Source organism: Pseudorasbora parva, chromosome 1 (assembly GCF_024679245.1).
Source record: "Pseudorasbora parva isolate DD20220531a chromosome 1, ASM2467924v1, whole genome shotgun sequence".
In the NCBI taxonomy this organism is placed as follows: Eukaryota; Metazoa; Chordata; class Actinopteri; order Cypriniformes; family Gobionidae; genus Pseudorasbora; species Pseudorasbora parva.
Genome location: NC_090172.1, coordinates 45,525,657 through 45,669,835, shown reverse-complemented (window position 1 = coordinate 45,669,835; position 144,179 = coordinate 45,525,657). Strand labels below are relative to the sequence as shown.

The 144,179-nt window shown below is 37.0% G+C and overlaps 4 protein-coding genes across 5 annotated transcripts; 2 read left to right on the top strand and 2 right to left on the bottom strand.

The window, feature by feature from the left end:
* Positions 1 to 28,528: 28,528 nt before the first annotated feature.
* Positions 28,529 to 32,470, bottom strand: calca (calcitonin/calcitonin-related polypeptide, alpha). 2 transcript variants are annotated; one of them, XM_067451225.1, is made up of 5 exons: positions 32,334 to 32,470; positions 31,635 to 31,726; positions 31,065 to 31,199; positions 29,563 to 29,741; positions 28,529 to 29,103 (listed from the first exon to the last, which is right to left on the bottom strand). In XM_067451225.1, the coding sequence occupies exons 2-4, from the start codon at positions 31,718 to 31,720 to the stop codon at positions 29,582 to 29,584; spliced, it is 381 nt and encodes a 126-aa protein (XP_067307326.1). In that variant the 5' UTR covers positions 31,721 to 31,726; positions 32,334 to 32,470; the 3' UTR covers positions 28,529 to 29,103; positions 29,563 to 29,581. The 2 variants fall into 2 exon arrangements, with proteins under 2 accessions (XP_067307326.1, XP_067307316.1); XM_067451215.1 differs by lacking the exons at positions 28,529 to 29,103; positions 29,563 to 29,741 and adding an exon at positions 29,756 to 30,483.
* Positions 32,471 to 47,294: 14,824 nt separating this feature from the next.
* Positions 47,295 to 51,810, top strand: cyp2r1 (cytochrome P450, family 2, subfamily R, polypeptide 1). Its single transcript, XM_067442891.1, has 5 exons — positions 47,295 to 47,770; positions 48,753 to 48,894; positions 49,700 to 50,329; positions 50,417 to 50,743; positions 50,870 to 51,810. The coding sequence occupies exons 1-5, from the start codon at positions 47,531 to 47,533 to the stop codon at positions 51,043 to 51,045; spliced, it is 1,515 nt and encodes a 504-aa protein (XP_067298992.1). The 5' UTR covers positions 47,295 to 47,530; the 3' UTR covers positions 51,046 to 51,810.
* A 3,913-nt stretch (positions 51,811 to 55,723) lies between these two features.
* Positions 55,724 to 113,775, bottom strand: pde3b (phosphodiesterase 3B). Its single transcript, XM_067442878.1, has 16 exons — positions 112,381 to 113,775; positions 69,681 to 69,731; positions 67,637 to 67,885; positions 66,338 to 66,474; positions 65,581 to 65,687; positions 63,923 to 64,142; positions 63,733 to 63,824; positions 63,475 to 63,638; positions 62,778 to 62,912; positions 62,314 to 62,425; positions 62,026 to 62,139; positions 60,674 to 60,873; positions 60,150 to 60,353; positions 59,010 to 59,171; positions 58,680 to 58,917; positions 55,724 to 56,531 (listed from the first exon to the last, which is right to left on the bottom strand). The coding sequence occupies exons 1-16, from the start codon at positions 113,272 to 113,274 to the stop codon at positions 56,302 to 56,304; spliced, it is 3,309 nt and encodes a 1,102-aa protein (XP_067298979.1). The 5' UTR covers positions 113,275 to 113,775; the 3' UTR covers positions 55,724 to 56,301.
* Positions 113,776 to 119,691: 5,916 nt separating this feature from the next.
* On the top strand, positions 119,692 to 132,702 carry copb1 (COPI coat complex subunit beta 1). Its single transcript, XM_067442869.1, has 22 exons — positions 119,692 to 119,819; positions 120,720 to 120,869; positions 122,069 to 122,298; positions 122,400 to 122,569; positions 122,657 to 122,771; positions 122,861 to 122,953; positions 123,899 to 124,036; positions 124,133 to 124,252; positions 124,342 to 124,449; positions 125,237 to 125,383; positions 125,569 to 125,714; positions 125,857 to 125,953; positions 126,985 to 127,145; positions 127,224 to 127,344; positions 127,450 to 127,677; positions 127,820 to 127,999; positions 128,753 to 128,897; positions 128,984 to 129,103; positions 129,203 to 129,348; positions 129,453 to 129,542; positions 130,702 to 130,857; positions 132,370 to 132,702. Exons 1-22 carry the CDS (start codon positions 119,714 to 119,716, stop codon positions 132,427 to 132,429), a joined length of 3,027 nt encoding a protein of 1,008 aa, XP_067298970.1. The 5' UTR covers positions 119,692 to 119,713; the 3' UTR covers positions 132,430 to 132,702.
* Positions 132,703 to 144,179: the final 11,477 nt, after the last annotated feature.

Sequence of the window (144,179 nt, the reverse complement as noted above, 5' to 3'; positions counted from 1 at the left end):
AATCAAGAATCAAACATGTTTTATATTTACGATTTGGGATTGTGCGGTAACCCTTGAGCTAATGCTCCTCAGTGAGAGGATTCGAGACCGATGTGACGCGCAACTGGCACTCATCTTCAATCATGCAACGACCTCGCGCCACTCTCTCATGACTCGTCACAATAACCATCAAATATTGACGACACAGAACAATGAAACAAACAAAACAGGAAGTATAGAGGAGAGCGGGTCACAACCTAATGCTTTTTGACTTTATCAGTTATGCTTGTGGTTCAGAGTATTTATGTTTTCCCACATTCATTTCACACGTCTAGTACAATTATGTGGTTTTGTTTCATTAATACAGTGTATACTTTTTTCTTAATTTACCCCGAAAGAATGAAAGTGAAATGTGACAACTTGCCCCATAGGTGGGGTACACTGTAACGTGACAGGCACAATATAACATTAACATATGACAGTTTAAAATGTTATATGATATAATCAAATCACAGAACATCTAAAATATTTTCTCAATAAAATATTTTATTTTTATATAGAATAATTTATTTTTTATATATATTTAAAAATAAACCCATTTTTGAGTTTGATAACAAGCACATCACTAACTACAGCTATAGAGCATAGTAAAAAAATAAAATAATAATGAATCATTTTTGAACATTGACTCCTAGTCTTTATTCACCCATTACTCATTGTTTTTCAATAGAGGTCATAAAATATAGAATATAATAACGTAGTTCTAATAGGGGCTCATTATGACGCAGTGTTAAAACAAGCCCAACCTGCACAATTGAGATTTAAACCACAGGTTTTGTCTTCTGCTGGTTAGATCAGCATTAAAAAATGATCTCAACTGTTAAATAACAGATATAAGATTACAGTAATATCCTATTTGTCTTATTTTTAATAAACACAAAAAACTGAGATGAAAAATACATTTAAAGGGGGGGTGAAACACTCAGTCAATCTCATGTCAACCTTGAGTACCTATAGAGTAGTATTGCATCCTTCATATCTCCGAAAAGTCTTTAGTTTTATTATATTTATAAAAGAAATATAGGCTGTACCGAGTCTTTCCGGAAAAAAACCGAGCGCCTGGAGGCGTATCGTGTGGGCGGAGCTAAAGAATGACGATCGCGCACAAAGCGGTGACGTCCTCAAGCATGGAGAAGAAAACGCTACACAGATTCAACTAATACAGATATGATCCAGAATCAAATCCGGAGACTGAAATAAATTGAACAGGAGAAACAGCAACAGCAGGACGTCCATCTCTGTGGTATGTACTGTATTTAGTGGCCTGTCAACATTTGTGTGTCTTTACTCGCAGTTTATGATGACATGATTCGGTTCATGGACTATTGTATGCGACTAAACCTTAGCAGTAGCAAGCAAATGGTTTTGCACATCAGACTAGTGTAACGTTATACATAGAACAACAATGGAGTAACCGTTAGCACATTTGAATGACGAAGCATGCTTTGTGAGAACCTCCCTTAGGTTTATGTTTGGGTGGTTTTACAATAAACAAACTGACACCTATATTGGTCAGCTAAACAAATGTATTTAAACACACACCATAGATTGCATCGATCAATTAACTAACGTTATACACGATCGTGTTGTTTAAGTTACTGATGTTTACTTACGCGACGATAGCCAACAGCATTGGCTATAGACATTTGAAGACAGTATATAGACAGTTTTACTCACAGCGCACGACCGTGAACCTTTATTGTTGGGACCGCTCTGTCAAAAACACACTTCTTTGGTAATGTTGATTTCGTGAAGTCCTGTGACAGCAGTGACCGTGGAGATCCACTTTTGCGACGCGACTGAAGCGTGATGTGACGCTTCTCGTCATTTCTGCGTTCAAATCGTGTCAAATGCAGCGCTGCCTTCCCGGAATGCTGTGCTGAAGCGTTGAAGTCGCTTGATGTCACCCATAGGAATAAAGTGGAGCGTGGCGCGGACTATAACGACATAAGTGTTCACGGACGAGTGGATCTGCAGCTGAGTGTTTATGGGTGTGCATTTCCTCTCTCGCTCTAGTCACGCGCGCGCACCCTACCGGGAGAAGAGCCCGTACGGCCCATACAAGGACCTTCCGCTCTATCGACGTCAAACAGACCCATACTCGAAAAAAACTCTCTGAAACTTGTGAGAAACCGGAAGGAGTATTTTTGACACAGGAATACTCCATCAAATGTCCAACATTAGTTTTTGAAACTTTGTCTATGTTTAGGATGGGAATCCAAGTCTTTAACAGTGTAAAAAGCTCAGTATGCATGAAACAGCATTTCACCCTCCTTTAAGAAATGTACTTTTGCTTTGGCTATATAAATGTTCAGTGATATCTTCCAAAGACTTTTGAATTTTGGCACAGTTTTTCCTCTATATACTGTTGATATGACAACTAGTTAATACATTAAGTTTCGCCATGCTGGCATGTGTGGAAAGTGTTAAAACGTGTTACAACTAACCCTGCATTAGGTTATGCCCCGCTCTCCCCTATATATACACAGTGGAATTAAACAGGAACATCTTAACCAAATAAAAACTAATGTGGACACTAACAAGAACTAATGCGGAAATGACATGAACTAAAATAAACAGAACATGACCGTGTCAAAGATACTGCAGTCTGTATGTAAGCAAATTTGTGACATTACTCTTTGGCTTTAGGCATTCTCAAATCATGACCATTAGGATTCATACAAACCTGCTGCTGTCAAAAAAGCGGAAAAACTACTTTAGTTTTTTTTCTTCAAATTGGAATGCTGTGTATGTCGTTTGTAAGGAACATTTTAAATGAAATGAGCAACAAACATTTTTAGTGGTGTTAGTCTCAGATTATTGGACATGACTGTAGAAGCATACTGCTGGGTTGTTTCAACTCATGTTTGGGTCAAATGTGGACCAACTCAATCGTTGGTTTAAAATAAATAGTTTTAACCTATAGGTTCATGTAAACCAATGGTTTGGTTTTAAACGTGCAAGAACATATTGAAACGTACTGTTCGATTGTTTAAATAACCTTGTTTAAAGTGACAATGTTGAAAAATATTGCATATTTATCAATGAGCACCATTTGCATGACATTCTCTTCCAATTTGAGCTCAAAGAACAGGTCCGGTAGTCTTTATGAATAAACCCTTGCATTTACAAAACACTTGATCTGACCTCTGACCTCTGAATTCTACAGCCATATTGTCAGAAGAGTCATACTGCCAGACAGTCGTATTTTAATAAATGCATTGGTTACAGCAGCAATTTGTCCTTTTATTTTATTTAAAACAATTAAAGTTGACAATTCACTAGTGCTCTGTCACAACTAGAAGAGTATAGCGACACTCATAATTAGAATCTCAGATCGGTCAGCATCATGTCTCGTAAGGCTTCCATGTGGATGTTTAGAGGGAGAGGGAGAAAAAAACAAGAGTATCTGAGGCAGCGGAGACAGTCAGATGAAATAATCATAGCCGTACGACACTGTGAGTGTGAAGTGGGAGGAAAGAGCCTTTCACCTCCTGCTGCTAGGCCTTTAATATTCACACAACCCCACCCGTCACATCCTCCCTTTAGGTGGGAAGAGATAGAACCACAGCAGTGCACCAGAGAAAGAGCGATGCTTCTTTAGAAGAAAAAAAAAACAGATTTATATAAATATTTAAAAATATGTTATAGGCTATAATGAGATTATATTTTTATATATATATATATATATATATATATATATTATATATAGGCACCACTTTATAGGTAAACAGCTGATAGCATATAATATGGATGCTAATAAGCAACTATTTAATAGTCAGAGAATTGGACCCTAAACTAAAGTGTTACCAATTATTATTAACTATTATTTCTCTCAACGTGTTTTATAGAATATTCCCCTCATAGTCTGAAATCCACAAAAAAATAAAATAATAATTGCCTGTTTGTAAATGTTTTGATATCAGACTGTTCCCATAAGCACACAATAATGATCTTTTCTCTAATTATCTAACTGCATAAAATGTTAGTGGGGTGGGGTGGGGGTCTCCTTTGTTGTTTTTCCTTTGTTCTATGCTACTATTACTAAAATCCCAAGACAAAAAAGCACATTAACTGGAATATAAATGAGATTTAAACTCAAAAGCTGCTACATTAGTATAATACCACCCACAATTCAATGTTTTATTCTCTGCATAACTTACTCTTATGAATATGAGCTTTGTATTCTGTGGCAATGTATGGAGACACCACCAAAGACTGAAATAACACGGGAGTCATTTGGGAAGTATTCCGTTTGCTCTTGACAAATGATATTATATGCTCTTCCTGTTGGGTTCCGCCCTCTTGCGATTTAGTAAATAAATTTCATTGTAATGTTCAAGCATTCCAGCCCCTTCTTTTAGGTAAAATCTAAACTTCTCGATTAGGAGCAAAGTCTGTGAGCCTTTGAAGATAATTAGCAAATGCGCTGGAATGTCTGCGATGCTTGGCAGGTGCGTTTGATCAGTTCCATCAGGCGAAATGAGTGCTGACAGGGATGGGGTGATGGGGGAAGGGATGGAGAGGTTACAGGAAGAGGGGGAGAGGTACACACTTTTCATTTAACACCAGGGGGAAAAAATACTTTTTGAAATGAGCTTTTGACAATGTTTGGATTAAATGACATGACTGTTTTCTATTTTTGTGTGTGTGCACATAACCTGTGGACCACCCTTGTCATGTTGTTTCTGTGTTTGTGTATAAAAGTTTTGATGAATAAAAGTCTCATCATTTATATACATGATTACTATTCAAAAGTGTGGAGATGGTTTTGAAAGTCTCATATGCTGCATTCATTTTAACAGTAAATAGAGTAAAAATACAGTAATATTGTAAAATATTTAATTTTTTTCAAAAAATGTAATTCATTGGCACTCTATTATTATTATCAATGTTGAAAACAGTTTTATACATGTCTTTACTGTCACTTTTGATCCATTTTATGCATCCTTGCTGATTAATTTCTTTAAAAATACACTAACCTCAACATTTTGAAAGGAAATGCATATAAATGGCAAGACATGACTACAGTTAAAAGGAAGTTGTTTCGGACAAATATTAAAGTTTTAGGTTTACCTAAAAAAGATGATCTTCTTTTGAACATTTTCTCATATAAAAATCCTAAAGTGATTTTTTATTATACTCAGGATACTGTATGAGGCAAGTCCCTGTGAAAGTCATTAAAATGTTCTCTTTAATTGTGATGGCCATTACCACCGCGCTGTTTACATTTGAGCTATATGTTGCCCTGATTTAATACGCAACAAAAGTTTGACATTTTATAACCATTAGAGGATCCACGAGGCGCGGTTTCGCCTACTAGTTTGCGAATAATTTTTCAGCAGTGACACAAATACACAATGAAGCCCAATTAAATGAGTTACAATATGTGAGAGCTCATTTGAAGATGCCAAGAGCATAGTTAATATATAAATGCTAATATTTGAAAGTCAAATTAAAGTTGAAAGGGCCCGTAATAACTGTTAATTAACGCTTGTTTTCTTTCTCACACACCCCTCGACAAAGTTGAACCGACTGAAAGATTAACAAGGCTTCTCTTTAACATTTCGGACCACAAAGCTAAATTTCAAAGCATCAGGCTCTGCCTTTGAAGTGGGGTATTCTCTGTAGATTAGATATTATTTTAAGATCCCTTTGTTTAAAAATTCATTTTTATTATCCCTGCACGAAATGCAGGGGCAATTCCCTACATAGCCGACCATCAGTGCAATTAACATCTTCGATCGAGACTGCATTCCTGATAATTAATACAGACTTTGGGGCTCCCTTGTGATCGCTCGCAGGGGTTTGATTCTTCTGCAGCAACCATTCATTTGCAGAATGAGATTCATCCTAATGAAAATGGAATGTGAAACTTTAATGAACATGACTGCCATGTCATAATGATAAAGACTTTGAAACAACACCGGCCTTTCCACGCTGGCTGTCTGAACCCGTGTAGCTACATCGTGCCAATTAAGTGTGATGATAAAAATTAACACCTGTGGGTGTTCGGCAAACACACGGCCCGGCGAGGCTGTACACAACTGTTTTGCAGGAGATTGTCATTACCGCCATCTGCACGCTGAGCAGAGTGATGACGGTGGGTGTCTGTTTTGAGGTTGTTGTTTTTTCCCCGTCAAGCTCTTCTTGTTTTAATTAATGTTGTATTAATACACTAAATGCATGTTCGCACTTGAGGATTGGAATGATTAGAGAAACACGTTTGCTCTTTTGAGATCAGAATGGCAGAATTACCATTTTGTGTGCACTTGATGGATGTGAAGTTTTCACGACTTCACGATATTTCGTTTGCACTTCAGCATTCGGCAGAATGCCTGTCGAAACGCAACGCGATAGTGCTTGTTTTATTGATCTTGCCGCAATGTCTTCTTTTTAACACAACAGTCCCACACTTTTGGACCTTGTCAGCTTTTGTGCTTTTGGTTTGGATCTAAAAACAAGGGAAGTGTTTTAGAGGCAGCCATTTAAAGCTCTGTCTCTGTGTGTAAATACAGGGTAAGCCCACCGATGGGAGTCCTCTAAGTGTTTTAAGAACATCCTTGAACATGGAGCTGCGTTTGATGAAGAAACAGAAGAGTCAGAAGATCCAGAGCATGAACAAATCAACCGTTCCCAGAGGAAACCATCTCAGCTGTCTACAAAACACTGGTCCTGAGACAGTTTGAGCTGAATAGCGCTGCAGTCTTTTACAGCTGCCAGAAAACTCTTCAAACTGTTTCATGATCAGTCAGATGTGCATGGTGAGTCCACTGTCCCAGTTTAGGGGTAAAGTCAGATCTTTCAGCAAGGGAGAGCCACAGACACAACTAATATTCATCTGCACATCACTCAGATAAAAAGGTCCACTAGGCCCCAAAGGTTTTTTTTTCCGAATTTTTGTTTAAAGCATCATTCTGCAGAGAAGATGATTCTGTCTATAAGGACTTAATGATCCACCGAGGATGATCGATTGCAGCAAGGATCTGACAGCTGAAAAAGAAAAAACATACAACCATATAGCTGTCTCATCAGCTATGAAATTGTTTTACATTTGCTAGAGAGAATATCCTGCTCTGTCAAAATTTCATTATAGTTATTTTTACTGACCTCAAATAAGCAATTTCACGTGAGCAAAACTGTGTGACGTCAAGTGCAACGACTAAGTGTGATTTTATACAGCAGTAATTTTTTATACTGAGTAATATTGTTCTGCCAATGAAAATTAATTCAAATCAGAATCAATCCAAATAGGTTTCAGTGTGGAGACACCGTAGTGTTGTTTCGTTCCTGGATGAATCAGGCTGCATCCGTAAACATTTACACTGATCAGGCATAATATTATGACCAGTGAACACTGCACCTGTAGGCAAGACCTTAAACCCTGTCTCAGGTTCACAACTGTTCTTTCCTTGGACCACTTCGATAGATACTGACCACTGCAGATCAAGAAAACCCCACAAGAGCTGCAGTTTTGGTGATGCTCTGACCCAGTCGTCTAGCCATCACAAGCTGGCCTTGTCAAACTCGCTCAAATCCTTGAGGTTGTTTTTTTTTTCTTTTCAACTTGAGGACAAATTGTTCACTCGCTGCCTAATATACAGTGAGGAAAATAAGTATTTAAACACCCTACTATTTTTTAAGTTCTCCTACTTGGAAATCATGGAGGGGTCTGAAATTGTCATCGTAGGTGCATGTCCACTGTGAGAGACATAATCTAAATTTTAAAAAAACAGAAATCACAATATATATATATTTTTTTTACTCTTTATTTGTGTGATACAGCTGCAAATAAGTATTTGAACACCTGTCTATCAGCTAGAATTCTGACCCTCAAAGATCTGTTAGTCTGCCTTTAAAATGTCAACCTCCACTCCATTTATTATCCTAAATTAGATGCACCTGTTTGAGGTCGTTAGCTGCATAAAGACACCTGTCCACCCCATACAATCAGTAAGAATCCAACTACTAACATGGCCAAGACTAAAGAGCTGTCCAAAAACACTAGAGACAAAATTGTACACCTCCAGAAGGCTGGAAAGGGCTACGGGGAAATTGCCAAGCAGCTTGGTGAAAAAAGGTCCACTGTTGGAGCAATCATTAGAAAACGGAAGAAGTTAAACATGACTGTCAATCTCCCTTGGACTGAGACTCCATGCAAGATCTCACCTCATGGGGTCTCAATGATCATAAGAAAGGTGAGAAATCAGCCCAGAACTACACGGGAGGAGCTGGTCAATGACCTGAAAAGAGCTGGGACCACCGTTTCCAAGGTTACTGTTGGTAATACACTAACACGTCATGGTTTGAAATCATGCATGGCACGGAAGGTTCCCCTGCTTAAACCAGCACATGTCCAGGCCCGTCTTAAGTTTGCCAATGACCATTTGGATGATCCAGACGAGTCATGGAAGAAAGTCATGTGGTCAGATGAGACAAAAATAATTAAACTAAACATGTTTGGAGGAAGAAGAATCATGAGTACCATCCCAAGAACACCATCCCTACTGTGAAGCATGGGGGTGGTAGTATCATGCTTTGGGGGGGTTTTTCTGCACATGGGACAGGGCGACTGCACTGTATTAAGCAGAGGATGACCGGAGCCCTGTATTGCAATATTTTGGGGAACAACATCCTTCCCTCAGTTAGAGCAATTAATGCCCATTTCTGCCCCTATTGACATTAATCATGTAACCCGCAGAAAGAATGACTGAAAATAAGAAAATAAAGTAATTTATTTTTGATTTTATACTATAAAATGTAACTAATGCAAGTAAGTAAGTAACAAGTTTTATTATAGTAACAATAATGCATTTTGGCTAAGTTATGGTATTTTACTCATAATTTTCTACAGATGATCAGATACCATCATAAAATTCCTATATTTTAATAATATTGAACTATTTATTTATTTATTTACTTAATATTACATTAATATAAGACTGCATGTGATAAAGAGCATGCATGGAGACCTCCTTGTAGACTATACTATAATTTTAGTATAGTGGAATAAATTGTGTGTGCATGGATGATAAAGTCATAATGAGGAAAACATTTTTTAGGGGGTTTGAATGGTCTTAATTGCAATAAGATGGGCAAAACATGTACTGTATATGAAAACAGTTATCATATACAGTACAGTTAATGTAAGTTAAGTATAATTTTATTCAAGTAATAGTTACGCTATGTATATCCTGTAAGTGGATTTTTAAAAAAAAACGGTTGCCTGTAAACAAGTAACAAGAAGTCTTTTGAGAAAAGCTCTCTATGGATGTTTTTTTTAAAAACTAGATCATGTTGAGATGTTCATTGATGCTCTATGCACAGATGTTGCCGTTTTATCAGAACAGAATTATAATATGAACATGTTATTTTCCTCTGAATGCCATATATAAATGCTGATCTGGAAACATAACCTGCGAAAAAAAGATCTTTTCTTTACTCCATGCTCTTTAATACAAAAATCCTGCAGTAGCTATCTAGCTCACTCAATCAGAAACAGATCCTTATGCTGAATAAATAAAAGATGGCAGAAAGTTCTATCATAGTTAATTCCACTCCGCTCAATTATACAAAGGCCCACGTATTGGAAAGTTTGAGCTGAGGACGATTCTAATAAATCTGCGCTTTAACACAGGGCATTTAATATCAGCGCTTCTTAATGGGGTCTGGGTGTTAAATTATCTATGGGGCCTCTGTGATTCTAGAAGGACCATCAAACCCCTGAACTTGAGAGCTCTGTCTTGTAATTGAATAATACATTACATGTGGCAATTATTTTCGTTAGAGCTAGACGGAGAAATCAATAACCAGGGGAACAGATCAGTGGCTGCTGTGCTCTTGTCTTTCCCCCCTTGTGGCCAATTACATCATCACAGCCCTAAACACCTGCACTGTGTCCGCGTGTCGACCGCGGGATCCAGAGGAATGTCAAATGAACACATGCCGTACTGCAGGATAGAGAAGCGAACAGGTGAATAAGGTGAATGTAGATGACTTTTCGCTGCACAGATTGCACAAGGCAGGTAACATAAACGATAGAGACGTCAGACAAATTCAGGGTGAACGGGGGAGTTGTGTATATTTTTTGAGATAATAGATGCTAGTTGCAAGGACCAACCTGGAGTGATAAATTATGCAAGTGTGTTTAGCTCCAGGCAGTATTCCCCATGACATACAGCTATTTGATTAAGTGGGATTAAGAAGGGCTTGTATAATGAACTACCACCTTTATGTACACTGGGCTGGCTGACATAAACAACACATCAGTCAAGTATCACTCAGCACGGTGGAACGATTCTGTCCAGCCAGACAAACAAATGCAATTTACGCTTGTCTGGAATATTCACAGCCTTTATAAAAAAAAGTGGATATCAGGTCTCATTAAATGTAGATGCAGCTTGTGGCTGAAGAGAACACTGGCTACATCAAAGGATCTGTTACATGAATACTAATAAAGGTTTGGCTATACAGACTCCACACAGCCATCAGCACCGCTTTCTGCCTGTTCATATTTTGCAGCGATGATTAACTAGTAATGTGTAGCATTAGTATTAATGGGATAGTTCACCCAAAAATGAAAATTCTGTCATTTACTCACCCTCTTGTTGTTCCAAACCTGTATGAGTTTCTTTCTTCTGCTGAACACAAAAGATGTTTGGAACAGTGTTTGTAACAAAATACTAATTTTGTGAATGTTTTTTTCCATCTGCTTTGTTACAAACATACTTCAAAATATCTTCTTTTGTGTTCAGCAGACGGAAAAAAACTCATGCAGGTTTGGAACAACAGGAGGGCAAGTAAATGATGACAGAATTATAATGTTTCAGTGAACTATCCCTTTAACTTCTCATGATTGGTGTTTGATTTTACTGTACTGATGTGACCATGTTTGTTGGTTTTACTCTTAACAGATATCCTTTCCATAAAGAACGAGACGAGTCCAGCTTGATGGCAATAACAAACTAGGCGGGAAAGGTTTTATTTTTTTCCAGTTTTTTACTGTATAATTAGACTAAAGAATACAGAGAACTGCACATGAGATGTGAAAAAAATTGTTATTGCTGTCAAAAATTATGAATCCCCACTACTTATTAGGGGTGTAATGATATCAATATATTGCAATTAGGGATGCACCAATACCATTTTTTCAGAGCCGATCCGATATCAAAATTCGAAGTATTGGCTGATAACAATCCCATGCTAATGCTGTTTTGTTTTGTAAAAATGTGTACCTTGAATGCAATGAAAGGCACTTTGGATAAAAGCATCTGCCAAATGCATAAATGTAAATGTGACCAACACCAGGTTCAAGGAAATTAATTTCCATCCCCAATGTAATTCCAAATTTAGCATTTTAACAAACAGTAGGCTACACTTTTTTGTTCACCTTTTACCATGTCTTTTAATATCACAATAATACTGTATCATGAGGTCAGTATCGTGATATGTCTCAAATCATGACATAAGGGTATAGTTACACCCCTACTAATTAATTTGTGGATTACATTGTTCTTAGTTAGCTGCATAGTGGTCATGTTGTAATAATTTGCTCCCTCATTTTAGCTAAATTGTGGCCACTTTCTACTATTTTATTCCCTCATTTAAATGTGATTAAATCATGGTCACGGATTTGTCATGTTATGTAGTCAGAAACCTGAAAAAATGGAAACATTACTATAACTGTCATTGGTTATTATTAGCAGATCTAAGTTAAAGACATTCACCAAATAATGAAAATGTATTTACTCGCATGTGTTGTATCAAACCTGTGTGACTTTCTTCAGCTCAGTGAACACAAAATATTTCTCATGCTCATGAAATTACTATGAATGGACCAAAGCTTTTGAACTTCAAAAGCACCATAAACACGATCCATCATTTCAAGTCTTCTGAAGCCATATGATAGATTTATCTGAGGAACAAACTTAAATTCACATTAATATTCACTGATAAGCTTCCCCATCACTAAGCTGTTCACCTCTGTGTCTAGATCAGAGTTACTAAACTTGAGAAACAGATCAACTAATTCACTGAAATAGTGCTGGGTGGTATACCGTTCATACCGAATACTGGTATTTATTTTTGTTATGATATGAATTTTGATGATACTGCCATATTAGTGTATGTCGCTTTAAACAACATTCGGAACACGGTGCAGTACGACACTGTTGAGAGGGGTTCCTTTTCACTGTTGCACTGTTTTGAGAATACAGCTGAGATCGCAAGGCTGAATCCGAAATCGCCCACTGAAGCTTCATTCATTAGGACCCTAAGTTATCCACTTATGTTAGCTTGAAGGAGTGAATGATAACGAGTGCGTTACGTCGGACAGCCGTTGTGTGTACATAAGTTGTACACTCGTTATTGCAGTGCATATTCCGATATAATTTAGAAAAATACAGTGATATACATTTTTGGTCATACTGCTCAGCACTACACTGAAACTTGATTTGTTCACAAATCAGATATTGTGAATTGCCTCATGAACATAGAAAGCAAAGCTAGGTTAGATTAGCCTAGAAATCTAGAAGCACCCTAGCGGCAGCAAATCTAATCTGCTGCGAGTGTCATCTAGCAACTCTCAATACACTTCTGAGCTATAAAAACCAAACTCTGGTCAGGCCAATCACATTGTGTATAGAGTCGGTGGGCGGGGCTTAACATAGTGACAGAAGAGTTGCACTTGTGTGCTTCTAGTAAACACAGAAACTGGCGAAAAGCAGTCTTTCAAATCAGCTTTGACCGCGACTCTGGAAGACTTGGAGTTAGGCTTTTCTCTGTGAAAAGAACTAAGAACGGTACTGAAGTCATTCTTAAAAAGGGAAGATGTGTTTGGAGTTTTGCCGACCAGATACGGCGAAAGTTTAATCTGTCAACGAGCTTTGTTTCACCTTCGTTGCTCTGGTTGGTGGTAGCGCTATCCTCTCGCGTGCAGAGGGAGTTTGAAAGACAACCGTTTATCCCGCCCCTCAGACTGAGCCCTGTCTATGGTGAGTTTCCAGACCAAACATCTTGATGTGGGTTTGGCTTGTCAGGCTAAGGTTAGATATTGAGATATTTTTGTGAATGGCTCACACAAATCTATTGTATTAACTTTAAAAGTCTTTGTATTTGAATGGACCACTTCAGCCCACTTTTCTTGTAAGTGTACAGGTATATGCATGGGAATGTTGTCTCCCTTTGTTTTCCATGAGAAAAAAGTAATTACTAAAAAGAAAAAAACATTATGCCTACTGAGTTTTCCAAATTTTTTAACGTAATATTTAAAGTGCAAGTCTCAGTGGCTGGCCCGGTACAAAGAGCTGCAGAGAAAAAGAAGAACAGAGACTCCATCCATGCTGCAGGACAGAGAAATCTGCCCTGGACCAGTGTGTCAAACAGATGAGAGAAAAGGGCCTCATGAAATAATGATCATTTTCTCAATCTCACCATAGCATGGCGCTGAAGTACAGAGAAGAGAGAAAGAAAGTGGCACTGGGGTGAGTTTTACAGAAGGTTAAAACATCCACAGGCTACTCCAATGAAGACATGCACTAAAGGAGCTCACATCAAAAGAAACCTGAGGTTTTTTTTCTTCTCCTATTCTGTGTGGTGCCTTTCCATATTTTATGAACAAAGGCTTTACAGGCCTGCTGTTTTCTCCGCTAATGTATGAGCACCATCCTCTGTTCAGCTCTTGCTGAAAAAAAAAAAAAAAGTTGAACCTTGTGATTGTAGAATCGCAATTGTTTATGCAGCGATGAGGAACTGTACTAGCAAGTGGACATCTCTAGCCAGCCTGAAGGGAAAAAGACGAAAGAGTGGAGTCAGATCTGGTATCTCCACATAAAAGACCCCAAATGACCTATAGTTGCAGGGCCTTTAAAGACACAGATGACAATCAAAAGGACAAATGTGACTGGCTGTGGCACGGGAGCAATACCGGCCCCACAGTTCTGTGAAGTCTTTGACCTGAAAGTTCAAAGCCCGCAATGGACCTTTGGACCTCCCTCTGCGAGCCCCAGACAAAGGCTTTGTTCATACTAAAGCAAAAAACACCGGCATTGTTCCCTTTGAGCCAAGCAGCACCTGTAGAAAGTGGAGAAACCATGCTGACAGTGAGCAGAACAGGAGCACAAAGCGGCATTTCATCTGGCGGGATGTGAAATTACATTTCAGAGCTTCCTGACAGATGCATATTTTCTTCTTTTCTGTAAATGGCTCTGAGAAAGCCCAGCGGTTGAGCGGTTGTTGCTCTCAAAGAGTGAGTGATGTGTTGTTTTTGTAAATGATGAGATGCATTTTCTGCAGTCTCTCTCTGCTCTTCATATACATTCAGGATAATATATTCCCTTGAGGGTAAGTTTGACGGCATGAGATTAGAAAACATAAAAACATAAATTATCTTGAAAATCAAGATATTTGTCCACAGAAAAGTTAGTCAGTTTGACATCTATGGTGTTGGACATTAATTCTGGGATCTGTCAAAGGAAAGTCAATTCATCAAAATACATGTCAGAATAAAACCCATTAATAACAGATCATCAAGTCCTAAGGAATGTTCTCGTTCCTATTCAGGCACAATTTATATGATGTTAAAATTAAAATTATTAAATTAGTCATATTTAACCCATAGCTGATCATCAAAAAATATAATTATTTAAAATTAAATTACAAAAATGAATTAATTTTAGAATTACCTAATTATAAAAAATACAATTATAAAAATATAATATATTGAACGAGTGCCTTATAAAGTGGACGATGAATTTATAGTCCTATTTTAAACATTTTGCGCTGTGTGATGTGTTTTTGTATGATATAAAGTTTTTGCCCACTTTTCTTGTAATTGTATGAAAAATAGCATAGTAATATGTTCAATTGTCTGCCTTTGTGTTTCATGAGAGAGAGAGAAAAAGTCATGACACCTTCAGGAGTCTAGTGGAGTACATGCCTTGACAGGTCAGGGCTGTTTTAGCAGTAAAAGGGGGACCAACACAATAATGGTCATAATGTTATGCCTGATCGATATATATATAAAACAACAATAAATACAAATACTCTTCCTCTCATTCTAACCTGATGATCTGAGCTGGTAGCTGATCCCGCATCTCGGCCTGCCTGACAGACATTTCTTGCTGAATGAAGGCCCACCACCTTCAACTCAGCCTTGCGAAGACAGAACAGCTTGTGGTCTCAGCCAACCCAACAATTACAATCACAACTTTCAGCTAGGTTTGTCAACGAAACACCATAGCGCGATCCAGGACAGACAGGAACCTTTTAGTTATGATCGATGATCAGTTAAACTTCACAGACCACATTGCTAGAACTCCATGGTCCTGCAGATTTGCTCTGTTCTGCAGATCTTCATTTGTGTTCCGAAGATGAACGAGGTCTTACGTGTGTCGAACGACTTTAGGATAGGTAATTAATGACTGCATTTTCATTTTTGGCTGACCTAACCCTATAATGAGCTGAAGAGAATGTATGTTACATAAACTTGCTCAGGTTGGCATTTGCCACTCAAATTCAAGGCACTGATGTTTGCCTACAGAACAACCACTGACTGCACCCCTATACCTAAACTCACTACTTCAGACCCACGTGCCCTCCCGAAGCTTGCGGTCTGCAAGTGAACTGCACCTTGTGGTGCCATCCCAAAAAAGCACAAAATCACTTTCAATGACCTTTACCTCAACCAAGCTGGTGGAATGACCTCTACCCAAGCTGCTGAGTCTTTAGCCATTTTCAAGAAACGGCTGAAGATCCATCTTTTTTGTCAAAACTTGACCCATTAATACTAACACTTACTATTCTATATATCTAGAATAGTAATAGAAAACCTTGCTATGTGTACCAACTAGGACTAGCACTTGCATATTGTTGCCATATTGTTGGTTTGATTGCTTCTATTTCTCTTTTCATTTGTAAGTCACTTTGGGTAAAAGTGTCTGCTAAATGATTAAATATGTAAATATAAAGGAATAAATTGATCTAATGATAAATACTTATGGCAATAGATGACCATCAAAAATGAGAAAATTGTAAAAATGTTTATAAAAACTGAAGTTTAAATAAACCTAAATTACTAAAAATTATAAAACCAAGTAATAGTTGGTGATTGTGCCCTTATGAAATTTCTCTGTTGTTTGTATTCACGCACAGGTGTCCTGGAAAAAAGAACCCAGTCTGTTTAAACTCCACGCCTGCTGATCACACAGGCCAATATTGTTCAAACTGGTGCCCATGGCCACCTTTTCCTTAAACATATCCTATAGCGTTGATTGGAGCTACAGTTCTTGGAACAAGTAAAGCTTTGTGAGAGGGTATACAAACGTACCTGTGTCTTAGTGACAGTGTGAGAGGAGTTGAAATTCCTGCTGTAGCATGTTGAGGTGGCTCTGGACGGTAGCCCCTGGTGCTAGTTAGCCGTGTCAGAGGAGAGCGGCTAGTCTCAGTGCTCTTCATGCAATGCTGCCCCTGTCTCTCCAGAGACAGTGGGGGTTTGATGTTAAAAGTGTGGCTGGAAGACAATACTGAGTGCATGTGATCTTTTCAGTTCTTTGGTCTATCGTAGGCTGAGGGAAGGTGAGTCAGTTACGCCTCGGCACTAATGATCTTTCACAAAAACTGCTGTAAAATTTTTGTAGGCTACTAAAACTTTTCCTTGAGCGCAGAAGGCATGATTTTCTCTGATCAAATACGTATTTATTTCATATTCAATTTCAGCGTTATCTTTGAGAGCTTGTCCACTTGAATGATTAGTGAGCTGTGTCAACATTAGCCTTGAAATCTCAACTCAGCCTTAATATATCTCTCACACAGGCCACTGGTCAAAGCAGCACAATCAACTCATTATCAACGCAGAAATCAGTGATGCTTGGATCTAATGCAGAGATCTAGTGATGCTTGCCTCAGGAACTTACGATTTTCTTTAGACCTGTGGTGCTGCAGATCCTCACTGCTATTACTTCAATCAGAGAGATGGAAACATATTGAACATGCCTACATAAGCCATTGTATTATTATAGCACTTTTATTATATAATAAGGAACATTCACTGTGTAAATACAGACAATGTACATATGATTATTTTTTTCTGCTTGAAGAAATTATCACCATAAAATATATCAAGTCACACAATTTACAGAATTATTAAAAACAAATTAAAGAAGTGAACTCTTGAAGGAAAAATTGATAAATCAACTAATAAATGAACAGTGGATATAGTTAGAAATACCATCATTCAATTATTTTTAATGCAAGTTATATAGTTTCAAGGACTTTTAATTTAATCCGTAAAAACCTTAATTCTTTCTCCCCCTCCATAATTATATCCAACTTATAATTAAAATGATTAGACTTAAGATGCCACAGTGTAGTATATTTACAACACATTTTGTTATATATATATATTGATTGTAAGGAATGTTGCATATTATATCCTATATTCAGTAAGTGTAATGTGAACTTGTATATATTTTATTTGAGAGCTCAAACGCTCAAGGAAACGCTTCTAGCAGAGTGGAGAACAAATATAGTATTATTAAAAGACTATTTTCTAGCCTTAAAATGGATCTTCACTGCCATCTAGAGGAAATGTTTTGCATCACCGGTAGGATAATAGGTATTAGCAACTGTTGGTGTGGTTCTTTTTTCATTAAAATAGGAAGGAAAATAGTATTAAGAGGAAAATTATTTATATATATTCTAATGTTAATATTAAGGCTTACTTTTTATTTATTTTTACAACTACACTTTATTTCATTTGTTCTGATTCACCAAATTGAAGCAAAATCAAGAATGAATAAACAGCTTGAATATTTGATCTCTGCATGTGGTGCGGGAATGAAACGCCCCTTTTCACTGATTGGTCAACCAAACATCAAACAGTGCAGTCTTAAGTTTTTCCTCAGTTTTGCGCAATTAAGCCATGGTCATACTTACCCCTTTACATTGTAGCAAAGACTTTCTTTTTTTTTAAGTGTCAGTACACTGTAAAAAAAAATGTCTCCAATTGAAAATTTTCTAGTGACTGATCACATCTACATTTTTTCAGTTGACCAAATTGAATTTCTGTGAATTGATGCAATTTAATTAACAGAAATTCAATTTGGCCAACTGAATGTGATCAGTCACTAGAAAATGTTCTGTTGGAGACCTGTATTTTTTTTTGTTTTTTTTTTTTTTTTACAGTGCACTCATAATTTTTGTCTTAGGCAATATGCTGGGTTTCTTTCATTGATATTGGATATTAAATTGTGTCATTGGTGTCTTTGAATGAATCGGTTGGTGATTCAGTGACTCTCATATAAGCCAGTTCAGAGGCTGCATCCTTCGAAGACTGATTGCATTAAAGCAGCGTGAAAAAGCAGCTCTATCAAATATAGCCTCCAAATGCAGCATTCGTTTCCCAAAAAATTAAGGTTACAATAGGTGGATCATTCGCGTCCGCGAGAGAGAGAGAGAGAGAGAGAGAGAGAGAGAGAGAGAGAGAGAGAGAGAGAGAGAGAGAGAGAGAGAGAGAGAGAGAGAGAGAGAGAGAGAGAGAGAGAGAGAGAAATTGCAGATTTACACCTTTAAAAGCAAGTATTGGCTTTCAGCTTACTCAAATATCTGATGACAAAAATGTACAAATAAACTTTAAGCAGTTCTTGTCTTATTAATGTGCGATTCGTTTATAATCTTTATTATATCCAAAAATGGACCATGGTGAACATATTTACGCAGTTTGTAAACCGTTTTGTTTTCGGACAGTTTAATATTACTTTCAAAAAAGTCCAGTACAAACGTTAATGCTGCTTGTCAACGGCAGCTGTCAGTTGCTAGGCAACAAGAACAGTCCTCTGTAGGCTGAAACGTCCCATTAACAATGCTCGGTCTTGCCTTCGAAGGATGCAGCCTCTGAATTTTGAGTCCTTTGAAGGATGCAAGCCTCTGAATAGGACACAGCTATAGCGACAGCCTCTTGCAGTGCATTTGAAATCAAATATTTATATAATGCGAAAAACAGTAGTATGTCTGATTACTTAAGCTATCTCCGAAATTGCGTAATGAGTAGGTATTATATTTGAATTTAAACTTACTTCGCAACCAGTTATAGTATGAATGTGTTATAGTAATCCTGATGTACTACATTCACCATGTTGTCATTATCATGTGACCTACCAGCATCAGCATCGCTTTTCCTCGCGATAATAATATGAGGTATAAGTAGCAAGATACACAATAGTAATAAATGACAGGTCAGTGTCAGACTATCTCTGTTTTATCTTTCTCTGTTGTCTGTTTTATTGTGCTTCTCCATTGTCCTATTAATTATGGTGTAAAAACAATGGCCATAAATTAAATTGTGAATTGCAATCTCATGTTGTCAGGGCAATAGCATTTCTCACAATTAACTTATGTCTGGATGTTAAGCAGCAGACCAGAAGGGGTTGGCTCACTCTGTGGAAGCAACCGGAAAAACAAAATCAAAACTATGACTTTATTCAGCATTGTCTTCTCTTCCTGGCTTGTTTTCAATCCTCAAATAAAGATTCAAATGGTCATGAATCAGCGTATTGATTCATAATTCAGATCGTGTGTCAAACTACTGAAATCACGTGACATTGATGATCCAAATCATGAAATAAATCCACTGATCCATGGCCGTTTGAATCTTTATTTGAGGTTTGAAAACAAACGTGGAAGAGAATACAATGCTGAATAAAGTCATAGTTTTTGCAATTTTTGGACCAACATGTATTTTCGATGCTTCAAGAGACTCTAATTAACCAACTGATGTCGCATATGGAAGACTTTGATGATGTTTTTATTCCCTTTCTGGACATGGACAGTTTAGTGTGTACATATACTTTCATGAAGGAACAGAAAAGCTCTCAGACTAAATATAAAATATCTTAAACTGTGTTCTGAAGGTGAACGGAGGTCTTACGGGTGTGGAACGACATTAGGGTGAGTCATTAATAACATAAATTTCATTTTTGGGTAAACTAACCCTTTAATGCCATCAACCTTACCCCTACACTGTCTTTATTTAGCTACTGTGTGTTCCCGGCATAATGAACCTGTGCAAGAAATTGAAAAGTCTTACCATTACTTGCGAGCTGATGGATGGGTCCTCTCCCGAGTCAATGCAAGTTTTTAAAAGTCCTTTTATAGAATTTTGCATCGCTGCTGTTTATCTATCACACAACTGAAAATTACCCAACACAGCTGTCAATCAAACTCATCAAGCATTATGCAAAAAACATAGACAGTAACAAAAAAAAACATTTTATAGTATTTGAGATGTCATAATCATTTTGTAATTATGTTAAAATTATTAAAACAACTGTTATTTACCAAATATTATATTTGTATAACAAACTGGGGGGACATAGGCTACTCATCATATTTTTATTTTTTTTCATACTCATCATAGTTGGCTACGCCCCTTGCGTGGTGTTGACGTCACTGACAGGCGACGCAGAGAAAACGGTCCATAACACTGGTTAAAATAGCTGATTTCTCTGGATTTAAACAATGTTGGAAACGTTTGGGATAGTGTAAGTACACGGATCAACAAAATATATAATAATGTTCTAGTGGTTCTTGGATATTTTAATCTATAAATGTTATATATTATGCCTTTTTATTGGTAACTGCCTATGGCTATATAGCATAAGTGTCCAAACTCGGTTCGGAAGGGCCACTGTAGGCTACTATGCTTAGCTATAGTAAGAGATTCGTTTTTTAGTTTTCCCATTTTAAAGAACCAAAAGAGAAAACAAAGTATCTGAGTGTAACGAAGGCTATATGGACCCGGGACGTTATCACAGTCTGCTAAATTAAGAAAAGTCCAACAAAATGCCTGTATAATGAAACACCCGGAGCAACCGATAATGCTCTGCCTCTGACCTAACATGAAAATCTATTAATTAAAATGTATATAGGCTACAGTTAAATATTGCCTAAATGTGTGTTGTTTATTGTTTACAAAGTGATATGAATATGAATAGGCCTATGTTTAGAGTAGAAATCAACTTCTTCTGTAAACATCTGTTCGACGGTGGTTTTCAGTGTGTTGGTGTCAATTATAGTAGATCCTAATTTGGCCGCACGGTGGCGGTGTTTCGCAAAGCTTGTACAATAAAATGTCATGCAGAATGGCTCAACTTTGATCTCGGTGTTTTTTGGGTATCTACTTTTCAAGGAAAACGCCAAACAAAACAAAAATTTCGTTAAAACCATAACATAGTACTCATCACATCGTACAAAACGTTTAGTTAATTGTGTTGCATCCGACTGCTGTCCTACATGGCAGGTCAAAGAAGGAAACTTTGTTTTTTGATTTTCTCTCTGAAGTGTATGTTTTCGGGCACTATTAGCCTAGATATACTGCAGTTGTTTTGGCATCTCAATATTTTAAGTTAACAGTAGGCTAAATCTCTCAATTAGCCTAACTGTTTTATTGGGACCCGTGTTATTTACCATTTAGCTCGTTCATAACTTTGTAGGAGAGTGGGGCACAACCTAATGCTTTTTGACTTTCTCAGTTTGTGTAAATCCACACGTCTAGTAGGCCTACAATTGTGTGGTTTTGTTAATATACAGTGTAGCTATACTTTCTTCTTGATTTACCCCGAAAGAATGGAAGTGAATTGTGACAACATGCCCCATAGGTGGGGTACACTGTAACGTGAGGGGCACAATATAACATTAACATATGACAGTTTAAAATGTTTTCTGATATAATAAAATAAAATATATATATAATGCTAAAATATTTTGTCAATAAAATACAATTGTTAATTTAAAAAATAATAGCCTACAAATTTTAATAATTAAAATTTGAGCTGCATTGAGTTCTGCTGCCTTATCTTCCTGTAAACACTGTGAACCTGATTTGAAACAATTGGACTTGTAAAAAGCGCTATATAAATAAAGGTGATTTTATTTTATTTGAGTTTGACAACAAACACATTGCTAAATACAGCATAGTTCAAAACATAAGTAAAATTCACCTTTTTCTCATGGTTTCTCAACAGAGTTCATAAAAGTATAGAATATAATGAGCCCGATCTCACGAACATGCGTATAAATAGTAAGAGTGTGCGATCTGGTGGAATGTATATGTTGGCGTGCAGTACGCAGGTTTTCTCTTGCATATGATATGCACTTTATGGCGTATTATACGTACGAACCCACCACCCTAATTCTACCCAAGAGTGTGTCATATCCACACCATAAAGTGCATGTCATATGCACACCATAAAGTGCGTATCATATGCACATGAAAAACTGCATAGCATTTGCACGCCAAAACTCATTTTGGCGTATCCATTCCACGAGATTTCACTCTCGTACTATTGATACGCATTACAATGAGATCGTGTTGAATATAATACACTATAAAAAAATTTTTTAAAAACGTCTCCAAATGAAAATTTTCTAGTGACTGATCAAATCTAAATTTTTCAGTTTGCCAAATTGAAATTCTGTGAATTGATGCAATTTAATTCACAGAAAATCAGTTCGGCCAACTGAAAAATTTAGATGTGATCAGTCACTTTTTTCAATTCAAAGGTTTTTTTTTTTTAATTTGAGACCAGATTTTTTTTTTTCTATTAGGGGCTCACTGTGACAAAGTTAGTACTTGTTACAACAAGCCCAACCTGCACAACTGGGATTTAAATGGTGTGCCTTCTGCTGGTTAGATCAGCATTAAAGAATGATCTCAACTAAATAAGATTACAATAATATCATAATATTGTTTTATGTTAAATAACCACAAAAACAGGGATGAAAAATAAACATAAGAAATTTACTTTTGCTATGGTTAAAGCTACACTGTGTAACTTTTTTAGTTTATTCTTAGCTAAAAACACTTAGTTCTTTCAAAAATATATGTGCTCATTAATGTATATTTACTTCTTTCAAGTAATAAAGTATTCTAGTTTGTTTATAATATGCCATTAAAAACACATACGGGTGAGGGGTTCGAATGCTGGTCGCCACGTTACCCCTCCATCTTGAAAGTATATTAGCCAAAGAGGGACATACCCATAAATTCAAGCTTTGCCTTTCGCGTTTTAACACTCGATGGCACCGTGTCGAATATGAAGAGGGGGATTGCCATGTTAATCTTGGACTAAATCGCCCACCGTTGGAGTTAAAACAAAATCAGAATGGAGAGGAACAGAAACTATTATTCACTGGATGGTCATATACCTTTTCACCGCTAGATGGGGGAAAATATCACACAGTGTAGCTTTAAATAGAAAATGTTCAGTGATATCTTCCAAAGACTTTTACATTTTTTCAATGTTTTCTCTAAATAATGTTGATATGGCAACTATAAACAAAGTTTCGTCATCCTGGCATGTGGGGAAAGTGTTGTTCCCCACGCTCCCCTACATGTTTGAGTTACAATATACTGGCACAATCACAACTGAATCTACAGTGTAGAGCAGTTCCTCCATTGTCAATCTAACAGTGGTTGCATTGTACCATGACAACAGGAAGATACGTTCAGGAAGAAATAGGCTACGTACAAAACCGTCCTGCCATTTTTTTGTGAAACTTTTGAAAGTCATTGACTTTTGCTCTCCTCTTAAATGTAGTGCGAATCATGCTTAGAGAAGCATAATGCTTTAAAAGTTATTCATTATTGATCAGACAATACAGGCTGCACTTTGTGCCTGCTTCCATATGGTCAGTCCACTTGGTCGTACATGTGTCTCTAATGCGAGTGCACACTATTGATCTTGGGATGGATGTATGGCGTAAATGGTGACCCAGGAAGACGCTTATCAAATATATAGTGGAAACACTGGTGAGCTAATGGCTTGAGTCTTCAGGCTCATATCAGATAAATGATGAGTGGCTGCAGTTTCTATACACAAGTGCAAGAAAGCTATTTATTATTTTTTGGAAAACCTATGTGAACCCTTTGGATTTACCTGGGTGGGGGTAAAAATTGGGGTTCTGCAAAACTTTTATTTGGTCGCACCAAACAAGTTAACAAGCAACATACACAATCTGCTTAAATGATGCACATATAACAATGAATGTTAATCTGTGATTTGTTTTCATGTCTTTATTGGACACACCATGTAAACATTGACAGTGCTGAACGGAAAAAGTATGTTAATCCCTAGAATATTGACAAAGGAGTCATCAAACCTGGCGGCCAATCAATGAGATGAGATTGAAGGGGTTGGTCAAATCTACATAAAACCACTCAAGGTGTGCTTCTAGTTTCTTATTTGTGAATCCCCTTGCTTCCTTTACTCATATCTTAGCTCCACCCGCTTAGGATGTGAGGGAAGGATACACCTATGTATCCTCGCTCATGAAAGCTTAAGAAGCTTCCTCGTGGAGCAATTAGAAAATTGAGATTCAAGATGGCTGAGTTTGATAGGTTTCATGGTCACAGGCTTTTGAGGACCTAGGAGCGGGGGAAAGGGGTAGCATCAATTTCAATATTGAGAAGCATCCAAGAAATTTCAGAACACCTTTTTAACTTGCGTAAAAACCCAAATTCTGCACATTTGAAGTTCTCAAACAGGCACTTGAATGTTTCAGAGAACAACTTGCAAATGTTCTGTGGACAGATTAAATCAAGTTTGAACACATTAAAACTCAACAGAAGTTCAACAGCGGAATCAACAGATGAAAACCTCAAACTATTCAGCTTTATCATGACCTCAAGAGCAAAAAAAAAAAAAAAAAGAACAAAACAAATGTTTAAAGAATTTCACCAGGCAGTTTGAATTAAATTTACAAGAAATTATAAGATATCTTTGGTAGAGACTGCTGCCAAATATGACGTTCTGCCTTCAGACGAATACAATCCGACTTATACAAAAAAAAAAAGTTTGGTTCTTAAAACTGGCTCCATAAAACTGCTCCGCATGGCTCCTGAGTGTTAATAAAGGCCTTCTGAAGTGGAGCGATGCGTTTGTGTAAGAAAAGCATCCATATTTAAAACTTTACAAACTGTAATCTCTAACCACCGATAACTGACATACGCGCAGTCACAGGAGACTGGCGTTTCAGCGTAGTGTACCGTAATGTTCCAGTCACAAACGCAGAACTATAGAGGATAGAGCAAAACAACTTGGTTCTCGCGAGAACTAACATATTTTTACTGGAGTGTCCGGTCATAAACTGGAACGCCAGTCTCACGTGAACATGCGTACAACAGTTAGTAGAAGTTAGAGAATACAGTTTGTAAAGTTTTAACAGATGCACGTTTATGGACTTTAAAACAGAAACAGCCATTCTCTGCCATTATAAAGCTTGGAAGAGCCAGGATTTATTTATTTATTTATTTATTTATATATATATATAATATATATATATTCGTCTGAAAGAAGCATGTCATATACACATGACTTGAGGGTGAGTAAATCATGGGGTTATTTTCATTTTTGGGGGAACTATCCATTTAAGTGTCCATCATCCTAAATATCATGCCCAGTACTGATTTAGAAACAGCCACACACACACACACACACACACACACACACACACACACACACACACACACACACACACACACACACACACACACACACACACACACACAGGTTAAACAATGACTAATTCCCCTGAGCATTTTCTCAATTCCAGATGATGTCTTTGAAAATTAAGTGGAATTGTGTAAGGAATTATCACTCTGGCCTGAGTAGTTTTACAGCAAGAACAGACCATTAATATTGGAATTTTGATAAGAGATTCAGATTTTGATTAGTCGCTTCCCTCCCTCACAAGAAAATTATGATCATGGTCTACACTTTGCTCATTCATCTCTATGTAACCTTAATTTCACGGATTATTGGTAATTGAATGCAAACGGTTTTCAAAGAGGAGGAAAGTGGGCGTCAGTTCACCGATTTCATTACAGTTTCAACCAGGCATAACTTTACCAAAGGGAAAGCAATGAAACCAGAAACAATGTGCAGATTGGCTCATGTAACAGAGTATTTTATGTCTTATTAATAAATTCAGCTTGGTTCAGTTTGTGGTCAGGATCTACCACTCTTTCTATTTCCCACATTTGAAAGCAATAGTAAACTTATTAAAATGAGTAAAGAGCAACAACAAAAAGCATTTACCATCTGGTCCAACTCCTCACATCATCATCATCATCATCATCATCAAAAAAAAAGTAATTAATGAAAATTTGTGTGAAGTAAATAGTTGTTTTGTCTTCATGCAACAAACATTTATCATCACAGCACAGGTGTAAAAATGTCAGGTCAGCATAGTCGACATAGAAACAGATTATTAATTTTGAAGCAGGCTATTAATTTCTATTGTTCGATAAAGGTATAGCATCCCCTATGAGAATGCAGACAACAATGTTTTACCTGGTTTAGGGCCAAAATGCCCATTTCATCTTCCATAAACAGAGTCCACAAGAGAGTGATGTGGAAAGAATTGATTTTTTTTTTCCTTTGGGCTTTTCTGATTCCACTCAGGGTGAGAGGCTTGGTAAATATCATGTTTTCTATATTCTGCCATTGATCTCATTAGCGGATGTGCGTCATTTTGCCTTCAATCAAAGCAATTGCTTTTTACAGTAAAGCGCATCCAGTAGTGACAACAAACAGAACCGCCCCACACAGCTCTCCCTAATGAAAAATATTTAATTGAGATCACATATATAGAAAAATAAATCAATGAATGTCAAGCCTAATTAAAATATCCCCATTAATTATAATGAAAAGATGGAAACTTCATGCTATCATTGATGTCTATCCTCTTATTTGAGGAGGTCACATAGCTAATACATGTCGAATTGTTTTGACAGATACTATTAAATAGTCATTTGCATGGCCAGCTGATGGTGTAGGATTCTTTTCTGCCTTATTCTAGAAACGTAATCCTTCAATTTTAGACTGCTTAGCATTTTAGCCAGCATGTTTAAGCAGTATTTGTCATAGGTGAAGTGACTGGCTGACTGCCATACAGACGCTAAAGCACTGGCTGCTTTATTTAGCTCTATGTGTTGATGTATTTCATTTAGATCAGTCCATTTCTTTTAAGTTGGATGTAAGGCGCCGGACACTTGTAATCCATTTACTTAATGACGTCTTACTGTAGCGCAATCATCGCACTTCCGTACTCAATTATGCAGCTCAATTAGCAAATAACTGCAGAGGTTTTTAATTTTTTTATTGTTTACTTAAATGTACCAAAAATAACTATCCATCTGTTTTTATTGCTGATAAATAATTAAAAAAAAAAAACATTACTTAAAGCGATACAAAGAATGCATTTAATTCAATTGTTGCATTTTCTTTTCTATTTGCATTGTGAAATATGTCAGATGTAATTACAATGCAATTTGTACAGTGATAGGAGTAATGTAATGTAAAAGTTTGCAGATAAAGATTAATTGACTGGCTGGCTCTCAAAGAGACCCTGCCTCTCAGAGGCACGAGAACTTACAATCTCTCCTTATTAGCAGAGAGGAATGGGCCGGGCAGCAGAGGCACTGCAATATGAAATGACTCACTACTACTATGAGGGCATAGAGGTTAATTAACAAAGCATCTAACTGGATGGGATCCATTTGAACTGTGTGAGGACACAAGAAAGCACTTGCCGTCACGATTGTTGAGAAGCCTGTGATGGGAAGCTTGGATGAGTGGTTTCGGTGATTAGAATGAGCCCAATTTATGAGATTATATGAATGGAAATGAATCATTCACGTTGAGCTCTTTTATTCTCATTTAGATGCACATAAAATGTTATTGCTTAAATTATGAAATACATTAAAGGTTTCATTCGCTCAAATAGATGCAGGATGAGATGCTGTATGTTGTGCGTAAGATGCGTTGTTTAAACGGCACTCCTTCTTAGAAGTTTCATAAGACCTCAATGGCATTAGTAAATTTAAAGATCAATTCATCCTAAGAAGGAATGACGGCTCACTGCGCTCCCTCCAAAAAAAGGCCATTTTACTTCTATTTTAGGAAATTGATTTAACTGTAAACAAGTTCCCATGGGTGGTTACCGTTGGGAAACCATGACAATTAGCCACTAAAAAACAGATTTGTGATGAAGGGTTCCCAGAAGGGTTTATACAGAATGGCTGCTGTCACTGTAATATGCACAGAGGACCCAATAAGAACAAATAAAACATGTCCCTGGGGCTACAATGCAGTGATGCAGTCTTTGTTTTTACTCGAACAAACAGCATTGCAAAATATAAAAATAAGATGTATATTTTTTGTTAGATTAGGCTTTCATAAATTAAAATGAGTTGATTTTGCTAGATTAATGTTGGTTTACAAATTGGATTTCTAAAATAGACACTTTCAGTTAGACCTTCTTAAGGGCTTTCATAGAACAACTGGACAGTCAATGCTGAAACTTATGGTCATAATTTAATTCTGATTATTGTATAAGAAATTCTGACTCGAGCACGACATGAGGGGACATGCGTCTGTCTACGCAGACCAATTATTAAAACAACCAATCAGTCAATAAATCAAGTACCCCAAACCTGTATCTAAAATACATTTTAATCTTGCTCAAATTCACAATTGTTACAATTTGTAATTCAGTGGTAGTACCTTCCTCCTTTAATTCAAACATACTGTACAACAGCGGCATGTAAAGTGTGTTACATCAAGGCACAAGACACATCCATATTCAGGGAAGCCTTTTTATGAGGCACTGCTTTAATATGATCCCCAAAATACCGTAATGTGCTGAGACACATTAAAGGAACATGGGCCAAACCAGACTGTACATACTGAATGTGCTCTCTGCTGAGAGGAAAGAATGAGGCAATGCTCTTCCCCGGATCCAAATGAGTAGAAAAATGATGGTTACTGATCATCACCGCTTTCTCGTTTCTTTTTCTTTTTTTTAACTCATGTTGCTTCGTTGAAGAGCCAAAAACAATAAATAAGCAGTTATAATGTCTGTCTGGATGGAAACGATCAGTGCTATCAACTGGAGTCCATTCAGATGAAAGTGAGGAGTTTCCATTCCCAGGGTTCATAATGAGGACATGATGGTTTCTCTTTTATTGACAGCAATCAAAGAAGAACTGTGGACGTGTAGATCGGTGACCTGTCGAAAGATTTGAGCAGGACGTTATCATCATTGTATATGACACCAGCAACATAAATTACTATCAGCATAATGATATGAAAAATTAGGAATTTGTTTTTTTTTTAGCTAGTTTAAATAGAATAAGGTGCAAAAATATATTTCTTATTGATTGTACATATAAAGAGGAGTCCACTTCTGAAAAACTTGGAATGTATCATAGCATTTGTTTAAAATATTTCAAACATCTACAAGCTTAAAACCAAATTTTCTAGATGGGCTGTATCTGTGCCGCTTCAGTTTGATCGCATAATCATAAAACATCAGAATCGTATCTGTGATGTCTACATCATTCTAACATAAAACACGACATGCCTATAATGTCATGACGGAATTATCCTGATTGCGGTTCACATTAAAAATGAATAAGGTGACTGTGAACCTGAAGACATGAAAGGCTTTAAAACACTATTCACGTACCATTTCACGAAGAGGATGACTACTCCTGACTGAGCCTCCTTCGTCTGCCGAACGCCTGGGAGCCCACATTAGTGGGGACAAATTTGCTGCTTCCGATTCCCCCCGAGCGGCTCAGGAAGTCTGCCAGGCGATGGGTCACACATGTGGCCGTGTTACAGGCTCTCTTCTGTGTCGTAACACTGGAGGGGTAAAAATAAAGATGGTGAAATTAAATGTTCATTTAGAGGAAATGAATAAACATATTAAGAAAGACTTTAGAAATGTATTAGAAATGTACATAATATATGTATTCAATGAAAAAAAGAAAAATGTCAGCAGTAATATATCTTACCTAAAATGAGGTACCCTGATTATATGCAATTTATCAAATCAAAATGCTTGTTCGTTTCTGAACTTTACACAAACAACAGGCAAAAAAGATCTCCTTCTAAAAATATCTTTATTAGATCAAGAACAAAGTCAAATCACACAAGACAGGAATTTTGTTGTGGGTTAAAAAAAAGCTTGTCGTTACGCCCTGTCCACCAATGAGAGCTCCCCGATTTTATGAATCAGTTATATAACCCAAATAGATCCAGTGACTATATGAAATTAGAGGAACAGAGTCTGTCTGAGATTTGCTACTCTGCCAAAGAAAGTAGAAAAAAATGTTCTTTCAAGTCAATCAGGCAAGCAAACTTCCACATGCACTCGCATATCAGGGCCAAGCACGGGTTTACAGCCGCTGCCGATTAGACGCGATTGAGCGCCTCTCCGTATCCAGCCAACGCATCACTCTCTTCCAGGCTGCGCTTCTTGCCCGGTGTACCCGCTCCTACATTGGTGCGTGGATACGTCTGCAGTTTGTGCAGCTCCTGGGACAGTTTCCCCAGCACGCATGTGCTGAGGCTGGAGCAGCGCTTGGACACGGCTCTACCCAGGCTGTGAGGAAACAGACCACATGCAGAGAAACTCATAGACACGTAGACATGCAAAGGCATTCGTTCTGTTCACATACAGGATAGACATGATGACAGGATGCATGTTGACATGCTTCCTCGCACGGCTGTCATTATCGTCTCGTAAAACAAATCATGCTTCAATAATTCATTTCTGTCTTTACTTGAGCATATCATGCAGGCATTTCCTCACATGTTTTTAGATCATGCTTCCGTCCATGCCGTTTGATATACTCGTTTTCATGCATTAAGAGCAAACAGGCATTTACAAATGGTCAATCTCATAAATTGGACAGGTACAAAAAGTTTCATGCAGAGAATAAACTGGCAGAGAACTCTACAGCCTTAATAGATAAAGAATTCCCCATTTCTGTGCATAAATTCATCACATACCTGTCATTTACAACAAGTACAAGTACACTTAAGGAGGTATTGCTCTCATGTTGGAGGCATTTCGGGCTTACTTTCTTGAATATGAGAGAAACAAATCAGTGCACACTCTCTAAATTATTCAACAGATTCCATTTGGAATGATTTGAGAACTGGACACAATGGGATTTGTACCTGTTTTCCTCAGTAGCTTGTTGTTCCATGTCCTCTGCGGTCATCTGCATGAATTCTTTGACAATCGCGTGAAGCAATCTTCTCGCTTCGTAGTCAGTAAGCGTGGTTCGATCTGGTGATGATTCCAGAGCAGGCCTGCAACGTAGTGTCTTCGTGATTATCATGTTTTACAGGACTATATAAATGGTTTGCGTGAGGTCTTCTTTTTTTGTATGATAAAAGCACTTTTTGCTAGCTACATCAAATCCTAAACATAATCAAAAACAATCTGCTAAGAGTATGGCACTTAAAAGCTGTCCAGTTGCCAAGTTAAGATTTATCGCCCGATCAATACTGTCGTAAGCAGAGTGGGTTTGGCCGGGATTCATCTGATGTAATCAGAAGACTGATAGTCCGTGGTGCCGCAACCTCTAATGAAAACATATGCTCTCTTGCCTTCGTCCGGATGACTTTACCAAAGCACCAATTTCACTTACAAAGATATTTAGCCAATTTGAGGAATTATCAAAGGAAAAACACTGCCCTTTAAACATTTATCAACATGACAATATGCTTCTTATAGAACCTTACCTGGCAGGAGCTGCATTAGAGCTGTACATCTGGCAAATAATCAGAGCGTAGGCAACAAGGAAAGCGGAGATCTTCAACATAACCATGGTCCCCTGCAGTGAAACATTTCGTCATTAGATCATTTAAGAACAGACCGAAAATGATGGGGGGGAAAATCATCACGGTCAAGCCATCACTGGTGAAAAAGTTGAAAATAGATTTTCAGCATTTTTAGAAGAAAATTGCTAAAACTTCCCCACCCTTAAACTTCTCTTTTCAATGTCATTGGCACATTTGACCGAGCCTGAAAACTAAAAGAATGTTATTTGTAAAGTTCTCCACACATTCTCGTTCTCCTGTTTGCTGCAGAAGAATCAGAGCTGGTGCAGACGTCTCCTACTGTCAGGCGCTATGCTTTAACTGCAGCATTAAAGATATTAGTCTCGTGATTTTCCTTCCAGCAGGACCCTGTGCATTAGTGTAATGAACTGCTGTCTCTGCAGCCACAGCCAGGTCTAAGGAGCCGTCCAATTCTCCTTGAAAAAACTACAGAGCTATGTGCAACTACAGAGCCAAAGAGTAATGTATATACCATTAAGCTCTCCCAAACATTTGATTTATTTTATTATTTACACACATCTATGGCACAGTATACAGTATAGATTTATAAAAAGCATGCCAAGTCTATTATGTGTCAAGCCATAAATAGTTGTTACTTACCTTGAGATGTTCAGCTTCGTGCAATAGATAGAGTATAGAAAAGAGTCGTCCCAAAATAGAGGGGATATTTCAACTTGATGAAATTTTGAGTCTGTTGCATTAAGCTAGAATACACCTGCCTATATACCCACCATGTGGGTCTCACTATTGACAGTGTGGGCGTTTAATGATTCTCCAACAGCCAACCAGAGCTCACTGCTCCCTCATCCAACCAATCAGATTGTCCTCGGGCTTCTGGAAAATGATAAAGAGTGTGTCACACTAATGACGTCATTCTTCAATCACAAACTGCTCCATTCACAAAAATTCATCAGTGATCAGCAAAATTCAATATCGTTTGAAAAAAAATGTAAGGGAACTATTTAAAGAAAGTCTATGATCCGTTTTTCCGTTGTGATAATTCTTTGTGCCAACCTAAATCTATCTATCTATCTATCTATCTATCTATCTATCTATCTATCTATCTATCTATCTATCTATCTATCTATCTATCTATCTATCTATCTATCTATCTATCTATCTATCTATCTATCTATCTATCTATCTGTCTGTCTGTCTGTCTGTCTGTCTGTCTGTCTGTCTGTCTGTCTCTCAGTTCCTATCTATGTCTATCTGTCTGTATATCTGTCTGTATGTCTGTCTATCAGTCCCTGTCTGTCTGTCTGTCTGTATATCTGTCTATCAGTCCCTGTCTGTCTGTCTCAGTTCCTATGTCTGTCTGTATATCTGTCTGTATATCTGTCTATCAGTCCCTATGTCTGTCTGTCTGTATATCTGTCTGTATATCTGTCTATCAGTCCCTATGTCTGTATGTCTGTCTGTCTATTTACCATTTTGTGCATTTGATATGGCTCTATTACACGTATGAAGTTTGTATGGTACTTCTATTGCAGCTTAATTCTTCAATTATAATGTTCTAAAATTATACTTTTGATAACTGTTCAGGAAACCTTGGGTAAAGCACACACAAAACTGTTATAAGAGAGTAGGAAGAAAAAAACAAATGGATTATGTGTGACATTTTCATAAATCCATTTCAAATTACGTGCAAGACAAATGTTGACAGCTGCAAACAAACTTAAATACCCTTTCACTGTGTATCCTGTAATAATGTGTGTAATCAATTGCAACATTGCTCTGGTCCTTATTTGGGTTTCCGTGATGATGTGACCCTTTGTCAGAATCAAAGAGGTTACGTCCATAACAAGCCCAATTACAGAAGTCTTTGTCTTGAGGCATCATCTGACTTCTCTTCTTTATTGGTTAGGGCCTAATAAACCATTTCCACTAAGAGACAGTGTTTGCGTCACATAGGAACCCCATTAGTCTGGATGAGCCTTTTAGTGCTATCGAACCCAAAGCCGCGCCAATGACGGAATCAGTAAATCTGGGCAACGTGACAGGACCAGGGACCCCCGCTACGGACACAAACTACACTTGAACGCGTGATGAACTCCTCCTGCCTAATGAAGGGTCATTTCCGCTAGAGGAACACTTTGCTGAGACTTACCACGTCCATAGTTCAGTGAGTAAGCAAACAAAGTCGAGATTTTCTTTTCCTTTACTGCATGAAACTTTGAAGTCAATACTGTAACCTTTCAAATTTGGTCATGCTTTCATCACTCACTCCAGCCGGCCTTCTGTAAGTTATTTCAGAAGACAGATAATCATTTCATTTCGAAGCAGACAATGTCCTTTTGGATTACGTTTGCTCATGGGCTGCATTCGCCTCTATGCGAGACATACCTAATAAGTTCATTTGAGGAACGGCATCTGTTACGTACGGTAGCTGTTATCATGGTGCAGGAGACATCCGACATGTTTTTTTTTTTGGTCAGCATGACTGTTTAAACACCTGCAGATGGAACAGAGCTGGGATTAAGTGTGATTTGTAATGACTCTGAGAGGAAAACTAAACACAATCCATAACCCTCTCTGAGACAATGAGTAGCACTAAATGGTCAGCGAGGAGCCAGCACAGTTCATCCTTAGACATTAAGGAAATGAGATTTAATCTCTGAGTGTTCCTCATCAATCAACCCTCCTTAGCGAGTTAGAGTTCATCATAATCTCGTCTGTGTGCTTTACTGATCACACACCATCCTTTTATTTAGACTACATTAACAACCAATGGCATCATCTGACGGATTGGCATTGTATCAAGTCGGCAAGGACTAACTAAATGAATGACTGAGACACCTCTGATGGCTATTAGCTGGGGCTATTCAAAACTGCTTACTGTATGTGTAACACTACAGCAAAATGCAACATGGAGGAAAAACACGGCACCCTCCATTACTAATTAAGTTTTTGGCTTCGTCTTTTGCTAAAATCACAGCAATATTTCTCTTCAGTACTTCTCACAGCAAATTTCTTTTCATAATATGCCGTTGCTCCTTTGAGGCCTCAAATTTCTTTATTGATTAATTTATGTTGACTTACTTTTCCCTCTGCTATACCAAATTCATAATAAGAAGTGTTTCTTATGGAAGGATATATTGAATGTCTAGATGTCCTCATTATATATCACAAACACTGCAGTCTTTGAACAGAATCCTCTGAGACCTGCCGGATTTATCTATCAATACCGATGGAAGGGATCAGTAGAAAACTTCATAGATAATAAGCCACAAAGATAACATAATGGAGGATCATAAATGTGGAAAATTACTTTTCTACTTAGAAAACCAGGAGCATATTAAGCATATTTAATTGCTATAGTTAACACTCAGATACTTCATTCACACATTCTTTAAACGTATAAAAACATTGTGTACAAAAAGTTGGAGTTATGGAAAGATATGTGCTTTAGTTTTCTTTTCAAAATGATTTTCTCAAGACAGCATTTCCCACTATACACAGTTTATAAATACAAGCTCATGCATTATTATTAAAGGTGCCTTAGAATGAAAAATGTAATTAACCTTGGTATAGTTGAATAACAAGAGTTCAGTACATAGACATCACACACAGTGAGTCTCAAACACCATTATTTCCTCCTTCATATGTCAATCTTGTTTGTGAAAAACACCACACAATTCCCGACATAACGCCATCTGTGATGCAATCGCTGAGATCATTAATATGTATGCCCCCAACATTTGTATACAGCATGCGTCACGGAAGGATAGCGAAAATGGCAGATGATGGAAATAGATGTTATGTTCCAGGCTGTGCAGGGGACGTGGGGACTTTTCATATCCTTCCCACTAAACAAAACTGTCAACAGGCATGTTTATGTATAACCGGATAGAGCAACAATTTAATTAAAAGTTGTTTGTTTGCTCTGCCCATTTCACCACGGACAGTTTTCTAACCTGGACAATAGCAGGCTTTGAGCAGTAATGAGCAGTAAGTAGTGATTTTATTCACTTATTGACTGTCTACTCTAAAATAATATCTCTTGTGTTGTCTAGATCCAACGCGAGATGTACAGTAACAATAGGAAACTCCAAGTAGTAGCCTACATCAGTATGACAAATGTCAAAGTTAATATTATTTCCTGCCAGTGTTGTCATGCAAATCTATAAAAATACAACCGTAGATGCATATGGCAATCCCTTTTGTCGGATAGAATTATAATTTAGCCTATAATTTAGCCTTTAGGCTATTTTAATCAACAACACACAACTCAGGAGCTGACTAGTTGCTTACAGATCGCTCACTCGATCCTTCTAGCTAGAGTCATCACCACTTAAGTTGAAACAGTAGGCGTAATTTGACAAGGCATCGTCAATTTGTTTTAAAAAAAAAACGGTAGGCTACTGTAGGCCTACTGTACAAACAACATATTTGTGCGCTAACATTACCCAGTTCGCTGTTTAGAGTTGTAATTCAAAGTGAAGAAGCTATCATTGTAAAATCAAACGGTAACGCATTACAGTGATTACAATGTTTTTAAAATGCTAAAAACAAAGTTGTGACTGCTGACGACAGGCCCGGCGTGGCCATCGGTAGAATTCCCGGCCCGCTCATAAATCGGGCCGGCAGACTCGGCTGCTTCATTTTTCTTTTCTCTCAGTTTTCTCTGTATGTCTATATGTGTTAAGTTACTGTGTGGCTTATATAAGAACACCACTAACTACACTAGATTTGAATTTAAAGTAGCTGCATTGTCATCAGACCATGCATTAAAAAGTGCCGCTTTCTGTTGTTGGAGCGCGCACGCTCTCTCTCGCTCTGTGAAATTTAGCGCGTTGCGTGTACTCACTCAGGTCGTTGCCATGGAGAAAAAAACAAACAAAACAAAATCGGAATTTTATGCTGTGGAGAGAGTAGCCTAAGCTAATCGCGGAAGGATAAAATGGATAGTAAAAATATGCCAGGGGGAGCTGAAAAAGCCAGGTTAAAAAAAGAAAGAAGCTCTTTCTTTCTTTCTTTCTTTCTTTCTTTCTTTCTTTCTTTCTTTCTTTCTTTCTTTCTTTCTTTCTTTCTTTCTTTCTTTCTTTCTTTCTTTCTTTCTTTCTTTCGATCGAGATCTAAATGCATTTTCCACGTTATTGATGACTGCTTTGCAGTTTTCAATTTGGAATGCATTTCCCCCCAATAATGCTATTATTGTATGTTTTGTAGCAGAAAATGTTTCTTATAATTTATTTATTTTATTTATCAAATTGATAAGGCTAGTAGTGCAAAAATTATATTTTTTACTGCAATACTGGATTTTTGTTTGAATGCAAACAAATTTTTTTTGTGATGTAATTTTGCTCGTAATGTGACTTTTTGTATCAGAAAACTCAGTATGTGATTTGTTATTTGGCCATATTTATAATATTCCTATTTCTTGTTGAAGCATGTAATAATAAACAACAGGATAGTAAGAACAGATCTGTTACTTAATTTTTAAGTGGGTCAATCAATCAATCAATCAAACTTTATTTGTATAGCACCTTCCAACAACCAAAAGGAGGACCAAGGTGCTTTACATTTAGAACAGAAAAACATCTACAATAAATAATATATTAATACATGAAGCAATAACCAAAGGAACAGTTACACAAAATACAAAAATAAAATTCAAAAATAAAATTCAAAGTGCCACAGTGCTACTGTGTGTTAAAAGCCAGTTTAAATAAATGCGTTTTTAACCTGGACTTGAATAGGGCCAGGTCTGTAAGAACACGCAGGTCTACTGGTAGAGTGTTCCAAAGTTTAGGAGCAGCAAAAGCAAATGAACGATCGCCCCACTGCTTGCACCGGGACCTCGGAACAACTAGCCTCATCTGGTCAGCCGACCGGAGGGCTCTGTTTGGACGGTGGACACTTAAAATCTCTGATAAATAAGGTGGCGCAAGGCCATTAAGAGCTTTAAAGGCAAACATTAAAATTTTAAAATCAACACGGTACCGAACCGGGAGCCAGTGGAGAGAACAGAGAACTGGACTAATATGGCTGTGTCTAGATGTACCGGTTAGAAGACGAGCAGCTGCATTCTGTACCAGTTGGAGACGATGGAGTGAAGACTGTGTGATGCCAATGTAGAGTGCGTTACAGTAATCAATGCGTGAGCTGATAAAAGCATGAATTGCCTTTTCCAGATCACTGCGGCACAGAAAAGGCTTTACTTTGGCTAAAAGTCGCAGCTGGAAAAAGCTTGCTTTTACTACAGAGTTAATTTGTTTGTTAAAATTCAGATCTCTGTCAAAAATCACCCCCAGATTCTTTATTGCCTCACTAACTTGAGGGGTTGTGCTTGATGATAAATCGTGGTGTAAAATAGGGGAACCAAAAATAATGTATTCCGTTTTACTCTCATTCAGATGAAGAAAGTTTCGTGAAAGCCATAGTTTAATATCAGATAGGCAACTATGCAAGGAGTCTAGAGCTGAACCATCATTTGGAAGCACAGGCATATAGACCTGGAGGTCGTCTGCATATAAGTGGAAAGAAAGATTGTGCTTGGCAATAATGGAACCAAGAGGCAACATGTACAGTGAAAATAGAACAGGGCCAAGAATGGATCCTTGTGGCACTCCAGAGGACAGAGGAGCAGTGGATGCAAAAAATTCATTGATCATAACTGAAAAGCTCCTGTTGTTCAAGTAGGAGCGAAACCACTGCAGGACTGAACCCGTGAGGCCGACCTGTTGAGCAAGGCGGGCGATAAGTACTGAATGGTCCACAGTGTCGAAAGCTGCTGTTAGATCCAGCATCACCAACAGCACAGATCTTTTAGCATCAAGGGATAGAAGGATGTCATTGTGGACTTTCAGCAGCGCAGACTCAGTGCTATGTCGTGACCTAAAACCAGACTGAAACTTTTCTAAAATTGAGTTATTTTCTAAAAAAGGCTGTAACTGTGATAGTGGGTCTTAGTCATAGCCTCCCAGGCAGAAAATGGGTCCCACTCCGGCCCTGGCTGACGATATGAGTTAATGTGTAAAGTTAATGTTATATGCTAATTCATATGTAGGCTGAAGTTATACTGACGTTACGTTTTGCAGGTCTTACTGAAAATAAAGACTGAACTTACCACTCAAAAGCGTCCATTTCCCATCTCAAAACAATTGTTGTTCCTCAAAATCTTTATCTTTGTCAGAAACAGGATCAAACATAAGGTTGGATGCATCATCTCTCCATGATTGACAGTATATGGCAGATGTGTTTCTGTCACTGAACTGAGCCGCACAGTGAAACAGCCAATCACAGCCGAATTCCACATTAATGTTCATAACCACCACATGTAAAACACTGACAATAACTATTGTATTGAATATGTATTGTATATGAAATATTCTGCAGTGCATAGCCCCTAATAATAGCATTTAACTCTTTACTTGCTTTTGCAGTGGTGCTGCAGAAGCATAATCCTTTTGCTTAAATAATACACCCACATCACCATTACTCACGTATAATAAAAATAATCACAATTCATATATGTGCTGATTAATTAAACTGGGTGCTGTTGTAGACGCAAATGGTAACTTGATAAATGTGTTGCAAACTTGCAGGTCTTAAAATAGCAGGGGGGAAATACTGACATGATTGGAGGGGAGTTTCAAAGGTTTGTAGCACAAATCATGTGTCTGACCCGAAAAGTCTTAGTTGGTTACTTGGTTCTTCACTTTTCATGAAAAATGGAAGAAATATTCTGGGTCAGGGGAAGATTTTAATTTCATTTTTTATTTTATTTAATTTATTTAATTTTAACTAATTTAGCTTTTGTAAATATTTAAGTCTTTGTTGAATTCTACGGAACTTCAGCCAAATTCACATAATATATGGCAAGTGCCCTTTCAATTCAAAAGGCAAAAGTGCCCCAAATCTGATTTTTTTGGGGGTCAAGTGACCAGGTCAGACTTCTTCCGCGGTAGTGTAAACACTCAAATCTAGCCCAGATCAGATTTTTTCCAATCAGATTTAGACCACATACATAAGTGTTCCTGGATCAGACCCAGATCTGATTTTTTTCAATGCGGCCACAGTGTGAACAACCAAGGCGGATTTGATGCAACTTTTACGTCAATCTATGTCGACATTTGTCACAATTATGCACTGGCGGGGTTAGGCCTAGACACAACAGACACAGACAGTAACATTAAAAACTTGACTAGATATGGAGAACAGCGAGGGAGCGAGTCAATGGAGGGAGAGTGAGGTTTTAGACCTAATTAGTATATGGGGAGATACTTCAATTCAAGCTAAACTAGAAGGACCCTACCGTAACCACTAAAAAAAAAAAAAAAAGCATGTAAAATGGAAGAACGGGGACACAGAAAAACGTGGCTTCAGTGCCAAAAGGCCAAAATAACCAATTTTGCTCTCTTTCTTTTCGTTCTTCTCGTCTTCAGCAACTGCTCAGTTATGGCTTCCATTACACAAACATTTTTAAATAAAATCGAAAATGCTTACTCTATATCCTCCCGAACTTTAGTGCAACAGTGTGCTCTCTGATGTCATGGATATTGTTCTTGAATGCGGGTTAGTTTGTAATCTCAAACAGTTCACACTGGAATCAGATATAGGCCACACAAAAAGGAAATGTGTACAGCCAAACAAAAAATCAGATCTGTGCAAAAAAATCAGAATTAAGCATTAAGACTTGTGGTATGAACAGGGCCATATTTAATCGGGATTAATTGCAATTTAATCGCACATTTTTATCAGTTCTAAATGTACCTTAAATTAATATGTTTGAAGTTTTTAATACTCTAATCAACATGGGTATGGACAAATGGATGCTTTATGCAAATATACGTTTATTATTAGTATAACCATACTCAGAGGCAGAGGATGAAGACTAATAAACCATACTGGTCTCTTAAAGGCCCACTGAAGTGCTTTGGAACGCGTCGCATTATTCAGTGTGTTGACGGGATTTCCCCTGAAACGGCTCTACCTGTTAGCAGCTCCTCCCCTTTTTAAAAAAAGCCAATAGTGTTTCGTTAATTAATAATATCACAGTTTGACTAGAGCGGACCTTTCTGTTTGGTAAAGCCAGTTTCCTCTAACACTGTTTACCATCATAATCTCCTCCATATCGCTTTGAAATGCAGCATTCTGTGCAGAATTCAAATGGGTCCGATATGTTTTGATTTTTGCACCGACTCGCGCTGCGCATACCAGCTTATTCATAACTTTAAGGCTAACACAGTCATACTAAAATCTAAACAACTTAAATTTTGATTTCAATGGGCCTTTAAAGGCACAATATGTAATGTTTCAGCATTAAAAATATAAAAGATCACTATATCTGTTATATATTTTTTAAAGTTGTGTGTTTACATTATCCCGACAGTTCCAATTATCTTCTAAATCCAGAGAAATTAATATTTTAATTCGAAGACACGGGCCGTGTCTTTATTTCCGTTATGTCGCCAGTCTTTCACGTCATATCCACGTTTGCGTCTTGCTTCCTGCGGAACTCGGCGGAACCATAGATATCTATGGGCGGAACCGCCAAACTCAAAGAGGAACACTGACAGACAGTATAAGGGGAACCCCCGTATAAAAAAGTCTGTATGATAATGGATCATGACTACTCTTTGCCTGTACGTTCTGCCAGCTCAACAAAGCGCAAACGTAAGGGGTGAAAAAAATGACCCGAGAAGATTTTGGGACAGTAGAAGAAGCAAGAGACGTGTAAACCTTGCAGAAGCCTTTGAAAGATGGCGAAATCTTCGTGACAAGCTCGGACTGCAGAGAGATGCTGATCTCGCTTGCGTTTTAATAAACAGGTCATTTAAGTAACCATTCAGCTAACATAATAATCATATAATCATAACATGCTGTATGTTTGCATATTGCATAGCGATCTTGACCACATTGAGACGCGTTTAGCTGAATACGTATACATTTTGTATTGTATCGGCTTTTCAAACAGGCGGATTCTGTGTTTTTGGAGACTGAAACTGAGACTTTTTAAAACTGATTCAAAAGTATATTTCTATCCGTATATTTGGTGACACGATGATGTCATGTGTAAAACGCAGATGGACTAGCTATTATTGGTTTTATATGTAGCTGGAGAAAGTAACGTTAGCTTCATAAGGTAATATGCCACTATCTTGGTCAATTAATATAAGGTGACCGTCACTTTTATCATATGTTAATACTAGCTAGATATAATATTGATTTAATAATGATCTACTTATTCATATATCTCTGAGTTCCAAAATAAATGTTTATTAGAATGATTGATGAACGTGGGGAGCGACAGCGCGTGTTCCAATAAACAACGTATTGCTGGTGCTGGTTCTCTCATTTACTATGTTTTATGTTGGTAATGATAAACTAAATTGAAATTTATTTCCTTATTGAACAGTTGATATACAGAATGTTCGACAATCGCGGATGCCATGTCAATATATCTATAATTTGAGTGACTCAAATTATGATGCGCGGTTAATATGTCAACATAGCCTACCAACTTATAGGTATGTTGACATAGCGACCGCCCGCACAACATTCTGTCTCGCACATTATCTAACGTTACTGATAAGTTTGTTAAGTAACGGTAGCTTGCTGCTATTTCATTAGATTGACATTACATAAAGTGAAAAGCCGTAACTAAACTTAACAATAATAGAGATGTAATATAACAATCAATTACCTTGTCAGTGACCATGTTTTCTGCTGGAGATGCCAGATTCGCTGGTTGACAGTGGCAATAATGACAACAACTCCCATGAGCCCACGCACTTTCCCGACGTCATCAAAGTACGTCAGTTGTTATTATTTTGAATGAGTGACCCCTAGTGGCCAAAAGTTGCATACTGCACGTTTAACTCTCTTAAGCCTAAGCTTAAATGGGTATAATTTATAGAGCCTATAAGAATATAAATAAAAGGTGTTTTTACACTGCCAGTATAGTTCAGATCAGGGCACGGTTCATATGAAAAATTGGTAATGTGAAAGCTGTCATGTGGACTTGGGAGCGCACCATTACCTCACCATACCTGGAGGAGGTCCATATTCCGCCGAACTGTGCCGCAATTTACGCGAACAGTGTGAGAAACATGGACTTGGGAGCAATCTTGTTCAGAAAAGTAACCTGCGTATTAGTTTGAACCGATTGTAATGTATTTAGTTCAATAAAATACATGTACAGTAAGTGGTGATGGTGTTAATGATTTACCTCAGATGAGTTGTGAGAGTGAGCTTGCAGTGCATCGCGCTCGGACTGCAGAGAATAAGCTCAGTGAAAAAACGCACATTTCTTTCGACCTGGAGTCTAATAAAAGTTTAGCAGAAAATATGGTAGCTTATGTAGGCTATAACTGCACTTGTTTTAGAGTAATGTTATTGTTAAAGGAGTACTTCAGCGCTGTGAAGATGAATCTGTATTTAAACTGGGTCATTAATGTAGTAGAAATGTGAAATATTTTTTTTATTTGGTGCTTTCTAGACTGAGAAAAGACAAAAAATGTATTTTTGTCTCATGGGGATGAAAGACTAGAATTCCCAGAATGCTTCGCTGTCCTGTGAGGCCACTCCCAAAGCCACCAACTTGATTACTGTGACTAAGTTGGAGAAGACACTACAATTAAAAACTGAACATGTCTGTTCAATATAATGAGTGAGTCACCGCGCGAGTATCACAGCACTGAGCACTAACTGCAGGAGTCAGATAAATGAGCTGAGCTCTCGTGATGAGAGCTGAGGTAATCGCGACTACACTCGCGGCATGCATTCACAACGCGAGTTCAGTCTGGCGCATTTCAGTTCATGTCTTTGCAAGCTTAACTTTCATAGAAATTAATTTGAGAAGTTAAAAGACTTACATTGCTCACCATAGCTCCGTTTAAATGAGTGTCCACAGCTGTGAGCTGAGCTCTGAGTGTGATCTCCCATGTCCCATCCCCATGCGCAGGTTCAAATTATACAGAATTGGCTCCCTCTGCTGGCTGTAGTCTTTAGCCTTTGGCCAAACATTCCTCCTGGGATGCAAATATCGTCAATTTGCATCATAAGAGGAATTTTTCCAGAAATAAAATGCATAAATCTCTTGTCTCAGGGGGATATGAGGGGGGAAAGCACAATCATTTGAATATACTCCAGGGTTTCTACTGATACAAAGCCATATGCTAATCGCTGAAGTAACCCTCTTCTAAAAGTGTACATAACTCATCTTGCACTTCATGACAGTTAACAGAAGCGTTGCCTGGAAGTCACGCTCAGCAGCCGTGAGCATAAAGCCTGCAGAACTTTTAATGTGTTCGGTTAGCCTAACTGTATTTCATTTTGATAATGAATAGGCAATGTCAAATTGGCAGTGCTAGAACTGACATATTATGCATGTGTGTGAGGAGCCGACACAATCACTTGGCTTTTTCCCTTAGCAGTGGAAACAACTTAATACTCTGTTATTTATAATTTTACAAACCAAATTCCCAAAAAGTTGGTACACTGCACAAATTGTGGAAAAAAAAACCCAGTATGCAATGATGTGGAAGTTTCAAATTTCAGTATTTTATTCAGAATACAACATAGATGAAATATCACATTTTTAAACTGAGAAAATGTATAATTTTAAGTGAAAAATAAGTTGATTTTAAATTTCATGGCATCAACGCATCTCAAAAAAGTTGGGACAAGGCCATGTTTACCACTGTGTGGCATCCCTCTTCTTTTTATAACAGTCTGCAAATGCCTGGGAAATGAGGAGACAAGTTCCTCAAGTTTAGAAATAGGAATGTTGTCCCATTCTTGTCTAATACAGGCTTCTAGTTGCTCAACTGTCTTGGGTCTTCTTTGTCGCATCTTCCTCTTTATGCGCCAAATGTTTTCTATGGGTGAAAGATCTGGACTGCAGGCAGGCCATTTCAGTACCCGGATCCTTCTTACGCATGCAGCCATGATTTTGTAATTGATGCAGTATGTGGTCTGGCATTGTCATGTTGCAAAATGCAAGGTCTTCCCTGAAAGAGATGACATCTGGATGGGAGCATATGTTGTTCTTGAACTTGGATATACCTTTCAGCATTGATGGTGCCTTTCCAGATGTGTAAGCTGCCCATGCCACGCGCACTCATGCAACCCTATACCATCAGAGATGAAGGCTTCTGAACTGAACGCTAATAACAACTTGGGTTGCCCTTGTCCTCTTTAGTCCGAATGACATGGCATCCCAGTTTTCCGAAAAGAACTTTACATTTTGACTTGTCTGATCACAGAACAATTTCCTACTTTGCAACAGTCCATTTTAAATTAGCCTTGGCCCAGAGAAAACACCTGCGCTTCTGGATCATGTTTAGATATGGCTTCTTTTTTTACCTATAGAGTGTTAACTGGCAGCTACGAATGGCACGTGGATTGTGTTCACCGACAATGTTTTCTGAAGTATTCCTGAACCCATGTTGTGATTTCCATTACAGCAGCATTCCTGTATGTGATGCAGCCATCTTAAGGACCCGAAGATCACGGGCACCCAGTATGGTTTTCTGGCCTTGACCCTTACGAACAGAGATTGTTCCAGATTCTCTGAATCTTTGGATGATATTATGCATTCTAGATGATGATAACCTCAAACACTTTGCAATTGTTCTCTGAGAAACTCCTTTCTGATATTGCTTCACAATTTTTCACCACAGCATTGGGGGAATAGTGATCCTCTGCCCATCTTGACTTCTGAGAGACACTGCCACTCTGAAAGGCTCTTTTTATACCCAATCATGTTGCCAATTGACCTACTAAGTTGCAAATTGGTCCTCCAGCTGTTCCTTATATGTACATTTTACTTTTCCAGCCTCTTATTGCTACCTGTCCCAACTTTTTTAGAATGTGTAGCTCTCATTAAATCCAAAAGAAGGCAATATTCCGCATGACATTTCAAAATGTCTCACTTTCAATATATGATATGTTATCTATATTCTATTGTGAATAAAATATACGTTTATGAGATGTCAAGTCAAGTGAAGTCAACTTTATTTATATCACGCTTTTACAAATAACGATTGTTTCAAAGCAGCTTCACAGTGTTAAACAGGAAAATAATGCAACAAAATTTGATTCGTTCTAAAGAAAACGGTGATGTCATCAGCTCATTTCAATTTATCATATAGCGACAATGTGAGCAAATCAGTGATATAATTGGTACAGATTATTTAGTAATTAATTTTATTTGGAAAATCGAAATTGTAGTGTCTCCAACTGAGCAAGCCAAGCCAAAGGTGACAGTGGCAAGAAAGATGTGTAAATTATTGCATTTCTTTTTATTCACAATTTGTACAGTGTTCAACCTTTTTGGAATCGGGTTTGTACATGTGTATATTAAAAATGACTACAAAATGTCAAGCCTTTGAAAACTAAACAAAACAACAGGATGCACTTTTCTGTATCCGTCTCCTTGAACATCTTTCTGGCTCAAGTGCACAAAATTAACGAAAACACCTCGAATAGGCTATTCTTAATGCACATACACACATGAGAAATATATTATCAATAGAAACCTATACTACCTTTATTTATTTATTTATTTATTTATTTATTTATTTATTTATAGGCTATTATTTGATGCTAAATGCATTATTATATTTAAAAAAGCCAAAATTATATTATTTCATTTTCAGTGGTAAAAAACTTAACCTATTGAATTGAATATCCGTAGTGGCTATACAACATTACAGCAAATAAAGCTCAGTGATTACCCTTTCTTTTTGAAGAACTGTTTTAATTGTAATTGTCCGGCTGTATTTTTAAACCGAATAGATTATTTATTTCTTTTTGTTTGTTTGTTTGTTTGTTTGTTTGTTTGTTTGTTTGTTTGTTTGTTTGTTTCTTTCTTTCTTTCTTTCTTTCTTTCTTTCTTTCTTTCTTTCTTTCTTTCTTTCTTTCTTTCTCTCTCTCTCAAGCATGAAAACATCTCTAATTTGATAGTTTACAATTTTATTTTATTAAAAATATTTTTTTATTTTTTTATTTTATTAATGCTTGAATAACAAACAGAACATTGCCAAGGGAGTACAAACATAATCACACGATACAAACAAAAATAAATAAAAATAAACAAAAACAAACAAACTTACAAATAAATGGGGGTGAACTTTGGTACACTGCCTGTTATTTTATTTTTTTAATTAATTTTAATTAATAAAAAAAAATTGGGTGGTGTGTGTGTGTGTGTGTGGGGGGGGGGGGGGGGGGGGTTTAACCTATATATTTATAATTTATATTAGGCCTAGTAGGCTACAGTTAGTCTACTGCTAATAAAACCGAGCTCTGTGATTAATGACTCGCTTTTAGGAAATTATTCTCTAAATCACTTGCAAAAAAGTGTCCAAATTAACCTTCTTAAACTCACCTGTCCCCTACATATGGCGCTGTTATCGAGGTACATGTGAATGAATCAATATACGAGTCTTTTTTAATGAAAAGATTTAATGAATTAGTCACTAGTTCTCTTCTTTGAATTAGTCACTAGTTCAAAGAAGAGAAGAGGATACACGTTAAAGTCCTATTTCGGTTTGTATGGGTGGGCGTGGCCACATAGCCTACTATGTTGCAAGTTACAAAGAAAACCCCGCTTGGAAACGTACTGTGAACGTCTGCCCTAATGAAAAGAAATCGGTCTAAATTCTCACGATCAATAGTTCTGACTACCGTTTAATCAAACACAATACAAGCCTTCTTAACCTTTAAGAGGCGGGGGATATAGAGCAACATGTGCAAGCTGATCTCCTAATTCACTGTCTGACAGAGAACGGAGCTGTAGAAACTTTTCAGAAAGCACAGTTTATCCAAAAGTGTTTGTATCTAAAATGGCATCGATTCAACGGCTGACATCTCTGTTCTCTGTGTCTTGGGAGCAAACGCTCATATGTTTGGGCAGTTTGTTCATTACACTCTTCATTTTGCTGGTGATTCGCCAGCTCTTAAAGCAGCGGAGACCCCGAGGGTTTCCCCCTGGACCGACACCTTTACCCATGATAGGGAATATTCTGTCCCTGGCCACCGAGCCTCACGTCTACATGAAGAGACAGAGTGATATCCACGGACAGGTACGGTTGACACTTCAATCATCAGTCCTCAATTTCTCTAGTTTACTTGCACATAATGTAGGCTACATTATACAGTCAACTTGTCAATTTTGCTGCTTTTAAGTTTAAATGTTTTTGTTAAGATTTTTTGTTGTCACTTGAATGGATGTTGTTTGAAAAAAAGGAAAAAAAAGATAATAATATATAATACATTATATAATATAATATTGTAACGCATCTTATGTCTTCCTACAATGGAAGTGCCCCCTGTTTTGCTGCAGTGCTGCTCCAGCCACATTCATCATATACATAAGTGCTATCAAATCGATGAATCGCGTGTGTGTATTGTGTATAATTATTATGTAGGCTGCATATGATACACACACACACATACATGTATATATTTACGTTTCTTATTTATAAAATATTTATGTATGCAACATTTTCTTAAATATATACATGAATGAGTGTGTAGCCTAATTATGTATAGGCAATTAATCGATCACACACACACACCTAAAATAAATGTTTTGTGCAACGTTGGCTACTTCTTGTATCGATGTTGCAAAAAAAATTCTGTAGGCTAGTTGCAGATATTAATTACAAATGGCAATTATTATTACTATTTTTTTTACTTTTGTTAATTGTTATACAACTAAAGTTTGATAGTTATTCACTCATTTTACTGTTGCCGTCCCTCGTTGAGCTCACAGTCACAGCTGATTGGTCCGTGTTAGTGAATTGGAGCATTCGGCTCCGCGTCGTGAGAAGTGAAGCCAGGGGTGTTTGAAATGAAAAGATTATTGCATTTAGTGTTGCATTTTTGGCAGAGCACTGCACCACTCAGTTTTTTTCAGAATTACAGACATGCTGAGTCAGCATGCCTTATTCATTTCCTCACCGTATCCATGAGGGTGAATGTAGTCCTCTAATTATACTCCGTTCATTAGTAGAAATATTTTTGGCATAGTGAATTAATGAATATTGCCCTTTTATTATCCAGATTTTCAGTCTAGACCTGGGAGGAATCTCGACTGTTATTCTAAATGGTTATGATGCCATTAAAGAGTGCCTGTATCACCAAAGTGAGGTTTTTGCAGACCGTCCATCCCTCCCTTTATTTCAAAAGATGACAAAAATGGGAGGTAAGTGGTTTCTTATAGAAAAATGTATTTTAGAATGTCCTATTTCCTCTAACAGATCACTGCCAAAAAATCTACATAGTTAAAGGGGAAATAAAAATGTTACAGTAAAAATTCTAACATTTATGTAGTCCCCCCTTATGTCCTTCTAAAAAAAAATCCCATGGAACAAACAAAAAAACACACCATAAAACCATAACCTTTTTACAGTATAGTAATGCACTGTATTCCAAGTCTTCTGAAGCCACAGGATAGCTTTGTGTGAGAAACACACAGAAATAAGTCATTAATTATCGATAATGATAAAAGGCTGCCGTATAATTCAAGATTAGCAGTAAATAGCATTCATTTTGATCTGTGCAACATACATCTGTAATGGGATTTTAGAATAAAGCACACAGACTAGTTTTATGGTGAGTTTTTCTTTGTTTCTTAGTCATGGTCACTATGAAATGTCTGAGAAAGAAAGAAGAAAAAAAACTCCAAACAAAAATATAACAGCATACATGTTTATAACAGCATGAGGGAAGTGAATGAAATGATTTGAACATTTGGGCGATTCAGAGAAAAGGCACAGTGCACAGTAATGTATGTCAGAGTTGTGGCAATAACTAAAGAAGAACGGACAGTCACACATGAGGTTATCATTTAATCAGTATCGCAACTCTTGTAAACTGTATTTAACCCATGAGACTATTACTGTTTGACTAATAATCTCTAGTCAAACATTCAGAATGTTTACCAGATAAACTTTCTTTGTTTCCATTTTTAAACCAACCTCTCTCCGCATTGTTTATTCTCTGTCTAGGACTTCTGAACTGCAAATATGGTCGGGGCTGGATTGAACACCACAAACTGGCTGTGAACTGCTTCCGCTACTTTGGCAGTGGTCAGCGAATGTTTGAGAGGATTTCTGAGGAATGTGTCTTTTTTCTAGATGCCATTGACCAGCACCAGGGGAAGCCCTTTAACCCTAAGCATCTTGTTACTAATGCCGTCTCCAACATAACCAACCTCATTATCTTCGGGCAGCGTTTCCCCTACGACGATGGTGATTTCCAGCACATGATTGAGATCTTTAGTGAGAATGTGGAGCTGGCAGCCAGTGGCTGGGCTTTCTTGTACAACGCCTTCCCCTTGATGGAGTACCTGCCATTTGGAAAGCACCAAAAGCTGTTCCGGAATGCCAACAAGGTGTACGAATTCCTTCTGCAAATCATCAAGCGCTTTTCACAGGACAGGATTCCGCAGTCGCCGCAACATTACATCGATGCCTACTTGGACGAAATGGAGCAGAGCGCCGCTGATAAAGCTACATCTTTTTCTCAAGATAATCTAATTTTCTCTGTTGGAGAACTTATCATTGCAGGCACAGAGACCACCACAAATTGCCTACGCTGGGCTATGCTCTACATGGCTTTATATCCCAGGATACAAGGTCGGTGCCCACACAGAAGTGGTTCTTTTTTCACATTTACAACATTTTAATGTCGTTGCACTAATGATGTTTTTTTTTTCTGTGCAGAAAAGGTCCAAATGGAAATCGATTGCACCCTGAATGGCAGACCACCTGCTCTTGAAGACAAGCAAAGGATGCCATATGTGGACGCAGTGCTGCATGAAGTCCTGCGCCTTTGCAACATCGTCCCACTGGGCATCTTCCGCGCTACGTCTCAAGATGCGGTGGTGCGTGGCTACACTATCCCCAAGGGCACAATGGTCATCACTAACTTGTACTCGGTGCACTTTGATGAGAAGTACTGGAGCAACCCATCCATCTTCTGCCCAGAGCGGTTCCTTGACTGTAATGGCAAATTTGTCCGGCGTGAGGCATTTCTTCCCTTCTCAATAGGTAAACCACGAATACTTCGATTGACTGATATTTCCTATTTAGAAATTCAGTCAATCGAAATGCTTGTCATGTTTTTAATTCTTCATTCTAACATATTTAATCTCCCCACATTTTGATGGTCTTTAGGTAAGCGGCACTGTCTGGGAGAACAGTTGGCCAGGCTGGAGATGTTCTTATTCTTCACCACATTGCTCCAGAAGTTCAACCTTCAGTTCCCCGAAGGCTTTATTCCGAGTCTTTCTCCGAAACTGGGCATGACCCTTCAGCCTCGGCCATATGCCATACGTGCCATCAGGAGATAGCAGTAAAACCTCCCCCCGTGAGCTCTGGAACACATTCACTCACCTCAGGGGATCTTACCAAGAAACGCAAATGGCAGAGCGGTTCCCCTTCTTAAATTCCATCAGGTTTTCAACGGGGAATAGTGACCTCTGATATTGACTTGTTAAATTCTCTGAACGTGTCCTCCAAAGTTTCACAGAACCCAGCATGAGAGTGATAAGAGTACTGTTAAAGAACACATGGCGTACAGAGCAAAGAATGAGCACAAGTGTTACCAAACGAGAATGTAGGGTATCAAGATATAGCGTAGCATATATCTTTGATTACTTGAATCGAACGAGTGTACCGTGTAACCAGCCGAACATTGTGCTTATCAATATGAGAAGAGCTATTGTGTCAATGATTGACAGGGTTTACCTCTATAATGGTTTGGAGGTCTCTTTCAGCATTCCTTGAATTCTGCGATTTCTGGAGTAGGGCAAGTTCGAAGAGAACAGCTGCCTTTCCCAGAAAGTTCTGGAAATGCTTCATGACTCCCGTTGCCGTTGGTTTAATGCCATATATCAGTTCTGCAATAACAGCGGCCTTTATCTCAGTGGAAAGAGATCATCAAGAAACTTGAGCTGCAATATTTCTGAGGAAAAAATTGTGCTATCGTAACTCCAATATACATTTTAAAGTACAGTATCATTTTTGCTTTTACTTCATATTTGAAACAGTTTTTGTGCTTATGATGAAATGAAATAAAACCTGACAAACTAACAAATAAACCAAATGAACTTCAAGCAAGTTGTGTTTTAATGGTGATCCTAAGCTTTTCGCTCTCTTTTAACTGTGCTGTAATTTTCTGAAGCCAGGTTATATACACACCATGTAAATGAGGCTGGAAGGGGAGTATATAACTTCAAGCTTTCCTGAGACTGACTAACTTGTGTAGTTTTGTGAATTTGTAATTCTAGCACACTTCAAACATGAATGCTTTCCAATGGCAGTTCTTTACTTTCAAACGTGTTTTTTTAATTGTGAACCTACAGTATATGTATTACATACTTTTTTTGTATATAGTTTCCTTTTTCAGCGGTGCCTTTAGAATCCCCATTTTGTCACAGTAAAAACATTTACATGCCAAATAATCTTTCCAGTCTGTTATTTAGGCACCACTTACACAAACTGCACAGGACCGGAAACTCAATTAAAAACCGAGAGTGACGGGTAGGGGCATTGCTGCTTTGGGTAAGCTGTCACAGTGATTCTGTCATCTGAAGAGATAAGGCTGGCCTTTCATACGACCTACACTTGGGGACTCATCATCCGCTGACTGTCATCTTACAGGCAGTTCTTCCCATGAGAACACTTGGGCTTTCATCTGAGCGCGAAAGAAATAAGCAGCAACCTGAAGCTAGACGATGCTCAGTAGCAGACCCAGATAATGTCAAAACATGTTGCGCCATGGAGATAATAGTGCAGGGCGAAGACATTTTGCATGTGTCCGGACTTCTCTTAATAGGTGAAAGGTCATGTTCAATGCTTGTTCATTCACTGATGGTGTGATTGAAACACTACATGTACCTGGATAATGTGGTTTGCACAAGTTTTATGATTTTACTATTAATGAGACCAGGGGCTTTCAAACTTTTTTGATGACAAGGGCCGCCAAAATTTTGATCCTCTTGGAACCCCTTTCCTGAAAAACCCTTTCTGAGAAAAATATCACATGATAAACAAAAGTTTTCAAAATTAAATAATTGGATTTTGTATTGTCAATGTAATAAAAAACATTACATATATATATTTATATATTACATAACAGATTTGGCAGCATTTTATGTTTTTATTTATTTTTCCCAGTAGATTGACAGATTATGTATGTATGTATGTTAAAATGTTCAAAAGTTTGGGTCTGTTTTTTGTATGAAAGAAATGAATCCTTATTCAACAAGGATGCATTCATACGACCAGTGGTGACAGCATTTATAATGTGACAAAAGATTTCTATTTAAAATAAAAGCCGTTCTTTTGAACGTTTTATTCATCAAATAATCATGAAAAAATATGTAAAGAAATGTTTCATGAGCACGTAATCAGCATATAACAAAAAAATGTTTTACAATATTACTATTTTTTTTACTGTATTTTTGATCAAATTAATGCAGCCTTGGTTAGCCTTAAAAACTACTTCTTGTTTAAAAACTAGTGCTGTCAATCCATTTAATTAATATCTTAATGCACACATTAATTTGACAGTCCTGAAATTTTTTGTTTTTACAGGGCCCTTAGCACTCCCCTTTCATGGACCACCGTTTGAAAACCCCTGACTTAAAAAAATCAACTACACATCCGCTCCCATGCATAACACAGAACAAAAGAAAAACAAAAAACGAAAATGACACAGACAGACAGAAATCAATTGAGAGTAGAACTATTGTTCAGGGATGGTGCTTTTATGACAGCTATAAATAATAACAAAAAAGTCAATTCTCCCCCACAACCCTGAAAAGGCTGAATGGTTACATTGGACATTGCTATCTAAATGCTACATAAAAAAGTAAATGCCATCATAAAGGTACTGATGACAGGAACGTCGGAGGTTACCATGTTGCGAATGCCCCACAGTGAGATACCACAGTCCGCTCTGACGGTCGAGCAAGTGGTCAACACGAGGGGATGGGGGGCGCTGTGACGCTCTGATCTGTCGAAGGGGAGGGGGGTTTGGGTGGTACAAACTGAGCCACTCTGGAGTCCCAGATATAAGAAATTATGAACACACAGACAAGAAGAAAGAAAGACAGGAGAGAGAGAGAGAGAGAGAGAGAGAGAGAGAGAGAGAGAGAGAGAGAGAGAGAGAGAGAGAGAGAGAGAGAGAGAGAGAGAGAGAGAGAGAGAGAGAGAGAGAGAGAGAGAGAGAGAGAGAGAAGCACCACAAGCTGCTTTGGGTGCACACAAATCCCCAACACAGAACACACCCTGAGCACAGGCCAAAAAAGTGACTAATGAACAAACCCACAAATGGAGACAGAGACATTTAGGCATCTGGTATCGCCGAAACAAGCTCAGCGAGCCTTGGAAATAAGGGGTGTTCGGCAAAGAGTGGTTATGGGCAGGAACAAAAGACAGTGCACCCAAAATTAACAACTAACAAACTGAAAAACACAACACCCAAACACATCCACATCTGTAAATAGCATTAGATTTTTTTAAAACTCCTGAAACAAGATGATAATTACATGGTCTCAATGTACAATATATGTCAGCTGTATGTAGAAAACAGATGCATTGTTGATTAATTAAAAAATATATTTTTATATATATATATATATATATATATATATATATATATATATATATATATATATATATATATATATATATATATATATATATATATATATATATATATATATATATATATGCAAGTATTCTTTCTGTGCAGAGGTTAAACACTTGTTTGGTAGTAAAATGTGCACATTTATATCTTTTTTGACTCTTAAATATACTAGCTTGATTTACACTGCCTACTTGAGAACTTTCCTCTACAGAGACAAAATGAGTTTTGTCGAGGTGAGGCAGACCGAGAGAGAAAGAGACCCGGAGCCGGTTAGTCTCCACCTCCCTGTCCTCTCCTCATTATTCTAGTGGAATGCCTAGAGTTCTTGCTTTAGACAAAAAAATATAGAACTATTAGTATTAAACCTGCCTCGAGGTGAAGAATAAGAAAATAAGAATAAGAAAAAAAAAAGTACAGCTTTCAAGGTGAAACCCTGGATTTCTTGCAAATGGACAAACTGGCCAGATTATGCGTTTGGCAATATTTAGAGTAAGTACTAGCATGTGTCCGTATGTTCAAATAATGCCAAACGTGAAGTAACCCCAAAGCAATGTTTAGTCTACGACTTGCATGCTAAGTCAAACATTCCTGGGGCCCAATTCTTATCAGGGGGTCTTTGGAAAGAATAAACATGGATAAATTGGTCTGAAGCAGCTGATAAGCACAGGGGTTAATACGAAGGACACTGCCCTTTGAGGGAACATCTCTTTTTGTTAACGACTTTCAAGTTATTCATACAAAAAATAGATTTTTTTTCTGTCCCGCCTCTGAAAACAATGCTCGACATGCATGTTGAAATTTCAGAATTAAATTTTCGCAAAAAACAAGGATCGATACTTCACATGAATCCTGAGTAACCGTGAAAAAATATATCTATTCAAACGTAAAAAAGGAGAAACGTCCCTTCATCTGAACAGCATTCCCGTCACATTTGCTATGCTTTTAAACACAGACGGACTTTACAGAGAAGATTCAACGATTGGCAACTCAGCGTTCCTGAAGAGGAAAGGGAGGGGGGAAAAACACAACAAATGAAATGAAAGAATGAAAACTACCTTACAAACAACAAAGGCAAACCAAAAAAATGCAGGAAAGTGATCAACATGAATAAAAAGCATCCAAAACGATGCAGAAGTCAGGTCATTTTTCAGTCAAAAAATGTCAGCATTTCCACTTGTCCTAGTGACTCTGTTCAGTAATACAGTGTTTTATGTCACCAGCATGATTTGGGGACTGCACATACAGTGCAGCGTACACAGCCCATTTTCTGGACCACAAGAAAAATAAAAACAAACTATATATATATATATATATATATATATATATATATATATATATATATATATATATATATATATATATATATATATATATATATATATATATTTAAAGTTCAGACAGGCACATTTTGAGTTATGCTTCCTGACACTGAGCCTGAAAAGGCATCAGTTGGAGTCTTTTTATAGGTTTTTGAACTGTTCGCTTTGGTAACGGGTGTCAATTATGTCATTGTCTCTCTTTTTTTCCCAGAGTCTTTTTCGTGTCCTATTTGACTTCAGTACCTACGGGAGAGATAAGAGCTCTATGTTGAAGGCAGCATCCCAGCCAGGTAACCATGGATGGCACGATTCTCGCCTGCCAGTTTTCTTCTCTGTTTTAATCTCATAACACGATTCTGCGTCTTCAAAGCTCTGTTCGTTCTCCGCTGATTCTCCATGGGGTGAAAGTGCATAGGAGTGGGGTTCCCATCAAAGGGTCCTCTCACAGTAGTAAGGCCTTTTTTAACACAATGTGAACTGCATTAGCTTCAGAGTGTCGGCACAGTGACGAATTTCAGCATGAGGAGATCCACTAGGGTCTTCCTCTGGGTGTCAATGTGTGTGTTTGTGTAGGGGAAGGAGAGGGAGTTTAAGCCCCACAATGAGCTTCATTTCTTAACCTTCTCCTCTTGCTACTGCCTTTCCTCCTCCTCTGCCTCTTCTTGAATGACCTGAATGTCATCGGAGGAAGAGGTGGATGGAGGAAGGCCGGGGCTCTCGGTTTGCTGCTGCTGTTGCTGCTGCTGAGTCTCCAGCTCTTTGGACTTCTCCTCTTCTTCGATGGTCTTCTTCCATACCTTGTGGTTCTCTGTTAAATGCTGCATGATGTTGCAGAACAACCGACGTTGACCCTTCCTCCTCTCTGTAATGAAAACATAAAATTAGTGTGACATCTAAAAAGGGCCTCTCGTTATTGCAGATTCTACCAGGGCTATGTAAACTTATGATCAGCATTGGTGAAAAAGCTAGTTTTAAAAATAATGTGTTACAATATTGTTACAATAACTTGCTAAAAAATAACCAATAGATTTACTTAGCTACTTTTTATGGAAAATATTGCACTTATGTTATACTATACTTTTGTGTTACTTGTTCTAACCTGGGCTGGTGATAAAAAGCAAAAGTTCTATTTTTGGCAAAAAGCACTTTCACACCAAAACTGAAATGAAAATGAAGCAAATGCATGTTCTCTCCTAAAAGTAGAAGAGACACAAACAAACTGGATTGCAGAACAATAGGACACAGAAGAAAACACTATTACCTAAGCAATAAAAACAAATGTTTGCAAATTTGATGTCTAACTAAAACAATTTTTGCTTATTGGTACGGTTGAATTGGATCATTGAATGTCAACAGCAGGCTGATAATTTGACTAACTATGTTAAGTATTTTGTATTATTTATAATATTTAATTACTGCAGGTTTGCATGATATTCTGAGTTTGTATTTGACTGTTTTTATCTGTTTTTGTGCAAGTGAGATGAGTAAATGCTTGCTCACATTTAGACTAGAACTACAATAAACGTAGTGTTTACACAGCGCCTCTGCTCTTATTCCTGATTTCTCTCAATGTGGGGACAGAAGTGCTGTCAGTCAACAAATGGGAAAACAATGTAACTTGCATCTCTTATATGAATAAGTCACTTTTTGGCAACTTGATTCTATGCTCCGTAAATTAATTTGGCATGGTAAACAACCCAGGCTTAAATGTGAAAGACTGTAGCGTGCAAACCATAATATAATAGGGGTTTAACGCCCCCGAATTTTGAATTGTACCATAGGGCCTTTCAATTAAAATGCATTTAAATTTGGCTCAACCCACTTTCCAGGGGTCCTTGGAGAGAGATAGAGGAGAGCTTAGCAAGCAAATAGAGGTTACAAGATATTCTGTTCTCTGGGTTGAACAGCAAACAATGTATTAAAGCATTTGGTCCAATAATTGCCAACACAACAGTTGCCTTTAAACTGATGGAAAAATGCATTCATCAGTTTCATATTTGGCACACCCATACACCTACCTGGTATAATAATAATAATAATACTTATTTAATAATTGCAAGAATTTTCTCCAGAGACTAGACACAGAGAGGCATTTATATGCTGAAAGACATTTTTGGTCCTAAGTGTATGTCAACCTTTCAAGAACTGTGTGAGCAGTATGGAACAGAACCCTCTTCGCTCTTTTGGATCTGCACCACAGGTCGGCTGTAAAGCCCTACAGGGTGCCTTGGGGGAACTACTCACCACATATCTGATTATTGCTTGGTTTGACATGTCCCCTAGAAGACACTTGATCTCATAGATGTACGAGAGATGTGTATGTAGATGTGTATGTAGATGCGTCTCATAAGCATACATGGGAATGAGACCTTGAACTAGAGGAGGGAACCATGGATTGAGGAAGAGTACGGAGGAACATTTTCATCTCATCTAGGAATCCTGATCACCAAATGATTCATTATAACTTCTGTCACAGAACATATTGGACCCCACTTAAAAGATATTGTATTAGAACCTCCTTTAAACTCTTCTGTGATAAATGTTCTGACCAACAGGATGGATCTTTTCTTCATATGATGTGGGAATGTGAAAAGCTTACAAAAATTACAAAAGGTCTGCCTTACCTTATCAAAAACTATTGACTTTTCTATACTGGTGAACCCCTCTGTATTACAATTAAATGGTGATTCTATGTTACCCTTCTTTAAACAGCACAAATGGTTTGGCTTGCTAGTCTGACAAATTGCACAATACAGGTCAATACTGGTCGACAAAACTCTGGGCCATTATAATGCTGGAAATATCCACGGCTCGGGCTAAATTTTGCACAAATCTCTACATTAAAGATCTGGACTATATCAGCTGAGAAGATTTACAAGTATATTGTAGATAATAATGACCAGGACTTAAGAGTAAATACCCTACCACCTTAATTTTGTAATTTCAAAATTCCTGTGACTTGTAATGCATTACCCCAACACTGCTTATGAGCAAAAGTGTATAGCCTTACTTGGTTCAAGATCCTCGTCCAGCTCTTCATCTTCTGTTTCAATGTCTTCCGTCTCCTCTTCATCATCAGAGCCTTCCTCATCAATCCAGTATCCCGGCAACAGGCCTGCAGCATCATAGGAGTTACAAAGAGGCCCAACGATGTGTGTGATAAAAGACTCCTGCAGCTTCGCCAACTGTGGTGCCGAGCGGTCCATGAAAGGACTGATGGGTAACCCTAGATTGGCTTCCTCATCACCCTATAAAGGCAGAAATGCAAAAATGCACAAATGTTGAACTCATGTTGCCGCAGTAAAAGCTGTGAACATTATCTAAAGTGAATAGGACATACCTGCTCATAAAACTCATTGACGATACCCTCTGTCCATTTGAGGTGAAGGCTGCGGTCTTTGGCTGGCCCATTGATATCTGCCAGCTTAATGCACACTTGGCACACTAACAACCTGTCATTTTCATTAGTCCAGTCGATGCCTGGACTATTCACATCATTAACCTGAAAAAAGAAACCTATAAATCAGAGGATTGACCACAAGAAAGCACCATTTTCTGCAGTAGGCAGGTTATTAAGATTTGTTTAAAAAAATACAGTAATAAGGTCATATTGTGAAAAATGAGTACCATTTAAAATAATTGTTTTCTATTTGAATATATTTTAAAATATTTTAAATGAATTTTCAGCAGCCATTAATCCAGTTGTCAGTGTCACATGAAATCTTGCTTTTATGCAGATTAAGTGCTCAAGAAAAATGTCTTACTATAAACAATATTAAAAAGTTGTTACTTAATATTTTGTGTAAACCATGTTACACTACCATTTAAAAGCTTGGATAAAAAAATGTATACTTTATTCAGCAAGGATGCATTAAATTGATCAAAAGTGACATTAAAGACATTTCAACTGTCACGTAATATTTATATTTAAAGAAATGCTTTTATTTCGAACTTTCATCAAAGTATACAGGAAAAAATGCATTATGCATTCCACAAAATATTAATAGGCAAAAACGTTTTTTCAACATTGATAATAAGAAGAACTGCTATTAATTGAGCTCCCAAAATAATTGATAATAATTAAGTACAAGTCAGTTCATGTTGATTTTTCCTGTTTTTGACAGTCCATGGCCATAGCTCAATTTACACTACTGACTAGAGGTGCATGATGTACAGTGTAGTAGCCATAGCATTATAACCCAAAAATAAATACCAATACCAAAAGTGGAATAACAGTTTTTTTTATTAACAGGTAGTTTTCATTCTACTAGTTTAGGCTTTTCCAATGACAGATGGCTATCTGATCTGTATGATGATTTTACCATTAGGATTAAGATTTGGTCTGATCACCTTTATATATTCTACATTTTTAAGTTAATTAGTTAGCTGCTACAGTTAAAACAGTTTAAAATGCAAAACATAAATGTATTTATTGGTATTGTGGAATCAGTGAACATATTGGTGCAGCCCTACTACCGACCTTGGAATTAAATTCTGCTAGAAAGTCAAAGTGCTTCTTCAGGTCTGTAGCGAGGATGGCCTCGATCACTAGGAACCGAAAGCGCTTAAACTCAACATGATCCAAGCTGCACAGGAAGTTGAATTCGGGCCGGGAAAGAAACAGGCTCCAGGCAGAGGCTGCATGGTGGTTCTCCAAAACTGAACGGTCATTATATAACACCGCCTGTGTGAGAGAGTGAGAGTGTGTGTGTGTGTGTGTGTGTGTGTGTGTGTGTGTGTGTGTGTGTGTGTGTGTGTGTGTGTGTGTGTGTGTGTAGAAATGAAAACAGGGAAAGAAAGAGAGAAGAAGAGAGAAACAGTGTGCATGAGTCAAGAAGTTCCATGCTCTGATTACAGCATCACAGGCTTCTGATAAAAAATGGGCTGGCTTCACTTCTAGACACAACAGTGTGAAGACTAGATCGATAGCCAAAACTGTGTTCATGAGCTATTCAGAACTAAATTAAACCTTATTTATATTTTGGGGCATTGTTCTTTACTAACCTGAGGAGCATTAGTGGCTACAAGAAAGGCATTTGTGCGACCAGGGTGATCATAGTCATGCATAGCAGCTGCTACATATAGTGCCATGAGTTCCAGCGCAGGGACATTCCAGGCCAGACAGCCATAACTGTCATCCGAAAACGAGGAACTTTTGGATGTGGCATATGCCACCCTACCTGGGGAAATTCCACTGTCCGAATCTAATAAAAAACAAAGAGTGACCATGTAAAACCAGTGATGAAACATGATTACAGGTGACAGTCCATTTCAAAATCATTACAGTATCCTAAATACCCCCCTAGTTGACACACACAGCTTGTTTTGATTTAAAAATTTGAATTAGCTGATAATACACATTTTGAGTGATGAAAAATTATCAAGTGATCAGCCAATAATAATAATAATAAACTAAAATCTATTTCTTTAATGTTGTAAGTGAATTTAAACAATAACAACATTACAATATACAAGCAATGTAAATTCAAATCTAATATAGAGCAATGGAAACTATGTGAATATAATACTATATATAAACTATATGAAATATGTTCAGCAAATGAAAAATAAAAACACCTGCCAAAAAAGAAACAGGTCAGTTTAGAGATGTTTTAAGATTTTGTATATATATATATATATATATATTAATGCATATTTTCTGTGCTACAAATACAAATTTGGGGTGCACAAGCCTGAAAACATCACTAACATAATAAGAGAATGAAACACCGCCAAGAGGCTGCAATGAAGCAAACCAAATCATACTCCTCCATCTCTTTCCCAAAGATTTTGGAATATTTTAGAAGCCTGTACTTGAGCCAGCTAGTGAAGTCACTGGTCTCAGTGTGATTCAACACCTCTGCCTGCCAGAGATGGCTGCTGCATGGAACAGCAGCAGAGTGAGTCAGAGTGAACTCCATTTGAGAAATTACAAGGGCCATCAGCAAACTTAAAATAAGCCTTAAACATGCTGAGCCAGCAGCCACCTCAGATCTCAATCGCAACAGACAATCTCTTATCGGACAGCATTTGCGCCTCTGCCTGGAATAACGAAGACCAAGGAGCGGTGACGGCCTCTAATTTATTTCAGGAGCTATGCTAAATATAATTAGAGACATGACTGAGAATACAGATGCTCTAACCTGAATATGTCCATCATGTACTGTATATTAAAGTTTTATCCAGTACCTTATCCAAGGGCACAATGATGGTAGACCATGAATCGGCTATTGTGGGATTTGAACCTACAACCGTTCAGATACCAGTCCACTATACCACCCCGCTTCAGTAATGCCCATATATCTCAAAGTTTCTTGATGGCAAAACTACAATAGAGTATGAGAGCACAGATGTACCGGTATCACTTCCTGTGACATGCTCATTATGGATCTGCTGAAAGCCTGGGATTGGCCGGGTGGTAAGATACCACACTGCATGAAGGACGTCTGTGGCATGGACACGGTTGTGATCTGAGTGGAGAACACATAAAATAACACATTAACACTTCGCTGTAAACATTTCGGAACATTCTCAGTCTCACATGACACAAAATTGCAATGTGGCCCAATTTGAGAAATACTGGAACAATTCTGACCCAGTTTTCAAGTTTAACTTCAACAATATATATCATTTTTTATTCTCACAGGGGATATCACGATAGCCGTTCTCCAGAGCGCAAAAGTACGTCATGAATTCCCGCACAGGGATTTTGAAGATTTCGAACAGACCCGTGTCCTGGAACAAAGTGTACGCCACCTGAGAGAATGTAACAAACAGAACTTCATTAAGACAAGACAAGCAGTGAGCCATCGTGTCCCTGCAGATTCATGTTTATTGGCACGGAGTACTGAGAGAGACCTCTAGCATTACATTCAGCTAAATCTATGAAATGCCATTCACACCAGTTCATACAATAAAAGTGTATTTATCTACACGAGAATGGTTTTAATTAGCTAAAAGAGTACCGTGTTTTCCAAGTCGTGAAAAAACTGACTAATATCACAAACTTCACTAAAGTTGATTTCCAGAAATTAGGAATTTCATTAGCTTCATCATGTCAAGAGGATATTTTAATGCTGGACTTAATACTTGGAGTTAAAGCACTAACATAGCTGAGAATCCTGCCAGTCTTTCCTCCTGTAATGTCCATCAGCTCAAAGATCTGGAAGTTCCAGGTGTTGATCTTTTCCATGAGTGCTTCATGCTCCACCAGCATAGAGTCCAACCTGAACTCCTCGTCTCCCTGCCAGAGATCAATCATAGTCAGCAGACAGAAGGTAAAAGGTTTTGCAGTAATCTCAGCTAGTCATGCCTGGCCACTTTTCCAGAGATAACAACAAAAATATTTTACTAAGTCAGCTAAACTGATGTGGTCCTCACACACTCTTAACGTAGACCCCTTTGGGCAGAACAATAAACCAAGAGTTTGAGGAGAGATCCACTCTAGAGCCACAGCCATAAATCCAGCAACCACATAACAATGCAAAAGCATGGGAATGCAAATAAGCACTCTGCTTCTAAACTCCACTAGGCTTGTTCAACAGCTGGCCACTTTAACAACTGCCAGATTGGCCAATAAAAGGAGCAGGAGAGCGGTAGATTCGAGATGAGGGCATTTCAGGTTACGTGAAAGAAAAGCTCTTCTCTTGTGGGGCTTTCTGAGGCAAAACAGCACTTCATAAATTAAAATTACTTGTCCACAAGCAACACTGGAGATTGATTTCAGTTCCTGAGGCAATGTTTTAGACATTCATATAATGAAACCATTTGGGGATTAAGTGTAATTCAGCATGTGTGCGCTCTACCTCAGGGTCCAATGAGTACTGCTCTGTACTGGAGGTCTGTTCCTCTTCCTCGGGCTGGCTATTTAGCTTTTCCCCCGCTATGTCTGGACTCTTTTCCTCCTGAGACTCGGCCTCCGTGCTCTCCTCTCGGATCAGGTTTTCCCCCCCATAATCTACTCCTTCAGCTAAGAAAGCAAGCAAAAGCATATTTTTGAGGATGGACTCAGAAATGAATCTTTTGTGAGAAACAATGTTTGTTATACAGCTTAATAACTTTACCTGAGCGTGTTCTTTGCATCTCATTGACTGCTGGGTGATGACCCTCACCCACCTCCACACTTGCCACACCTTTCAGCATCTGTCGGCCACAACTAAAAAAAATACAATGAATTAGTTCTCTTTGTAAGGTACAGCTTAATTGGTCTATTCCTCTGAGAGAAGAGGAAAAGGGTTCTAGAAGTTAAAGTACCTAGTGCACAAGGGGGTCGAGACAGGACCTCGATACTGTTGCTGGAAATCAGGTGAGCTCAGTGTGTAGCCCAGCGGTTTGTGCAAGTTGACGCTGGGCTTGGTGAGGAAATCAGCAGTGTCTGGGAACTCCACAGGAGAGCGTGTGACCAGAGAAGAGCCAGGAGCAGCAGGGGAATTATGACTCGGGGAACTGACAGGACTCAGGCTGGGAGATGCACCTATATACAGGGATGCAAATGGGTGAGGTAGAGAGCATGGATAGAGAAAACATTCTGTGAGGTCAGGAAACTTTTTTTAAATTTATATATATATATATATTTTTTTTTTAATTTATATATTGTATACATTTACTTTTCATTCTCATTTCAAGACACTATTAAGTATCTTTGCACTAATTCTAACAGGTAAGAGGTAAAGTTTTTGTGTCTTATGCAAGGCAAACCAACCCTTCATAAAACACAAAAAAGGATTCAATAGATGTGGGAGTTGAATACATAAACAAAACAAAAACGAGACGACAACAACCAGATAAAATGTATGTTGGAAATCATCTTTCTGTATTAACTGTATCTTTCTGTATCTGTATTCTGTATTAACTCTCAAAACTGAGAACTGAAGATCCCACTGGTTACAAATGCATCAATATAGGATACTTTGTACACCAAGTTAAACCCTATATGTGATGTTTAGCCACCAGAATATCAAGGGCCCACTTATTTTGTTGTGCTGCATGCCTCAGCTTTGCCCATGTTTCTTCGACCCATTTCTTTTATTACCTTGTAATGCCACTCTTCACAAAACAAGAAAAAAAAATCAGCCTGAACGGATTGAATTCTGTCATGATTACCTCACCCTTATTTTGTTCCAAACCTGTATGAGTTTCTTTCTTTTGTTGCTCTAAAAATAAGATATTTTGAATATTGTTGGCAATCAGGCAGTTGACGGTAGCCATTGATCTACTATGGAAGTCAACTATCTGATTACCAACAATCTTCAAAATATCTTCTCTATAGTGGAACAACATAAGGGTGAGTAAATTATGATAGGGTTGTCATTTTGGGTCCCTTAGTCCCTTTATCCCTTAGTCAAGGTGGTCTAATTGTTCAGAGATTGCTAACAGTCTGTAAAGGTCTCATTAACATACTGAAACATACTGAAATTCTTGAAAAAGAAATATTGGCAATATTCTATTATTAATGCTTGTCAGTCGAGTTAAAAAAGTGTGGTGTAATCAACATAGTGTACATGTAGCCATTTTGTTGTCCTGCGACAAGAAAACAAGTAGAAAGGCCCTCATGCAAGTGTGTTTATGTCATTATACATATATGAACCTTGAAAAATAGGGTTGATTTTTGTTATACTTTTTACTTAAGGGTTAAGGGTTAAGTCTTTAGATCAAATTATCTGTAGAATACATAAATGCACACTATACATTATAATATAAAATAAAAAATAAAATAAATAAAACGTGAATAAAATGTGTGTTGTATACTACATTTATTTTTAACATCTATTAGGATATCCTTGTTTTGTTATTTGCCAAAATAAGGAGATAGCTGTTGCAGTAAAACTATTTAAATCAGCCTAACTAATCTCTTTTTCATTTTTTCACAAATATTATATGAAGGGAAGGTTATTTCACTCTTGACTGCTGACCTGGTCGTCTGGGTACAGTGTGGCCGTAGGAGAGGGTGACGGAGGATGATCTCTGTTTAGGAATAGTCAGCAGGTTGCTGTTGGGCCCATTAGAAACATAACTCGGGCTGTAAGGTAAAAAAGAAGAAGAATATAAATCCTATATTTAGGGCCAGTTCTAATTTCGAAGGAAAATCTGTGCAATTAATCTTAACATTGCAAAATGTGTTAGAAACAAAGGTGAGATTACTACATTTTCATTGAGAGCTGAAAAGACTGTTCATTTATTTATTCATTCATTTATTAATGAAATATTTAATAAAAAGGCTATGTGAGGGACAACTGGTGTCAATTTACTTTGACTTTCTTTTAGGGATTCTCAAACCAGTCAAGTCAACTTTATTTATATAGTGCTTTTACAATGACGATTGTTTCAAAGCAGCTTCACAGTGTTAAACAGGAAAATATTGCAACAAAATTTGATTCGGCTGTACAGTCATTCTGGAGAAAACGGTGACGTCATCAGCTCATTTCAATTTATCATACAAACCAGCTGCTGACAAATTCCTTTTTAACACTGCCACCTTGAGGACAAGCAGTAAAATTACAGAGAGCACATTGCCCTAATCAAATCTTAAAACTATTGCCTTATAAAAACATTTCATTACATTATAAATCATATTTGGGTATGACTACCAATCCACAGACACAAATGCAATTGTGTTCCTGTCCTCATCCACCCTAGAGGAGAACAGAGAGTGTAGTCGTGAGGCCTGACCTGCTGAGCTCAGAGTGAGATCTCTTTCCATTGGTGCGTTCCCAGCGTGAGGAAGCAGACTCCAGTGGGGGCAGAGAAGAAGAGGCTGAACTGCGCCTCAGCTGAGGGGTAGGGAGACTGTTCCTGCTGCTCAAACCCTGAAAGTACACAGCCGTTTTGTAAGAACTCAATAAGAAGACATAACTGTGATCAAAAGCACAACGGTAGTGGCTCATGGATTACTACCTGCAGGAATAGAACCAGCAACCATCCTAATGTCACATGGTATTGCTCACTAAGCCAAAGTCAAGGCGATATTTCAAAACACTCCTAAATTATTACTGTGAAAAATTACTACAATTTTAACAATATAATAAAAAAACAAAACATATATAATATTTTAAAAAAATTATATTTTAACTTACTCCAGTCTTCAGTGTCACATGTGACATAATAACATGGCATTTGACCAATTGTTGTTGACCTTCCTTAAAAACAAATTGTATACATCACATATTATTAAGTCACGTGACACTGAAGACTGGAGTAAATTAAAATGAATTAAAATAGAAAAATGTTTTATATTGTATTATATGTTTTTTATTTTTATTATATTGTTAAAATTGTAGTAATATTTCACCGTAATAATTTAGACCCTAAAACTATATATACACACACACGTGTATGTATGTATGTATGTATGTATGTATGTATGTATGTGTGTATGTATGTATGTATGTATGTATATGTGTGTGTATATATATATATATATATATATATATATATATATATATATATAATTATTTTTTGTACAGTATATCTGATCCGCATTGGTTTTCAACTGATATAAGAGATTTTTCAATTTATTGGTTTCAGTCAATACTAGATATGCAATGGCCGATATTTGTAATATAATTGTGCATATAAATGACCCATATTTTTTGATTTCCTTAGACTAAAATAATTGTTTTACATGCATTAACACTGTAACAATCTCATGATGAATATACATTTTTCATGGAGCACAATGTTGTTATGCCTTAAATTTAAAGCAACTGATTTTACTTTTGTAATTTATTTTGACAAAGGTGAACAGGAACTTATTGTTAATGTTCTTATTTATTAATTATAATCATTGTATGTTTAAATCTAAATATACAACAAATGGCCCTTGAGTAGCTTCAATATAGTAGCCAAATTATATTAGTGTCTACTTTTCCAAAAGTGTAGCTTGACCAGAACTACTTCAAATTATGTGTAACTTGTAGCTTGGCAAGAAAGAGTTTCAAAGTCTCTTCCCCAACACTGCTGCTCACCTACCTTCAGTGGCTTTCTCTCCCCTCTCTCTGAGGGGTCTTCTATCTCAGCACAGGGGTAGAAGCCAGGGAAGGGTGTGAAGGGGTTGACCCGTGGCCGGCAGGACCCAGAGAAAGCTCCCATGAGGCTGCTGATGCTGCGCAGTGAGGAGAGGACGTGGGGTGAAAGAGAATGGTCCACCAGTAGGTCTGAGACCAGGTTCCTGGCCTCGTTTATCACAGATAGATCCACGCCATTCCCACTCACTGCACCCTAAGCACACACAGAACACATATTACAATATCCACATAATGCAGCAATTTACCTCAAACTTATCTCTGTTTATGGGACTTATACTGCCTCCTTGCGGTCATTTATAGGTACAGTGGGATTTCAAACATAGACATTTGTATATTTTGGCAATGTTGTTTTTTTTTTTTTTTTCATAAAGCACCTTATCGCATTTAGGCTGCACATTTGATCAATTCATCAATTTAAACCAATGGGATCAATAGGTTTAAACAACAAGAACACCATCCCACTGCTCCAGACTTGCGCCAGTAGTAACTGAAGCAAAATATGACTCATTCTCAGAGACATCCATTTGATAAATCTAGCCAAGTAGCAGAGACAGTATTTGATGATATCCACTCAGCGGAGAAAAGGAACCGTTCATAATGATATTACAGGAAGAACTCTTGGTGTATCTATAAACTCAGCTAGTTTTAATCCATCTTCAGCCTTGTGCGCACATGCTGAGCTCATTTTATTGATTGTATTTAATTCAGGCCTACATAATTTTTTTTGAAAGGGTGGGGGGTGGTTCTGATGAAAGTAATAAAGTAGAGTGGCGGCACTGCTGCGACCTGCGTGTGTGTGCGTGCTCACATGTGTGTGGTAAAAGTGCACAGCGAGCACTTCCTCCAGGCTTTGACGTCATTTGGCAAGCTTTATGTGAGCCAGGATGAGGGTTATCCACTCGCAGGTCAGCCGCAGTAATGAGCGGCGGGCAGATGGAGGGGCTACAGGCCTCAGCATGCTAACAGGCTGTCCTCAGATGGACGATATAAGGGTCTTTCAGACAAAAAGAGAGTGAAAGGAGATGCTGGTCTGTACGTGACTGACTACACAGATTAGACTCTTATTTCTGATTTTACATGGGTGTTATTAAAGTATCATTGATGAGATACTATTTTAGTTTTAATTAATATTTTGAATTGGATTTTATGATTATATTTTCGGTTTTCATTGTAATTTCAATTAATTTTAAGTAATTTTGCTGTGCGTTTTTGAAGTTTTTATTTTATTTTAAGTATGTCTATGTAGTGTTTATTTTATTTTAAAAATGTTGAATGAAAATGGGAAATGTTGCCTTGCCAAATATTTGAAATATTGAAGTAATTCTTAATGGTTTTATTTTCTTAATTATAATTAATCATAATAATAACCCTGATGTACATAAAGCATTCTAAAATAAAATTTGTACACAAATAACAATTCAATAATTAATAATGTAATATACAAATATAATCTAATACAATATATGGTAACACTTTACATTAACCTTTCATTAGTTAACATCATTAGCTTCTTTAGTTACTGCTCTTTTACAGCACTTATTCGTCTTAGTTAATGTTAGTTACTAATACATTATTAAAATAAATTGTTGTATTTGTTAACATAAATTGATGCAAGCTGAATTTTTATTAACTAACATTGATGAAGATTAATAAATACTAACAAATGTGTTGCTCATGATTAGTTCATGTTAGCTAATACATTAACTAATGTTTAAAGATGAGATGAGGTGTATAATGACATGATTATTACCACATAAAGGTGGATGAGAACAAACCAAATGGCTTAAACACACACTGTGCTTTTTTGTAAATTCAAAAACACAGAAGGTTTTGTGTGAGGGAGGGTTAGTGTAGGGGGATAGAAGATACAGTTTACAGTATAACCATTAGCATTATGAAGAGCCCATGTAAACCACATATGCCAAGATTGTGTGTGCGAGCTGAGAAACACAAAGATTAGTTTAAAGCTAAACATGAGCTGTACTGACCTGATATTGTGGCTTGTACCATTGTTTCAGGTCCCAGTCCCAAAGGATCATCTAAAAGGACAAAAAAACAAAGGCTCTTTAAAAGTACATTTCATTCACGACTGCCACCCTGCACAAAACCTATGGAAAGTTAAGACAAAGGAGCAGCTAAATGAGTTATTTTTATATTGCTGAAGTGCATATAAGCATTTAAAAATAAACACCTTTTCTAAGTATTGGTTTGTACAACTGTTTGATGTGGGAGTGAAAATTGAACACCTGAGCAAAGTTTTTTTTTTTTTTGTGAGCTGAAAGCTGCTAAACGAAAACCTTTCTGCCGCTTGCAAAAAAAGAAAAAGAAAACCACTCTAACCACAATGAGACGTCAACAATAGCGCTCACAGATCTTATCTAGCCAAACTACGTCATTTGACTGCATTTCCACGTTATCTGTCTCACAGGCTCAGAGGAAAGTCACCCAACAGAAGCCAAGTCCCACAACACTATTACCGAGATAGGTCACAGGCTCTGTCTGTTTTCTGCTATCATGAAGTAGCAAAGCAACTTTTACAGTTACAGTTGTCTAAATGTCATAAAAAAATACGCTTGAATGATCTGCAGACTAAAACTCATTCTATGAAAATTGAACTAATGCATTAGATACCACATTAAAAGGCCCAAACTTCAAAGCGAACGTAGTCACAATCATTTTCAGAAGCAATAATACAAAGCTAAAACATAACTAAATTCACATTTTATAGACATTAATAAAAAGATATTGGATAAAATGTGATTAAATTATGCATTCAGCTAAATATAACTTCTTGAATTTATGAAGGCTAGGTGACAAATAAAAAAGGATTAACTTATTTTTCAATATCGATATTTTGGTTAAAATTAATATGAATGTATAGAATGTATATATTTTAGATACTAGGCTACTAACACGTTTTAAACACTTTTTGAGAATCTCCTTTCTTTTGCAGTTCAATTCTATAGACCTTTGACAAAACAAAACAAAATTTAAGGGGCATATTCCATGCAGTTGTATGTCCTCATATTAACGGAGTAGCCTACAATACTTTTATTTATTTATTTATTTATTTTTATTTTATTTAAGATTAAGGGTTTTTATAATCCATTTATTTTCGGCACCAAAGAGTTTTACTTCCGTTTACAACAAATAAGAATTATAAAAGCCTTTCTTCTGAGGATATGGAAAACTTTTCAGGTAGCTACAAAGGCAAAAATGTTTATACTTTTTTAAATAAACTTTTATAATATTTAAAATTATACATTTTAACAACCAAGCACGCACAAACGAAGAGTTGTCACACAGTCAGTCAAGCAGAGTTCGAGAGAGTTCTCGGCCAACGACGGCTCGTATCCGTGAGCGGTCGCCATGTTAAACTCAGAAAGTCACTGTAACTCAATGGCAGGGCAGCGTTTGACCACATGGGGGAGTACTGGTGTCATGTGAGAAAAGACCCGGGTCTCTCTAAAGCGGCAGACAAAGCAGAAGTTCCCTGCACCTGCGCTGGCCGTGTCATGTGTCACTTCCAGCAGCTCTGATCTTTAAAAGCAGCCTTATACAGTCGGCCTTATAAACTCAAAGCTGTCAAAAAGACATGACCGCAGACTCTTACTCGTCTGACACGCACAAGCCTCAGAGAGCAACAGATGGAACCGATAGAAACACTCACCCATGAGACTGAAAAGCTTTAACTGAGTCAATTTAAATAAATAAATAAATACATAAATAAATAAATAAAACATTAAATCCACATCAAGAGGCAGATGAAGACTCATTTGAGTTTAAATGACTCCATCTCTGGGTTGGGATTTGCTTATGTCAATATGGTGCATTGCCATTTTCTCTCAAATCAGACATTTCACTGATCAGATAGAGATGATCACTGTTAGCTGTCAGCATCTGCTTAACCACATAAGACATTTAGTATGGCAAATAAGCACTACCATGGCAACCTGACAGAGGCCAGCAAACAATAGCACAAACGTCATGGTAACCAGGATGGCGGGAGATAGATGGAGAGATGTGCCAGAAAAAGCCAGTGTCAGACAATCTCGCATATACAGAGTTTTGTGGGTCGAAAATGACCACTTAACATCAGATTGGTTAGATAAGATTGCCATCAAATCAAGCATGCGGCACAGAGCTATATAGACTCAACCCCTCTGAAAGCCCACAATGTCACAGAGTTACTTACATCAAATCTCTCTACTTTTGTTCTTTATAGTCTGTTGAGCTAGTAAACTTCACAGACGGAACAGAGATTACCAGAACAATAAAGGTGGGGTTGGTTTCATAAAACCTGTTTCCTTGAATTTGTTACAAAATTTGAATCCCGGTCAGCTGTTATTAAGATCTGCTTGGGTGATGTGAACATCACTAAATGCAGATGTCAATTTGGTTCAAAACTCAAGGTCCAAAATTTGGTCCAAAACTCACATTGGTACACAGCGATTACACTACAAATGCAAGCATTTTTTCAACGAATTCGTCCTGATATATTACTGTTCAAGTTTAAGGTCATTAAGATATTTTGAAAACAAAAACAAAAAAAACTTTTATTCAGCAAGGACGCAATAAATTGATCAAAAATGATGGACTTTTTACAAAAAAACAAATTAAAATAAATGCTTTTTTAACCTAATTTTTTCTATTCAAAGACATCAGTATTATGGTTTCCACAAAATATTAAGCAGAATAACCGTTTTCAACATTCATAATAAATAATAATAATTGATATACTAATAATAATAATACAATGGTGAACATAAGAGACATCTTCAAAAACATTCCAAACCTTTGAATAGTTTTCCCAGACAGCAATGAAAGACTGCCGACACACCTGCCAATCAAGACAGCAAAACAAGTTTTTTTTTTCTACCAGGTGCAAGCAGCTTTAAAAGAAACTAAAAGTTTGAAAGTTGCATACGCGCACGCACACACACACACACCTTCACTAAAGACGGATGTTAAAGTGACACAGATCATGAGAAGCAGAACTAAGGTTCACTTAATACAGATACTCCTCTAAAAACAGACCATTTCACTTTAAAAATGTGGTTTGTTTGTTTTTAGATTAAAATGCATGTCCAGTAAGAATATTTGAGAGGAACACCATGCAAATGTTCCTTCTACACTCTGACGTAGTTAGTGATGTATGTAGTCATGAAATCCCCTTGAAATCTGATCACTATGGTCATAGGAGACACACTTGAAATGCATGTAACTACCAGGTGTAAACGCTTGTAAAAAATTAAAAGAATATTGTCTTACCTTGACTACATGCGAGTATACAATCTCAACCCCCCCTTTTTTTTATTTCAAAATATTTTGAAAGGTACAATATTTTTTCTTTTACAAATACAATTGATGAAAATGAACATTGTTGAGTCTTCGGGTTAGGGTTACACCATTTGACAACTTGACCTATAGCCTTAATATGAAACAAGTCAAATGCTATTAAATGATTTTCAAAGTAATTTCAAAGAAGTTTGCATGTATTAGGTAAAATACAACTAAAGTAACTTTTCAGCATTAATAAGCCAGACTTACGTCACATGATCCTTCAGAAATCATTATAATAGGCTGATTTGGTGCAGGAAACATTTATCATTATTATCATAAAAAGTTCAACAAGCATATTTAATATGAAATAGTTTTGTAACAAAAGGAAAAAAGTCTTTGATCCATTTAATGCAGCCTTGCAGAATAAAACCTATTATTTTCTCAAAAAAAAAAAAAAAAAAAAAAAAATATATATTATATATATATATATATATATATATATATATATATATATATATATATATATATATATATATATATATATATATTAAAATTATAAATATATATATAATTTTATTTTTTCTTTCTTTTTTACTTACTGATCCCAAACTTTTGAATGGAAGTGTAATCTTAGGTGTTAAAATGGTTTCCTGCTCAGTTGAATCTTTTAATAAAGGTTTTGTTTTTTTTAGAATGTCATGATGTTACACCCAAAATACTTTAACAAGAAATGTTTTTTCAAAGCTGAAAATATGTCTATCCTTGGAGGTCTATTTAAGTCACTGTCAGCATGAATTGCATTTTTAACACATTTATGAACTGATTTAGACAACAAAAAAACCATCATCATATCACAGACTGCAGGCCAAACAACCATGTACATGGGTACAAATACACTCACTTAATCAGACCCATAGACAAAAAAAGAGCACTGTTGTTGTTGGGGTTTTTTGTTTTGTTTGTTTGTTTGTTTTAGAACAGATGCATTGTGGGAAATATGTGTCAAATATGTTTGCATTACAACAGACTGAAATAGTTAATTCAAAGTAGACTGTAGTCTGCAGGCATTCGCCTATATAAGGTCAAAGTGATCATAATTTTTACGTAAACCCAAAGTTAACAAATTATGTGGGATCTATGTGCTGACAACGAGACTAAAATGAGCCGCCAACAAGACTGAAAAAACAAATACACTGTCATTATGAGAGCATCAAAGTGATGAAGTGTGAGACAGAGAGTAAAGAGCATTGTGAGTGGCTAAATAACAGCACGCCATCCGAAAGCAAGAGGCCAACCAGGGCTGGCCAAACAAAAACAGCATCATAAAAGCCACAGAGCCAGTCGAGAGCTTCATCAACACACAACAGACCAGCCAGTGAACCAGAACAACAAACCCACCTCTGATGAACACGTATCTCCTTACATGCAAGAGAGACAGAGCAAGAGAGAGACAGAGTGGGAAAACACCCGCATGTACGTCATGATTTTATGAAAATGAGAAACCTGTATTAATTTATTAATTAATAAAAGACAGCAAACGGTTTGTTGAAGATTGTAACAAGCAAATACAGTATGATCCGAGGTCAAGAACAATGAAGCTATGGCTTCAAAACACGTAAAACACGAAATGACAAACATGTAATTACTGTAAGTTATTGATATCATGTTTGGCTGGTTGGTTTTGAAAGCTTTTTCCCGTAACACATTACCATATTGCAATAGTGCAACATGATCTAAAAATGAACTATATTTCTACTGTATTAATTCATTTTAAATTATAATGTTTACACACAAATACATTTTTAATTGTATCAAAGTGTATTAGTTGATGTATTATGACCAAACATGAATTAATAAACAATAGTATATTTATATATGTACACAAACATCAATGTTAATATTTTTATTTAGTAAGGATACTTTGATCAAAAGTGATAGTAAAGATTTAAAAAAAGATCAAAAGCGATAGTAAAGACTTAAAAAAAGAAGAAAAAAAAAGATTCAAATAAATGTTCTTTTGAACATTCCATTCATAAAATAAACCTAAAATAGTTCAAACAAAAATATTAAGCAGCAAAACTGTTCAGAACTTTTATAATAATAATAAATACTTCCTGAGCACCAAATCAACATATTAGAATAATTTCTGGAGTCAAGACTGAAGTAATGATGCTAAAAATTCAGCTTTGCCATCACAGGAATTCAATACATTTTGAAATATATTAAAATAGAAAGTAGTTATTTTAAATAATAATATTCCACAATAGTACAGTTTTTACTGTGTTTCCATTTAAATGAATATAGCCTATACAAATACAAGAAAAATATATCACTTTGTGTGATCTTAAAATCCCAGGGGGTACTGAGTAAATAATTTAGGCCATAAGGGTTCAAAAAAAAGTCTGGAAATCCCCACACTGGTATGTAAATGAAAGCTTCAGAAAGGAGCAATAAAAATACCAGGACTAATATTTCAAACTTATGCCATAGTGTACGAGAAGAACACCATGTACAAAATGATGCAATCCTTATGTGTACAATGATGAGGGAAATGGTTTTTAGATTTAGGACAGCCCAATCATGGATGGTAGCAAGAGTGTGTGTGCGTAGCAGAGATGAATGTGTCCCAGTCTGTGTTCCTGTGGGTGTCAGGGAGCTGACGTCAGTGCAGGCTAACGCCCCTCACGGCTCAGCTCGTCTGCAGCAGCTGTGAGTGTGGGAAAGTCTTGGCTACTCTGCAGTCAACTCCAGCCAGTCTCACAAAGACAAGGTCAATGGCCCTTTCTCGAGTCTCATCTGACCCCTAGAGACGATCACATTTCACACTGAACATTATGGCTTTTCGGGTGCATTGATCTGAATTGCACGTTCATGTTCTCCGGGACATGAAAAATTCTCCATTGCACAGTTGTGCAATGTTTCAGTGTGAAATCACATATTACAGAATAGATTTTTATTCTTATTTTATTTTTTTAATAGGGAAATGCCACAAAAGCAAGAGCACTTCTACATAAAAAAGGTGTAGAAGTGAAAAAAACATGGCAAACCATGTTAATAAATGAATAAATTTATATTGCGACCTGGAACATTTTGTGTGCCACGACAGATATTTATCCCAGTATCTCCTCTATCAATGCTTTGGTCCTTGATCTTGGGCACAACTCATCATTAATGGCTCACAGTCCTGGTCATTACAGAGTTATGCCGTCCTCTGGAAAGCAGTCAGTGACTTCATGCTGAGCAGTGATTATGTCTGGCTCTCAGGACTCTGATGGACAGGAGAGAGACTAGGGAAGAGGGTTATGTTGTCAGGAGGAGCTGGCGGGCCTGTGGAACATTCCCTTTGCGGAGGGGAATGAGGAGATACCGCGCCGTCCTGTGCTTTTCACATAGGAGCATCACTTCTCTCTAAACTACGGAGAGTGGTTACAGATACAGGACCAAACCAGTTTACAAGCTTCCAACGTTCCACTTGGCCGAAAAGATATGATGGTGATTGCTTGATTACGGTCTTCCAGGAAATGATGCAAGTCATTATAAGACGCTCTAAAACAAAGACGCTGTAAATGGGTTGATGCATCAGTTGCAGTTGCAGTTTTATAAATTATTAAAAGGGGTTATGGTGTGATAATGGAGAGACGTTCCAAAGGGAGGGTTTGAAAGCATTTCCCCACAATGTCGTCATGGGATGATGATTTTGATGGGGTTTTTCGCCACAGAAAAGAAAGTGGTCTTCAAAATGGTTCATTGTCATGTTTTGCAAAAATCTAAACCTCACAAGAAGTCATTTGATTAAAGTCTGGAACGCAGTTAAGCTCTAAGACAAGTTCCAGATCATCGTGTGTGTTGTCTTAGTCTCAGTCTAAGCTCGCTAACATCTGGTTTAGCCATCGCCATTTGTTTTGAAATTACCGTGGAGGTTGGGTTATTCGGTGGTCAGCCAGGGTATCTGATTCGCTAGACTAGGAGGAAGGGAATTCTGTCCTGTCTAGGGATGTGCACAACTATATATTTTCAAAATCAGTAAAACCTTTAAGTTGCTGTAGAAAGGAATGTGGAACGTTTTTAAAGAAATATCTTACCTTTTGACACAGCATATAAAATAATAATAATTCTAAAATGGCAAGAAACACAGAAACACCCCCATAAAAATAATTTTATGTTTTTGAAAGTCTCTTATGTTTACCAAAGCTGAATTTATTCAATTCAAAATACAGTAAAAACAGTAATATTGTAGAATATTATTACAAAATTAAATATTTTAAATGTAATTTGACAATTTGACTGTGTTGACAAAGCTGAATTTCCGGCAGCCATCAATACGGTCTTTGGTGTCACATGATCTTCAGAAATCATTCTAAAATCCTGATTTCATGCTCAAGAAACATTTCGTATTACTCTTAATGTTGGAAACAGTTGTGCTGCTTAATATTTTGTGGAAAATGTGATATATTTTTTTAGGATTCTTTGATATAAAAAAAGTTTACAGCATTTAGTTGAAATATAAATAGGTTGTAAGTATTTAAGGTCACTTGATCAATTTAATTTGTCCTTGCTGAGTAAATGTACTACATACACACACTCTAAAAAATGCTGGGTTGTTTTAACCCAATGTTGGGTCAAATATGGACTAACCCAGCGATTGGGGTTGTTTTAATCCTGCGGTTGGGTTAAATATTTGCTTAAGACAACCCAATCGCTAGGTTAAAACAACCCAACTGCTGGGTTAGTCCATATTTGACCAAACATTGGGGTTGTTTTTTTACTGGAGTGCACATACACATTTCCGGATGATATCAGCCGAGCAGGGGCGAGATCATATAAACAAAGCTCCTGAAAAGCAAAATAGAAAAAGCAACATAACAGCCAAATCAGCTAATCGTAGCCCAGCAGCCACAGAAGTTGCTGTCGTTCCCCCCTCGCCAACCAACCAGATTTCAGTCACACCACAGTGGGTGCTGCAAACAGGTGGGGATGCTTCACGGGGTCATCGGGGCAGCCCTAGGGCTTGGCTGCCCTCTCTTTCGCCCTGCCTCTGCACACAGCTGGCTGACTGTACTGCACTACGTTGCCCCTCTGCTGTCTTGGCACAGCTAAAAGCAAAGAGCTCCAGAGTAACTGCTCTTTTTGTCAGGGCTGAAATGAAAATCTGCTGTCTGAAACTTGACTCGAAGAGCAGGGAATATGTATCTGAGAGTGCGAAGGATCTCAGGCACACAAGTGAAAAGCACACAAGGGAAAGAAAGCAATAGTTCATGACTGTGTGCACACGTCGATGTGATCAAATATTAAAATAAATAAAAGTACATATGAGCATGCAGGGCCATGCAAACAGATTGTCCCGGCTGCTGCTTCTCTGATTTACAGCTCACCACTCTGGGGTCACCTGCCTCCAACACAAACAGATGCTGTTGACGCAAGTCTGCTGAGCCTCTCCCGGTTAGGTTCACGGTGTTCCTCGGGGGTCACAGCGCCTCTTCCATCCCAAGAAAACTACCATGAAACACAAGGGAGACTCCCAGGCTGAACCCTGGAGGAAGAAACAAGTGTTTTCCAAAGGTTGGCCTCGACTCATGTAAGCTCATGTAAGTGTGGCACCAGTAGAATGAAACCCGAGCTGGTTGGACAGTAAATCTGTGCCGAAAGTTGCGGTGTCATTTGGAAGACCAGGCTCTGAACCTGCTGACAGTGTGATCTTGCGGTTTCCTCTCTCTCTCTAAGTCACACTCCTTCCATCAAATCTGGCTCCTGGACTGGATTTTTCAGAGCTCTTCCAAAGTCCAGCACACAGAGCAGTAGGTGTCGGCAGTGCTGGGACTTGACCGGTGATTTTAATTAGACATGCTACAGAAAATAAAACTGACTAAACTTATCAAATAATTAGCACCAAGTACATTGCGAAATACAGTTTACACCAAAGCATAAATCCTTTTTAAAAGACTGTCAGAACTTTTAGAATAAGATTGCACCATGAAGACTAAAAGCAAAGAAAAAAGTCAAATACGGCAGCTAAAATCTTAAGAGCTGAAAAGCTACGAACATAAGCGAGACTAATCTCTGTTAAAGTGTCTGTCTCTTCACTCATTCTTCAGGTTTTGGCTCTTGGCTGCATGCCAGACCGAGAGAAGCTTGCATAATAACAAACACGTTTTTGCAGGAACAACAAAAATGCCACAAGCTGAGGAAGGTCAACAATATTACGTCAATGATGAACTTTTTCCCACAATGGTATGCTTTAGGACTAAATGGCCCAACACTATTTGGCTTTGTTTAACTTTATACTCATCAACATTATCCATTCATCCAACATTAACTCCACATTATACAAGTCAAAAAAAACAAAAACAAAGAACTAAATATCAACGTGTTTAGAATGAACCAGAACACCCATGAGGACAGGGGCTCAAAACAAACCACACACAGATTATGATCTATATTCACAATCCTCTGAAGAGACACAAATGCAAAAGTGTCTTAGCATGTTTGTCATCACTACCGTGATGTATATACTGTTCAGTTCCAATGTTTAGGGTCAGTAATACTTTCAAAGGCTGTATTTATTTGATCAAAAATACAGTAAAACCTAATTTGTTCATTACTCCTGTCTTCATCATCACTTGATCCTGCATTAAACATTCTAATATGTTTTTTTTTTTTTTTTTTTTTTTTTGCTCTAGAATTTTTTTTTGTGGAAACAATATATTTCTTTGATGAAGAGAAAGTTCAGAATAACACAATTTATTTAAAATAAGTAGTTTATCTTTACTGTCACTTAAACGAAATGAATGCATCCTTGCTGAAGTATTAATTTCTTTAAAAAAAAAAAAAAAAAAAAAACGTACTGACCCCAAACTTTACATCGCATATACAGTTTTTGCTATTGAAAAATACATAAATAAAATAAGCAAATGCATTCAGAATTCATATAAAACACACATTGGCTACAGAAGTAGAGACTTGTTTATTATTTTCAGCCAGTTATAACAGGCTCAGAGACAATCACAAGTCACAATATTACCATTGGTAATATTTAAATCAGCAGAATTTGACAACCATATTCAAAAAGCTATAAAACCACAAACATGTTTGCACGCCAAAAAAAAAAAAAAAAAATGTAGGCCTACATGACAATCCAATTCCATCAACTGGTCTTTAAGTCACTGGCCCCAGGCCATCAGGCCACTCTTATTGATCCCTGAATAAACAAATAACCTTCAGAAAAAGTTGAAGCAGGGTTTGTTAAAGTCAGTTTTGAAAGCTTATCCAATCTAGTCTTGTTCCAGAGTGAGCACATCGAGTTCTAGCAGGAGTGTGTGACATATTGACTGACTCTCTCAAACTCCAGCTGATAGGACAGTGTGAAAACTCGAGAGCATGAAAGGTGAAGCAGCCTCATTCGACCAATTCAAACTCCTCCCCTGACTTTCTATTTATTATTGTCTTCTGAAGCCTTTCATTTCATAACAGAGGTTAACATATAAGCTGCCGGGATCAAGAGGTATACAATATTTCCAAGCCACATGAAAAAACATTAGCATTTTCGGTTTATCATAAAATCTTATTTTCAGTTTATTGCACCCAATATATTTAGCAGCTTAGGGCTAGCATATTGCGTCCGTATGGCAACATTAATGCAAGCCACCAGCGTACTTTTAAGATTAGATTCTGCGAGGGTAGTTTGATCCAAAGTTAAAGCAGAGCACTCAATAAATCACACACTCATTAATAGGTTCAGGCAGGTGGCATTTCATGTGGGTTCAGCTTCATCTGCGCCCAGCTGTTCAAACCAGCACAAATAGGTCTAAGTGACTGTGGAACACACTGGCTATGTGCCCTACCATCATGAACACCCTCAACACTCACTCTCAATGATAAGTCTCTTGATCTCAGCCTTCATTTGTCTGTCCACCAGTTTGCGGTTTATCTATTTCTAGCAGACGGTATTAAAAAACAAACTGGCGTGGTGATGCACAAAGTTTGCGATTTTCGGCAATAATATAAATGTTCAATGACCTTGTTACACATTCCAATTGTTATTACAGCAAATTATGAACAAGTTACATGCAACTACCGAAACCCTATATAGTGTTTGTTGTTAATTAATATTACTCAGTATTTAAATACATAATTAAACTATAAAAAGGACACCATAAAATAAAAGTGTAACCAAACATTCTTTGACAAATTGTGTCTGCCATTTTGAAGTCATCTGGATGTTAATCAACAGTACTGCAGAATTATTTCTGTATTTTTAAACTTTAAGAATATTTTAATACTTTAAACTACTGCATCTTTATTCGGTTAATTTTATTTTAAGGTGTAACTATATATTTAAGTACTAAGTAATATTAATTAAAGGGTTAGTTCACCCAAAAATGAAAATTATTTCATTAATTACTCACCCGCATGCCGTTCGACACCCGTAAGACCTTCGTTCATCTTCGGAACACAAATGAAGATATTTTAGTTGAAAGGCTGATGGCTGAGAAAGGCTTCAGAAAGGCCTCCATTGGCATTCAGTACATTCCCACTCACAAGACCCATAAAGGCACTAAACATATCGATACAAAGCCCATCTCACTACAGGGGCTGTACAATCATTTTACAATGCGACGAGAATAGTTTTTGTGCGCAAAAAAAATAAAAATAATGACTTTATCCGGCAAGTTATTGTCTTCCGTGTAGGTCTCTGACGTGAACTCACCTGGAACTCACGCTCCTCCTCTTCGGGGTCATGTATTCGAATGGTGGATCTGCGTCATATTCTCGCGCATCCATCGAGTTCACGTCAATAACTTGGTGGATAAAGTCGTCATTTTGATTTTTGTGCACACAATAACTATCGTCGCATTGTAAAATTATTGTACAGCCCCTGTAGTCAGCCATCAGCTTTCAACAAAAATATCTTAATTTGTGTTCCGAAGATAAAAAGATCTTACAGGTGTCCAACAACATGAGGGTGAGATATTAAAGAAACAATTTCCTTTTTTGGGTGAACTAACCCTTTAACAAAAGTTACTTTCTATAGGGTTTGGTTGAAGTGAGGGTTAGTTGTGTGTAATTATGCATAATGTACTGTTATTACTACGGTAAGTACATGTAACATGAAGCTTGCGTTCTGCGAGTGAGCGACGCCTCGTGGTTCCATCCCAAAGAGGCATGAAATCGCTCTCACGGACATTTTCCTGGACCGTTCCCACCTGGTGGAATGAACTGCCGATCTCAATTCGTGCTGCCAAGTCTGTAGCCATTTTTTAAAAACATCTTAAGACACATCTTTTCCATTTGCACCTGACCAATAAAGAATAGCACTTAACTATCCATTAATTATTTTTTTTGTCACACAAAAAAAAATTGTGTACTGTGCTAATTAACTGAGACTTCTTACAGCTCTTACGAGTTGTTGGCCTTGTTTATTTCACAGCTCTTACAGGTTTTTGGCCTTGTTTGTTTTGTTGCTTCTATTGCTCTCCCCTTTTTTGTAAGTCGCTTTGGATAAAAGCGTCTGCTAAATGATTAAATGTAAATGTAACATATGTAACAAGTACACTGTAAAATAAAGTGTTACCCTTATTTAAGTTTTTTATGGGGTCTATTTCATATGAAGCTGAAAAAAATAAATGTACTAAATATAATTAATTAATTAAATAAATAAAACGGCAAAATTTATAAATACATGGATAAATAAAAAAAACTAATTAATAATAATAATAATAATAACAATAATAATAATAATAATAATAATAGGCCCAACAATAAGGATTAAAAACGGTATCAAAAAACAAATGTGTTTTGTGGTAATGCACCAAGTATCGAAATATTCTTCAACAAAACTTTGTTTGTCTGACGTTGCCTGGATGTTAATCTATGGTCTACTGCTGATGTCACTAGTTGTTAAAAGGTTTCAGTGCATTTTTATGCAAAGCCAATGTGCAATACTGAGAACAATAAAACTGTGTTCTGAAATGTTACAAAGCATAATCTAAGATTGACTCTAAAGTAGCCTTTGACTTCCCTGTTGTCACCAAGAAGAGCTAGTCATATATTTTATGCAAGTGACTTTGAAAGCGGGGGGGGGGGGGGGGGGGGGGGGTGTAATAAATAATGTTTCCTGACAGACAGACGTTTATGCAGTAATTGCCTTGTAAATGAAGGCTGAACGAACACAGGCCACTGTTCCTTATAGCTTGATGGAACAGAAGACAGACAGACAGACACACACACAACGTTGTGTCTATGACAGCCTCGCGCAAAATTGATCCCTCAGAGTTTCTCCAGGACTCCAGTGTTAACATTACACCCCATAACATCTCCAAAACATCAACATACTGGATACAACACGTCAGGCCGTGGAATTCTTCACTCCGTTGAGCATGGCTCATGCCAGACTGATTTGTGTCAAGTAAGGCCAAACACACAAACAACGCTGGCAGAGAGGAGTCCTCTCATGCGGAGGGGAAAGAGAGTCGGAGCACAACAGGAAGACTCTACCTGATATGGCCATGGCTGCCAGATAGGCCCAGGCTGGAGGCCTTGTAAGGGAACATCTGGCTTTATCTTGGAATCAGTGCGGACAGAACTCTCACATAAACACAGGCTCTCTGGAGCGCTGCAGATCTCTAGTCACTAACAAGCTTGTGAACGGCGCCGAGCTGCCATCTATTAGAGAACCCAGAGAAATCACCTGTTGACAAGTGAATCATTTACAAACAAGTGGACGCTCAGGGCCACAGGCTTCTTAACTGCTTATCAAAGCGATCGTATAACCATCCATGACTTCTTCCTGCTTAACTATTTCATACACACCAATCATATCTAATGAATGAATTGTAAATGGGGGTCTTAAACTCATGACCTAGGGCCACTAACCAGTTGGTACATCAAACTGTGTTAACAAATGACAGCCATGTATTTTTTGTTTTTTTGGTTTATTTTAGGGTGTCATTGTCATATATGTGACGTCTACTTACCAAAGTAATAACAGTAAATGATGCATAATTACATGAAACTAAATCCTAGCCCTATACGCGAACCATGTTGTTAATTTATATAACTCAGTACTTAAATAAATAAACTGTAACAATGACACCTTAAAATAAAGTGTAACCTATTTTTTATATTGTGTGAAAATACAAACAACAAACCAACCAACAAGTTAATAAAAGAATGTTTATAATACACTATAAATACTATACATTTTAATATATAATATAATTATAGTAATAATTGAAATGAACAAAATGATAAATATATTTTTATATTTACGTATTATTATAAGGTGTTAGATAAATCAATTAGGTCTTAAATAAATAATTAGCAAATAATAAAACAAATTTAAAATGAAAAATCTCCACTTTTTACAATTCTTACTTTCTAGATCAAACCGGAAGCAGTTCCATAATGAGATCAGAATCTTTGATGTTACTGTCAGAAGAAATATAAAAACACATGGCAATAATTTAACACGCATGGTATATGCAAGTAATATTATTTAATTTGGGAAGCAAAATAAAGTAGCTGGAATAGCAGTACATAAAAAAAATATAGAAACAGGCCTTCCAGTGTAGATGCACTGTTGATTATATTAGGAGAGATGTAGTTGACAGACGGGCGTCGTCAAACTTTTTTGTTGTCCTAGGGTACAGTTTATATTTGTATTTAAGGCATGTAGAAAAATAAAGTATACTATAGTTCAGGCTACTGTTTAACTAACCTTTAGGAGAAATTATGTATTCTTTGAAAACCATGTGTGTTAGACTTGCATATATGAATTAATTTGTTTTTCATTTTTACAAACCAATAGATAAACTGAAATTATTTGTAATAGAAAACAAAAGCATCAATGAACATTACTTTAAGATACTAAACCCAACTCACTGTTCACCATTAAACACAAAGCTAAGTACGTGAAGGCAAGACACTACAGGCAATAATAATAATAATAATTTTATTACTAGTACATTTTGAACCATTTGGCTTTTAATAACATATTTTTCATACTAGTGGAAAGAAAACATCCAAAATAAACTTTTAAGTGTTTATTTTTAAATAACATTAAAGGGTTAGTTCACCAAAAAATGAAACGTCTGACATTAATTATTCATCCTTGTGTCATTCCAAACCTGGAAGGCTTTTGTTCATCTTCGGAAACACAAATTAAAAGATATTTTGGATGAAATCAAGCTTGGTATTGGCCAGCTCCTGCGTCAGCACCACACCATATGTGTCGTGGTGCTCACATGTACAGGGTTGGTCAATAGTGAGCTGGTGTTCTGATGTACAACCTGGAAATACTGCATTGTGTTTATGTGAACCACGTAGGAGACTGACACCAAAGAGGAAAAATTGTTGCATTAAATTGTTATTTGTGGGTGTGTGTGTGTGTGTGTGTGTATGTGTGTATGTGTGTGTGTGTGTGTGTGTGTGTGTGTGTGTGTGTGTGTGTGTGTGTGTGTGTGTGTGTGTGTGTGTGTGTGTGTGTGTGTGTGTGTGTGTGTGTGGGCATGTTTTTGTGACATATGAGGACACAAATGTGTATAACGACATGGGTATGACATAGGTATTACAAAGAGAGGGTGAAATATGAGGGCATTACCCAGGTCCCCATTTTTTTAAATGCTTATAAATCATACAGGATGAGTTTTTTAGAAAATAAAAATGCAGAATGTTTCCTGTGATGGGTAGGTTTAGTGGCAGGAGCAGTGGAAGGAGATAGAAAATACGGTTTGTACAGTATAAAAACCATTACGCCTATGGAATGTCCCCAATGTGTGTGCGTGCGTGCAAGTTTAATTTGTGCACAAAAAGTTATTATCGCTTCATAACATTAAGGTTGAACCACTGTAGTCACATTGTGTGACTATTAACAATGTCTTTACTACCTTTCTGGGCCTTGAAACTGGTAATTTTACACTGGTGTCAGGAAGCTCTTGGATTTCATCAAACATATCTTCATTTGTGTTCTGAAGGTGAACATCTTAAGGGTTTGGAACGGCACGAGGGTAAGTAATTAAATGGCAATTTTCTCCAAATTTGTATTTTTACCAGGGCCAGAAATAGCACTTACAGTAGCACTTACATAAACCAACTAACATCAACAAAATTATGTGAACTAAGCTTTATCCAAATGTTAATAAGATAATGTCAGCGATAAAGCTAGCGATGTCAGATTAACGTGATAGGCAATATTAAATAACATCAGATATATGGCGAGGATTAAGTTATATTTAGCGATATAAACAACAAGGAAATTATAGTAAATAGAGATTCCAAACAAAGCTATACAGAGCTACAAACGCCATCCAAACCGCAGCGAGGTAGACAGGTGTTTTTAACTCACAAGGGCTTGTTATAAAAAAAAATTTTTTTTAAAAGCAGCAGGTAGCAAGGAAAAGCTCTGAAAGTTGAGAGGGGATCAGGTCAGGAAAGGTCAGCCATCTAGTGTACCGCCATACTATGAGATGCCCGCCGTTGTTTCGCTCTGGGATCTCACATGTACAGACAGGACTTCCTGACACGGTCTGACCAAGGAAGTACAACGAAATAAGACTATAAGCTAAACTAACATGCTACCCTTCCTCAAACTCACTGGCATAGGCCTGTTATCATGATCTCACACCTGACAAGCTGTGTACTCTGTCTGCTGTCAATCAACACAATCCAAAGCATTCTGGCCAAAAACTTTAAAATAATAAAATATCAGACACTGTTTTTTTTCCCCCAAGGCATGCTTTGCAAAATGCCTGAAAAATGCCTACGTGTCGCCAAATGTGAGTGTAATGATTTGTTTTACGAGAAACATAAAATGGTCCTTGGTGATAGCAGTGTTGTTCTGGATCAAGAGCCCAAATCATGACAGGAGAGTGTGAAAGGGAGAGTGTGAAAGGGAGAGTGTCCGTATGGTGTAGGAACACCAAGTGAGAAACAAGGCCTGGAGAAATCACAAAACAAAGACTCTTCCACCATCTGATGTCCAACATCAGTTGATCAGCTTTACTCAAAAGGTCAAAAGACACTTATTCAATAAGCGTTCAAGAGCTTATTGAAAGATGTCAAATGACTCATTTTTTTATAAAAAGTAAATCAAAGTCAGAAAGCAGAAAGCTATTCTTGTTATCGTGACAAAAGTACACAAAAGTTTGGAGTCAGTAATACTTTTTTTTTGTTTTTTAAAGAAATGTATAAAGCTGCTGTCCATAACTTTTTGGTGTTCAAGATTTTAAAAAAATGACAATGTACAACATGAATTCATTTTCCAAACCGTGTTTTTGTCTTACCCTGAATAATTATGGTACACTTATATTAAGTATTTATATTTGGACTCTTTCAGGCCAGACTGGTAGGTACCGCTGTGGAGGAGCTCAGTTCCTGCGTGACTCGCCATAGACATAAACAGAGAGAAGTAGCTCCGGCTACAAACTTCTTCTGCAAGACGCATGCAGTTCTTTTTATTAACCGCTAGAGCACAAAAAGTTACGGACTGCAGCTTTAAATGTATCAAAAAATACCACAAATACATTTATGTTACAAAATATGAAATAAATGTTGTCCTACTGAACTTTCTATTCATCAAATAATTTTTGAAAAAAGACTCCTGGTTTCCCTGTTAATAAGAGAGAAAAAAGTGTCTTGAGTACGGAATCATCACATTAGAATGATTTCTGAAGGATCATGTGACACTGAAGACTGGAGTAATGATGCTGAAAATTCAGCTTTGCCATCACAGGAAAACATTACATTTTAAAATGTATTAAAATCGAAAACAGTTTATGTAATATTTCACAATATGACTGCTTACTGTATTTTTTTAATCAAAGTTTGTGAGCACAAGATACTTTTTAAAACAAATAAAATAACTTGTGCTCAGTGTTGGGTAAGTTACTCTAAAAAAGTAATCAATTACTAGTTACTAATTACATCTTCAATAGTGTAATTCGATTGCTGTACAAATTACTCTCACCAAAAAGTATTTAATTACTTATTACTAATTACTTTTTATTACTTTCTAAATCCTATATCAACCTCGAGTAAAGCGAATCAAGGTTAGACATAAAATGGCTCTTTTAATTCATTCAAATAAATAATATAAAACTACATAAATTACTCTTATTAACTGACCAAAGTATTACAAATGTGAGAAGGATACATAAAAACATGCATTTTAAAATTAGACTTTAAATGTTGATGTTAAGTCCACTATTGAATAATGTATAATTATATTTAGTATTTAGTTCAATTACATCAGAGGTAACTGTAATTAAATTACAGAAAAAAGAATCCATTACTTTACTTTTTCAAGGGAAAAGTAATTAAATTACAGTAACTAATTCCTTAGTAACTAATTACACCCAACACTGTTTGTGCTGAGCAATCGATTAATCGCTTCCAAAATAAACGCTTGTATTTACATAATATAAGTGTGTGTACTGTGTATAATTATTATGTATATTTGAATACACACACGCATGTATATATATATTTAAGAAATATGTGTTATATTTATATATACAATATTTATGTTTATATATACATATATTATTTATATATATACACATTATATATACATATATATATACATATACACACACACACACACACACACACACACACACACACACACAGTACATATATACACACACATGTATGCGTGTATTCAAATATACACAATAATTATACAAAGTACACACACACACACACACACACACACACACACACACACATATTTACATATATTATGTAAACACAAACTTTTATTTTGGAGACTTTTTTTTCCAGTGCAAGAAACAATTTTACAAGTACAATACACCTGATGTTATTCCCTGCCTTCTACCCTTCTGACAAAATATTAATTTCTGCAGTCCATTTAAAAATGTTTAATTCATTTGAATGAATGATTCAGTGATCACTCAAAAGACTGTTTTCATTACTAAATGAATCTGCTTTTTCTTTCTTTTCTTTTTTTTCTTTCTTTTTTTTTTTTTTTTTTTTTTACAAAACTTTTCAATGAATGATTCAATGACAAACACATTTTTAAACATTCATTTGTTGCCAATAACAATGGCACTATCATTATTTGGAGTGGAATTATAAACTTTCATTGCAGTACTTCTGTAATCATCTGAATTATTATAACAGAAAAAGTGACACTGAGGTTGAAAAGACTGTTTGTGAAGCTGTTTCATACCTATAAATGACAACTGTTCTCTCTCTGTGTCAGCAGCAGCGTCAACGCAGATTTGACTTTCGCTGTGAGTGTACTTGTCAAAGGTTTATAGACGTAGCCGAATTGCTGTCATTTAGAAATAAGACCACATGGGTGTTTAAATAGCGATTGCAATCTTTTACCGATTAATCGTGCAGCTCTACTGCCTTTAGCTTGGGCTGCTCTCTCAATGATTCAGAACCTCAACCAACTTAACACTCACTTCAAAAAAAAGGACTGCCAGTGAACTCCTGGATCTTGATTGGCACATGTATAGGAAAAACACACACAACATTATATATTAATACAGTTCCAATTATTAAAATGTTTAATTTAAGCCTACACTGTAAAAAATTTATTTAGAAAAAAAGTTACCTGGTTGCCTTAAAATTTTGAGTTCATTGAAATTAAAATTTTGAGTTAATACAATGAACATTTTTTGAGATTCGACAGCCTTTATTAAAATATTATTAAAAGATGTTGTAAGCATTTTGGGTAATTGTGTGCGTTTTATTTCTGATGACGCAGTGCAACATGCCAAATTGGGTTATTTTCATGATTTATCACATTTTTTATGTGGTTCAGATACAAAAATATTTTGAGTTTCTATTTCTTAAACTAATTTCCTTCATTGTATCAACTCAAATTTTTAATTTCAATCAACTCAAAATTTTAAGGCAACCAGGTTACTTACTTTTTTAAGTTAAACCAACAAAAACCACCACAAATTTTTTACAGTGTATAACATTTTTTACTAAATCATTCAATTTAACAGCAGTATGATTACCAAATCATACCAAATTACCATACAAAAGTAAAAGTAAATATCACAATTTTTTAAGAAAGTAGTAGAGTAAATCCCAAACACTCCAGGGTCTAGAGGTGTGTGCCTCATGTTATCTAGTGTGAGCATTGTCACTGTGGTGACTCAGTGTTCAAATATCAGATATAAACCCCATGAACCCAAACAGAGAAAGCTCTCACGCACAAACCACCTTCATCAGTGCTCAGTAGAACACACGGTCTCTTCAGAGAGAGCACAAAGCCTACAGGACTGACATTAGTTTGGTTTAGTAAAAAAAAAACAATGAAACAATTACAGCAGCACTTGGTAACTTTTGCTCTCGGGGTCCCTCTACAGTTGGGAAAAAATACTGTACTCTATCCTGTCGTAAGCGCAAACGCTGTCATCCTACATCAGGGGATGCGCTCGTGCATTTGTTGACATGACAACCATGATAGCCATGAACTAGTGATGAGCGGGTCATCTCATAACCCGCAGACCCCGTATGTCTATTTAATGGTAGCGGGTGCGGGGCAGGTTCTAAAAATATATACAGTGGTGCGGGGAGGGTCAAATAATTTCATAAAAGCGAGACCCACGGGTTGGAAAAAAGCCGACCCACGCGTCACTAGCAGTTACCATGAACACTGTTCACATGCAGGTGTTCTGCTTGCGTCGCGTGTGAAATGTCTTCATCCCAGGTACAGTGGCTTATGTTTCAGCATGTCATATGAATATAATTTCATGGGTTTTATTTTTTTTCAACCGCCAAATGATCGTGATGCTCACGTTTACAAGCCAGCATCATTATAATAGCCTAGTCTATTGATTACCGTTTTACACAATCTATATGATACTTCAATTCAATGTTTGAGTGGTAGGTAATCACCGTAACAAGCATGACAGCCAAGTCAGCATCGGACGGGCACGCCTCCTTCAGCTCACGCCAACGAGCAAACGCTGGCCCAATGTTGAGCCTCGTCCTGCCTTTAATCCCATCACTTTTTCGTTTCCTCTTATTGCTTTCCTCCAACAAAACCTTTGCATTCTTATTTTTCTGTGTTGCTTCGGACATGACTATATTATCCGACGAACAAATGATAGTTGGGCTCGCACGTCCGAATTTAAGGAAGTGGTGGTGGAAGTGACGTGTATGCGGTAAAGTAGTCGAATTTTGTAGTTCTTTTTGTTCTCAGGTTACTACCCGAAACCTGTAAAAGTACGATTAAAAACGATACAGACCCCGTCAGGCAGACGTGTCATTCAACCTACTGTAAGTCGATGTATCATCACAAGAGTCTTGAAAATATATTATGAAGGTTGAAAAGTTACCTAGTGCTGCTTTAAAGGGAGGTAACAACAAGAGGAAAATCTTCCAAATGTGATGTTTTAAAAGAACAAAATAGAGGGAAAAAATGCATCAGGTATCTTCATTAGTTTCCCAATGGCCTTTAAACAAGGTGGATGAGTTGATAAAGGGAAAAATACTTTGGTTGGCCAAAGTCACATCTTTGGAATGCTGTTGCCAGAGGACATTTCTTAGGAAAGATCTCTTCAGGATTACTAATTGACTAGGCTGACTCTCCGGGCAAGATTAGCGGTGTTCCAGCTTCTAAACGTTTCCAGAAACTAATCATAAGCAAATAACTGACAGAGGGGGATGGATTCCGATTGAAAGTAATTAGCAATTACTTCAGCAAAATCAGGGATAAAATTGATGCATTGAACTGTTACTTTTAAACCCAATAAGGAATGATCAATGTCAATTGAGGAAACTGATTGCCTCAATTCACTTATGTTTTGAAATTAATAGTTATGAGTACAGAAAATGTATTTCAGAGGAGTTTGCTAAAAGAATATTTCCTAAAATATAATTAAACTCTGCTCAATTGTTTTATGTTGCTGAAACTTAACTGTATTGTTTAAAACAATTTAATTTAAATAACTCTCATTTGAGAGAGTAGAGCCTTTATTAACCCGGTGCCGTATAGACTACTTTTATGATGGATGCGATGTTTGGGCTTCAAAAAATGGTTCCATTCACTCCCATTATAAAGCTAGGAAGAGCCAGGATATTTTTAATATACAGTTCGGATTGTGTATGGCTGCTAATAATCACATACTCACTCCGTGTGTGTGTGTGTGTGTGTGTGTGTGTGTGTGTGTGTGTGTGTGTGTGTGTGTGTGTGTGTGTGTGTGTGTGTGTGTGTGTGTATGTGTGTGTGTGTGGCCATGTCTCCTTGTGGCCAAGGAGAGGGTGAAATATGAAGACATTGGCCATGTCCCCACTTTTCAAAATGCTTGTAAATCATACAGGATGAATTTTGAGAAAGTAAAAATGCAGAATTTTTTCCTGTGATGGGTAGGTTTAGGGGTAGGGGCAGTGTAGGGGGGTAGAAAATATGGTTTGTACAGTATAAAAACATTACACCAATGGAATGCCCCCATATGTCACAAAAACAAACGTGTGTGTGTGTGTGTGTGTGCGTGTGCGTGTGCGTGTGCGTGTGCGTGTGCGTGTGCGTGTGCGTGTGTAATATAATATATGGTACCATAGATTCATAAAAGTAATCTACACAGCTCCAGGGTGTTAATAAAGCCCTTCTGAAGCGAAGTGGTGTTTTTATACTAAAAACATCCATAACTTATTTTTAACTGTAATCACTGGCTTCCGGTTACAGCCATACAAAAGTCTAGTTCTGGCAGAAGAGTGAACTCTGACCTGACGAATGGCGTATGGACGAACTTGAAAAAGCAGAGGATAGAGCCAGGATATTTTTTAATATAACTCTGATTGTGTTTGGCTAAAAAAATAAAGTCAAATATACACCTAGGATGGCATATGGAGAAGTAAATCATGGGATAATTTCCTTTTTTGGGTGAACCCTTTGCAATTTGACGGTTAACAGTGTATTTCTAATTTTTATGATTTAAAAGATACATATTAGTCACATAAAACATGGAATGTTTTTTATGTACAAACAAACTAATGGAATTGAGTTTTCCTTAGCAAACATTTGATGATGCCATCTCATTATTAAAGGTCTGTAAATATTTTAATTTTTTTAATTTGCCCATGGAAAAACAAATGAACCATTATCATGTCTCAGTGTAGTTACTTCGACATGTGGTGTCAATTTGCACTAACCAAACAGCATCTTGAAAAGAGCAAGGCATGTGAGGAATGCAAAAATAATATTTTCCACTTGATCCCAATGTTATCATGATACATCCAATCCAATCACTTTTTAGGAAAATAAAAACTACGCATGGCCAACTAATGAGATATAGGCAGTGAGAACATCCCCAAAAATAATAAATGGGACCAGAGCGGCTCCTGCTGAACAGTGACTAAATCATGTTCTTAAGTCCTCGTCCTAAAGTCAGAGCGATCACTGAAAATCTGCCACATTCAGGCCTCCAACATTCTGAAACAACCACTGAAATATATTTTTATCCTTCTATCCTATTCTATATCAGATTAGCGTGTAATCTAATCACAGTCATCACACTCTTCAAAAAAAGGTTCAATGGGGTTCAATAAAGAACATTTTAGAAATGAGAAAGGACTTAAATCAATTCATAAAATGTAACTATAAAATATAAGCTTAAAAATTAATCATAAAATGAATTAATTCAATCTAAATCCATAAGATTTAGATTCCAGGAGGTGAACCCCTACAAGGTTTTGACAGACCCTGACATGTTCTGCGTAGAACATCTTCTTTTGGTTCTATGTAGACCAATTGTGGATTTTCATTCACTTGAAATGCCTTTATGAAATCATATGAAACGGGTGTATGATTACATAAAAGTGTCTTAATTACACTGTCTTAATGATTCATAAAGGTTCCTCTGCCTACGTGCGGCGAGGGTGTAATTGAGTAACGTCAAGCTAGCATCCGTGGCGCCCCTGAGCAGGTTTTACCTCAGCGGCCTGTCATCGAGTATACAGGTGCCCATCAGAGCACTGAGCTCCTTTTGTCCTGTGCGCCATGATGCTGAGAGCGAACATGATACAGGCCACGACAGGGATCGTGATAGGGCTTCTGGTCATACATCCCTTCCTATGTGTACGCAGGGCCGTGTATGCGGTCATCAGGTTTCTGGGGGGTTGGGGATCAGATCTGTTTGTCAGGCACCGGGCCATGCCGTGGAGCATTAGCTCTGCCCCCGTGGCCGATAAGGCGAGCGCCTGTCGGTTCGCAGCGGAGAAAGGCTTTGCCGTGCTCCTGTATCATCCCTGTTACACGGCACTCTGGGAGCCCTGCAGCTGCTGCAGTCATTCTCCGGGCACGAGCAAAGATGAGCATCACACTCCATTTCCCAAGAGACCGTTCTTTTAAATGCACTTCAAAGAATGGGATAAAAAGTTCAAAAAGAAAATAGCTTGCAAAAAACTATATCGTCATAGTGAATGTACTTTCAATATAATAGTACAAGTCTCTTATGCTCACAAGGTAGCATTTATCTGATCATAAACACAGTATAAACAGCAATATTGTTAAATATTACATTTTAAAACAACTATTTTAGAACAACATTCTATTTGAATATATAATAAAAGCCATTACACCATTCTTCAGTGTCATATGATCCTATGATCCTTCAGAAATCATTCTAATATGCCGATTTGGTGCTCAAGAAACATTTCTTATTGTTATCAGCATTTATTTGCAATTGTTACATTATAAATGTCTTTACTGTCACTTTTGTCAATGTAATGCATCCTTCCTAAGTATAATTTCTTTCTTTAAATATAAATCTCACTGATCCTAAACTTTTATAACAAATGGTAGTGTATTTATATTGTGTATAAACAATGTAAATATGTGATATATATTTTGGAATGCAATTTGAATATGCATTTTTTGCTCTCTCTTCGAGCACTGTTATATTTCTCTCTGACGTCTTTTAAGGAAAAAGTACAATCAACAATCAAAGCTCACTTGCCTGTTTCTTAGAGGCCTCTATTCATTAACCTGGGGAACTGTGTTTGCGTCATACGTGGCAGTTTGGGTGGGCCGCGATTCTGATTTAATCTAGCGCAGTGCCACCACCACCACCAGAGCGTGTGTCTGCGCGAGAGCTCACTAAAGTAACGAGTCTTCTGTGCTAATGGCCACGTGATTCCCACAGACGCCTATCACACTCTTCATTAAGCCACATGCTTGAGTGGCCTTCTTATCTCTCATGACAGCTCACGTCATTCATAACACACACATGAGCAAGTACACAAAGCCCAAAAGACACACACACACACACCTCAGGGTTTAACAGACAGTACTTTTATGCCTCATTACTTACATTTGTGATGTTTTTCTACAGCGGTCTATAACTTAGAGGACATTTTTGCCATGTACCAATAAAAATGTCAATGTGTAACTACGTAGACAGACCTGAAAGAAACATATTAAATGTCAAGCAGTTAAAGTCATTATAAGCAAAGAGACATTACAATTCTATTTTTTAAATAATAATAATAATTATAATAAAATAATGAAAAATGAATAAGGATCTAAAATATAACAATCCTAGTTTTATAGTTTCATAAATAATAGAAAAAAAATGTACTAAATAAAAATATCTAACAGGATCAAAGCACAAATGCTTTGCTTATATATATATATATATATATATATATATATATATATATATATATATATATATATATATATATATATATATATATATATATATATATATATATATATATATATATAAAGTGCAGTAAAATGTCTTTTTTAAACCTAGTAAAACTTTGTAAACATCTGCCCTTAACCATTTCTGTTTAAAAGTATGACTTCCTGACCAGCATAAACAAAGTCAAGAGAATTCAGGAGGACGAGGCTCACGCGAGAGGGGGTGAGACGCCGCCGCTGAATTCAGGGCTTTTCTTTTGACACTAATGATTGACTTTTCCCCTCCTGTGAAATGCGACTGACGTCATCATAGCTAAAGCTCAAAACAGGGGACGGGGGAGGGGGGGGGGGGGGTCGTTGGAAGGGTTACATTTTATTAGCATTACATTTTCACAGTCAAAACTTTTAATAGAAAAGGAAATGTTTGGAATATTTAGGTCAGTTCTTCCAGGAGTTCAGCTTTCTGCAGTGTAGTGAGTAACAGCGTTTCATAGTTTTGCCCTCTTTCAGTGGGGTTCGCTCTCAGCAGCTAAACACACAGACCTTCCTCTGTAGCCACCACTGACGTCAGCAGTCACCTAGCAACAGTCTTTTGATGTAAAAGCAGCAGTGCTGTGCTGACACGGTTTTCAAATAAGACAGAAACACACACACACACACACAGAGAGAGAGAGAGAGAGAGAGAGAGAGAGAGAGAGAGAGAGAGAGAGAGAGAGAGAGAGAGAGAGAGAGAGAGAGAGAGAGAGAGAGAGAGAGAGAGAGAGAGAGAGAGAGAGAGAGAGAGAGAGAGAGAGAGAGAGAGAGAGAGAGAGAGAGAGAGAGAGTCAAAAAAGAAAGAAAAAATACAAAAAAAGAAGGAAAAAGGAGAGGAGCAACACTTTTAAGATACTTGTGTTTCAATGCCATAATGCATTACCACAGTAATTTAAGGCTTCCCCGAACACACACATATATGGAACTTTTTTTATATATACAATAAAATCTTCCATAAACTCTCAAATGGGCCTTATCTGTTTTAACAAATACTTTTTCCATGCTTATACAGAATAATATAAACACTGGGGAACACACACACTAATAAATAATACAAATTTAAAAAAAGTAAACAAGAAAAAGAAAACTTTAAAAAAAAATGTTTTCATAGAATTCTTTACAGTATTAAAAAAATATTTATTATATATTAATTATATTTAAAAAATATTAAATATTTTTTTAAAGGAATATTAAATAAATATTTGACATTTAAATTGTGAAGTGTAACAACTCTAATAATAAATAAAAATCTAGCATGCCAGCCTGGTCTCATTGTTAATACATAACTTTCAAAGAGACAAAACATACATTTTTGTACGTTTGGAGAAGTGCTAAAACATAGATACGGATGTATTGACAACATTTAAACATAGCACTATTACATTTTTACAGTTAAAAAACATAAAATATTTCATGAATCTTTATACGAATAAAGATTCAAGTCTTTATATATTTATATATTTATTTATTTATTGAGATAGATATATATATATATATATATATATATATATATATATATATATATATATATATATATCACAAAGATATCTGTATAATTTCCCTTTTACTATATTAGAGATTAATATAAGATAACCCCACTAACCCCAAACCTAAACATACCAGAAATGTGTTATAGAAACTATAGCATTAAAAAGATATTTTGAACGGCTAATCCTACACCTACCCAGCCATTTATTAAAACTATGTACTGTTATAAATAAAAGCATAACACTGTGCAATCACAATCATTCATTCATTGCAAAAATGTCAAAAATGATGATGTGTTTTAATGTTCATGTTGCAGTCGCAGTCCTCTCTGGTGTTATATAATAGTTTTGTATGAGGTACAGAGCAGAATGTAAGTTATTAATCAATTCAAATTTGAAATCCCTTTTTTGAATTTAAATTCATCATAACGAGTGCGGAATTTGATGTTTACGGTCGCTGCTGAGAATGGAGATGAAGATGAAATGTATGTTTTTTTTTAATTGTGTATTGGTGTATCTATATTATAGTAAGTTGCTGAACAGGAGAGAATGCCTTTTCGTCTTAAGGCAAACCAACTAAATATTACAAAATTATTAAACGATTACAGAAATGTTATTCATACTCTCATCTTAAGGTTTTAAAATGCAGTCTTCTTTAACATTACCTAATCATCCCAAAAGAATTTGCAGCAGAAGTCACAAACATAGGAAAATGTTATTTTATATTTAGTAGATTAGTAAAATGCATTTAATAAATGTGACTGAAAACATGTAAATATTAATATATGGGAATGGTACACGTTCATATGCAAATCATTGATGTTTTAGTGATGTCAATATGTCAATATTGTATGTTTTAGTGTGTTTGACAACATAAGTAAATGTACGTGTGGTGTAGAATCACACTTTATGCAAAAACAAACAAACACGTATTCTCATGAGATCACGTTGAGCATGTTTTTTATCATGTCACGGAAATCAAACAGCAAAAGCGATCACGATCTGATATAGGCTTCCTGAGCTCAGTAGCCCACCCAGGAACCCTACATACGACCTCCAATTCCCTCCTCCCCGTCAGACCCTGGCCAGAACTGACCATGTGTTCGACCCCGTAGCCGGACAAATGAACAAATAGCTTTTTCAAATGCAGGACACACATACAAGGATCAACAACCTCTTTGTGGACTTAAGAGCTACTAGGCCACCTTAAATGTTTGAGTGTCTGAGAACCTTATGGTGCAATAAACCTTTCCCGATAAGCCATGCAGAAAATCCCTGGGCCTACTTAAAACCAATGAGATGTGCCGATTGTGTGGCTAATACAAAGAGGTGAGGTGTGCCAGACGTCCCCTTTTTTGACCCATGGGTCTCCTAGTCCACTTTCAACCCTGTCCACTAAGGGAAAGTGTGAAGCTGTCACTTCAACACATCCAGGAAAAGCCACTTATCTCTCAACTGTTTCCATTAATGTCCCCAAAACATGTAGACAAAAAGCACAGCATGGATATGGCGAGACACAAGCACGCACACACATATACATACATACACACACACACACACACACAGTTGTGGAGAGACAGAGGCCAGATAAGAAGCTCGGGAAATGAGGAACAGCCAGAGTACAATTTGACAAGAGTTTGGCTTGAACAGCTTGTCCTCAAATATCCCTCCCATGCTAAATTAATAATATTTATCAAGGCTAATCATGTCAATCACGTGTAATGTATTAAAGGAACCACTGCTGCACTTGTGAGAGAAAATATAGGCTAGCAACCGAAGCTGAATGAGACTTCAAGACAAAAAATAAATAAATTATACACACATGTTGAACAAGGCAGTAATAAGAGAAAAAACAAACTGTAGTAACAAATAATGTATTTTTAAAAAGGTAACAGTGTAACCGCGGCAATTTAACGCGTTAAGCAACCGCTGCTCGGCTCGGCTCGGCTCGGCTCAGCCAGCATGAAAAACTAAAGAGCTGCAAGCTAATTGCTGCCGATCATGACGCAAACGGTTTCCAAGGTAACCGAGTTTTGGAGTAGCCGCTCCAGCATTTCCTCATCTGTTTGCACTCACACCAGCAGGCTGACAATGCACTCGCTGCATCCTGTTTCAGTCTGCAGACAGAAACGGTGCTGATCTCTGTTAACCCCTTCCTCCTTAACCTGGAGAACTCCTGCACGCCACAGTAGCCTAATTGTTATTCACGCTACAGGTGCTGTTAGGATCTTGTGAGGCGGGAATGGGGGATAAAAGGCAGTAACACAGAGGAGCAGCTGGTTTTGTTTTACGCTTCTTTGTGTCTAGCTTAAAATGCAACAGACAACTTACGAACTGAGAGAGATGCAAAGAATGCAACTAAAAGCGTCAACCGTTGAAATATTCCAGCTTGGCATGGTTCCTGGCACAACAGAACACATTTATCTACCGCTCCCCTCGATAAAGAGCACATTTCACATTAAAACAAGCCAAACACATTATTAGATAATCAAACACGATTACATTGTGAATGCACTGTAAATCTAGCTGAGACTAATTCAATTGTCATTTGTAATAGTTTATCATTATCGTAACAAAAAAACATCATGGGAGTTCCTTATAAAAATAAACGAATTATTGACAATTTCATAAAATAATAATAATTAGATTTGTATGGCTAAATAAGAGTGACATCCAGTAAAGAGTGCAGTATAAAGGTCTTTCCTCACTGTCGGCTAATCATTTTAAATTTGCAACTTAGGCTGGGGAGAGGATTTGTTAACAGTGTTAACAGATACAACACACACAACCACCAATTTATACAGCAGCCTAAATATATAACTTCATCTGAAAATGTGTTAATCGTTTTAAATTTCCACATTTCAAGATTCTCCCCCTCTTTCCAACACACACACACACACACACACACACAATGAGAATGAGACTAAAAACTCACTTGCACTCTAATAATGAAAATAGATCACAGCGCTTTACCTCACACATAATAGGGCCAAGCCTACCCATTTTCTTTTCACTTGTTTTAAAAGGCATTCTCAGAGATTCACACCCTATGCTGTTTTACGTCATCTTTTTAATTTATGAATATGAACTACATTTTTGAAACATACTGCTATTGTTTTTCCAAGCTGTATTTTTCATCTAAAGAAAAAAATATGAATACTGAAACTATCACACCTCTACGAGAAAACACACACACACACGCAGACCAGTTTATCACGTCTCCGAGCTCTCGGTATGGACTGAGTGTTCTCTACTCTGATCATGCTGTTGAGGAGGCAGTCAGTAAATTGTACATGGCAATAAGTAAAACTTGGCCTTTTTTTCTCTAGACATACTCTCATACGTCACCACTTAGTGACGTCAATGTTATATCATTCCACATGGCATTAGTGCGGGAGAACGTGACAGCTGAGAGGAGCTCCACTCCACTGTTCCACCGTCTCACACACACATGCACCTTTTCTCTCTCGCCCTCTCTCTCTTTCTCTCTCTCTCACACACATACACACACACTCCCTTCGCCTTATATTTAAGGGTTTCTTAAAGGCATTATTTGCTACTATATGACTACAAATACAACTGTGTATAGGGAAATGGATTTTAATTAATAAGGGATTGCACTATAATTGCTAATTAAATTATTTGTAAATTGCAAACAGATTTGAAGAGAAACCAAATTAAAATAATAATAAAAAAATATTTTTAAATTCAACAATTCACAAAAAATAGTACTGCTGACTGTACTTACACTAACTCCACACTTACAGTGTGACAGCCTTTGTCTTGTACTATTTTTAGTCCTCTGTATTATTACAGTAAATCACAGCAACAGCTGATGTTTCAAAAGTCTCAATGAGACAAAGACTGTGGCACAACAACATTGTTGCACACACCATGGCAGAAGGCCATGTAATACCACATAGGGTTTATTCCTCAAATATATACAAACACACACACACACTTCATGTTGATAAATGACTGCAAATGCTTCTGCTTAGTCCAAAATGAAATGTAGAGACTGAATCACAGCCTAAAGAACCCCAGCTCTGTATTTATTCACAGGTAAACACACTAGCACCACGTTCGGCAGAAGAGATCTTATCAATATTTTAAACTTAACTAATGGGGGAAAATTCAACTTTGACAAAGAAAGATAGAATAAGATTTGTGCGGAACAAGGCCTTTATACCTAATGAAAATATGCACTTATGCGATTGCTCTTTTTGAGTAGCTTACATAAACCAATGTTCGGGTGATGATGTTTTACTGTGAAAATCTGCACGCACTTTCAACTCACTAACACCTCAGTGGTGGCAAAATGCAAATCCCTCTCATCAAATTCAATGAATTATGAATTGTAGCTGTTCTTTCATAAATACATAATATGGAGCACTTTCCAAATGTGCTGCATGCATTGCAGGGGATTCCCGGCCCAGGACATCACCCACATTCAGGCATCTCAGTCGCAAAAGTGATCTATTCATTTTCAACTGAGGGAAATGATTGTGAGCACACATGGCCTCTCTCTGGCATTTACATTCACACAATCACACAATCACAAGCCATTCATACGTCAATTTTTTCAGCAAATCACAGTGCTCAATTTACAATAATCTTTGTGACAAAACACTGTCACACACAGAGAGAGAGAGAAAGTGAATGAGAGGGGGGGGGAGAGATATATAATTACAAATTTTATTTTGAAAAAAGCCTTTTCTGACTTCTACCAAGGCTAATTTTAATACCATAAAGTCCTATGAAATATTACGTTTTAAAATTTTATATTTCAGTATATTTTCAAATGTAATTTATGGCAAAATAAAGACTCTGGTCTTTTGTGTTGCACAATTATTATATTTACTGCTTATTATTTATTTATTTTTTTGCAATAATTTAATATATGCAATGTTTTGGTCTGTATTCCTATTTTATGCTACAATTTGAATATAAAATATTCACATTGAAATTCCCTTTATTTTCCAATTCTGTCAGACACAACAGCATGACCAAGAACAGCAGTTTGTTCACCAATTTGTCACAATAAGCAGTGAGCTGATAAACAAATTGTATTTCATTAAATAAACATTGGTCCGTTTTTTGTGGAGTATGAAAGATGCAGGCCTTTATAACAGCATTTTAACCTTTTTGAGACTTCAGCATTACATAATGTATGTCTAAACCTTCTGGGGCCTCATTTATTGTTGATGTGCTGAAAAAGATTTTCCGAAACCTTGCCTAAACACAATATATTAAACCTCACAAAAGCTGGCAAAACTGAAAGCTATGAGCCAAGTAGTGATTGTTCTCATTTTCTTTACTTTTATGAGGTCATGAACATCACAATATACCCCAAACTTTTTATAAACCCATATGGCACAACACCCCAGGGACAAATAACAACCGCCAACTTCCCAGCTTCCATATCAACACGAGCCACTAATAGCAAATGACCAAACTGCATTCCAGTCTCAAGCTATCTGAATCACTCTGATAGCAACAAAAACTACAGAAATGTGACTTCTACAAAACAAACTAAATACATTTTAAACGTATCAACATCCCTTTTATCCTGTATATTTAAGATAAAATGAATATGTGGATACATAAATGAAAATGAAATTAGCATATTACCAATTTTTTACATAAATAATATATGTCAACAATTGTCATCATAACTCTGCATATAACAGCACTCAAAAAAATTATACATTGGATTTACTTAACTTTTTTATGTCAACTGTTTCCACGTAACTGGGTTATGTTGAATTTAATTATCATTGTTTATTTCAGTAAACTTAATTTTTGTACGTAAGGTTATTTTCAATGCCTGTTAGTTGAATCAGGTTTATATTCTTAATTTTGTCTAAAACTATTAAGTTAAATTATTCTAAAATGAATATCAAACAAAAACCATAACAAGTAATCCAGTGTAATCCAGTGTAAATACAAATTTACAAATGTTATTTAACAAAAAAAGCTTTTACAAAATCTTATTGGCTAGCCAAGATGGTTTTATTACATCCATGGCATGCCAAAAATAGTTATTTTTTTATTATTAAAACAACTTTAATTGTTATTAGCAGGTCCTCACCCTGAGCAGCACATGCACTTCACCACAGTGGTAACCTCCAAAAACACTAACATAACACAAACTTTTAAATACCAACATTAACATTAAAAAGTCTACATTTTCTCATCTTGTTAAAAATGCATCCAATAGCACTGTATTTAAACATTTACTCTCCAAATTCAGCCCCTTTGCAAAGCATGATGGGAAGTGAATGTCCAGTTTGTTCGGGCTACTTAATTGAATCATGTTATTTTAAAATAAAAACATTAAGTTATGTCAAAGAGTAACGGTTTTATGTCAATATAACATGAAGCAGTTACATTTGAACCAGAAACTTAACATAATGGTGTTAAATCAAGATGAGTTACTTAAATAAAGTGAACAGCATCATGCAATATTTTTTTTTTGAGTGAATGCTGGTCTGATTTAATACTCAGATCTGCAGTATCTGTTTTTAATGACTTTCAAAAGGTAAGCACTATCAGATTTAAATTTAATTTGGCAAAGGCGTTAATGGAACAATTACATTTCATATCTGAATAATTTTACACCGTCTGAGCCATGGTCAAGCAGTTTAGATGGGTACTGTCAATCACTAAAAAATAATAAAAATACTAACTTGCCAACAAAATACATAAGTAAGTAAAAAATAAAAATTGCACTTGCACAATGGTTCAAACAAATTCAACTAAAAGCACCCTTGCTCAGCTGACAGGAACTAGCAAGAACAGTCACATTAGGCAGCAGATTTACTACACTTTGTTGTTGGCTGTTTCCTTTCCATTAAGAAATAACGTACAGCCCGTCATTATCATTCATTATAGCAAAATAAACCCTGCTAGGGTAATCAGGACCCCAAAATAGGGTGGTCTCATATCACCTTGGCCTGAAGGGGTTTGTTTTGTGATAACTGAGCAGTTGAACATTATATGGCCACTTACCAAAGAAATAAAGATGATCACTTGAAATAATGATTAAATATTTATATCATCTAACTTGTAAATTATCTTCCATTAACAAACACCCTAGCTAGAAGACAAAAGCTGTGACAATATCCATTCTCCACCCTTGCAACAACATTATGTTTGATTAGCTGAATATTTCCTTGTTGTCTTCTTTTGGGATGGTGTACTTTTGTCAGAGGATATTTATCAAATCTGCATGCATTTAAATATAACAGTCAGAAGTTGCAGTAATGGCTTTAAACCCAACATAGCAGTTAAGTTGACGCGAGTCCGCAAATTAAAGAAAGCATGTTACCTTAGGCAACAGTGAAATATCCAGTTTAACTGCTCTGTGTCACAACTGACTAATAATACTCAAGTATCCCCTCGGCAACAAGAACTACAAATTTGTTAGGACGAAAGGCCTGTTCAAAGAAAAAACAATATCTATAACTATTTTATTGTCACTTACATTATGTTTATTCTGAGCATGCGCTAAGTTTTGACATCTGGCGCTTTAAATGCTAAAACTCTTTGAAGCAAGCTGGATTCTGATTGGCTGTCATTGTTTTATTGCTCATCAGCTGGAAAAAAACATTTCTGAAATTTTTCTTGGTGTAAACAGGCCTTAACAATAAATGTTGTCCTTAAAAATGAACTACAACATCCAGTTAGTCCACTAGCCTAGCCCTCACTTGTCTAATAAACAAAGGTACTTAAACAAAAGTAAGAAAAGACTGACTGAGCACACCAGCGATGCTTTTCATGATGGTGTTAGCGTGATGTTGATCCATGTACGCACATAGCAATAAAGTCATGTTTCAAGGCTGCAAGCACTATGGTTGTTTTGCTGACTCCTGCATTTTCATGTATTATTTCGACATGCATGTAACTGACCACTGTTTTAAGCAGATTATGATACTAAACTGGCAGGTCATGTTTGGTTTCTTTGTGCAATTCTGACCATTTTCTTTAATTGCTCAGCTATTTTTTCATCATGCCTTTCAACCCGATCACACATAAATGCGTATAAATAGTACGAGTGTGCAATGTCGTGGAATGTATACGCCAAAACTCATTTTGGCGTGCATATGATACGCTGTTTTTCGCGTGTATATGATACAGACTTTATGGCGTATATATGACACGCTCTCTTGGGTAGGTTTAGGGTAGTGGGGTGGGGGGTTCGTATATATAATACGCCATAAAATGCGTATCATATGCACGCAAAAATGAGTTTTGGCATATACATTCCACGACATTGCACACTCGTACTATTTATACGCATTTTTCGTGAGATCCGGCTGCTTTCATCATATAACTAAAGAGAGGTTTACGCTTCGATTTTTGCCATCTGAGACAAATTTTGTAAATCCTAAAAGATTCTTTGGATCTTAGACCACAATCTGAAGTCTTTGATTTTTTTAGATTTCTTAAAAACCAATAGGAGTGCCGAACCTGATGATGACGCAATTAGTGAAACAACAACCGACCACCACTTGCTTCACACACACAGTCTTTGTTTCTTTTCAAGAGAAGCCATGATCAAAATTAACCCTAGAGATTGTTTTTGTTTGCTAGCCACCATTTCTATCCCGCATGTAAATGCAGCTCACCATCACTGAACGTGTCACGGATTGATGATGTTAAACTCCATACAAGTCTTCTTGTGTGCTTTCATTTTTTTTATGTCTTGACCTCGATCCTCGTACAGTCTGACATTAATGACAACTGAAATCCCACAATGTGAGAAATAGTTTATTTCATTGAATTCTTAAATGCATCCACTGTTTACTCTTCATGATATACCAATTTGAACAATCATATTTAAAGAATAATACATTTTAAAACTCATTGAGTTACAACTAATAAAAACATGTGCATTGAACTTTTAACAGCTTATTGGTATTCATATAAATACTAAAATATTATACATTCATAAATGTTATATATTGTCGATGATGATAAACCTTCCAAATCCATATTTTCATTTTTTTCATCATTACTATTGGTCACCCTCTACATTTTCTGTGGGTTTTGCAAAGATTTAACAAATGAAATGTATTAAAAAGAGCTTGTGAATAAACCTCAACTACAATGGGTCTTCAAATTGTCAGTAAAACTGTAACTCCACCCTGCCTCTATCTGAATTAAGTGCCACCATACATTTTGGACCATATCTACTTGTTTGCAATGCAAGGGTAAATAGAGAAATGATTGTTTGAATAAGTACAGTACTTTCAAGGAACACACACACACACACACACACACACACACACACACACACACACACACACACACACACACACACACACACACACACACACACACACACACACACACACACACACACACACACACACACACACTCTCTCTCTCTCTCTCTCTCTCTCTCTCTCAGAAAAAAAAGTTACAGTGCTGTCACTGGGGCGGCACCCTAAGGTACAAAAGTGAAAAGGTATATCTTTGTACCTTACTCACCCCTAAATGGTACATATTAGTACCTTAAAAGGCACTATTCAGTACTTTAAGAGTGCATATTAGTACCTTAAAGGTACATATTAGTACCGTTCTGGTTTTGTACCTTAGGGTACCGCCTCAGTAACAGCAATGTACCTTTTTTTCTGACAGTGCACACGTGCCGGTGAACGTGACATCATATGGTGGTAAAGCGCCAACATGGTGTCTGAGTAGCACCGGCGGTGGTCGACCAAACAATTGTTTTTTTGTATGTGAATGCTGTTTGACGTGAATATTATGACAGGAGTGAAGCACAACGCTTTATTTACAAAATAAATAATAGATTTGCAATTAAATGTTACCTCGCAGCCATGGAAACAGAACATTAACGTACGCATGTACCCGCTAGCCTTAAAGGGTTAGTTCACCCAAAAATGAAAATTCTGTCATTAATTACTCACCCTCATGTCGCTCGACACCCGTAAGACCTTTTTCATCTTCGGAACACAAATGAAGATATTTTTGTTGAAATCCGATGGCTCAGAAAGGCCTCCATTGGCCCCAATGACATTTCCTCTCTCAAGACCCATAAAAGACACTAAAGACAGCGTTACTAGGGCTGCACGATAAATCACAATAAAAACACACGAGATTTGGCAAAGGCTGCGATTATTTCATGTGCATCTTCTCAGTGCAGCACGGCTGTGATCAATAGTAAATGCTGCAAGCCAGAGGGCGCTCCTGGGCAGGGTACTCGAAGTGTATGCCGCAGAAGTACGATAGCACGTCATTCATGGAAATTCATGTGGAAATCCCTATGAACATCATACTATCGATGAGCAGAAAAACTTTTAAAAATTGAAACGCTTTGATTGATTAAACATGACTAAATGCTGCTCATGTCTGGAAAGATGTTTGACGCATGATGATTTTTCAAATGCACGTTATAAGCAACTTGAACTTGCAGTGCTTTCAGATAGAACAGCATTAACTACTTATCACAGAGCCGTCCTACACCAACAAACTGCCCATCAAAGATAATTGTAGCCTTTGTGATTTCATAATCGCGAAAAGCCAAATCGCGATAAGCAAGATTTCATGCAAAATGTGTCTATGTGTCTATTTCATGCAAAATGTGTCTATGAAGTCTATCTCACAACAGTGGCTCTACAATAATTTTATGAAGCGACGAGAACAGTTTTTGTGAGCAAAAAAACCCCTAAATAACTACTTATATAGTGATGGCCGATCTCAAAACACAGCTAACTGAAGCTTCGGGGCTTTATGTATCGAACCACGAATAATAATTCGATACACTAATTCATAATGCTCTGAAGCTTCAGGAAAGGGTGTTTTGCAATCGGCCAACACTATACAAGTGGTTATTTAGTTGTTGCTGTTTTCTGTGCACAAAAACTTCTCTCGTCGCTTCATAAAATGATTGTAGAACCACTGTAGTGAGATGGAGTTTTAACAACGTCTTTAGTGCCTTTTATGGGTCTTGAGAGAGGAAATGACATTGGTGTCAATGAAGGCCTTTCTGAGCCATCGGATTTCAAAAAAATATCTTAACTTTTGTTTTCAAGATGAACGGAGGGTCTGAAACAACATGGAGGGGAGTAAATAATGACAGAATTTTCATTTAAGGGTGAAATAACCCTTTAAAGGTCCTGTTCTTCACGTGTTTTCGAAGCTTTGATTATGTTTACAGTGTGCAATATAACATGAGTTCATGTTTAGCGTGTAAAAACACAGTATTTTTCACACAATTTACTTATCTGTACAGCACTGTTTTCTCCGTCCTAAAAACAGCCTGATGATTTCCTTGTTCTATGAAGTCCCTCCTTCAGAAACACGTAGCGAGTTCTGATTGGGCCAGCGCTTCCCGTGTTGTGATTGGACAGCAGCTTAGTGCACTTTGCCCGGAAAGGTCCCGCCTCTTACTATAACGGGGAGATGCAAGCGCTGAATGCCCGCTCTTCTCCACGTGGGAGAGCAACGAGACCACGCCCCCTATTCTGCGTGTTCTTTTGGGCGGAGGGTTAGTCAACAAACGGTTCTAGTGACGTCATTCAAGCAAGGAAGTGCAGGGGTGTAGTCCAAACCGGCCGTTTGCTGTAGGCTTTGAAAGGGAACTTCTGTTAAATAAAATATCTCGCTTGGCATTGAACTTTGAGCTTTATAATTTTACAGGTATTATTTATGCTCTAACAGCAACATTACACACTAACTAAAGTTTGAAAGATGGAATCACGAAGAACAGGGCCTTTAAATAGCCTGTTCTTAGCACTATGTCTTTAGCGACAGGAGATTTTGGAAAAACTGCTCCGAAAAATTGAACGGCCACATAGCTACAGTAAATTGTATAACTTGTAAGCTGATAAAAACATCACACAATGCACTTACTGATGCGACTGTTCTAGTAAGAGACAAAAATCCTCAAAAATTGTATTTGAGCTTGATTTTGGTAAAATGTTAATAGTATAATATATATATACTATATACTTTTCTTTTATAATATACTATATACTTTTCTTTTCTTTTTTCATTTCCTGAAAGTAGCATTTTTTCGTGATGGAAGTTTTTCACCCGTCAGCGACGACATGCTTAAAGATTTAGTACATTCTAATTAACCAGTACTTCGAGTTATCTTGGCCTTAAGAAAAAAACTGACAAAAACAGATCCTTTCTAATCAATGACTTCAACAAAACAACCACAACTTCACCTGATCTGCAAACAACACTGATATGCTTCCTAATATATTTTGGAAACAGTCATATTTTCCACAGATGATGATTTTGGCTTGTAAAAAATGTACACACAAAAGAAATCATGCATGTTGTCATAACTTGCAAGTGTTGGCTTAGTTCAATTTGAACTATAAAATGTATGATAATGTATAGAATAAACCAGATTTTACCCAAATGCATTTAGCTAAACTTGAATTATAAAGCTAGCTTGGTCAGAAAGTGCAACACAAAAAAAGAATAAGGCATAGCTCGCTGCTCGGCCCCCAACATCTCCGCAATATAATCAGCGCTCCGTGTGCTATGTTAAAAGTGACTGGGCTTTGTTATGATTATCAACTGATTTAAAGATCCAAGCCACATAAACATTTCAAACACCTGGTTACCGCATATAGTGGTCCATCTTAAAAGCACCATAATCCTAGCATGGGTTCTAAACACAGCTCCGGCTGTGACGAACATTGGGCTGAAAACACAATGAGTCACAGGTGGCTTGAAGAGAGGACTGGAGCCGTTTCTCTCACAGTGCAAGTGAAAAAGTCATAAGGCCATACGTGAGACACAGCACCACTGACCGGAACAAACCAATTCATACACACATCACGAGAAAAGCCACAAAAAAAGGTCCATTTATTTACACTTTCTTCACATATTAGCATACTTGTAGTTTCACAACTGATAATGGAAAATAATAACCTAACACTTTCACACTTTTGAGGTCTGAGGATATATATTTTTTATATTTTTAAGTATATAAAGAAAATCTATATATAATTCACTAGACCTTATGTATATTACTAAAAGCTGTAATAAATATAAAATAAACAATTATTACTATTATCAGTATTTATCCTCATAATAATATTAATAGTAATAACAAAGTTAAATTATATAATATTAATTAATAAAATAAACTACTATAGCAATATTAATAAAATGCATTCCTTAAAATCAGGCTGAAGCAGTATTTTGAAGGAACACATTTTTTTATAAAAAGCTGTTCATGATGTCCATCTAAACGGGATCATGTGCGAGTATAAACAGAGGGAAAGAGCTGAACTATCAAAACCAGTCAGAGAGAATCAAAACTGGTGTCGCATCATGACTCAAACAGAGAAAAAGACAAAAAGTTGCACAAAACATCAATTTAAAATTCACTGCAAAACAAAAGTTTCAATACAAATAATTAGCAAACACATATTTGTCAGTGCTCAATGTGCAGCTTCAGAATACACTTCTCCAGCTCCCTTTTGATTAGATGAGGGCTTACAATAAAGCACAGTAGGATGACACTTTTACTAACTAGAAAAATGCATTAATAGTGTAAATAATTGCCTGGTGACACAATATTATTGGCTGTACTGTGCTTTCTGAAAAGTTCTTATTGCTCCACTTCAACAAAAAGTTAATTTTCAATACATTTGAAAACACCGAAATACTGAATATGCACAAACAACAGACATGTTAAAATGAAATACTGTTGGAAAAAGAAGAAATATAGGCAAACTTAGCAAAATCCATTCACTTCATTCTAGTTTGATTTTTTTCTCTTTTTTAAGGTGCCCTTACAGATCCCATGTGACAGAACCGATGCTGCTGCTCAGTGAGAACAGGTGCTTACAGGTCAAAATAAAGTCTGAAACTGGTCATACTGAAACCTCAATTCATGAGCATGACTGGAACAGTGCACTCATTCAAAGCACACTCAAAATCACTTGAAGCACAAAGTGAGTTGCTTTATGTGCAATGTGCAAGCAAGCAGAGAAAAGACTAAACTCTTTATAATTAGTGTGGAAAAATGATTCCAAATTTACTTGAACTGTGTTTTTATAATTTGCTGAAATAGTGCCTACATGTATTTGCAGAAACAAGTCAGGATGACTACATGAAATCCAAGCACTATTTTACAATATATTTACTTAGCCACACAGGTTTGATGACCTTGAATTTAGTGTTTAAACATGACCCTTTACCCTTCGCCAGGGCTGACTTTTTGGGTAATGTGGGCTTGATGTTTCAAAAATCAAACAGCTGCAAGCACCATATCCTACCTAATGAACTAACAAAGTTTCCATATTTATAGAACTTACAGATAACAAATCACATGTGCCTAAAAAAGTTAAATAAACGTTCTGCTGAGTTTCCATTATGTCACACACACATAACATAAGCCAAATACTTTTGTTAAAACGTTTCACGTCGCACTAGAAATAAAAAGAAGAGTCAATCAATGGCAAACTTTTAAAACTCTGTTATACTCTATTCACGGCACAGCCACTGGGACAAGAGATGCCCCACTTTTCACATGATTGAATCAATGATTAATAGTTTCGTGTTTTTTTTTCACTTCAGTATGAACACAACATTCTGACCAGCATTATAAGAGTGCTGTAAACTGGATAACATTTTCTGGATCACTTTACTGCGGCACTGAAGAGAGGCCATAAGGAAATGTGACTCAAACAGTCATCTTTAATAAATGTGTTTTTGTAGCTTGTTTAAAAAAGTTCACAATATTTTAACAGGGTTAATATTTTAAATAAAACAGCCTGTATTGGACTGCTGGATCAACAAGACTTCACATAACTAACTAGGCCTAAGAAGAACTGTGATCCATTTGATACCGAGCCTTAAAATGTTAAAGCAAAAAATAATGATCACTCCATCACAGTGAAACAATCAAACCTAAATAAATTTGGGACCAGGCAACAGGTGACTGACACAACATTAAGACCTGACCCAACAACAGTGTATAGCCTCCACAATGCTATACCATCACATCCAAGATATAAACTGTGTGGATAGTTGCACAAACTGAACATGTCAGGTTTGTGATTGTGTAGCTGTAGAAAAAGAGTTTGATCTATGGATGTGTGATTTGTTTTGTGGTTGTAATTGTATGTGGCCATTCGAATTGTTAGAAGTGTGAGCATGAGTTTTAAAGGTGATATGCTTGATTTAGTAGTGTATCAGGAGTGTGATGGTATATATTAGCTGGTTTATCGGGATCAGTGTGTGCTCATGAAAAGCCCCTACCTGTTCTCTCGATATACAGGGCAGGGAAGGTCTGCGGGGCATCTTACAACTGCCATAATAACTGCTGGACGTCTCTCCCAAAGAAACACAGCTGGACCTTCTCCTGGGTCTGATGACGGGAACTTTCTCCTCCGTGTTAGGGATCCTGCCGGCCGTCTCCCTCGGTGGGTAATAGTGATCGAAACAGAGCGCCAGGAGAGAGCCGGAGACCCCCGCCATACACGCCAGCACCGGCCTGAGGGACGGAGAGAGGCAGCCGAGGCTGGTGAAGGACAGCAGCCACACCAGGCTGGCGAAGACCAGGATCAGGACGCTGTGTTTGAGTTTCAGACTGGGGATGAGAGTGAGCAGACCCACACAGCCCAGTACGAACAGCAACCTGCCCATCATTTGCATCTGATGGTGCTCCTCTCCCCACTGCAACAAGCGCAAGACCATCAAATCCCCCAAGTAGCATGATGCTGGTAAGGACAAAAGCCAACATCTGCTGCTTTCCCTCTTCGTCCGCCTCAGGTAGAGGGTCAGAAAGAAATACGCGCAGCCAATGCTGAATAAAGGACTGATGGACTGTGAGAAATCAAAGAGGAAAGTCCGCAGCTCCGAGACGCCGTGATCACTCTTAAAGCTCCTAGAAATGAAACAAGAGAGCGCCAGAACTGCCAGCGCTCCCACGTAGAGAGCCGAGCCGCGGAATAGTTTGGACTTGAGGATATCCTCATTGCAAAACCTGCAGACGTTGAATAAAAAGCCCCTCGGATGGTCTTGTTTTAACGGGGTGACGCAGCTCTTCACATAGCCGTTCCTGAAGCTCTCCGCGCTGTTTGCATTGCCAACAACACCATCGTGCTGTCTGATTTTACAGTGCAAAACCTCTCCGTCTTGCTGGACAGCCATGTTGTCCTCCTTCGGTGCTCTTTAAACTTTCATTCCTCCGAAATAAATCCTCCGTGTGTCAACGTTTCACTACATGACGGCAAACGCGCTCCATGGTCACTCAAACGTGCTCAGGCATTTTGGCCAGGAGGAAAAGAGGCTGAAATGTTGTTGTTTTTTAGCAGACTCGAGCTCTATGTCGCCGTCTAGGTGCGACAATTTGTAACAATGACTAGAGCGCGAGACACAGACGCGCGCGCTCTCTGCAGCGCAGCCAAACCGCGCGCGCCTTCAATTTATGTCTGTATTTTTCATTTCTTGTCAGATTTAATACGGGTATTGCATTATTTAAACAATGCTATAGACTGCTAAAGTAGAAAGTTTCGCATCTCAAGACCTTAAACACAGGATAAATGTATGCATGCGTGTGGTGTGTTTCCTATAATTTTAGAGCGGTGTGTATACATTCATTGTCTTTATTGTTTATTTATACTTGCGATTATAGCATATGATTAAGCTAAGCCTGTATTTAGTTATGTAAATTGTATTAAATATTGTGTCATTCACGTTTTCTGCCGTTCATGAGGCAACAGGCCCTTATGGTTTCAATGCATAAGCACCACAAGAGGTCACTAACACATGGACATTATGTTAGAGATGAGCTGTCCCTTTTTCTTAACAATGGGGACTAGAGCCCTGCACGGGCCTCAAATCTAGGCCCTAGCCCGGCCCGGGCCCGAGACGCTGAGGCCCTAGCCCGGCCCGTGTCCGACAGCTTATCAAAATTCTCGGCCCGAGTCCGACTAGAGCCCGTTTTTTTTTTTTTTTTTTTTACATTGTTGCAGCCATTAAAATAGTTCTGTTTTGTTTTTAATGTCAAAGTAGTTATTTTTCGTTTCGTTTCTTTAGTACGTTAATTTAGAAAAATGTTTAGAGCATTTTTTTGTTTGTTAAATTAAAGTTTTAATTTTTTTAAGTGACGACCAAAAGCGGCCAGCGGCCGACAGTGAGTTAACCGCATATTTAATTAATTTAGTCTCTCAAATCAACTCTTGACTTGTCTTGCCTATAATAAAATCCATAAAACACTTCAAGCATCACAATGTTAGTTAATTTCGCCAACTATTACCACCAGTAGCCTAAAAGGCATTTTTGACGAGCTGAGGCAGGCTGATTCTGCTCGCGGCTCTCGCAAACGGAGCTAAACAAATAAAATAAAAAAAGCACATGCAGGTTGTCTTATAGCCTACCTTACACCTACGCAAATGAATATAAATCCCATCTTCAATTCCCGGGGTATATGCTCATTTAACGGAGTTTACAGCAACGGAAGCAAAAGATTAAGATGCATTTTATTCAGCAGCTTATTTCAGATTCAAATACCACATAAGAGAGCGCGACGCACTGGTAAGATAATGATCTCATTCATCTCATTCATTTTTATTGAAGATGATGGTGTTTTTGACTATCTTAGACTTATTTTAAGTTTCATTTACGGCCATTTGCGTTGGCTTGCATTAGTCATTTGCGGCGATGCGTGTTGCAGCCCCATCATATCTATCTGACTACAACATATATAGCCCATAAAACATTGTGACACATAATGACATAATGTTTGAAAGTCTGTAGGTTAACATAAATGCAGATAGGCCTAATTGTAATAATAAAAGACAACATAGCCTAATTATCGATTTTGAAATATTAAACCAGTCAATACAGAACGAATTATTCTGTAGCCTTTTGCCGTCAATACCATGGATATGGCATGGGCCGGCTACTGCCGAAGTTGTCTTTGCTGTATCAATAGGCAATATATTTATATTTAACATGAAGTATAGGGCTTCCCTGTACATTAATAGCACCAGACGCCCCGCGGATGACACGCAACAGAAACGCCATGCTCACACCACGCTTGCAGTGTGTCTCCGCGCTGAAGAAACGCAAGCTGCTGCTGCTGGCGCGGACTCTGAACCTATGCTCTGAACACTGTGCGAGCCATCTTGACAGTCGCGTTAGCTATTATGGTCTCGTGTTGTTTCCACCAGCGCAGAACTCATTGTTCCTTTTAATTGATAAAATAAATATAAAACGAAGGAGAAGCCTATAAAAAGGCCCGAAGCCCGGCCCGCGTTTTAGGTATGACATGAAAATTGGCCCGAAGCCCGGCCCGAGGGGCGTAAAAAAGTCGGGGCCCGTCGGGCTCGGGCATAAATGCAGGGCTTTAATGGGGACTCCAGAATCTCAGCCAACCCAGGAACCCCCAAAATGCTCTTTTACACGACAAAACACATATATTATTATATTATACGGATTTTGGTAGACTTATCCATGAGTTAAAAGTGTTATCGTTACACTGAAAAAAATGCGTTGGACTTACATGATTTATTGTGTACATCGGTCCCACATGAATCAATTAAGTTGAACAAACGTAATTTGATAATGTAACTTCAACATCCTGGAATGAATACATTTTAAGTGAACCAATTAGTATCAAAGTGAATTGTGATATTTGATATTTTAATGTTACAGAACTGAATTATAATACTGCAGCTAATTGCCAAACATTTAGCTAGCAATATTGGCATCTTAAATGCTAAGCATTAAAAGCTCCTTCAACAAATCTATTATGACATTAGTTGTATTAGTCCACATCCATGCAAATGCTTCACTCCTAATCCTGAAATTTAAATTGTTCTAATAATTCCAACATAATTTAATATTAAACACAATCAAGTATCCCCTTTTTATCATCCTGCTCACAAATACATTAAATAACACTTTTACATTTAAAATAAAAACATTTACTCTCTCTTGATATAGCCGCATGGAGGGAACTAACAAGCCCCGTCCAGTTTAAGTTAATGCAACACAAATCATTCATGTAATTTCAACACAAACGGATTAAGTAAACTTCAATTTGACCTATATTTAAATGGATTGAACAATCAAATTAAGTTAGGACAAAATGTACAGCAATTGTGTTGCTTTAGCTCATTTTAATTAAGCAGATTGAACAAGCAGTAAAAATATTTTTTTTCTGTAAACATGTGAACTAACATGAATAATTGTATTTTTATTAAATAATTAACAAATATGAATAATTGTTCAAATGTATTATATTGTTTTTGTAAAGTTTGGTCATTTTAAATAACTATTCTTAGCCTTCTTTTGAAATGTTGGACGTTAGCATCTTGCAGTTGATGGAGATTTGTGGGATGCACATCCAGGGCACGAAGCTCCTGTTCCACCACATCCCAAAGATGCTCTATTGGGTTGAGATCTGGTGACTGTGGGGGCCATTTTAGTACAGTGAACTTATTCTCATGTTCAAGAAACCAATTTGAAATGAATCAAGTTTGTGACATGGTGCATTATCCTGCTGGAGTGTATGTATGAACTGTAATTTTTTGTGAAGAATTAACAACAAGTGGGACACAATCATAAAGTGGAACGAAATTTATTGGATATTTAGAATTTTTTTAACAAAACAAAAACTGAAAAATTGGGTGTACAAAATTATTCGCCCCCCTTAAGTTAAAACTTTTTAGCGCCACCTTTTGCTGCAATTACAGCTGTAAGTCGCTTGGGGTATGTCTCTATCAGTTTTGCACATCGAGAGACGAGAGAGAGTTGGATGGAGAGCGTTTGTGAACAGCAGTTTTCAGTTCTTTCCACAGATTCTCGATTGGATTCAGGTCTGGACTTTGACTTGGCCATTCTAACACCTGGATATGTTTATTTCTGAACCATTCCATTGTAGATTTTGCTTCATGTTTTGGATCATTGTCTTGTTGGAAGACAAATCTTCGTCCTAGTCTCAGGTCTTTAGCAGACTCCATCAGAAAAGCAGGCCCAAACCATGATGCTGCCACCACCATGTTTGACAGTGGGGATGGTGTGTTCAGGGTGATGAGCTGTGTTGCTTTTACGCCAAACATAACGTTTTGCATTGTTGCCAAAAAGTTCAATTTTGGTTTTATCTGACCAGAGCACCTTCTTCCACATGTTTGCTGTGTCTCCCAGGGGGCTTGTAGCAAACTTTAAATGACAATTTTTATGGATATCTTTAAGAAATGGCTTTCTTCTTGCCACTCTTCCATAAAGGCCAGATTTGTGCAGTATACGACTGATTGTTGTCCTATGGACAGAGTCTCCCACCTCAGCTTCCAGAGTGATCATGGGCCTATTGGCTTCATCTCTGATCTCTGATCAGTCTTCTTCTGACGGCCAGGTCTTGGTAGATTTGCAGTGGTCTGATACTCCTTCCATTTCAATATTATCACTTGCACAGTGCTCCTTGGGATGTTTAAAGCTTTTTGTATCCCAATCCGGCTTTAAACTTCTCCACAACAGTATCTCGGACCTGCCTGGTGTGTTCCTTGTTCTTCATGATGCTCTCTGCGCTTTAAACGGACCTCTGAGACTATCACAGTGCAGGTGCATTTATACGGAGACTTGATTACACACAGGTGGATTCTATTTATCATCATTAGTCATTTAGGTCAACACTGGATCATTCAGAGATCCTCACTGAACTTCTGGAGAGAGTTTGCTGCACTGAAAGTAAAGGAGCCGAATAATTTTGCATGCCCAATTTTTCAGTTTTTGATTTGTTTAAAAAGTTTGAAATATCCAATAAATTTCATTCCACTTCATGATTGTGTCCTACTTGTTGTTGATTTTTCACAAAAAATTACACTTTTATATCTTTATGTTTGAAGCCTGAAATGTGGCAAAAGGTCGCAAAGTTCAAGGGGCCGAATACTTCGCAAGGCACTGTATATGTATGTATATTGTACAAGAGCACTGTATACACATTAGGCCTACTTTATCCTTTTTAGGCATTATTTTTAATGAAAACAACTAAAGCAACATTTATTGTACTGAAGCTTTTACTTAACCTGCAAGACAGAACTGGTCTTGAGATTATAAAAAAATTGAGGTGGGAAACATAAATGGCCCATGATCCTTTTGTCTTTGTTCAGTCAACCTCTTTTCCATTTCTTAAAAAACAAAAAACCCTGGAAAAGGGAAAGTCCCTCTGAGAAAAGAGACTTTCCCTTAAAGCATGAGCACAAATAATGGCTTGTTTAATGGTCTTAAATGACTCAGGTTTGTAAAAAGATCCAGATATAGGAGTTTATGAAAAAGTAATATATTTATTCCATATTGATGAGCAAGAACAATTTATGCATTTGCCTGAAAAAAAAATGTTTGAAATTGTGGTTCTCGCATTTTGGTTCAATTATGATCTCAAAGATATAGACTAATGCTGGTTCCATAATGCATTGAAATTGACCTCATTTACTTCACTTCAGTGCTGAAATCCCCTTAGCTATCTTAAGAGCTTTTCCATGATTCTAACTGCATAAGTGAAGTGATTGAGTATACAAGTCAATAAAACCAGCAGTGATTCTCATGTGAGGATCTAATGTAGCTTCCAAGTAGAATGCAGTTGAGCATGAGGTTATGACATGATATTCAAACACAAATGTATGCACTATAGGCATATGTACTGTGTTGATATGAAGAAATATTCTGTATTGATTATTCACATATTGTCTTCCTTGCATTTTATACTGCATTGTATTGTGTTGTATTTTAGGGTTAAAAGAAATGTCTGTAAACTGGGAAAAAATTGCTAGTACATTTCTGTTTTGTTTTTTCTTACAGTGTAAAGTAATACAAAAATATAATAAATTGTAGGCTATATATAAATTGTTTTATATTATAATCTTATTTTTTTTACTTTATCATTCAATGTATCCATTTATTTAAATTATGTTGCATTGTAAATGTAAATATAAAATCCTAACAATATAAAAATATTCTAATTGTTAAAACAACGATAGAAAACGTAGATATACATTCAGATTGAATGGAGAACAAAAAATGCTGAAAAATCTCCTTATCGCTAGTTAATCTCAACAGGCCTGTCTTTTAATCAAGAAAATCTAAATAAAATATTTATTTTTAAATGTATTTTCATAGCCATTGGTGTTTCATTTTAGTATGTTTTTAGTATTGAGATAGCCTAGTTTGTATTAAGATTTTGAGTTTGTGTTTTCGTCTATGGGCTAGTTTTATTAAGGCATTTATTTCTGTTTTAGTTTTAGCTATTTTAGTAGTCTATATAAAAATACACTAAAATTAAATGTTGCCTTGGCATCTAGTCTAAGTAAGTGAAATAAAACAAGTTTATTTATTTGATTTTATTTCAGTTAACGTTTAGACCTATTTTATCAGTAGCTAACTTATAGTTACGTTATTGTTATACCTTGATAACCCGCAGATAATTTCATACAAAAAGCGTATTAAGGCTATTTTCGAAACGTTTCTCGTCAAAAGAGCCTATTCAGTTTTACACAGCTACAAACAGACTCAGTCACGAACATAATCACGCTGCAACAAACTTCGCGTTTCCATAACCGTGTGATCCTTCTGGCTCGCTGTAGTATTGATGTGGCCAAGTCAGTCAGGTTCCACGTCATTCGGAAGGATCAGAAATCTCACCAGACACGGATGCGCATACAGAAGAAGAGAAATACCTGAGACCTATTTGAAAGGTAACAAATGAGCAGTTTTACAAGAAAGCACATTAATAAAAGCCAAATGTGTTGTTATTATAAGCCACAGACAACAATCTCCGGTTGTCTGTTAGTTTTTTTAATCGCAGACTGTTAGCGTTCTAGCTGCTAACGTTACTGCAGCAGCAGAAGTGATGTCGGTTGATCACATAATTAGACTACATAATTTACTGTGTTATCTATGAGTGTTATTAAGCAGCAATGCGGATATACATTTCGTGTTTATAATACGTGCACATCATGGTATAAATCGTTTTTTGTTTTTTTTTGTCTTGGCTGGCTTAGGGTTTTCAAACTAACGTTCACGTTAGCTGCTAACGTTAGTTCAGAGAATCCCAGAACAGTCGTAGACCGTGAGACTTCTGACAGGATCTTGAGTAAAAGATTCTTGTTAACAGGATAGATAGACTCTAATATGAGTTGTAGTTTATGTGTAGTTGCACATATACCGTGTTAGTATCATGGTGTTCCTTGGAGAAAAAAAAAAAAAAGTGCAAATGCACCCAGTAATTTTTTTTTTTTTTTTTTTTGCTGGTTTCAGAAAGTTTTACTTATGTTGAGAAATATCATTAAAATTATTTATGCTTACACGGGGTGACTCCAGTTATTACAGGGTTCTATAATTTATTTTGTGTGTGTGACAGTTGACTTACTACTTCTACTAAAAATGTTTATTTGTTTAGAGCTCTGGGACAGTGCTCAGGGCACTTTATTTATATTAATACGTATACAAGGACCAAATTATATACATACTTTCAATTGAGTTGTCGCATTAAACACATCATTAGAAACATTACATTACATTTTGGTTTGTTTCTTTATGGTAATAAATGACAATTTATTTGAACTTACTAATGAATTTTGTAACATTTGTTTTAGGAAACCTCATAGGCATTCTGTCTGAGTGGAGTCTCGTGAAGGGAAGAAGAGCTGACAACATGACAGCCGCGGAGAATGTGTGTTATACCCTCATCAATGTCACCAATGACTCTGAACCACCATCAGAAGTCAGCTTAAAAGCTGATTTAGGTAATACTCATGTGTAATAATTTGTTATTAAAGGGTTTACCCAAAATTAAAGATTCTGTCACTAATAACTGACCATCATGTCGTTCCAAACCCGTAAGACTTTCATTTATCTTCGGAACCCAAATTAAGTTATTTTAATGAAATCTGAGAGTGTTCTGTCCCTCTGTTGACAGCTACGCAACTATCACTGATGCGTCAAAAATTAATAAAGAGATCATAAAACTAATCCATATGAATAAAGTGGTTTAGGTTTAGTCCAGATTTTCTGAAGAGACAGTGTTTATATGATTAACCGATTTAATTTAGGCTTTTATTCACATATATCAATCCATCAACTTTGTTTATATAGCTCTTTTACAATGATGATTGTTTCAAAGCTGATTCACAGTGTTAACCAGGACAATATTGCAACAAAATTTGATTTGGCTGTACAGTCGTTCTGGAGAAAACAATGTTATCAGCTTATTTTAATTTATCATACAGCGACAATGTTGGCAGGTCAGTATTATAGTTTATAGAATTAAATAAATAATGAATAAATAATACAAAAAAATAAAAATAAATAACCTAATAAATTAATTTTGTTTGTATATTTAGTTGAATAACTTCAACTCATAATTTTTCATAATTTTATCATAATTTTAGTGTCCCCACCTGCGCAAGCCAAGCCAAAGGTGACATATAAACATTCATCAACTCATTCTTGTGTGTTATGCGGCATGTTTGAGCTTCCTTAAGAACCAATGCAGTCCATTCTACTAACCCTTTACTTTTGTATTCATGCACTCTACCGTTTAAAAGTTTGGGGAAGATGAGATGATTTTTAAATGTTTTTGAGAAGTCTGTTTTTTTCACCAAGGTTGCATTTATTTGACAAAAAACAAATTGGCATAAAAACAATATTAATAAATATTACAATTGAAAAATAATGGTGTTGCATTTTATGTATTTTAAAATATAATTTAATCCATTGATGGCAAAGCTGAATTTTCAGCTGCCATTACTTCAGTTTTTAGTGTCACTCAATACCTTGATTTATTAGAAAGTTGAAAAGAATGCCGTTTATTTCAAACAATGTTATTTCAGAACAACATAAAAGTCTCAGCTGTCATTCTTGATCAGTGTAACACAAATGCATCCTTGCTGGTTAAAAGTATTTATTTTACTGACCCCAACTATTTTTGTTTTTGTCAAAACAGAAAAGGGAGAAATCAAAGCCAAGACAGAGGCTTTGAAGAAGGTCATCATCATGATCCTGAATGGAGAGAAACTGCCAGGCCTGTTAATGACCATCATTCGGTTTGTGCTGCCTCTGCAGGACCACACAATTAAGAAACTACTTCTAGTTTTTTGGGAGATTGTTCCCAAAACTACTCCTGATGGCAAACTTCTTCAGGAGATGATCTTGGTCTGTGATGCCTACAGGAAGGTAGGCATGAAAAATGGAACTATTATGTGTATTGCTTATTGTGAGGGCATATTGTGTCTAATTCTTTGTCTACATGTACCATATGTGTTATGAACCTGTAGGATCTCCAGCATCCCAATGAGTTTATCCGTGGCTCCACCCTGCGCTTCCTGTGCAAGCTGAAGGAATCTGAGCTGCTGGAGCCCCTTATGCCAGCGATCCGTGCCTGTCTGGAGCACCGTCACAGCTACGTACGACGTAATGCAGTCCTGGCCATCTACACTATCTACAGGTGTGTTGATGGATCTTTGTGTGCACAAGTGAGAAAAATAAAAATATCAGACCATTTTCATATATATATATATATATATTTTTTAAGGAATTTTGAGCATTTGATCCCAGATGCTCCTGAGCTGATTCATGATTTTCTTGTAAACGAGAAAGATGCAAGCTGCAAGAGAAATGCTTTTATGATGCTGATTCATGCAGATCAGGTACACAGTTTGATTTTTTTAAAAACAAGAATGTTACAAGAATGAATCTCATGATGCTAAGTATTTGTTATTTTAATACCTTTTTGCAGGATAGAGCTTTGGACTACCTTAGCACATGCATTGATCAGGTGCATACTTTCGGAGACATTCTACAGCTCGTCATTGTGGAACTAATTTATAAGGTGAGGTGTCTATTATATCGCATATCTTAAGTAATTCTTGTTTAACCCACAGAGACCCAAGTGTAGCAGAATTGCATTGTAAGTATAAAGCAATTTAATTATATTGAGCTTTTTCTAAATATGGGTAAAAACAACACCACATTAGCTGACAAATTTATCACAACAACAGTTGCATATTAACTTAACATTTCTTAACAGTTTTTGATGGGAAAAGGCTTACATGACTTGAAATTTTGAATGTAACCCTTTTCAAAAATGAAACGCTGGGTATTGGAGGTCAAATATTTTTCTATTGTTCTCACACAATCAAGCCTCCTTAGTAAATTAATTATTCCTTTTGACATTTTCTGAGTTTTGTCATTGTCTCAGTGACATAAAAATACATATTTTAAGGGATATAATCATTACTACATTAAGTATAATATATATATATATATATATATATATATATATATATATATACATATATATATATATATATATATATATATATATATATATATGCTAAGAATATTTATAACCGTATTTAAAATGGTCAAATAGTGAAATTTCTTAACTTTTCATTGCTGAATTGTAGAGGATTCGAGACTTCCAGTAATATTTTTTTCTGTGGAACAGTTCAAAGTGAACTTGGGCTGTTAAGCTCCGAAGGGCACAAAAACACAATGAAAGTGGTCTATACAATTTTTGTGCTATATTCCATGTTTACTGATAAACTTCACTTCCACTGTGGCTCTCGAATGATAAACGCTTGTAGCCAGTCCATTTTTTTTTTTTTTTTTTTTTTTTTTTTTAAAGAGCTGCAGAACTGCTGTCATTATTGCTCATGCTTATTCAAATGCTGATCTCTGGCATTATGCTCCCTGCAAAGTGCATACTATCAGGTGGTCTAGATTCTAGAACAAATTCTCACTGTGTCTATTTTATATCTCTACATTTGTTTAGGTCTGCCATGCCAACCCTTCAGAGAGAGCTCGTTTCATCCGTTGTATATACAACCTGCTGCAGTCATCCAGTCCTGCTGTAAAATATGAAGCAGCTGGAACTCTGGTTACTCTGTCCAGTGCTCCCACCGCCATCAAGGTACAGCTGTAACACCATGTTTGTTCCCATATACTTTTTTCTGAATTGTGGTATATAAAGTGGAATGACATTGTTTGAATGTTCTCTGTGTTGCAGGCTGCTGCTCAGTGCTACATTGATCTGATCATTAAAGAGAGTGACAACAACGTGAAACTCATTGTTCTGGACCGGCTGATTGAGCTGAAGGAACACCCCACACATGAGCGTGTGCTGCAGGTACACATGAGTTCATCAACTCATTTGTAGCCATTTGCTCTGCAGATGAAACCAGTAACAAGAAGCTTGGTGGTTTGTTCTGCTCATAGGACCTTGTGATGGATATTCTGAGGGTTTTGACCACTCCGGACCTTGAAGTCCGCAAGAAGACACTACAGCTGGCCTTGGATCTGGTGTCATCCCGCAATGTAGAGGAGGTGTGTGACAACATGCCATTTAAAGGGATAGTTTACCCAAAAAGGACATTGTCATAATTTATTCATGTCGTTCCAAACCTATATGACTTAAGTGCAACACAAAAGGAGAAATTGTGTGAATTGAAGAATGTAATGAATACAAAAGGGGCCAGTAAGCAGCCAAACAGAATCTTACTAGTAGACATTAGGGGTGGTCACATTACACTACTTGCAAGAGACCGGAAAACGAAAGCTAATGCAAAGAAGTTTCACATATTTCTGTGTTCTAAAGTTCACATTAAGTGGACAAGTTTGGTTTGTATCACATGAAGATTTGGCCAATAGAACAATATGTCGTTATTTGACCACTTAGCTGAATTAAAAGAACATAAACTGTCAAGCTGCAGGTTTGCAGCATTGCAGGAAAGTGAAGTAGTTTGTATATTTTCACATTTTATATTTATTATTATTAATTTTATGTTGAATTTAAAAAAAAATTTTTAAAGGTGGCACCAAACACTGTGAAGCCATATCTTGTTTGTTGCATTGTCTAAAGCAATTTGCATACTCAAATTCTAGTGAAAAATCTGCATAAATGTTCTATTACTTCTATAACTTGTTCTATAACATTCTATTACTTTATTAGCAATTTTTTTATAATTTTGGCACTTAACATCCCAAACACCCATTTACTCTCATTACATGGAGAAATAAGATCAATAAGATACAATGTACAAAATTTAAGTCTTTCATATGAATAAAAAATGTCCTATTCATGCAAAGTGCCTGAATTGTTTTTTTTCCACAGCTGGTTATAGTGCTAAAGAAAGAAGTCATCAAAACCAACAATGTTACAGAACATGAAGACACAGACAAGTACAGGCAGCTGCTTGTTCGCACTCTCCACTCGTGCAGCGTGCGCTTCCCTGACATGGCAGCCAATGTCATCCCTGTGGTATGTCTACGTACTGAACACTTGGAATGCTTTTTTTACGGTTAAACTGTTTAAAAAAAAAAAATTTGCTAGAAATTGAAGTTACACACCAGATCGTTGGACTATTTAATGTTTATTGTTAATACGTCCAGCCCTTTTCTCATATTAATTTTTAAATGTATTTCTTGTGTTATGTGTGACCACAGCTGATGGAGTTCCTGAGTGACACCAACGAGGCGGCCGCAGCCGATGTGCTGGAATTTGTACGTGAGGCGATTCAGAGGTTTGACAACCTTAGACCTCTCATCATTGAGAAGATGCTGGAGGTTTTCCACGCTATCAAGACAGTCAAGTAAGAGACAATTACATAAATCATATATGAAAATTTAGTGGTGTATTATTCAAAACTGCTTAATAGTACTTGTCCTTTTTAGTGTTATAAAAGGGATTTTGATGCATTGCAGCAATTTAAAAAAAGGACTTTTGTGTTGCAGGATTTACAGAGGCGCTCTCTGGATTTTGGGTGAATATTGCAGCACTAAAGAGGACATCCAGAGTGTCATGACAGAAGTCCGTAGATCATTGGGAGAGGTCTGTAGTGCATCAATTTAAATCACTTTGTCACATCCAGGGATCTGGAACAAGCACCATATCATAGTCAAAGTAAAGGCTTAGTTCACCCAAAAAATAAAATGATGTCATTAATTACTCACTCTCATGTCTTTCCACACCCTTAAGACATTTGTTCATCTTCGAAACACAAATGAAGATATTTTTGATGAAATCCAAGAGATTTTTTCCCTCCATTGGGAGCAATGACATTTCAACATTCAAGGTCCAGAATGATATGGAAAATTTATTAAAGTAATCCACGTGACTCCAGTGGTGTAACCTCAATTGTATGAAGAGGTATGAGTGCTTTGTTTGCACAAGAAAACCCATAATTTACCACTTTGAAATTATTGACCTGTAATCCAGAAGAGGGCACCACGACGCATGCATATCATTGACTCAAGCCTGGAAGTTGTTCCGTGAACGTCCTTTGGATAATATTATGTGGATAATATTGTTTTGTAAATAGTTTTTTTTGTGTGCAAACAAAGCACTTGCTTTGCTTCATAAAACTGATGTTAAACCACTGGAGTCACATGGATTACTTAAATTATGTCTTTCCTACTGTTCTGTACCTTGAATGTGTAAATTGTGTTGCTCCTAATGGAATAATGTATGTATGTATAATAGAACATTTTGAACTATTTATTTGGATAAAAATGTTGTTAGTTATGACAATTATTGTGTGTGATTACTGTTAAAAAATTAAAATAAATATTTATATAATTTGTATCTAGTAATTACAAGTGACAAGTGAAAAGTTGTGGGAATTAATTTGTCAGACACTGTGAGACCCTGAATATAACAATAATTTTACTACTACTATTATTTTAATATAATGATTATATATTCAAATATGCAGTTTTACGGAAAATATGTGTGAATGGTACAGTGCCCAATATAAGATATGGCTGACTCTTTAAAGATTATTAATCCTTTATTAATGACACTACATCCTAGTGTTCTCAAACATTAAATTGTTTTAAATTGTCTTTTTTCTTCTGATTCAGATCCCAATTGTGGAGAACGAATTGAAGAAGGAGTCTGGAGAGGTGAAACCTGAGGAGGAGGTGTCTGCAACTCCAGCTCCTAAGCTGGTGACAGAAATGGGCACCTACGTCACTCAGAGTGCCTTGAGCTCCAGCAGGCCATCTAAGAAAGAAGAGGACAGGTGATTATCTCCCCTTACTGATAAGTTATGGAGATTGTCCTCGATTTTACATCTCTAAAATATCCCTCTATCCTGTAGGCCTCCTCTAAGGGGTTTCCTGATGGATGGAGACTTTTACGTTGCTGCCTCATTGGCCACCACCCTCACCAAGGTGGCCCTGCGCTATGTTGCCCTTGCAGAGGACAAAAAAAGACAAAATGTAAATTAATTTTAATAATCCTCATGCCATGACCAGTGACTAAAGGGTTAATCTAATTATTCATGTCTAGTTGTGGTAGAATAAATGGTATTTTGCTGTTTTTAGTCATTTGTGGCAGAGGCCATGCTGTTCATGGCCACTGTGCTCCATCTGGGCAAGTCGTCTCTACCCAAGAAACCCATCACAGATGATGACGTAGACCGGATCTCGCTGTGCCTCAAAGTCCTGTCCGAATGCTCGCCCCTTATGAACGACATCTTCAACAAGGAGTGCCGCAGATCCCTGTCCCATATGCTCGCTGTCAGACTAGAGGAGGAGAAACTGTCTCAGAAGGTAAACCTCATTGCTTCCTCCTAGTAACTGAGCTCAGAAACTAATGTGGTATAGAGAGACATGTTGTTGGATAATGTCTTACAGATTAAAAGATCAACATTTGTGACCATATTTAATTATGTTGTTGTTCTTGTTTTATCAGAAAGAGTCTGAGAAGCGTAACGTGACTGTTCAGGCAGATGATCCGATTTCCTTCATGCAGCTGACTGCTAAGAGCGAGATGGCATCAAAAGAAGACCAATTCCAACTCAGTCTGCTGGCCGCAATGGGCAATACTCAGAGGAAAGAAGCCGCAGACCCTCTGGCCTCTAAACTTAATAAGGTCTTTGGAGGATTTTATCTGTATATGTTTAAATCTAATTTTTTTATGATGGTGACTAGCTCAAGGCTCAACATAAATTGGAAAGGTTGTTTGTAGTTTATCATCTTTTACCACCAGAGGGCATGTTGGTTCAACTGATGGAAATGTTAACACTAAAGTGTCACATCCAGAGTCTTAAGAATGTTCCGCCAATTTACAGCATCTCACAGTAAAATAGTTCCGTACTTCTGATTTTGATCTTTTTTTTCCAGCAAAGTATTTTTATCAGAATATAATAATAGCTTTTATCATTTTTGTGCATTTGTTCATCAGTTAATTACCATCACATTTCTTAACCTTTTGACTCTATAAGCTGTACATTTTCTTTTCGATGCTTTAAAAAAAAGTGTACATATTTAAAAATATAAAAGTTACTAAACTAATTCTAATTAAAATTAAATGCATTTCTGAATTCCAGAAGTTTAAAAAATATTTTTTACAAATACATTTTACATGACTTTTCCAGGTCTAAAAATGGCCATTTTAAAAGTAGGCTACCTTTATATACAAGTCTGTAGGGGAAAATGCTGTTGAGGTTATGAAATAAAATAACAATCTATTTTTTTGTTGCTTTTTGGCTTTTTTTTTTTTTTTTAGCTTGTTTTGTTTAATTTTAAATCATTTCAAGTTATCTTGAGGCCTTTAAGTTATCGTGCTCTGGCCTCATGGATGAAAACCATGTCCTAGACTGAACCATCTCATGTTTTCTTCCAGGTCACCCAATTGACTGGTTTCTCGGATCCTGTGTACGCAGAAGCTTATGTCCATGTCAATCAATATGATATCGTCCTGGATGTCCTGGTTGTTAATCAGACTAGCGACACCCTACAGAACTGTACCTTGGAGCTGGCAACACTTGGTACATGTTTTTCCTTTCATCCATGAAAATAACTTGTTAGCGTGTTTTTGGCGCATGTTTTACCGAACGTATTCCTCAAACTCCAGGTGATCTTAAATTGGTTGAGAAACCGTCTCCTCTCACACTGGCTCCTCACGACTTTGCCAACATCAAAGCTAATGTGAAAGTGGCCTCCACAGAGAATGGCATCATATTCGGAAACATAGGTTCGTAGGCTATATGTAGATATACTTATTTATAAACCTTTACTATTTTGTTGTTGAGGTAGGACCTGGGATAACTTCAATCAAAAACGTATTTTTCAGTATATGATGTATCGGGAGCTGCCAGTGACAGGAATTGCGTAGTCCTCAGCGACATTCACATTGACATCATGGATTACATTCAGGCGGCCTCCTGCACAGATGCTGAGTTCAGACAGATGTGGGCTGAATTTGAGTGGGAAAATAAGGCAAGTCTGGGGGACTGGTGAATTCTTTGTGGATAACGGCTACGTTAATCTCCTTTCTGTTAACGGGAAATGTCTGGAATTTGTTCTGTTTTGTTTCTACACAGGTTACCGTCAACACCAACATTACAGATCTAAACGAATATCTCCAACACATTCTTAGATCCACCAACATGAGGTGCTTGACCCCAGAGAAGGTACAATACTCACTTGATGAGAACAGTAAACACGATGCTTGGCAGATTAAAAATTGTGGTCTATTACTGATTCCAAATTTCATGACAAAAATTGTCGTTAGTTACTTAATATATTACATTACATATTAAAGGTAATGTAATCAGACTACTTTTTGATTACTTTTAGATTACTTTTGACCTAACCGTTAATCACATTAATTTGAATAGGATAATCTTTTAGCATATTGATATAGTTACAAAGAGAGAGAAAAATATTCCATGCTTTATCAACAACAACATGAAGTGCATTAAATATTACATTACGTCAGGGTTTCCCATACTGAGGTTTTTCATGGAACTGCAGGTGTTTGCATGTTTAATGAAGAACTATTTAAACTAACTAAAGTAATTAAAACATTAAAATGTATAACAAAAATTGCTAAAACAAAATCTAATAAATAAAAATTTTTACTAAAACGGATGGAATATTTTAATTGTTTACCTACATGTCATGTGACCATTGACTGACATCAGAGAACCATGAACTTAATTATATTATTTGTTGTTGTTGTTGTTGTTATTATTAATGACTTATTATTGGCCTACTTATTTACTTAAAATCCCAAGGGGTAGGCTTCCTCAAATAAATATATAATGTCAAAGAGGTTCCACTGACAACTATAAATATGAAATTATGTGAATTTGTACATTTTAATTAGTTTGAAAGACAAAAGTCTTCCAAAATGCATTGTTGAGAAAAGTGATATTTGTGTAAATCCAGTGATCACATGCTGTGTGTGTCTCTGTTTTCAGTGATAGTCACTTGACTAGTGGCTGATCTCTGTGTGCAATTCCACAAACTTGGAAGACCTTTAGAATCTAAATGTATATAAACAGTGGACTTTTTTTTTTTAGAAAGGAAAATTTAAAACTTAAAAACATAATAATTTACTGCCTTTGTGAGAATAACATCTAATAAATTAAAAAAGTAATGTAGTCTGAATACTGATTAAGTATTTTAAAATGTAATATAATCTAATTTCAATACTTAATTTTTGGAATATGATTTAAGTAATCCAGATTACATGTAATTAGTTGCTACCCCACACTGAGTAAATGCCTCTGTTATTTTAGAATACACTTACATTCATTTATCTCATGTTTTTCCTTTGTAATTCAGGCCCTGTCCGGCATCTGTGGCTTCATGGCAGCAAATCTGTATGCTCGCTCTATATTTGGAGAGGATGCCCTTGCAAACGTTAGCATTGAAAAGCCAATCCACATGGGACCTGATGCCCCAGTCAATGGACATATTCGTATTCGAGCTAAAAGCCAGGTAAGGTTTTTTTCTTTTTTCTCTTTGCACCATTTTAATTAAAAGGCACTGGGTTCTTTGCAGTAGATTATTATTCATGTGCCTATATGATATTGTATAGTATATGGATATTGTTTAAGAATTTCAGTAACAGATTTAGTAACTTCTTTTAACTCCCCTCCCCCAATCTGCCTTTGTATACAGGGCTCCAGACTGCGACCAATTGGTCGCATTTTGTGGGCTTATTTCCTGCCAGCGTATTAATTTTGTTTGACGTTGCACTGGTGCCTCCGCCACATTGCACTACTGATAAAAGCTGCCATTTCTATTGCATATGAGAAACATCAAATGGCAAGCAAAAAAAAAGTTAAACGAAACCATGCCACTTGTTAGAGCTGCACTGCGCAAATGATAACTCAAAGCAATAATAGACGCTAGCTCAGAATAGGTACTAGTATGATCTTGAGTCTGTGAGACCAATAATACCGCTGGGAGATCCAATGAGAGCGTTTTAAATCACAGCAAAATGAAAAACATCACAACGAGACCTAATGTGAAGCATTCAAATTCAGCACATAATTCCACTATAAACCACAGATATCAGATCAAGCAGTGCTGATGTGGATACCAGGAGAAATAAATAACCAACATTCATCATGGATTTAATGTAGTAAAGATAACTGTAACCATGGTATTGTGGCAGAAAATAGTCAAACAAATGATTTTGTTCATTACTTTTTAAGTTCTTCAAACTTTTTCCAGCACTTAAGCTCTAAAGATAATGCAATTTTGATGTTATTTTGAATGATGGTTTGCAAAATTAAAAGTTTAAAGAATGTAAGACACTTTGAGGCTGGCAAACAAACACTTTTATTGAAAAAATAAAATAAAATAAAAAATGAAATTTTTGGTTCTCTGACAGAGGACCTCATTTGACTTGCAGCCAAAACTTTGACCTAAAAATCACCCGATTTGCAGTGTATCAGTTGCGCATGAAACATAAATGATGTATGTTTGTACATTAATTGATGCTTTGGACATTATCTGTAATGCTTTTGGTATTCTTGCTCAGGGTAATATATAAGAAATAGTTAAGATGACACTGGTAACTGAATTAACAAAAAAAAAAAAAAACATTCTTTATGCATGCATTTATGCCAGAAATATTAAACATGAATGTACTGGGATTATTAGCAGAAACTGATAATAAGCAGGGAAATTCCCAACTTTAAAGCAATAACCATTTATGTTTAGTACGAGTTAGAGTAGTAAATAGTCATTTTATGATTAATTTGATTCGTAAATTAACTACCAGACCAAGTGCTGACGCCACCATCTGTAGAATTTAGTGGTGCTTGTGCTACTGCCCTCAAGTGTTAGTCTGGAGCCCTGCTTTGTATTGCCACTTATTTTCTTTGAATTTAATGGTCAGTTACAAAAAATGTTAAGTTAAAAAAACGGTCAGGTTTTGAATTTACCTATGTGATGTTATACTGCACGATTGATAACTCCTCTTTGTTTTTTTTTCAATAGGGTATGGCTTTGAGTCTGGGTGACAAGATCAACCTCTCTCAGAAGAAGTCTGCCTCGTAAATGTAAGAGATTGAGGCAGAAAGGGCAAAATTCGACTAAAAAGCGCTACGGTTATTCCTACGTCTTGTCTTTTTTTTCGCTATAGCTTGTTTGTGTCTCCAGACTGCCGTACACATGCAGTGCTTTGTGGCCAAGCTCTAAGCTCTTCAATCCCATAAAATATGTCTAAAGGGGATTATTTTGACATTTTCTACCAACATGATTCTTAACTGCTCTAAAAGGGATTGACCCTGTTAATCTGTAATCATGTTTCAATAAACATTGCACACCATATACCACTCAAGTGATTTTATTCTCTTGTTAAAACGAATAGTGTTACATAAATTGGGTCATTTGTTAGTAGTTAGGAACAGTACTGCCTTTAAACCACAGTTGACACAACAAAGGATGTGTTCTCTTGAAGAAAATCGTCCGGAATCTTGAGAATTTTGTTATGGTCTCCTGCCTCTCCTGACTTGGACTCATAAGACTTGTGGTCAGTCATAACTTTCATGTCTGCGTAGTGCATAATAATATTAAGGACGAAGGCGTGAAGGTCATGGCTTTGTCCTGAACAGATTTGGTCACAAACATTTTTTTCAATATTGTGTCCTCGATCAAAAATACAGTAAAAATAGTAATATTGTGAAATATTATTATAATTTAAAATAGTTTTTTTGTCCTGTGATTGCAAAGCTTAATTTTCAGCATCAGTACTCCAGTCTTGAGTGTCACATGATCCTTCAGAAGTCCTTATTTCTGATTTGATGCTCAAGAAACATTACTTATCAAAGTACGACGGAGCCTCTAAAAGGGACATGATGATAGAAAAAAATATGAGATGGAAGAAAAAAATATTTTTGTGTTCCCCCGAGAAACTTTGCATTGTCTCGCAAAATATTTTCTGTGTTCCTCGAAGAACGCAAAAATATTTTGGGAGTGAATGCAAAGTTTTTCAAGGGAACACAAAAGCATTGACAAATAATTTTTCTTCCCATCTAATTTTTTTTTGTTTTGCCCTTCACCGCGACCCTTTAAGGGGGTTGCACACCGGACGCGGAGCTTGGCGGCGCTCGTAGCGCCACGCAGCGTCTCAGGTATTGCACACCGGACGCGCACATTTTAGGCTACGTTTATTATACATTTCCCCAAAATATGTTTAGACTTTATTCAAGCTGTTGAACTCAGAATGTAAAACAAATGTGTCTTGTAGCAAAGGTTGAAATCAGTATACCTTAACGATAATATACTTTTAATATAAAGCCTTGAAATGGCGCTCTGTGGCACGGCAGGATTTAGAACAAATTCCTGAGTCGCCGTGGACAGGCGCCGAATGCCGCCACCGGTGTGCGTACACTCATTGAAAACAATGTGTTCGAATTTTAAAGACGTGGCGCGCCGCCGAGCTCCGCGTCCGGTGTGCGACCCCCTTTAGGGGCTCTGTTTGTGGTAAATTCATTTAATTCTTGATGAATAGAAAGTTCAAAAGAACAGCATTTATATGGAAGTCTTTTATCAATATAAAATCTTTTATAACAAATACATTTTTAAAGTGGTCATAAATTGTGAAATTAACTTTCACTTGAGCTTTTGATATATAAAAGATCATGGTAATAAAAGATTATCATGTAAGATTCAGAGCTGAAAACGTCCTTGTTAGTCAAAGAAAAGCTTTAATAGAGACCAGGCCCAGCAAACAATCGACCTCAGAATGTGCCAGGCTGTGACGTCAGTGTGTGGTGAAACGGCGTCTCAACATAAGATGAACAACGCCTTATTCTGTAGCCCCACCCACTGACATGACATAGGCCTACATAGAGCTGATGTATATATATTTTTATATATGCTCCCCCTCCCTCCAAGAATCAACATCATCCCTATACAGAGCGTGACAACGTATCTGCCAACACCTTTCTTATAACAAATTTCAATACTTAACTCTTGTACAATCAATGCCCACCGCATAATGCGTTGATTAGAATTTTGCATCTTTGCAAGAAAAGTTAGTGGATTATGATCAGTATAAACTCACTGGCTACGAATTGGAACCCACATATGATATACTTCAAAGTGTTGCAGACAATAATAGTGCTAAAGCTTATTTTTCAATAGTGCTGTAATGCAGTTGATGTTTTAAAAATGTCTTTGAGAAGTAACACATGGGATGGTACATACCGTGCTCATCTTCTTGCAGGAGCGCCACCTCCATTAGCACTGGCATCCACTTCAATCTTGAAAGGCAATGAAAAATTCAGCGCTGTCAACACAGGTGTGCTGCATAACAAAAACTTTACTGAGTCAAAAGCAGTTTGTCAAGAATCAGTCCATATAAAATCTTGTGCTCTACTGAGCAAGTTTGTCAGAGGCAAAACAATATCTGGAAAATGTGTTGCTTTATCGGAGAATGATCTCCTAACTCAATGTCGTGATAAGCAGCAGTAGTATGGGAGGGCACATCTGAGAACCGAGCAGGATGAGACTGGATTAAACCACATACATCTTTTTGAGATGAATCAGGTAAATGTGCCAGAAAGGATTTCTAAATCTCGGCAGCATTTCGAAGGCTGAAAGCCATAACGGTGTATTGTAGTAAGTTGTCAGGAGTGACAAACGCAGAAATTTCACCAGCCCATGGCGTTACGGGGACCTGCCAGTAACCTTTAAGCAGATCCAACTTTGTAACGAATACGGCAGAGCCGACTTTGTACACGCAGTCCTCCATCCGAGGGAGGGGAAACAAATCTGCTTTTGTGACTGCATGTGACAGAAAGGATTCTAAATCGCACACCAGTCATATTAATCCAGAATTCAAAAAGAAAAAAAAGTTTTATTAAGATAAATTTAATTAACATTAACAGGTAAATTGAACTGACTTTCCAAAGTAACAAGATGGATGTGTAGTCTTCAGGAAGACCCAAGGCCCTAAATAGCAAACAAAACCAAGTAATAATACGTTCAAACTAACTTCGCTCGAGGTAAGAAATCAAAATCCAACAAATGACCCTAAACTACACTAACACAACAGAGCGAACTAAATTTCAAAAATAAAGGGCAGGTCAACCCTACAAAAACATCCATACTTAAACAAGAAAGAAACATGGAAAACCTAAGCCTAATTTACAAAATTGAAAGAATCTGTAATGGCGGTCTGACGGCGGGAGAGGAGACAGGACAAGTGTGACCGGTCGGCAACCACAACAGCTCCATGTTTGGAAGCGGAAGGGATGGTTTTAAACCCCTTTGTCAATTATTGTGGTCCAATTATGAAAAGGGGCGGAACCATCCTGCAGCTGGTTACAGGCCTCCTACTCAAACAACAAAGGAAGAAAGAAAAAAACAACAACACAGAAATAGCAATAACGAAAAATAATAAATATATATATAAACATGAACGGAATTACTCAATTCTGTAACAACAAGAGACTGGATTTGCAGATAGGATATGAATGAATGAATGAATGAATGAATGAATGAATGAATGAATGAATGAATGAATGAATGAATGAATGAATGAATGAAAATGTGTAACTTCAAAGGGTTTCCTGTAAAATGAAACTAAAATTCTGTATTTAGACCACTGTATGTTATGGGAAGCTTTTTAAATTTGGGTAGGCCAAATCCAGGTAGAAATGGTCCCAGAGTAATTTAGTGTAAATAAGTTACTTTGTGTAAAATAAATGCCAAAGTGATGCATATCTCCAGAAAGGAAACTAACCTTTCAAATGGTACCATATATGAGGTCAGTAGCCTAGAAATCTAGACGCACACTAGCGGCAGTAAATCTACCCTGCGTCTCAATCAACTCCCTAGTTCACTAGTCAGGGCACTGATTAGGACATACGTCAATGGGCTGACTCCCTGATCAGTGCCCTGACAACTAAACTGATTGAGCTGATTGAGACACACCCCTTGTCTGCCCGCGAGTGTCGTCTAGAAACTCTCAATACTCTTCTGAGCTGTAAACGCCAAACTCTGGTCGGGCCAATCACATCGTGTATAGAGTCGGTGGGCGGGGCTTAACATAATGAGGGCAGAGTTGCGCTTGTGTGCTTCTAGAGCCCCTTTCACACTGCACGTCGGACCTGCAATATTCCCGGAACATTGCCGGTTCGCCTTCTGTGTGAAAGCAACCACGTCCCGGAATTGATTATCGAATTGAACCCGGGTCGGGGACCTAGTAACATTGCGGGATTCGATCCGGGACGAGCGCTGTGTGAACAAAAGCCGAAACTAATGCCGCAACGTGTACGTAGTTATCGTGCGACTCCTAGAGCTTGTTTTTTCAATAATACAACACTGCAGTGCCAGAAGAGCTAGTTGGTGTTTTAAACATAGAGAGTGTTCGTATACAAAAGAAACTAAAATTAAACAAGCAGAAATGTGCGCAAACTGGACACAAGTCGAGATCACGGAGCTCCTTACTATCTGCGCTGAAGCTGAGATCGCTCGCCGTTATACGTCACATCCGGATGTCACGTGTCAACTCATTCCGGGACCGTTACGGGTTGTGTGTGAAAGCGCACATATTACGGTATTTCGCTGGCATGTGAATGGACCAAATCTAGCGACCCGGGAACAAATTGCGGGTCGCATTATCCGTGTATTTGCCGGAATCGCAGTGTGAAAGGGACTTAGTAAACACAGAAACTGGCAAACGGCGGTCTTTCGAATCAGCTTTGACCACGACTCTGGAAGACTTGGAGTTAAGCTTTTCTCTGAGAAAAGAACAAGGAACGGCACTGAAGTCATTCTTAAGAAAGGAAGATTTGTTCGGAGTTTTGCCGACCGGATACGGCGAATGTTTAATCAGTCAACAAGCTCCGTTTCACCTTCGTTGCTCTGGTTGGTGTAGCGCTATCCTATCGCGTGGAGAGGGAGTTTGAGAGCCCTGTCAATGGTGAGTTTCCAGACCAAACATCTTGATGTGGGTCTGGCTTGTCAGGCTATGAGGTCAGTGCTCCTCCACAGAAATGTTAAATTAAAGTATATGCTTGATGATGTCATTCCAGACCCTTATCAGGGTCCTTGGAGTTTTAAAGTGCAGTGGAAGCAGTTTTTGATGTAAATGATACATTAGATCTAAGTAGCTTCAAGGTTCAAGCAGAGTGGAAGAGATGGGTGTGAAAAGTGCTGATGTGACTATATGTAATTCTTGCATTTAATTCCATTATGCTTTTATAAGGAGGAACATTACTTCCATAAAATTATATTAATGAGTTTTATGAGTTTCACAGATTTATATACTGTTATATAATACATGTAAGAAAATAATAGCCAATGAAAATTAGGTGATAAAGTTCTAAGCAAGCACTATTAATGAGGTTCAAATTTTGTGCAACATCAGACTGTTATTCCATTATATATATATGAATGAATGTATGTATGTATGTATGTGTTTCAAAGGGTTTCCTGTAAAATGAAACCAAAATTGTGTATATAGACCACTGTATGTGGTTATGGGAAAAATTTTAATAAAAAATCTGTGTGTGGTTAAGGGAACCTTTAAAAAAAAAAAAAAAAAAAAAATTATGTTTAGATGTATATTTGTTTTATCTGCCCAGGGACCTCAGATGGAAATTAGCTGTAGATAAATCTGTTGTGAAGCATCTTTTCTTTTGTAAGATTAATTAACTTGCACATAGTCCCTGTCAATTTGTCAAATAAATAATAAACTAAACAATAACAACAAAAAAAGAAGTAATATTTGCATGTGGTGTCATGAGGCCAAGGGCAGAGTTTAACCTTGGATAAAAATCTGGGCACAATTGGTTTGTTCTTAACATCTAAACACTGCTTTGACATTGATCCAATGTGAGTATAATTGTTTTATAATATTATTGCCTTCTCATCAAGCACCCTTTGAAAATGCTGCACGGATTGGTCAGCCACATTTGTCATTATAATGACTAACTGAGTGGTGAATCATAGGCTACGGTTTCTGTTTTGATATTACAAACAAACACAGTGTAGGTGACTATTAATCATACATGTATAGTAATGAAAATGTTCCGTGATGCGAGTCATGATGCGAGGGTTTTGATGTTTGAATGAAGAGATTTTTGTTCCTTTGATTAATAGTAGGCTACTTGTATTATTATGTATTCATTTTCCTCCTGCATGATACTGGATTAACAGCAATATCACGCTCTCAACATATGAGTCCCATATGATATACAGCCATAACACTCTCAATTGTGTGATACTGCTTTATTATACACTTTATAAGGATGCATTAAATTTATCGTCACAGTAAAGACATTTACAATATGTCAAACATTTCTATTTCATATAAATGTTGTTCTTTTGAACTTTCTATTCATAAAACAATCCTGAAAAAAGTGTGGTTTCCACACAGAAAAGGCAGCGCATCTGTTTTCAACATTGATAATAAAAGGAAATGTTTCTTGAGCACCAATGATTTCTGAAGGATCATGTGACATTGAAGACTGGAGTAATGATGGTGGTGGTCCTGCACCTAACACAACCAAAGCACAGCCCTGAATGTCAGCAGAGACCGTGTCACTATACAATCCTCTGTGAAGGATTCATCGACATGACAGCCATCGGCACAAATCCGCAGCGAAGACCACAACAACAAGACAGGTCTGACCCTATGGCCATGATGAATCCGATCTTCAAGCAAAAGGAACTGGATGAATATTTAAATGCTACCGATCCCAATCTAAACTCTGACTTGTGATACAGCATGAATGATGATCACAGCGTGTTTATTCGTCGGCCAGAGAAGAGCTGGCGGGGGGACAGAGCCCGCCCTGGACAGAGCCTTGTTTCTCCCAAAGGTTTTTATTTTTCTTCTTCATTCTGTCACCTGATGAATTTTGGGTTCCTTGCCACTGTTGCCTCTGGCTTGCTTATTTTAGGGACATTTCATATTTAACAGTATTATTGATCTGACTGTATATTGGCGCTGTTGAAAGAGAACTGAACTGTGCTGGACAATCATGACATAATTTTTTGCAAAACTGCTTTATAGATTAAATGAACTAATATTTGATGATCTTCCAATGGAACTGAATCAACTCTGAACTGACTTCATCTGAACAACAGACGAAAGATTTCCTGTTATTAAAGCTGCTTTGAAACAATCTGCTTTAAAACAAATCTACAGATTGTATAATTGTATTCAATCAGTATAAAGCGCTACACAGTTGTGATCAAAATTATTGGCACCCTTGGTAAATGTGATCAAAGGCGGCTGTAAAACCTTTCATTGAAGTAAAAGAATAGAAAGTGGGGGGTAAATCACATTATGAAAAAAAAAGCTTTTTTTTTCAAATCACGTTGGTCATATTCTCACGCATACGTCGAGTTCACGTCAATAACTTGGTGGATAAAGTCGTTATTTAGATTTTTGTGCGCACAATAACTATTTTCGTCAATTTGGAAAATGATTGTACAGCCACTGTAGTGAGATGGACTTTGTATCGATGTGTTTAGTGAGGCCAGCAGGGAGTGCTCACCCTGTGGTCTGTGAGGGTCCTAACACCCCAGTATAGTGATGGGGACACTATACTGTCAAAGAGCACCGTCTTTCGGATGAGACGTTAAACCGAGGTCCTGACTCTCTGTGGTCGTTAAAAATCCCAGGATGTCGTTCGATGAAGAGTAGGGGTGTAACCCCTTCATCCTGGCCAAATTGGCCCATTGGCCTCTGTCCTTCATGGCCTCCTAATCTTCCCCCTATCCTGATTGGCTTCATCACTCTGTCTCCTCTCCACCAATCAGCTGGTGTGTGGTGAGCGTTCTGGCACAATATGGCTTCTGTCGCATCATCCAGGTGGATGCTGCACATTGGTGGTGGTTGAGGAGATTCCCCCTTCTTTGTAAAGCGCTTTGAGTGCCTAGAAAAGCGCTATATAAATGTAATGAAATTAAATTAAATTAAATTATTTAGTGCCTTTATGGGTCTTGTCAGTGGGAATGTACTGAATGCCAATGGAGGCCTTTCTGAAGCCTTTCTCAGCCATCAGCTTTCAACAAAAATATCTTCATTTGTGTTCTGAAGATGAATGAAGGTGTTACGGGTGTCCAACGACATGAGGGTGAGTAATTAAAGAAATAATTTTCATTTTTGGGTGAACTAACCCTTTAAACACTAACATTACTAACAACATCTTTCCCTTTGCTGAAAAACACATAAAATAACATTTGAATCCTTAAGTTTAGTCTCCTAATGCAGTCCCTTGCAAAGCATTCTGGGAACTACGGATCAACTGCCCAGTTATGTCAACAAAAATGATTAATGTAGTTTTAACACAAATGAATTAAGTACACATCAGTTTTATATATATTAGGTTGACTGAACACAATTTAATAGTTGTGACAATGTTAAAAAAATCATGTTAATGATCTAATTTCAATTTATTAAACTATACATTTTTTGAGTGTACAAAATCTCTCCAGATCCTTCAGATTCCCAGATCAAAGTTGGTGCTCCCTCTCTTCAGTTCACCCAACTCATTTTCTGTTCAGGTTAGGGGACTGGGACAGCCATGGCAAAAGCGGCAATTTGTGCAGTATACATTTTTGTGTTGATTTTGATGCTTGTTTTGGATCATTGTCCTGATAGAAGATCCAACCACACTGTAAAATCCAATAGTTGTTCTTACTTAGACTTTTTAATTAACTTTACTTAATGTCCAATAATTTGTTGAACTCACTTTTTAAAAAAAAGTTATCTGAACTATTTGCATGCTAATGCATTTGTTACTCAGCAAACCCAAGTAAACATTACTTGACTGGTTTGAGTACCATTTTGCCAAAGGAAAAAAACAAACAAACAAAAAACAGGTGGGTGGACAAAAGGTTGAGGTAGGGCAATTCTTAGACTTTTCACTAATTTCCTCCACTTCTGCAGTAATCGTTCTTCTTAGTTGCATTCACTCATTTTCCAGTCATCTTGAATGTTCTTGAAAATACAACTAAATTTGGGAGAGCATCACATAAGCTGACTTATGTTGATTTCCTAAAATTTCTCACCATTATGGTGATCAATGTTCCCTTTGGTTGGGCACTTGCAACTTAATTGATATTACTGTAAGTCTTTGATACAGCAATGCAACACGAAATCACAGTTAACTAATTTCAAAGGAAGGGAAGTAATAAGTATATATATACATTCACTTTACTTGAAGAAACCGTTGCTAGAATCCACCATGTATCTCAAGATGTCCAGGACCTCTGGCAGAAGAACAGGCCCACAGCATTAAAGATCCAGCTGTACCATGGACATGGTACTTTTCATCCATGTTTGCACCAAACCCATGCGTTCTCTTCCAGGTAGATTCGTGACATATTTAGTTGATTGGAAATTCTTAAATATGGCCCTGGTGGAAATGGGAATTTTCAATGCTTTAGCTATTTTTTTACAGCCACTTCCTATTTTGAAGACTAGCCCTATCTTTTTTTTTGTTGTGAAGTTTAACAATCTTTTCACACCTATAACCTTTGGTTTTACTCATTTTGATGAATGATTAAGGGAATTTGGCCATAGTGAAACAAGAAGCCATGGCTGTATAATTTCATGTTTCCTATTCACCCTGATGTGCTAAAAATGTAAATATTAATGGGAAATATACTTCAGAGATATTTTACTCCATATGGGTTCCATATGGGTGCCAATAATTGTGGCCAACGTGCTTTGGAGAAAAACATTTCTTTCATAATGTAATTTTTTTTCTCCCCACTTTCAATTATTTTACTTCAATGAAAGGTTAGATTTTTGCTATTTTTTCAACAACAACAAAAAATCAAATGGATAAACAAATATTTTTGATCAAATAAATGCAGCCTTAGCATAAGAGACTTACTGAGTTCAAACAGTGTATGTAATTTCAAATGAAATGATATTCATTTCAGAGATTTTATAAACAGACTCCCAATGAAGGCAGAATAAATGATGATCTCTGGTATACTGTAGAAAGGGTGTTCAGAAGTGTACGACTGACATTTCTTGATAGAAGCTGGAAAAAGAATCATTTTAAATAAAAAAATGTTTATGCAACATGCACATTGTTAACTTTTCCTGCCCATGACTGTGGGAGGTGGAAAGAACTCCTGTTGTTGCTTTGCTCTCGGCGACTGCAGTGGGACCATGTGAATCTTGGAGTTCTGGATTACGAGTTAATTGAAATTCCTGAAATTCCTCTGGGGCAAGAGAAGGAGTCAAAGGGAACTGATTAATTCTGATACTCAAATAATATCTTTCCGACAGTTTGTGTTTGAGATATTCTGCTAAAGAAAGTATGCAAACCATTGCGTGTGAAAAAAAGAGTAGCATGCAAACCAGAATCATGGATTTAAATGTGCCTTGCGAAAATATTCGACCCCCTTGAACTTTACGACCTTTTGCCATATTTCAGGCTTCAAACATAAAGATATAAAACTGTATTTTTTTGTGAAGAATCAACAACAAGTGGGACACAATCATGAATTGGAACAAAATTTATTGGATATTTACACAAACATGTGGAAGAAGGTGCTCTGGTCAGATGAAACCAAAATTGAACTTTTTGGCAACAATGCAAAACGTTATGTTTGGCGTAAAAGCAACACAGCTCATCACCCTGAACACACCATCCGCACTGTCAAACATGGTGGTGGCAGTATCATGGTTTGGGCCTGCTTTTCTTCAGCAGGGACAGGGAAGATGGTTAAAATTGATGGGAAGATGGATGGAGCCAAATACAGGACCATTCTGGAAGAAAACCTGATGGAGTCTGCAAAAGACCTGAGACTGGGACGGAGATTTTTCTTCCAACAAGACAATGATCAAAAACATAAAGCAAAATCTACAATGGATTGGTTCAAAAATAAACATATCCAGGTGTTAGAATGGCCAAGTCAAAGTCCAGACCTCAATCCAATCGAGAATCTGTGGAAAGAACTGAAAACTGCTGTTCACAAACGCTCTCCATCCAACCTCACTGAGCTCGAGCTGTTCTGCACGGAGGAATGGGCAAAAATGTCAGTCTCTCGATGTGCAAAACTGATAGAGACAAACCCCAAGAGACTTACAGCTGTAATCGCAGCAAAAGGTGGCGCTACAAAGTATTAACTTCAGGGGGCCTTTTTAGGGCCCAAGCCCTGAAAGGGCGCAGAGCCCTATTGTTCTTCTAAGGATTATTTTTTTTTTTTTTTTTTGTTATTATTTATTATTTTTTTACGCGACTATTTGGGCATTTTTGGGGCTCTTCCCATGCTCGAAAACTCTTGAAACTTTGCACACGCATCAGAATGCGCGGCCATCAGGGCCGGGCTGAGGCTGGGACCCGGGCGTGGCAGGGGGGCTCGACAGCGCCCCCTAAAGTGGGGTCTGAAAACAGGGTCTATAAATCAAACCAACTTCCACGTATATATATGAAACTCGGTACACATATAGAGCTCATCGGGCCGAACAACTTTCGTGCTCTAAGTTATGCGTCAGCCCAACAGGAAGTGAGCTATTATGGGTTGTTCGGAAAACGCATGCTCTGGAATTTGCGATACTCCTCCTAGACGATTGACCCGATCAGCACCAAACTCGGTCAGTATGAAGTCAAGACACTGAGGATGCTAAATTGCGAGCAACTTTTTGATATCTCAAACGGTTTGGCCGTGGCGAAGAGACGAATTTATGGCGAGAAAAGGGAAACAGGAAGTGTGTTATAACTTTTGCATACATTAATTCATTTTGATGAAACTTCAGCTGTGTGTTCGTTGTAAGAGGCCGATCACATGGATATGACTTTTGTGAGTCAAAGTTATAGCGC

Excerpts from the sequence above, each read along its gene's own strand:
- calca (XM_067451215.1), bottom strand. The coding sequence starts at position 31,720 with ATGGTTATGTTGAAGATCTCCGCTTTCCTTGTTGCCTACGCTCTGATT. Across the intron at positions 31,200-31,634 it reads TCTAATGCAGCTCCTGCCAG|GCCTGCTCTGGAATCATCAC; the intron begins GTAAGGTTCTAT and ends ACTACGTTGCAG. Across the intron at positions 30,484-31,064 it reads CAAGCTACTGAGGAAAACAG|CCTGGGTAGAGCCGTGTCCA; the intron begins GTACAAATCCCA and ends GTTTCCTCACAG.
- pde3b (XM_067442878.1), bottom strand. The coding sequence starts at position 113,274 with ATGGCTGTCCAGCAAGACGGAGAGGTTTTGCACTGTAAAATCAGACAG. Across the intron at positions 64,143-65,580 it reads CACTGTACCCAGACGACCAG|GTGCATCTCCCAGCCTGAGT; the intron begins GTCAGCAGTCAA and ends CCCTGTATATAG. Across the intron at positions 60,874-62,025 it reads TGTCACAGGAAGTGATACCG|ATTCGGACAGTGGAATTTCC; the intron begins GTACATCTGTGC and ends GTTTTTTATTAG.
- cyp2r1 (XM_067442891.1), top strand. The coding sequence starts at position 47,531 with ATGGCATCGATTCAACGGCTGACATCTCTGTTCTCTGTGTCTTGGGAG. Across the intron at positions 47,771-48,752 it reads AGAGTGATATCCACGGACAG|ATTTTCAGTCTAGACCTGGG; the intron begins GTACGGTTGACA and ends TTTATTATCCAG. Across the intron at positions 50,330-50,416 it reads TTTATATCCCAGGATACAAG|AAAAGGTCCAAATGGAAATC; the intron begins GTCGGTGCCCAC and ends TTTTCTGTGCAG.
- copb1 (XM_067442869.1), top strand. The coding sequence starts at position 119,714 with ATGTGGCCAAGTCAGTCAGGTTCCACGTCATTCGGAAGGATCAGAAAT. Across the intron at positions 122,954-123,898 it reads TTGTGGAACTAATTTATAAG|GTCTGCCATGCCAACCCTTC; the intron begins GTGAGGTGTCTA and ends ACATTTGTTTAG. Across the intron at positions 127,146-127,223 it reads TCTAAGAAAGAAGAGGACAG|GCCTCCTCTAAGGGGTTTCC; the intron begins GTGATTATCTCC and ends TCTATCCTGTAG.